The sequence below is a fragment of the Carassius auratus genome, linkage group LG45M, assembly GCF_003368295.1.
Source record: "Carassius auratus strain Wakin linkage group LG45M, ASM336829v1, whole genome shotgun sequence".
Taxonomy (NCBI): Eukaryota; Metazoa; Chordata; class Actinopteri; order Cypriniformes; family Cyprinidae; genus Carassius; species Carassius auratus.
Window position 1 is genome coordinate 1,876,179 of NC_039299.1, and position 115,200 is coordinate 1,991,378.

Below are 115,200 nucleotides of genomic sequence, written 5' to 3' on the forward strand. Positions count from 1 at the left end.
TGCAGCAGTTGTGTATTAATGTATTTTATTTATATTATACCATCATCTTTAATAAAAAATAATAATACAATTACTTTTGATGTTTACTGATGCAACCAAGAATGCATGGACAAGAATATATATATATTATTAATTAATTGATTGTAGTATTTGCATTTTAATTTACAGATGAAAATCTGATGTAAGATGTTCTTAATAAAAAATAAAAAATATTAACCTGCATTCACATTCATTTACATTTTTACATTTTGATAATGTAAATGATTATGAAAACAAACTTTTTTGTTAATTTCAGCCACTTAAATACATTTTGGTGTCCTTTCACTGAAATGTGGAAGATTGTGTTAAGAAGTTAATGTTTTTGAAAAAAGTATCATCTGCTAACCAAGGCTACATTTATTTGAACAAAAATATAATTAAAATCTGTAATATTGTGAAATATTATTACAATTCAGAATAACTGTTTGCTATTATAATATATTGTACATTGTAATTTATTTCAGTGATCAAAGCTGCATTTTGAAAATCATTACTCCAGTCTTCAGTGATCCTTCAGAAATCATTTTAATATTCGGATTTGTTGCTCAAGAAACATTTCTGATTATTATAAAGTTTGGAAACCTTATTTCTGTGACAAAAGTGATACATTTCATTTTTCAGGATTCTTTGATGAACAGAAAAAGTTCAAAAGAACAGTATTTATTTGAAATAGAAATATTTTGCAACATTATAAATATCTTTACTGCCAGTTTTGATCAATTTAATGCGTCTTTCCTGAATCAAACTATTAATTTCTTCACTTCACTTCACTTCAATTCACCAATCACATGAACTTTTCTGACTTTGTCACTTTAGATACAACATGCAGATTTGCAGATTGATACAAATGAATATTTAATAAGATTTGCATATCTTGAACAAAAAATACCATAAAATCATATTTTTTACAAAACAAGATTCATTTTGATGGGACGTATTGACCATAGTATAGCCCTTTTTTCTTCTGTCACTCTCAGGTTACTGCTTTTACACTGCATAACTTCAATAGCAGGTCATTCTGACTCAATGGGATCCAGAGTGATGAAGCTTTGATATTCATGTCCACCTGCATCTCTCCTTTAATGTCAGGGTAAGGAGAAACAATAATGCGATTCGTGAATAGTGAGCCTTTTATTTGCACTCAGTTTTGAGCTAGAGATTAGACTTTATTCTGAGCATTATAACTCAATTCATCCTCAAAATGCTTCTCAATTTTAGTAACCTCATCAGAACTTTAAAGTCCAACTCATGAATGACAATCCTGTCTGAAAGCAATGCAACTCCATCCCAAATCCCTTCACAAGGAACTTAAAGATTATGTGTGAAACATTCATCAACATGGATCAAAAATGTGCACATTTTCCCCCCCGTTTTCTTTCTGGTGGTCTGTTTTCACTATCTTCATAACAGCAACATGGATCATATTTGCTGAACGGAATAAAAACCCAAATTTGCAATATATATATATATATATATATATATATATTTAGAATTGCAAGAAAAAAAGATCTGATTGTGAGATAAAAAGTAGTAATTACTTATTTTTTTAAATCCCATGGAGGAAACAAGCTATCACATGAAACGGAGCTAATTGCAAACCAGACACTTCTGAAGCAGAATTAGCCACTGCATTTCATTCATTTGTAAGGTTTGTTGCCCTTTCAGTTTATTTTAAGGCACTTAGCAGCAAATAAATAGTTCCCTTTCAAGGGAACTTCAAACTGCGTTCTCTAGGCGTCGCTTTGGGGAACACCTCGTCGTGACCCGTGTCTGAAGCATACATTGAAAAACACTAACTTGTTGGCCGGCTACTATGGAGTCCCATTTGGACACTTGCTAGAAAGTAAAAACTTGTAAAAATGAAGGTGGTATTACTGATGTGAATAAAGCAAAACCCATTCAAAAACCCCTTTGACTTCTGGATGATGGAACCGGAAGTGTTCAAATGTAACTTGTTTTTGGGTTTTGGCCTGGGTTTTACCTCATCCCAGCAGGGCTCTGTGACTCGGCTCAAAAGTCTATTGTTTCACTGCCATTTTCAACATGTTTTCGTTCATCAGCTAGAAGTTCTTCTTTAGTTCCTCTAAGTGCTTTCTCTCATGTGCATGGGCTCATTTGATAGTCAAGTCTGCTTGAGACACACACACACACACACACACACACACAGCAATGGGATTGAGGAAACTCAGTAAAGTCAGCAGTTCACGTAAGAGGAAGGCCTGTATCAGCACTTACAGACACTCCGCCAGCTCAGCAGATATGAACATGACAGTAAAAACCAGATAAAATAGATAGCTAAAGATTGTGAGAGAGACTGGGTGAGCGAGCAGAGAGAGAGAGAGGAACAAACACTAAGGTATATTTTGTCTACTTAAGTGACAGATGGAGGCACATATGTTGGGAAGTGTTTTTTATTGCTTCGAAAGAAAAACTTGTTGAGTCGCGGGTGCATGGAGCAGTTTAGCAGTCATTATTTAAACAAACCCCAAACACTAATTATATTTACCTGGATACCGATAAAACGAGCAAGAAGGAAGGAGATTAGCCATTTAACAGACTTGTTCTGCCTCCAAATATGCTTACTTGCTTACTTTATAATGTGCTGAAATCAATGTTAGATGACTAGTATACTGTACTACATTTTCAAAAATGTAAAGATTATTGGAGTTGGTTTTACAAGAAATAATAAAAATCTGTTGTGGAAATCAAAAAAATGAATTACGAGATGTAAACTAAAAATTCTCTGAATTAAGTCAAAATTGCAAGAAGTAAACTTTGAATTGCAAGCAAACTGCAAATAAATAAAGTAGATAATTACAAATAAACAGCAAATAACATTTAAACAAACATGCAATTTTGGAGCAAAATTAGTTAATTAGTATTTTCTTGTAAAACATACCCCAATAATCTTTATTCACAACTTAAAATAAAGTTATTTACAGTGTGTTAATCGTACTATATGTATAATTAGAGGACTACAATAAATCACACAACTGTATAAACGATTGATACGTAATCATTTTAACAAGGAGGTTCAGTATATTGACTACAGGAATATTCACAGAAAATCTCTTTATATCATAAACTTACAAACTGCAACAATATGCCACCCACACTGCAAACCTTAAATAATAATTCAAAAGATTTCCCCCACTTTATTAGAAAACATTTTTTGGAGTGGCACCGTGTCTAATGCAACTCAACTGTGAAACATTTTTCAAATGTCTTTTAGGACACTAAATAAATCAAGGTGCATCAATGCATTTATTTCATGGGGAACACCTCTATTCCTCTCTCTCTCTCTCTCTCTCTCTCACTCACACACACACACACACACACACACACACACACACACACACACACCAAGATATGCCCATGTAGATAATCTGTCTTTGTTATTGTATCTCTTTTAAGGTTCATTGAGTCTTCAGAGGAATATTAATCAAGACAGTCTCCATCAGCCTGTGCGTCTCTCTCCATCTGGACCGCAGACTCCTGGGACCGTTGCAGGTTCAGCAAACACGTTGTTATGACATTTTTTACCTTGAAGAGGTTGCAAAGAGTAACCAGACAGCTATCAACCCTAATAACTGCTACCAAGAGACTCTGTTTAGGTCAATCTCAAGAAACCTGTCCGGGTCACATTTCCAAATATAACCTAAAAAGCTATAAAAAAAAATATTTTACAAGGAAAATGAAAAACTGGAAGATAATTAATATTTTTCACACACACTCTCTTTCTCTTTCTCTCTCTCTCTCTCTCTCTCTCTCTCACTCACACACACACTCTCTCTCTCTCTCTCTCTCTCTCACACACACACACACACACGTTTAAAGACCATGGTACTTTAATTTCAACTAAATTAATAAAAAATTACAATACAGTATATTGTGACAAATTATAACATTGTATACTGCGATAGAAAACTTCTATCTTATTTAAGTCAAAATAAAATAATATATATATTTCATTTTACATGTAATTTTTCATTTTCATTTACTTAAAGTACTAAAACAACTACAGATAAATAAAAAATGGACAATTATAAAAACTTGAAAAAAAATCTAATTCAAAATATTAACAAAAAATGGTAGTATATCAACAATATCAACAATACTATTGATTGATTTCAGTTTGGCTTAAATTCTTTTTATTATTATTATTATCCAAAATAACGACATGAAGTATTGGTTATATTTCTGTCTCTTAACACGTCTTATGCTTAAAAACTTACCGCTGTCCGTCTGTCATTCAGAGCCCATAAATACATGTTTTTATTAAACACAAGGCTTTTTTTCTGAATGGACCATTTGCAGTTTCAAAATTTCCAATTTAGCACCATGACCTTTAAAAATAAGCCGTGAAATCAAAATTTCAGTGGAAAATTGAATTTTTCTATTAGTATCAAATTGCAAGAACACTGCTGAAGGAAATCTCATTTTTGCTCATGATAAAGCATTTTAGCCATAACCCAAAATGAACTGAAACTGACAGGTAATTTAATTTGAAGCACTCTAAAACAATTCTAATAATCAATCAAATACTAATGAGAACAAAACAAAACATTTCCTGATATTGAACCCAAACTACTTTACTGTATTAGCTGCTTTCTCTGCAAACTGCACAGTGTTTTTTAACTAGCAAAAAATTAATTTCTACTACTGTAAGCGGAAAGTTTTACAGATCTCCAATTCTGCTAGTTAATGTCAGGCTTTTCTCTTCACACTTCCAGTTCTAGGCTTTGTTTTCTCAGTTTCAATAGCTTCCACACATTGAGAACATGAATGCAGTTTTAAAGATCTGTCAAATTAAGGCACAAAATAATGCTTGATACAAAATAATCTAAATAATTCTACAAGAAAATAATGAAGCCTAAACACGGCGGCAGTGCTTTGGGTTTATTCTGAACATACACTGCTTTCAGTAGTGTCATTTTTACATTTATCGGATCAATCGTTTTGATTGAGATGACTGAATTAATCCTTAATTACAGAACAGAGAAGAATTAAGGAATGCCATCAAGTGTTCATGATGTTCCTCATTACTAAATAAAAGCAAGACGAACTTTTTGAAGTTGCATGATGAAGGTCTAAACTAAACTTTGAAGTGGAAAGATTCAATGGATGTTAAAGGTTATTTATGGTTCCACTGACCCTTTATTTTTAAGAGTGTATCCCAGTAAAAGTCTGAAATGATTTCTGTAGTTCTGCGGTGGACGTCTGCACCCCTTTAACTCTTCACAGAGCCATTAAGCTGTCAAACAGCAACAAGAGTGATTACGTGCTGATGAAAACAAAACCAGAGCCTGAAGCACTCTGGGTCGTCTGGGGACTGTCTGCTGTTTGACACTCGCACTTTCCGTATGTGTGTGAAGAACAAACTTTTCAGTGTTTGAAGAACTCCACATACTTACAAGTTTGCTGTTGCAGCAGCTTTGAAAGATCTTAAAGCTCAAGTTTACTGTCTGACAGACTCTTTCTGATGCTACAACAAGTGCTGAAAAATAGCTTTCTACATTTTCTACAAGTATAGCCTCGAGTCATGGGTTTGTATGGAAGCCTATTTCATGGAATAAAAAAAATAAAAAGGTAATTGCAGCTTTTTATTTTAACTTCTGACCTTTTTCTCAGAAGTGCACGAAACAAACTCAGAATTGCAATATGTACACTGTTAATTACGATAATGAAGGTCAGAATTCTGAGTTTATTTCTCACAATTTAGTTTTGTTTTTGTTTGGTCATACACCGATTCAGTGCTTTAAGTGGGCCAGTACGCACCGGTACTCAGTACCACCACTTCCAAATATAGCTCTTGAGTGTACCGCCACCTCTCCGTGCGCCCAGAATGTGAATTTAGCGTACCGGTACGTTCATTTGGACATCTGTTTTAATAGAGGTTTGAATCTTTTGCCTTTGCTGCCGCTTTTCAGAGCGCCCTTCACAATGGACGCTTCCTAATTCTTCCCAGTTCGGAGTATGGAGCGTGAACCAGTTTGGGAGTTCGGAGCGGGATCGCAAATCATTTGAGTCAGTTCGGGAGTTCGGAGCGGGTTCGCGAATCATTTGAATCAATTCGAGAGTTCGGAGCGGGTTCACGAATCATTTGAGTCAGTTTGGGAGTTCGGAGCGGGATCGCGAATCATTGAGTCAGTTTGGGGATCGCAAATCATTTGAATCAATTCGGGGGTTCGGAGCGGGTTCACGAATCATTTGAGTCAATTCGGGAGTTCGGAGCGGGTTCGCGAATCATTGAGTCAGTTTGGGGATCGCAAATCATTTGAATCAATTCGGGAGTTCTGAGCGGCTTAGCGGATCATTTGAATCAATTTGAGAGTTCGTATAGGGTTCGCGAATCATTTGAGTCAGTTCGGGAGTTCAAAGCGGGTTCGCGAATCATTTGAGTCAGTTCGGGAGTTCAAAGCGGATTCGCGAATCACTTGAGTCAGTTTGGGGAACGCAAATCATTTGAATCAGTTCGGGAGTTCGTAGCGGGTTCGCGAATCATTTGAGTCAGTTCGGGAGTTCAAAGCGGGTTCGCGAATCGTTTGAGTCAGTATGGGAATCGAATTATTTGAATCAGTTCGGGAGTTCGGAGCTTGATTTATTTGAGTCAGTTCAGGAGTTCGGAGCTGGTTCGCGAATCATTTGAGTCAGTTTGGAAGTTTGAATGCAGTAATGCAGTTACTCTTTCTAAGGGTATTTTTTCAAAATCCTTTTGCACATTTTATTTATGTTCAGTAGTTCTAGCTCAAGCAAATCCTCAAACTAATAAAAGGATTTATTATTAAGGTGGCCTGTTGACTGCTGTATATAAAACCCCTTCAATATAGTTGTTGTTACCTCAGGGGATGAAGGGAGTCATAAAAAAAAACAAAAAACAGAATATATATATATTTTTGGCTATAGTAGAGTATCGGCACCTCTTTTGGGCCATTTAAAGCACTTCACCGACTACATTACTGTCCTACTGCGGCACCTCCACTGTCTCTTTACCTTTTCATAGAAATAAAAATTATTTATTTCAAATGGAAAATATAAAGCATCTACATACAGGTTTACATGACAAAACTAGTTAATAACTGTCAAAAACAGCCCTATGACCCTGATTATGGTTTCTAAGCCTTCCACAGACCAAATACATATAAATACATTTATATCAATTAACCTAGTGATTGCAAAAAAATGGGATTAAGAAAACAGTCCTGCAGGCCTCTAGTTTGTACTTTTTTCTAGCAATTCTAGAAAACAACAACAAACTTCAGAACTGCAAGATATAAATGCACAATCGCAAAATATAAACTCTGACTTTCTTTATTGCAATTGCAAGCTACATCTTGAAAGATAAAAAGCCTTTATGATTTTAATTTTTGTAAAAAATTATGCCATGGTGGAAACAAGCATCCACTGTTTGGAACGACAAGAGGGAGTAAATGATGACAGTTTATAGACCCTTTAACCTGATCTAGAACATTAAACAAACTTAACACCAGATTTTGGTCTGTTAAACGTGCCATGAGACAATCTAAAGGGATGCCAAACCGTTTTTAGTAAACAGACATCTGGAAATCACATAAATATGCGTTGGGAACATGCACACGCCTGCAGTTTTATCAAAGGCTGCAGACGGAGACGGATAACTTTGCTCAGATAAGAAGAGAGCTCTAAATCATTGGTTATCTCGCGTGGACCGCAGCTGCGTGCTAATGGTCATCACTGCAGGCTAACGGCGAGCTGACAGCAAACCTATAGCTGTGCACTCAAACACACTCCGGGGAGAAGAAACGGCCAGAGAACCAGAGTCTAGATTTCAGAAATCCATACAAACAGCTTCGGTTTAATTAATGGCAAATCGCTGGGCGGTTAACCAGTGTAATTTACATCAATTAAAGATCTGAGTAGGCTACTTGCATCATTTCAAATGTACCAGTTTAGTCAAAGACACACAACAGCTAGTTATTTGTGAATGCACTCATTTGTGCATTAATGAGTCAGCTTTATCAGTGAATCTGATCGAACTGAATCAATGCAAAATTCGATTCAAAGCTTTATTTATATAATTCACTTAAAAACGTCCATTGCTTGGGATTATTTATGCTAAAATGACACATGAAAACATTTAGATAAATATTTCTGTTTAGTAATATGCAGATTTATGCTGATGCATATAAATGAAAAATGAATATGTTGCTTTATTGTATTCATTTAGAGAGTTGAAAAAAGTTGAAAAAGCATTCTTTAACGGACTTGAAATTATGACTCGTGCTTTATCATTTAAACCCATATTTTAGAGTTAATGTATAAATATTTAGTTATATATTAAATATTATAATATAAACATGATGAGAATTAGTAAATGATTGTCTGAATTATTTGACAAACTTTTCCTGAATTACTGTAAAGAGTAGCTCTGAACTCTGAACAGCTCTGATTCCCTGGACTGTCTCTCATAATGATGAAACAGCTCAGAAAAAAAGTTCACATTTCAGCACACTTGTAATCGAAGGCTTATAATCAAAGTGCCTTTAGATAACAGAGAAAAACATGAGGGTTTAAACCTCATTTAATCACTGCATGAGTGTTTTTTTTAAAGGATTTTTACAGGTTCAATGCAAGGAAAGCTCTGGGCACAGCATCTGGGATGATCTGCGTAAATTCAAACAAAAACATGTTTACAGTAAAATACATGGATTGAAGTCTGTGATAATGTGTTTGAAAACACATTATGAGACAGCGGTGATATAATCACTGACCAACTCTGTGCAAAGTCATAATCCATAAGCAAGTAAACCTGGGTTGAATTACAGTCCAATACGATGGGACCTGGAAACAAGGCACTGGAAATGTAAACTGTAGGAACTGTTCACCCCAAAAAATTAAATTCACTCAGACTGCTATAGATGTAGATGAATTCGTTTCTTCATCAGATTTGGAGAAATTTAGTATTGCATCACTTGCTCACCAATGGATCCTCTGCAGTGAATGAGAGCCATCAGAATGCATAGAAATTAAAAATGATCTTATCTGCTAGAAGTCGATCACAAAGCACTGGTCTGAGGGATTCATGTCATGCAGGTGCATTAAACCTGAACTTTGATGAAAGGAAACATTGATCAGCGCAGTGTAAAAGCCTGCAGACCCAACCATCTGAAGGTGGTTGCTATTGCTGGGTGGTTAATATACTCCAGCAGCTCAGAAAGGCAGCAGCTAGTGTTATTACTAGAGCATAGTCCTTCTTACTTAGTATAGTCCTTCACTTTCGCTGCGATCTCAAAAATATGACTATTTGATAAGACCTAGAATATCAAAATCAACTGTGGGTGGCAGATCCTTTTGCTATTTAGCTCCCAAACTCTGGAACAGTTTAAATCTAGATTTAAGAACCATCCCTTTAACCTGGCTCACACATTACACACTAACATATTTCTATAATTCAAACCCATTAAAGGATTGTTAGGATGCATTAATTAGGAAAACCGGAACGGGGAACACTTCCCATAACACCCGATGTACTCATAACATCGTAAGAAGAATGGCATCCACGCTAATATTAGTCTGTTTCTCTCTTATTCCGAGGTCACCGTAGCCACCAGATCCAGTCTGTGTCCAGATCAGACAGTGGATCAGCACCTAGAGATGACATCTACAGCCCTGAATGTCAGCGGAGACCATGTCAACCAGGTGAGCTCCAGAGACAGATACCTTATGAAGACCTCATCACTTCAATTCGGGAGTTTGGAGCGGCTTCGCGGATCATTTGAATCAATTTGAGAGTTCGTATAGGGTTCGCGAATCATTTGAATCAGTTCGGGAGTTCGCAGCGGGTTTGTGAATCATTTGAGTCAGTTCGGGAGTTCAAAGCGGGTTCGCGAATCATTAGGGTCAGTTCGGGAGTTCAAAGCCGATTCGCGAATCAGTTGAGTCAGTTTGGGGAACGCAAATCATTTGAATCAGTTCGGGAGCTCGTAGCAGGTTCGCGAATCATTTGAGTCAGTTCGGGAGTTCAAAGTGGGTTCGCGAACCGTTTGAGTCAGTATGGGGATTGAATCATTTGAATCAGTTCGGGAGCTCGTAGTGGGTTCGCGAATCATTCGAGTCAGTTCGGGAGTTCAAAGCGGGTTCGTGAATCGTTTGAGTCAGTATGGAAGTTTGAATGCAGTAATGCAGTTACTCTTTCTAAGGGTATTTTTATCTAATATTAGTCTGTTTCTCTCTTATTCCGAGGTCACCGTAGCCACCAGATCCAGTCTGTGTCCAGATCAGACGGTGGATCAGAACCTAGAGATGACATCTACAGCCCTGAATGTCAGCGGAGACCATGTCAACCAGGTGAGCTCCAGAGACAGATACCTTATGAAGACCTTATCACAAGAACACGGGAACCAGATGAGTGCAATCTGACCGGTGTTGAAACCTGGAATTAAACCACACCGTTACTGGTTTCTCCAAAGTTTTTATTTTTCTCCATTTCTGTCACCGATTGAGTTTTGGTTCCTTGCTGTTGTCGCCTTTGGCTTTCTAAGTTGGGGACTCGTGACTGATTGCACTGTTAGAAGAGAACTGAACTGGGTGATGACATCACTGAATCATCAATGAACTTACTTTAGCTGAAAAATTTGTTATTGTCCTTTTGCATTATCGACCAACTATTTTCCTGTTTTAACACTGTAAAGCTGCTTTGACACAATCTGTAATGTATAAAGCGTATAGCGCTATATAAATAAAGGTGACTTGACCTCAGCACTGCTGCACAGTTAAAGTGCATTAAGCACAACATTAGTTCCAATTTAGCAGACTGTAAGTACACCAGTTTAGTATACTAAAAGTACAATTGCGGGGTATTTTTATCAAGCACATAAATATGTAATGTATTTGTAGTATACTGAGCAAGAAATACATTTCAAATACATTTTAGTTTATTTATTTTTCAGTAGGGCAGTTTGTAATGGCAGCAACATTACCATTAACATTTCTAGCACAACAACAAACGCCTTGAACTTACAATGATATCACATCCATTTCTCCATATGATTCAAAAACACAATTCATTCCTTGGGTTTATAGTCTCATTATCAAAGAAAAGATGCTTAATGAACATTAAACCAAAAATTATTAAATTAATCCCACTTTGTAACCTTTGTAAAGTACAGTGGCAACTTTCACCTTTGATCTAAAATTATATTTTTATGCATTTTTATCCAAAGCAACTTGCATTGCATTCAGTGTGCACATTAAATCAGTTCATGCATGAAAACATTAACATGTATTGTCGTAATGTATTTATTTGTGTAACTGTAAGAGTTGTACCACAGTTACTTATTTATGAATCTCCAATGAGATGTTCATAAATCATAAAATTTAATATTTGACTATAAATCTTATGCTTCATTTTTTTTTTACTTCGTAAAATGTCCAAATATTTCAGGTTTACTAACAATGAGTAATTTGATATTGATGGTAAACTGTGAAGTTTCACCTATTTAATAAATCCTTTTTGATATATATATTGAAGTTCTGCAATGCTTGTTCCTTTAATTTCAGCCACCACTTTGGATGCACAATAAACAAGAGCACAAACAGTTTGTGTGAACACACACAAACACACACATACTGATTGAAAACTGATACAGAAATAAGAGCACAGCGTGATGAGTGAAGTCTGACAGGTACGAATCAGATTTCAGCACTGAATCAAAAGAAATAAATAAGAAATTACATTTTGCATGAAGAGCATGAGGCCTGTTTTAGGAGTATTATTTTTTATTTTAATTTGTATTTTGAATATTATTTTTATATAATTAAGCACATTTTCTATGCTACTGCTATGTGCATGAACATTTTTTTTTTTATTTAAATCAGCAAAAATAAAAAAGCAGCACATGAAATACTACCGTAATGTAAAAATATTATATTATACATTATATAATGTAGAGACAATTCTAAATAAATAAATACTAAAACAATAAATACATACATTTCCATTAACGTCTCAGAACGTTTTAAAACATTTTCTTAATATAATCATATATAAACCTAACATAAATGTTAACAATAAATTAAATAAGTTATAAATATATTAATAATGAATAAAATACAGAATACAAAATAATTTTTAATTTATATGAAAAAAAATGAAAAAAAGAAATTTTATTTTATGAAAATAAGCGGAAACGTTTGTATGAGATTTTATCTCCCGCTTTAAATTTTTAAAACATTTTGAGTGCAATGCAAAATATTCAAATAGGCTTCATTTTCTTAATGCAAAATGTAATTGTTTACTTTCTCTGCTGATTTTGTGGGTGAAATGTGTGCTTGACAGCCTCCGTGAGATTCACTCCAGTTTGAGGATAGAGAAAGTGAAAAAAAAGGCAAGAGAATATTTAAAAAAACATCAAAACAATTAAAAAAAAGTTTTTTTTATCATTTGCTTCTGCTGATCTGAGTGCCGTTTGAAAGGCTTCTGCAGTCCATGAGATCCTTATGCAATTTATTACAAACCTACAAGTTGTGTCCGTCCTATAAATACACAGATGCACACATGTGTCTTTGAGTGTCTGTTATCCAGAGATCCCCTGCCATCTGTGCGTTAATTATTAATGTGTGTTGTTCTATAAGCTCAGCAGCTTGTCTGCTTCGGGGTAAGTGGGATACTTCACCGTCTCGATCTTCTCCTTGACTTTATAGGACGGATAGAGGCCAGTGCGTCCCAGTTTGCGGTTGACCCCTTTAGAGTAGCCATCCCAGTGGTTTCCGGCCACTCCGATGACGTCTCCAGGCTCCAGTGGGATTTCCTCCGTCGTGCGCGCCTGGTGCGGGTAGATGGCGATTTGGTTGTGTGCATTCTGTCCACCGAAGTAGTAGATGTCGTCCAAAGAGCGGAAAAAAGCCGAGGCGTCTGGATGAAGAGTCTGCATGATCTCATACGCCACACGACACACCTGAGAAAACCAGAAGAACAAAGTCAGAAATCTGCCGGGCTTGAAAAACAAGAAGTGACCAAGGAAAAATTGCAACTCTTTCCAATAAGTTTAACATTAGTTAATGCATTAGCTGATATATGTACGGAGCCCTACACATGACATGCGGACAAATAAATAAATACATTTAAGAATATTTTCTCTCATTTTAGTTAATCATGGACATTTTGAACTATATTGGTCCCTTGTTTTAATTAGATTAGTTTTTAATTAAATTTGTTCAACATGGCCAGGATTTTCTAAAACGAGGGAACAAGTCATTCATTTATAATCACAATAAATATATTTTTGCATGCATGTCATGCGCAGGTCTCCATAAAGATGAAGGATCTATTAATTATGTGGTTGTGTTGGTACCATTACTGGTCCACCATTGATGCAACTACAAGCTGATGATTTTAAAATGAAAAAAATTTCTTTATAAATGATCACGAGGTCTGTTTTAAGACCATTAATTCTATTTGAATTTTCAAATTAATTTAATAATAATTAATAATAGTTTCTCTTCAAATTGCATCACTGTAATATGCCTAAGCACAGTGCTTATGGTAATTAAAAGCTAAAACTGTAGTTAAAACCATAAAATATTTTTAATTACCTGAACTTAAATGAATGTTAAATGAAATAAAAGGCAACATTTAAAGTTTAACTTGAAGTATTGAAATAACAAACTAAAACTGAATTGAAAATGTATATGTATACAGTATGTATACACACACAAACACACACACACACAAATTTCTAAAAATGAAAAGAAAACAACTAAATATTTTTTTGTTTATAAAAGCTCTAATAGTATCTCAGTGATACTGAAATATCATTGCATCAATGTTTAATTGCTTATTTAATTAATTACTTAACCTGTTAACTGTCACTCACATTTTTGAAGATAGACTTGAATGTGCATGATACAAACCTAAATTTTTATATTTCATGTCTGAAAACATTTTGTAACATGATTCTGATGTACCATTTACATGGTAATACGATGTCTGATTTTAAAATGGGTTTTGAAGGATGAATTTTGAGATTTTATGTTTTCAAGTGATATATAACTTCTGATGATTTCTAAAAAGTGATAGAGAAAAAGGCAAAGAGGAAGTCTTTTTTTTAAACAAAGGCCAAAGCTCCTTTTGTAATGTAGATTTCTGAGGGTGCACTCTTGTCATAAATTTATCTATTACTTTTCCTACATAATTTTTAACAAAAAATATTGGTAAAATATATATTTGGGAGTCTTAGACCTTTCCAACGATATATAGTTTGTCAAGATTAGATTAAATTTGATTGTAATATATTATAGTCAACGTAGGTGTCCCGTTTACGGGACAGGGTGACATTTTTAAGTCATACATTTGAATTGTTTTTTTTTTTGTTAATATTAGTTAATACAAATACAATTCTTTGTTTGTTCATGTTAGCTTAGCTAATGTTATCAGATACAACTTTTGATTAAAAAAATCTATAAGTTAATGTTGAAAGTGACATTTAGATAAAAAAATACTGTAGAAATATTGTTTATTGTTCGTTCATGTCTTCTAGTGTACAGTAATGTTATCAAACGACACTTTATTGTATAAAATGTTACTTATAAAATTAGCAATTATCAATGTACCTGTGAGGAGAAGGTGCAAACCAGGAAGTCAGTCTGGGACAGGAAGTGGATGTCCAGGATGACGCCTCTGAGTGAATTCTCTGTGTATCGGTTATGTAAACTCGCTGACCAAGAGATGGAGTTATCACTGATGAACTCATAGTCTGTGTACCTGGAAAACACACATTTGTTTTACAATTTGTTTAAATCTAATATTAAATATTAAATAACAGTAGAGGCCAATTTAAGATGTGACCATGAAATTGAAAGTGTCTTGAAACACAAAACTCTATTTTGAGATTTTAAGACAATGTCAACATCCCTAATGTTTAATGGTCGGAGAACATTTGGAGTTAATTTTGAGCTTTTCACTCCACTTTTTTTTTGGCTTCCAGGTTTAAAATCTTCATTGAGTCTTTGACATTAACAATTTGGCTTTTTAACTTAGAAAATGAAAACAGTGCAAAATACATTTAGTACATTGATGCCTCATCAAATAAGTGTTTTATTATCATTATATAATTATATATACAATGTAAAATAATTATAAATTTATATATGATAATAAAAAAATAATAATTCCAAACAAACACATAATAAATAAATTTGAATAACCTTTAAAAGTTTGCATTTTCATGAAAAAAGAAAGAAAAAAAGAAACAAATTTAAACTATAAGTAAACTGAAAATGAAATTTTGATGATGACTGTGCATTAAATTCTGGCTATCACTGAGTAAATGTTTATGTGTGTAATGCAGCATGAGCGTATAAAATCATGGATAATACATTTGTTAATTTTGCTGAAAGCAATGGTTAATTGCAGAAGACATTTGAGGAAACCTCTGATGCTCTCATGCACTGTGAGAGAAACAAAACCCACTGGAGCAGCAGCCATTTGTGCTGTTTGTCTCCCGTCTTTCCCAGAACATTTTGTAAAACGGTCATTTCACGATGCATTAAGGTCTCATAACTCACTTAGTTTTTGCCTCCTGCAACAGTGAGGGGTCGTCAGTGGCCAAATACACTCGTTTTTTATCCACGTGGCCACGTTGAGCCATGTACTGGAACTGTTCCTCCACATGGACCATGTACTCCTCTATGGGGTGAAACGCAGCCTCCGTCCCGACTTTATCTGTCCGTCTGACATGGACACTGTAAGACAGACACACAAACAGGATTTCTTTGTTTCTGTCTATAGAAACAATTAGGATCATCCTTTAATTTGTTATCTGGTTTTCTTTAATGCAGTTTGTATTAGCCATGTTTATTTGCTCAGTTGAGTGTGAAGGACAACGTGTATAGTTTAACCTGCTTTGCATGCTCTATTTAGTGCCTCAGTGGAAATCTGGTATAGACCTTTAACACAAACAATAGAGCACAATGCCAAGCTCATGGGTCCATGAGTGCATAAACTGATGAAATGTGATGCAAGTTGCTTTGGATAAAAGCATCTGCCATATGCATTGATTTATACATTTATCCACTTAAATAAAGTGCTAAAATTGATTTATGAATATTTATGTTTTTTTTTTTTGCTAAATGCTTTATGCATTTAGCATTTATGCATTTGTCCAACCCAAAAATAAGCTGGGAATCTGATCAGTTCATGCATTCCCTAGGAAACAATCCCATCACCTTAGCGACATACAGTACAGTATTCTCCTGTTTGAGCTACTTATGAAGTCTTAACCATGCAAATTAAAGTAATTTTTAATTATCTATATCACACATCATGTAATGCAACCAAAACAACAAATGGTCAAAATAAACACTTGTGTTTTGCATCATGCATTTTCCAAGCTTAGCATATTAACCTTTCTTTTTAAATGCATCATAACATAACATGGCATGACTTATTTGGTGATGAATTTTACACAGGTAATGCTGCCCTTTGCCATACAATGAAAGTGAATAGCTCTTGAAAGTTATACAAATATTTTAATTGAAGTTTTATTTTTTTTATTTTTTTACTACTGGCAACTGCATATAAGCTTCAAAATTCATACAAATTGTGTCTGCGAAGATTGTCATGATAAACAAAACATAACAAGAACCATAAACTTTTGTTGGTCTCAAGAGTTTTTTTTTTTTTTTTTTTGCACCAAAATCCAATGTTTCAGAAACACCTGAAATCAAGTACTGATGCACCAAACATATTAGGACTTGTCTATCTCTTTCTCTCTCTCTCTCTTTTCAGCTGATCTCTATGCTTCACTACTCTATTATATTATTTGGGTTATTACATTTCACAGTGCTGTCAAGAGACAATGGTGCTTCCTATGGGACCGCAATAATTTCATTCTCATTTATTCTCATTAATTTCATTGTGATCGTGAGTCATGTTCATTCTCGTTATCTTGTGTCATCTTTATCTCGCAGTGTTTTTTCAGCATAACACCCACCCAGACGCATCTGCCATGGGCGCAGAAAACACACACACACACACACAGAGAGACAGATGGAAAGAAATGTGAGAAGACAAATAAGAGATATACAGACCCAATGATGGGGTGTTTAAAGCCCAGTTTGGCACACGTCTCCTGGATCTCCTTCTCCAGCCAGGCCTGAGGACGGACCAAGTATTTGACGAACTGAGACACCCACCAGACGGACGGATCGCCGTGAAGACGCTGCAGTCGGGGCGCAAGGTCTTCTGGGATAGCGAGTGGAAGGTACGGAGGTCTGGGGTGAAGACTGTCTACGATGGGCAACTCCACCACCTGAACGTCTTGGTCGTGAGCCTCACCTGTAGAGAAACATATTACAGCAACATTTTAACATTTAATTCAATTACAGATTTTTTTGCATCCTAACCAACACACAAATACATAAAAAAATGGTCAGAATAAAGAATAATCATCAGGCATAATTAAGATTATTTATGCATATTTGCAGCTTTTTTCCCCCCTTTTCCTTATTTGCCCTAAATGTTTGAATTGTAGTTGATCACAGTTTACACAAAATATTAAGCAGTAAAAAAACAACAACAAAAAAATCAATATTGAGAATTGTTTTCAGAAAATCTGCATATTTGAATGATTTAAAAAAAAAAACTTAAACTTAAAAAAGTAAAAGTTATGGTAATTTCCACAAACAAGATTATATGACCTGAAAACGTAAAAATTTCACATAAATCATATAGACCATTTTTATATAACTTGTATGTTTTTGTAATTTTCAAAACTTTCGAGTCTTATTTACTTTCATTTGACCAGAAATAACTGAAATAAAAGAGTTTGAAATGTCTTGTCTGTGCTGTCATTTTCCATACAATGTAAGTAAATAGGAATGGATGTAGACAAGCTCCAAAAATGCATTAAAAATTATAAAAATATATACATTTTAATTTTAGTTTTATGTGACAAAAAGACCCAAAATTAATTCTTCTCAGATCCCAAATCTTATTTACGTTTCTGCACGACTTAAAAAATGATGGCATGTTTCTCAAATAAATTAAAAACTCAGAATTGCAAGAAACAAAAATTCGGTTACAATTTACTTTTCATCCAATATTTGATACAGGCTTTCATATGAGGGTGAGTAAAAGATGACATCATGTTCATTTTGCTAACAGGCTGAGATGATAAATACTGGGTGAAACGGTTCATTTTTAATTGGATGAAACATTTGTGTATTAAAACCTTTGTTGAATAATACTGAGCTGATCACAGTGCATTCCGGGATTATGCAACGCTTTCAAAATGTCCAAAACAAAGCATTTAGCTGCCCACTATGTGGAATGCTGCATTGCCAACAATGCTTTCAAGGTAGGAAGCTCAACAGAATTTGGACGAGAGCCGCAGCATTAGCATCAAGCAGCTCGACCTGGCACTGCTCACTCAACCCATTTATCATCATCTCAAGATGCATGCAAATGCTGAACAACAGACCATCTTTTAAAGCACAACCAATTTGCAATGCATCTAGCCGAGGTAAAAACAAAGAAAATGTCCAATTTGCATGAGAAAACTCATGTTTTTTAACAAGGCAGCGGCTGCACCTGAAGACAATCGCTCACTTTTATCAGCATCTGTCTGCATGCACCTGTGCTCAAAACAACACCAGCACTGCTGCTAAATAATGAACAACAGGGTCACAAACATGCTTTTGTGATGAATCCTTCTGTCATGTGATACAGTATTCACTGTAAGCTGTTTATAGTAGACAAATGTAGTAACTTGGAGCATTTTCACACAATCATCTCTAGGGTTTTTTTTAGAGGATGGTCCGAAAAATATCAAATATCCAGTGAGCGGCAGTGGACGAAAATGCCTTGTTGATGTCAGAGGTCAGAGGAGAATGGGCAGACTGGTTAGAGATGATAGAAAGGCAACAGTAACTCAAATAACCTCTCGTTATACCATCTCTGAACACACAATACGTCGAACACTGAAGCAGATGAGATACAGCAGCAGAAGACACACATATATCTCAGAACACACACAAATATATATATTTTGGGCCAAAGGGGTCAGAAAAATAATCTTGTCTTCCCTTTTAACTAAGTTTATTTTACTGACCCCCACTTGCAGCTTTTTTATTCTTGTTTTAATTATAAACTCACTTAATTTTTATACATTTTTCATAAACCAGACTTTCATTTAGCTTCTCAAGTAAGAATGTACTGGAAAACAATTAGTTTTTAGCTTGAGTTTCCTTCATTTCAGTGGAATTTCCTTCATTTTCATGCACTAAACATTCGACCTGTGGCAAGCTTCTCATAAAAGTTTGATGCAGATGTCTCGTGTAGCGTTTAACTGCATTAAAGCATTGCACGCTTTACGTGTGACGATACAAAGTCACCCCTGAGAAATAAAGACTGATTAGATTTAATGGTGCCGCTTGTGTTCTGCGGGGCAGAAGAAGGACAAGCGTGCGAGAGGAAGCCAGAGAGACTTTGATCTGCAGAAATATTCCCAAAGCATTCCACAGACGGGTTTCTTCAAGAGTCGCCGGGCTTCTCCTGCCAAGGTGACCTGCTTCAGTTCTCGCACACAAACAAACCGGCTCTCCCTGGTGCTGGAAGGACTGGGACTGGTCTCGGGGCAGAAGTCTGGACACGTCAGATTAAACCGGTCACTTACCCACAATCCTTTCACAAACACCCTCCAGAGGAACACAGAGAGACAAGACACAGGCCAAGAGAGCTGTGGATGTTTCTTCAACAGATAAACCGTTTTTAAAGGGAGAGCTCACAGAAATACAACTCAGGCTGCAGTGTTATTTTAGCATCAGTTAGAAACTTCTATAGTTTTTATTAATATTTTGAATCAGTTTTTATATGTGGGTCAAAGACGAAAAAGTGTTTAAGCAAAAAAAAGTGTAATACTGCTTTAAACTGTTGTAGCCCCCCCCCCCCCCCCCAAAAAAATGCAAAAAGTTTTCTGTTTTATTTAATTGCAATTTTGTTTTTGTTTTCCTGAGCAAAAAATAAATATCATACATTTTCCCCTGATTTACAGAAGACACATAGTAAAATGTCATTCAGTGTAACAATCTTGTCAGGCATATTTACAACAAAAATCAATTTATGACATATTAAAAGACTAATTACTTTCACCCCAAATACTAATGAGTTGTAATTTTAAATTTTTAACGTTTGCCACTATCCTAGGTTTTGCCCATTTGTCAGTAAGAATTTTAATAATTTAATTTAAAACACAATAAAATTTAGTATGCTCCATTATTCATTTAGATATTTTAATATGTGCAAGTCAGAATAAGCATGTTGTTTGAATTTTTGCATAAATATTGTGTTACACTGAATGACAATGTAACATTTTTTCAACCAAATTTTGGCATTTTATTCTCCAAAAACTTATTTGAAACCTTAAAAGTAGACATTTTACTTACATTTAATGTGCTTTCTATTGACACCAAATGTTTCTATGTAAAAAAAATTTACAATTTTTTTTTTAACATTTTTCTTGATGCGGACATTGTAACGTCTTTGACCAATGTATATTATTTTCCATTTTAATTAAAGTTTTAGAATATTTTTTGTAGATTTTATTAATATTTTAAATCACTTTTATTTTATATTTCTGTTTTTATATTCATTTTAAAGTTTTAGTAATTTTGTTTTGTTTCTGTCATTTTAATAGTATTTTTTTATTAATGTCTATATAGTTTTAGTTTTAGTCATTTTAGTACATCAACTAAATTCAAATGATAAATTTTGCCTTTGCAACTAGTTTAATTGTATTCCAGTTTTTTTTATTTTATAAATTTAATAATTGCACACATCCACCTTCATAAAAAAATAGCAATGTGAACATTCTTAAACATCTCTTTTTCTGCAGAAAAATTAAGTTAGAACTAAAAAGTTTGAGTAAATAATGACACCATCTTCATTTTTGGCTGAAATTTCTCACATGTTTTTCTTCTCACACCATTGTTAGAGGAATGAAATGGTTCTGATTAACCTACGAGAACTTGAACTTGAGTTTAGAAACACACAAACCACAAATTAACCGAGGCAAATCATGTTGCTAGAAACAGCGGCCTTGTTTTAATAGTTTGTTAAAAAACAAGTTACAGCGGGTCTGCTAATTATTACCGTTTACAAGGCTTTGACGTTACCAACCGCAAACCATCTGACAAGAAACTCATTAAATCTCTTCCTAACAATTACCACAGAACAACAGCAGCCCGCCGGAGGCTGCTTTACAGCCTTACACACATGTGATCGTGGTATGTTTGAAATTTTAATTAGCTAAGGCATGAAATATTTAAGAAAAAACTCCCGAGCTGTTCCCAGTCTTATGTAATAGCACTCGCAGCTCTCCATGATTTTTTTTCTTCTGGCTTTGGAATGGGTTTCGACAAGAACCCTCAGATAATCTATTCCCTCAACAGATTCTTGGCTGTAATAATTAGGACACAAAGAAGAGAGGAAATTTTCACATGCCCTCATTATACTTAAATATCCGTCTTGTACTCGAGCTTCACACTTTGTCTTTTTAGCATTAACAGCATTAGAGAAGTGGACTCTAGTTCAGCAGAAAATTAAAAATACAGGCCTGGATTAACTGATACTGTATATAGCACATTTCATATAAAGTGGTGCTTAATTGGCATAAAAAGAACAAAATTACAATCAGATCACAAGTTAATTTAAAAAATGCATGGAAATGAATTAGAAGGAAAGCAGAAAGCAATTAAATCAGTGCAATCAGAGAACGCTGATAAACGTAGTTAGGGAGACCTGCATACATGAATGCATTTAGAGACGAGAATGATGCTACTGCAAAAACTAAACTAGCAAGATCTAATGTCTCATTGGTTTTGCTGGAAATTAATGAAAAATGGTTTCTATATTCAACCGTCATTATGTAGAAAATTAAGAAAATCAATAATTAAACACCTCACCATTCAAAGGATTAAATAATTTATTCAACCAAGATGCATTCAATTAACCAAAAGGGACATTAAATTTATGATGTTTTATAAAAAAAAATCTATTTTAAATGAATGCTGTTCTTTTTAACTTTCCACTCAAAGAATCCTGAAAAAAAAAAAGTTTCAATAAAAATATAAAGCAGCTAATCTATTTTCAACATTGATAATAATCAGAAATGTTTCTTGAGCAGCAAATCATCATATTAAAATGATTTCTGAAGATCATGTGACATTTTAGTATGGAGTAGTGATGCTGAAAATTCAGCTGCGCATCACAGCAATTAATTATATTTTTATAAATTTTTAACTATAAAAAAATTACTTCATTGGTAATAATATTTCATAATATTACTCTCTTTACTGAATTTTTAAAATAAATGAATGCAGTTTTGGAGAGCAAAAGACAGCACTGAATAGTCTATATTTTATGAATATTATATTATTCGATTTTTTTTACTTTTGGATTCAAAACAGCAGAACTAATATTAAAAACACTATTTGAACAAGCCAAAATTTTGTTATTATAGTTAACTAAAAGTAAACTAAACATAAAAAAGAAACATATATATATATATATATATATATATATATATATATATATATATATATATATATATATATATATATATATATTTAATTTACATTATCACTGTTATTTGAAATAATAAATAAATATTAAAAAGAAAAACTACATTTATTTATATATATATTTAGCCTAATTTCCATGCATTTTAACTTGAAGTTCGAACTTAAAAAAAATAAAAATAAATAAAAACTACATTGACATACAGTATTAACAAAAATAAATAAATAAAATAAAATGTAAATTTAAATTTATGCATTTAGCAGACGCTTTTATCCAAAGTGGAAAGTTACTAAAACTTAAGCTAAAATTAAAGTGATATAGATTATACTTTTTTTTTTTTGGTTTTCTTTAGAATAACCAACCCGATCTCACGGCAGTTCGTACATTTTTCACAAGGTGACTTATTCGTACGAATTCGTACGACCACACTCGTACAAATTCATACGATTGTTGCCAAATCGTACATATTTTATGATTTGCACAATTTTTCTTTTTTGTACAAATGACCTACACCTAACCCCGCCCCTAAACCTAACCGTCACTGGTGTCGTATTAAATCGTACGAATAAGCCACCTCGTAAAATACGTACGAATAGGTCGTGACATAGCGTTGGAATAACATACACTTATGAGAATATTACTTTAATAAGAAAGTAAACAGAGCAATGTCATATTGACTTCATGTTGAGATCCGCTCATTTCCAGCAGGATCCGCACTCACCTGACCAGTGTCCGGTCGTGGCTCCGGATCGATCCGTGCAGGTGTCGCTGACGGACCGGAAGACCGTCTCCCAGCCTTTGGGAGCGTAACGCCAGTTGTGGGACTCGAGGATCAGGACTCTCTGCGTGCCGTAAGCGATCATGAAGCAGTAAACCACGTGATGGAGCTGACAGCCGTATCCACAGCCCTTATTGATGTTACACACCAGCTTACGAGCTTTACTGCAGTCCTGCGGGTTCTGACCAAAAAATGACATGCGCAATTACAATTAGGAATGCACCTTTAGATTCAATAAAGTTGTACCAATGTAGCATGTGCAAAAAAAATAAATAAATAAATAAAATAAATACAGACAAAGAAGATAAATTAGATATGCAATCAAAATTATTTGAGATTAAATGAATTCATACAATATAGCATGTGCATATAAAATAAAATAAAACAGATGAAGAAGAGAAATGACTGTATGTAGCTACAGTTAGGACTGCATTTTAGATTAAATGAAGTTTTACCAACTGAAATGAATGCTAAACTTCAGAAGACTATTTCCTCTCAATCCCTTCACCGGGATGCAACGTTTCCAGCGCAAACTTTCAGGTTTTATGCAACAATCTCTGATGAGTTCATAGTCTCTAGTAAGAGCTGTCTGCTTTCTTTATGCAATCAGATTCACTGCATGGAAGCAGGATCTCAAAGAGACGAGAGAGAAACACAGACGGACAGAATGACTGAGAGAGAGTCAAGACGGCTCTTATCCCATATCAAGAGATTTGAAGACTTTCCTGAGATGCTCACTGGATGTATTAGATCATATAAGTCATTCAGTGTTTGTGCAGGAATAACAGTTAACATGATAGAGATAAAGTGATTCTGTGTCTCCAGAAAGGGAAGATTTTAGAACCATATATTTCCCATCAGAAACGCTCTTTTATTTTTATTGTGCCATTAGAGGAAATGAGTTACGATAATCAAATTTTTATAGTGGCTCTTTCAAGTTAGTGTATTTTCTTAGGGATTTATTCATTTATTTATTCATTTTTATTGAAGGCTTTCTAGATTTTATTCATAATCCAAATTCAATGGTGTTGGCACAGAGTTTGCTGTAGCAGCAGATGAAGCACTCAGAGCATAAAACCGCATGCACTTACAAAAATACACTGTGATGGTATGGAAATCAGCCAATAGAGAGTATTTGAGATGCTAAATGCTAACTAGACTCATTCAAATAATATTAAATAAGTTCAATTAAAAATTCAAAATAAAACAATCAATAATATATCAAATAAAATGTGGTGGTACTACAGTACAGTGATGGTACAGAAAGACAGTTTTTGATAAATGGTATTGAATAAAACAATATTCTACTCATTAAAACGATATTCAATAAATTAAATTAAATATTCAATAAAAGTCAGATTCAGTAAATTACATATCAAATAAATTCAGATAAAATACATTTTTAAAAATGTAACAATTAAAGTAGGGACTATAAAATTGCGCGCACACACACACACGCACACACACACACACACACACACACAGTCTCAGAAAAGGAAACGGTTCAGGGGGAATCATATCAAAAGAAGATATTTCATTAGTGATGTTCGCCGAGACAAACGTCTTTAATGCATCATTCAATTAGTTTGTGTTCCAGAAAGATTTCTCAAATCATGTCTTACCTCATGTCATTTTGAGAAGATAAAAATATTCATGGAGAATTATTTTAAATACCTATGAAAATGCATCAGAAAATACTTCCCTTTTTTGTTAGCCAAAAAAACTGACTTGTATTACTCCTTGAAAGTTTAAATTAATATTTCAATAATTTAGAAAAAATGTTCATGGTTTTGCATTGTTGGTAAATAGTTTGCATATATATATATAAACTAGTAAAATATAATTCATATATATTATTATTAATTATATTAATATATATATATATAGCTTAAATAAATTTTAACAAATTTAATAAGTGATTTATTTAGATTGTTTTTATTTAAAAAAATGATATTAAATTTATTGAAATGTTTAAATAAATAAATAAACAAACAAACAAATAACAACCATCCTTCCATTTTTCTACTAAATCTTTTTTTTCCCTGAATATTTTGTTTGTTTCATGGTTTCCATAAAATATAAACAACAAAATAATTATCAATATTATTAATAATAAGAACTATTATCAATAACAGAACACCAAATAACTGAGCAGTAAATCATCATCATATTAGAATGATTTCACGTGACACTGAAGACTGGAGTAATGATGCTGAAAATACAGCTTTGATCACAGAAATAAATTATATTTTAGAATATATTCAAACAGAAAACAGTTGTTTTGAATTGTAGTATTATTTTACAATTTTACTGTATTTTTACTGTATTTTAGGAGGAGTAACAGCAGGAGGAAGGGTTTTTCTGTACCTGCAGGTAGGAGATCCTGTTGTGCACCAGGTTGGAAAGATCTCTAGCCTCCTTCTCTCTCCAGTCTCCCGCTCCGTCCGCCCGACTGAGATCATGCAGGTCTGTCATGATGGTTCTGCCAGAAACACACAGGAGACGCATCAAACATCCTCCTCTTTCAGCTGACGATGCAATGATCACTAGTGCTGGGTAGTAACTGGTTAGTTTTTAGATCAACATACATAATAACACACAGAACCGAACTTTCCACCTAATATATTTACTTAAGATAAGTGATATATTTACATGTTCACGCTTCTCTGACGTTGGTTGATGGTCACATGACATGCAGTTTTTTAGCAAGTGTTTTATTTTGATAATATAATCGATTTTAATTTTGCTTGTATGATTTAATTAGATAATAGCTTTTTTTTATTAAACTCATGAAGGCCACCAGGTGTGGAAACCTTGATGTAATGTAATATTTTAAAAGGGATAATTCACCCAAAAATGAACATACCTTTGTTCATCTTTGCAACACAAATTAAGATATTTCTGATGAAATCCGAGAGCTTTCTGACCATGCATAGACAGCAATGCAACTGAAACGTTCAAGGCCCAGAAAGGCAGTAAGGACATAAATAAAATAAAAGGTCTTAGACACTGAAAAAAAATGTTATGTTGAATTTACTTAATTTTATTACGTCAAGGGGTTGCACGAAATAAATTTATCTAAATCCAGATATATTTTTTAAGTTGAGTGAACTTATATTTTATAAGTAGATTTTACTTATATTTTATAAATTGGTTGTACTTATATTTTATACATTGAGTTTATTAATCTCTTTCAGTAGTTTCAGATTAATTATATTCATAATTTTAGCTAAACTATTTTGAGTAGAATTTACTCTAATTAATTGTGCAACCAAATCAATTTACTCATTTAATTTCTACATATTAAAATTAATTTTAATCCAGTATTTTTTTTATCTATTGTATCTTTCAATAATATTCAGACAAATAAAGCAAATCCAATATTTTCAACTCTAACTTTATTTTTCTTATCCAAGAGATTTTTGCTCTCCCAAACAACAGTGTCTGTAATGTAACTCAATTTTCACCATTTCTCAGAGACCTCAATACATGGTACATCACACATGATGACGGTAACAATCAGTGAATTGTGTTTGAGTATAAAAGGGTCATTTTGAGTAGAAAATGAACTTCAGGTGTCACAAAAATGAATGTCACTAAAAGTAACATCCAAAGCAACCATAAGACTGTGTAAATACAACTCGAAAACTGTGAAAAGTTTAACATTTTTAATTATTCATGCTCCAGTGCATGATGGGAAATACACTGAAAAAAATGATTCATTTAATTTACTTAAAAAAATTTATTAAATATAAGTTTTTGTAACGTAATTTGGAATCACTAAAGGACTAGAATTTGTAAGTAATATTTTACCCAACACTGTATAGAGAATGGAACACGTTTTTGTTTTCTTTTTATATCATTTAACCCCTTAACTGTCACTCACATTTTTGAACATAGACTTTATAGTGCACGAATTAAACTTACATTTTTATAATTCATGACTGAAAACATTTTGTAACATGATATTGATGTACCATTTTCATGGTAATGCAACGTCTGATTTTAAAATGGGTTTTAAAGGATGAATTTAGAGATTTTAAGTTTTCAGTCGATATATCATTTCTGATGATTTCTAAAATGAGATTTTTTTGTAGGCGTCCAGAATACACTTAAAAGTAGTCATACTATGTTACTAATTTGTATTATATCACGTCATTTGTATTCAGTAATGGACCATAATTAATAAATAATCTACAATGCACTGCTGATTACTTGTGGCACAATTTATTTTGACCAAATGTTGTTTCCAAATCTACCTCAACTGTTTGAAAAGAACAAACAATTCAAAACAATCTAGTCAAACCAAACTGAACGAATAATTGTAATAAATCCTAATATCATATCAAAGACACTAAGCTTTTCCATTTGATTTGTCTATATTGTCAATCCGTTTGTTCAGCCTTGTATTTTGCACATGAAAATGAGAAAAAGAGCAGCATGAACATTCAACCCAACGTCTCCTTTTGTGTTCCACAGAAGAAATAATGTAAAACAGGTCTGAAACATGCATTTTTTTTTTTTTTTTTTGCATGAACTCTGATTTGAGTTTTAGACACTAGTAATGAATTCTATTAAACTGTCATTTGCGAACTCAAACAGATGAGCATATGCTGAGTTTAATTATTACTTCATAAATGAGAGACTCCTCAGGGAGCCGTTCGCTGGAAAACAGTACCACGTTAAATGTGTATCGAACAGTTATCTTTGTCAAAGGGAAAAACAGGAGTGAATGTGCTGATGGAGCGCCAGAGAGACACTGAGATAATGAGATATTAACAGCGTCTCTGACCGTGATTAGTCCACCGGGTGATAACTCAAAATTAAGTGCTGCTATATTTCTATTACGCCACTATTAGTGTCTGGAGCTGTTTCATAATAATTATGATCTTCATCATCCTGCACACCAAAAAAAATCCTGAATGATATAAGCCGCTAAAACATGAACGACTCATATTTCCCCCCAAAAACAGAAGAATAAATAAAAAAATTTGGTTTTTGCATTTTCACAGTAAATCTCATTTAATTTATACACTGCAAAAAACGCTTTTCTTGTTTCCAGCCAAAATATCAAAATAATTCTTAAATCAAGAAAAAAAAAATATTGTCTTGTTTTCAGAAAATAAATTAAGTGAGTTTTTGTTTGAAATGAACAAAATAATCTTCTACCTCAAACAAAAATATAGATATTTCGGCTGGAAACAAGACAAAAAAAATCTAAGCTTGGAAAGCATTTTTTTGCTATATATATATATATATATATATATATATATATATATATATATATATATATTCAAAAAAAAAAGATAAGACGTGCGTTTAATTTTTATTGTATATTTGTTTTAGAATTTATCATATCATCATATTATATATATATATATATATATATATATATATATATATATATACACACACACACTCTGTATGTGTGTGTCTTAACCACGACAGGAGTGGAACATTATTGGAAATAGTTTCAACCATGGAAAGATGTCAATAAAACATCTTGTAAACAAAATATCAGGTAGCATTTCATTAACCTGGGGCAGTCATCAGTGTCCACAGCTCGCTGTAAATGAAGTCTACAGAAGAACATTTCATGACTATAGACTCATTTTTCATCTCTCTCTCTCTCATGTTTCACTTAACCTGTTCACTTAACCTGTACGAACTGTGAAAATGGATACATTTTGACAACAAATAGAAATGTTATAATTTAGAAATGTATTTAAAAACTGATTTTTTTAAAAAAAGCAGAGTATTGGTTATTATATTTAAAAATATATAGTGAATAACTTTAAGAACACTCCACCGTTTTTTGAAATAGGGCTTATTCACATTATTTCCTACATTTAGATAGGTGGGCAAATGCATTTTTGTGTCAGTGCATGCATTGTTTTAGTTTGACTGGGTCGGCGTTAGCTTAGCTTAGCACAATGAATGGAATCCTTTGTTGCCAGCTAGCATGGCCTGAGTAAAAGTGATCAAAAAAATAAAAAAAACCCACCTAATTCCTTCTTGTGGCCTGCGTATTCACAACGAGTACAAATAGCGATCCAGATTAACACTAGGCGATTTCCTAGGCAGATATTGATTTGGGACTATATTATGGGGAAGCACAGGCGAAGCACTGCTGCTTAGGCGAAGCACTGCTACTTCGGCGCAGAGATATCACGCAACACATGAAATCCCACGACTTCCGTCAACATACCGGCGTGAATAGTAGCTGCCTGCCTGGCTATTTTCCTTACAGTACACGAATGGCGATGAACATGGCAGATTTTGAGAGAGACGAAGAGGGTGACTTCTCAGACAGTCAAGAACCAGAACAATACCTATTTGAACCAGAGTTTACAGAAGACGAGCTGCGTGCTTTGGAAATAGAACGACAGTAGGAGACTGCGGTCAAGCCAGCCGCACTTCAGAAAAACACCGTCAAGCCAGCCGCGAGTGAAATTTATATGCGCGTGTATTAGTTGCGATCGCTCAACAGCCTGAGGACGTGAGGATGAGAGCCAACATGAACTGGTGGTGTGAATGTGGGGGAATATGTCAATCTATGCCGACGGAAATAGAGTGTCTGTGCTGTAGAGAGTGGGACATGTTTTTGTCATTGATGACCAGGCTCAAAACGTCAGATCAAGATGAGCGTGCCCGAAGTTGTGTCACATCTACAGAGGATTTCACGGCGCTGATCCATTCTGCAGTACTCTATTTTTTTTTCCGGTGTGACAAAGTAAACTGGAAAAAACGCCCCACGCCGAATGGACAAAATGGACAGCTGTCCACAGAGTAAGTGATTATTGACGCATGTATAGATCGACCCATTATACCTGTATTCACATAGAGTTGATGTTTTCATGTGTTGCGTGATATCTCTGCGCCGAAGTAGCAGTGCTTCGCCTAAGTAGCAGTGCTTTCTTCTGTGCTTCCCCATAATATAGTCCCAAGTCAATATCTGCCTAGGAAATCGCCTAGTGTTAATCTGAATCGCTATTTGTACTCGTTGTGAATACGCAGGCCACAAGAAGGAATTAGGTGGGTTTTTTTTATTTTTTTGATCACTTTTACTCAGGCCATGCTAGCTGGCAACAAAGGATTCCATTCATTGTGCTAAGCTAAGCTAACACCGACCCAGTCAAACTAAAACAATGCATGCACTGACACAAAAATGCATTTGCCCACCTATCTAAATGTAGGAAATAATGTGAATAAGCCCTATTTCAAAAAACGGTGGAGTGTTCCTTTAAGTTTGGGCTCAGTTGTTAATTGAAACCTTATGGTTATGTTAAAGGGCTCCCTATAGTTTAGAGCTACATTTTAATTATAATTGAATTTATTTAAAGAAAGAGATTTACTGAAAATTTGTTCAGTAAACCACAGTTTAATAAATATAAAATAGGAATAATTTTCAAATTTAAGTTGAATTTTACGTACTAAAACATACCGAATTGTGGCGTCAATAACGAGGTGTGTACCGAACCGTTACACCCCTAGAGTAGGTTATGTGTTTTTAAACGTAATTCAGCAGCTACATCTTATTATTTATTATTTCACATTTGAAAAATTATTTACATTTTCTTTTTATTACAATAAAAATCATTCAGAAGCTATTGTCACAATGCAATAAATCGTAATACTTAGGCTTTGTGTTCTTTATGCAAAATGCAGCGTCTTTATTATTGTTTTGACTTTGTCACGAAATATGTCCTAAACATGTTTTGAGAGACTGACTGAGTTGAAATCTAAACTGTTTCTCCAAGTCACTAATAAAGTTAAATTAGAGCAGATTAAGTCTTCTAATTCTCAGATGCATCTACGTATTTTAGAGCTCAGTACCCTAACTGTGCGTCTCATTTGTGTCTATTTGAATTTCTTAGACAAAGCTTGAATGACACCTCCAGGCAGATGAGCATTAAAAGATAATGGCCTGTCCGTATCTGACCTCTGTTGATGGCCGAGGTCCTGCAGCAGCGTCTCAGTGTGTTTCTGTCTGTCTGACGCCTCCACGTGACTCAGCTTCTGTATCTCGCTGTGAATAAAGTACCACAGCTCTTTCACTCCGTTCTCCACCTTCCTCCGCAGTTCCTCCTGTTCTCGACCCGGGCCAACTGAGAAAGAGAAGAGCGATTAACAAAGCAATAATGTCTGAAACACTGTGAAGGCAATCACTAAATGGCCTTAGTACACAATGTATGGAGTTGAAAACTGCTGTTGACTCACCAGCTATTACTCTTGACACATATTTGTTTTATTAAAAAATATGGCAGGTAGATTTGAAATAGTCAGTGAGTTCTTAAAGAAAGTGTGAAAGGTTGCAACTGCTGTGAATCTTCCCTAAAGATTTAGTCCTCCTTCTTAATTTATTTTCACTTGTCTCTCACTCTACATTTCTCTGTCTCCATCTTTTGCTCTTATGTAATAAGTTCAGTTCAGTGCTTTTTTTAAGAACCCAGGGGTTTTAATCTCTCCGGGACGGGTGACCCTCGATGAAGGCTCTGTTCCAAATCCTACCGCCTACATAGACAGCATCCTAATCGAAATAGAACCTCAGAAGTGACTGATTTAGATGATCTGCTTTTAGGACTCACTTTTAGTTTTCAAAAAGTTACCAAGCTAACAATTTGATACAATAATGAGCATAAAAATACTCAGATATTGGGTTGGAACTTTAAATATTTATATATATTTTTTTCCATTAAGCTTCAGTGTTCAATGAAATATCAGTTTATTTGAAGTTTTATAATTCAGACATATAACAACTAATGTATTTATTTAGACAAATGATACACAACTTATATAAGAAAATATATTATATACTGTATATAAATAATTTGTCATCTATCTATAAACATGCATACACAAACACAAATGTATATATATATATATATATATATATATATATATATATATATATATATATATATATATATATATATATATATATATATATATATATATAAATATATATATATATTTATATATAATACATTTAAACTATTTCAAAGATATTACTTTGTTTTGGTATTAAATAAAATATCATAGATTTGAAATATTACAAATAAATCTCTAAATCTAAGAAATATATACCCGATTATATTTATTCCTCCTTATATTATAAAACTACGAATCAGGGTTTTATTATAGTTAACTAAAAACTTTTATCATTATATATATATATATATATATATATATATATATATATATATATATATATATGTAAATTTTTTCAGATTTTTGCTAAGGCAACACTTATCATTTTTATTTTACAAAAACAGCAACAACAACAGAAAACTACCTAAAACTATAACTGAAATAAAAATGAATAAAAACTGTGTAGAAGCTTTTTTTTTTAAATAGTAATAATAAAAATGCACAACAAAATCACTTCAACTGTAATTTAAAAAGAAGATGTAGGTGAGCAGCTCAGTAGGGTTTGTGCAGAGCTGCTCTCATTACAGCAGAGGTGACCTGAGTGAGACACACAGCATCTATCTGTCTTTCACAGGGGTCAGAACACGACGTGAAGCAGCATGAGAGAGACAGGCTATACATCTGTGACCTGCACTCTTCTGGCACGGGGTGAAGATGATGATGATGATGATGATGATGATGGTTATTTTTGGCAGATCCTGCAGCAAGGAGATTTCCCCGACCCTGACCCGTTCCCTACCCATGATTATGCATGCAAAGACTTGAATACAGTACATACAGTGCACATACATGGACAGGAACGTGTGCAAACATTCAAACTCCATCTACACAATGACTCATGCTGTTGTGCTTCTGTTACACCTACTGTACATGGACGTCAATTTGCAAGTATACACCAGAATATAAACACTTTTTTTTTTTTTATTGCATCCCAGTTTCATATGCAACTGTAAGACTTGGGGTATTTTCCCAGAAAGGTATTCCATATGTATTTGCCAGCGCTGAAGTCTTCATTTTAAACCCTGGATGGAACTGCACCCACTTTTGTGGTTTGAATGAAACCAGTCCAGTCTAATTTGAGAAAACTAACCGCTATTGATGATGCATAGTTTCAGAGGCGGATCTAGAAAAATATTGATGGTGTGGTGAGAAGGGGGCAGGTATTTTTGAGGGGTGGCAACATATGGCAGACGTATGAGAAAAATATGGTGTTATTGTTACTGTGCAATAGTACTATATTTCTGTTTGAATTCCTTCAAAGTTATACCGGAATTTTATTTTGACAGGTTGTCGTAAAGACATTGTCGTTTCTGTCTGTGTATACGATACGAATGAATGATGATAGTTTAATCAAATGAAATCGTGAAATCCTCTCATAGCGCGCTGACGTGCACATGTGTAGCATGCATCATGCATCAATATAGTGAAGAGATGAAAACACAACGCGTGCTTCAGTGTGTGTATGTGTGTGTGTGTGTGTGTGTGTGTGTAGTAGAGCACACATTCCCGGAGACGTGTATAACAACACCTTCAGGGTGGCTGCTGGCTAAATGTGTGCCCTAAGCAGGACTGTATTGTTGTGCCCCCCTTCCTCAAATATGATGATGAAAAAAACCCTACTATAGGGGTGAAAATATAACTTTAATCAGATAAAAAACTAAATGAATAAATTGTATTATTTACAAATCAAAATTGTAGCTCTCGACATTTACCTGTGGCTATAACTTTATTATGACTCTAATTTATTTTATAGTCTCAAGCATTCAGAAATCATGCAAAAGGAAACTAAGCAGTTTTACTATGATAAAACCATGGTTTATTTTTGTAAGGGTTGTGATATGCATGGTTTTTGTTGAAGAAATTATAAAGCCTCATTATTTTTTTATATAATGCATTTTAAGTCATTTTAAAGGCTATTGATGGCTTAGGTTTGTTTTTATAGCAACAACAACAACAAAAATATTACAGTATATTAATACTTTGTAAATTATTATTTGAAGTAACAAAACCATGGTTAATTTGCAGTTACCATGGCTACGAGAACAATGATTCCTGGTGTTATTGTTAAAACCATGGGTAATTTTCGTAGGGGAACCTAAAAAAAAAAAAAAAAAAAACCTTTCACAGGAATGTGCCTGAAAGTGATAAACGGGCCTCGTTTTTACCTAAATGATTTATACTTTATTTTAATATATATTAAAAATGTATAAGGTGTGCATTGTAGCTGACACCTAAATGAACACATTACAATTGTTTTATGACTGCAAGTATTTCTCCTCAAATGCTATTGAGCTTCAAATTTGCATTTGAGCCCATGTGAAAGAGTAGCATAATTTACATATGATTTACAGATTATTTTAATAAATATCAAACATTCAATTCAATTGTGCATTATAGCTGTACCGTACATGAACAATTACAGTTGTTTTTATGACTATAAGTCATTCTCTTCAAATGCTACTGACGTTAGAAAAGTGTATACCAATATCGCATGTAACTTTAGAGACGGTTCCTAAATTTGAGACTCGTCCAACGTCAAGCCAACTTTAACTCGGTTTTTTTTTTTTTTTTTACTTTTAGTTTTCTTTTCTCTTCGCTGGATTGCTGATGTACTCTACCAGGGCATAGATGTTCATCCATTAATTATGAACATTCAACCGCAGACATGAGGTGCGAGAGTTTTTTTTTTTTTTTTTTTTGAGCAACTGGGATGGTGCATTTCGCGTTTTCTGTGTCTTTAAATCGTGCCTGACGCGGCGCTATCTATACTTCATGTTGATATTGCATATAAAAAAAAAACATATAAAGCCTACTGATAAAGGACACCGTCAGGCGTCAACAGTATTGACGGCAAAATAGACTATGTTTGACAGGTGCAATATTTGAAAATCGATAATTATTAATTTATTTTTTAAATTACATTTATATCTGAATATAATGTCAGAGATCTGTTCGCGAATCATTTGACTCAGTTCGGGAGTTCGGAGCGGGATCGCAAATCATTTGAATCAGTTTGGGGATCGCGAATCATTTGAATCATTTCGGGAGTTCGTAGCGGGATGGCGAATCATTTGAGTCAGTTCGGGAGTTCAAAGCGGTTTCGCGAATCATTTGGGTCAGTTTGGGGATCGCGAATCATTTGAATCATTTCGGGAGTTCGTAGCGGGATGGCGAATCATTTGAGTCAGTTCGGGAGTTCAAAGCGGTTTCGCGAATCATTTGGGTCAGTTTGGGGATCGCGAATCATTTGAATCATTTCGGGAGTTCGTAGCGGAATCGCGAATCATTTGAGTCAGTTTGGGGATCGCAAATCATTTGAATCAGTTCGGGAGTTCGGTGCGGGATCACGAATCATGAAATTTTCGAGCTCGTTTTTTTCAAATTGGCCATAACCTTTAATTCGTTGCTGCCTACTGGGATGGCAAGGCTTTCTTTAAGGGTGGCATTTGCCACCCTATGCCACCCCGGTAGATCCGGCCCTGCATAGTTTGTTATATCTGCCACAAAATATTCCTAAAATAACTATAAATTGTTTACTGGCTGACAAAAGGAAATTAAATTATTGTAAGAATTGTGAGCAGAAATAAACATGACTCAATCGATTAAAAGGCTTTAACTGTTCTGATAGTACAGTAGTAAACATACGACTATGCTAATTTATTACATTTTGTCGGATTCATCGCATTAAATTAATGGATATAACTGACAGCCATTACAAAACACTTAAAATGCTGAATTTTAATCCAAATGAAGTACTTTTTTTATTATTTTAGCTTTTTTCAGTAAAATATCTACAAATCTTTGAAACCAGATACATTTTCGAGAGAAGCAATACTGCATAAATTAAGATTTTTATTATTTTTATTGTCATGAATGTATTTTGTGTAATTCCATATAACAATGATTTCTGATCATGTGACACTGAAGACAGTGATTAGATTTTACCATATATTCAAACAGAAAACAGCAGTTTTTTTAAATTGCCATAATATTTCACAATATTGTTTTTGCTGTATTTTTTTACAAACAAATGCTAAAAGATTTTGATACTAAAAAAAAAAACCCAAACTTTTTAAGTGCAGTACTAATCTTTTAAATTACTTGGATTTAATTTAGTAGATTATACTGTGAATGTAATTTTATTTATATCTTACTGAACTGCCAGATTCTCTTACTTATTACTTAAAATAAGAGGGAAAAAAACAATTAAACAAAACGTGTTCATATTAAAGATGCATTCTCTAAAAACATCTCATAAAAATCTTTCATTTTATGTTTATCTGGCCAGTGGAAAGTTTGTTTAGGGTTCAGAAATGGGGACTCAGTCCTGATGATCTCCTCTCTTACCGTCTCCAGATAATCTCTGAAAACCGTGGATCTTCTGTTTGGCTCGGCTTAGCTGTTCCTCAAGAGACCGCAGTCTTCCTGATGATATTGGCCCATCCGATTGTCCTTCTGGAATCCTGCAGAACACATGGTTCGTTAGCAAACTCGCAGCATCCATGAAGAAAGCAATCAGACCGCCAGCGCTGCGTAAACAAACACAAAACTACATCAGGCTCAGTATGTTGATTCACTAGCGTCTGATTACCAATTGGCCTTGAATAAAATGATCATAAATATCCGCTGTGATGTTCAATAGCGTTTAGTGCGCTGCATAAATTAGCTGCTTACACTTGTCTAAAGCATAATTGCTAATTACAGTTTGACTGTTCGTTTTTATTCAGCTGATTTAGATGAAATCACCCCTCAACTAATGAGCCTTTGGGAAACTCTGCATGACTCCAACAACCGCTCATTTAACACCACATATCATATTGGCATTATTTTATTACTGAATGTTTACTGAAAATTTCCATTTGTTTCTATACGGCGGTAAACGGGTCAAGTGCCGAAACCAATTAGTAGATCGTTTATATTACATATTAATATGGTAATCATGCAGTAATATTAATACCACTGCTGCATGCATTTGCATGAGGGTCTGTATGCAAAAGAACAAAGATTAGTGTGGAGAAATCAATAGAGCATGTTAGAAGAGGGAATACTAATTGATTCAAAAGATGCAAAAAAGGCTTTACATTTATAATAACAAAAACAACCCTGAGTACTGAGGAAACAAAAAGGCTTTTTTCATATTTCTTTAAGAAATTAACACTTTTTATTTAGCAAGGATCCCTTAAGCTGATCAAATGTGGAAGTAAAGACAGTTTTAACTTTCTATTCTTCAAATAATTCTGAAATAATAAATGTTAGGTTTTCACCAAAACATTAACTGTTTTCAACATTGTTAATAATCAAAAAATGTTTCTTGAGCAGTAAATCAGCATATTAGGATGATTTCTGAAGATCATGCGACGCTGAAGACTGGAGGAATGATGCTGAAAATACTGCTATGCATCACAGGAATAAATTACAGTTTACAATATATTACAATAGAAAATATTATTTATATAGTTTTTTTTTTTTTTTGGGTGTGGGATTGTGATTGAGACTTTTGAGAAACTCCTTTGATCTACAAAAAAAAAAAAAAGAAATACAATCTGTAAAGAAAGCTATAATGAATAATTAGATTAAAGTTCAATATAATACCAAACAACCATCCAATTAGATTCAGATTACAAAACTTCCAATTCTTTAATGCAATAAACATCCAATTAAGAAGATTTAATACAGTCTAATATTTTATCATATAATTCAAATGGCATAGACTTCATAAAGACGACTCATTTTGCTGCAAGTAAAAGAAAAATGAAGACCCCAGAAGAGTAAATTGGCTTTTCAAGTCCTGAAATGAACGAATCGACCCACATTCCATAACATCTGAATTTCGTCTCTAACTGCAGTTTGTAAAATAAATAGGTCGACCTCCTCTAAGCAGCTTTGCATCATGATAAAGCACGATCCAGTTCACATCTAAACACCTACCAAAGGATGCTAATGAGATCAAGTCCGTCATTTACGTCATGACTGTAAACTTAGTATAGAGTCAGTTAAAGGGATAGTTCACTGAAAAATGTCTCACCCTCAAGTTGTTCCAAACCTGAATTTCTTCCTTCTGTTAAAACACATTTTGAAGAATGTGGGTAACCGAAAAGTTTATGGTGCCCATATTTCTTTCATTCTATGGAAGTCAATGGGGACCATCAACTCTTCGGTTATCCACATTCTTCAAAATACCTTTTAAAAATATCTTTTGATATTTAGTATTTCTGAACACAAAAATATCTTGAAAAATATGGGAAACCAAACAGTTGATGGTCCCCATTGACTTCCAAAGTGTATTTCTTTCAGTACTATGGAAGTAAATGTGGGCCATCAACCGTTCGGTTATATCCATGTTCTTCAAAACATCTTTTGAAGAATGTATGAATTTCTTCCTTCTGTTGAACACAAAGAAGATATTTTGAAGAATGTGGATAATTGAACAGTTGATGGTCACCATTGACTTCGGTAGTTTTTTTTATTTTTTATTAGTAAATGGCTACCGTCAACTTTTTGTTTACCAACATTCTTCAAAATATCTTCTTTTGTGTTCAACAGAAGAAGAAGAAGAAAAAAAAACAATGATCTCACACACGTTTGGAACTTGAGGGTGAGTTTTCAATTTAAATTTTTAGGTGTGCTATCCCTTTAAATATCTAGGAAAACAGCAGAGAGGAAAAAGAAAAAGAAATCGGGAAGCTTGTGGCCTTCTGGTTTTCGTTTTACTGACTACTAGATACTTAAAACACACTTCAAAGGGCACAGATGGCTCAGCGTTCAAGGCTAACAATATGTTTCTGCAATATATGCAAATGGTAACTATATACATATTTATATAGTTACCACAAAGTGCCCGAGGACTGTTCAATTTAAGTATAAATGAAACATGTTATTAAAGGACAGAAAAGCTCAGTTCAATTCCATCTAACGAGTGCGAGACACGAGCATCAGAACTTCAGAACTGCTGATGGAGAGCAAAACAGAGTCTGATACCGGAGCGAACGGCAGGCAAATGACATTACAGCCAGTGAATTACTGTCAGTCACTGCCACATGCAGCGCTCCGAGAGAAAATAACGAGAGTTGCAAGATTAGTCAGGAGGAGATGATGGAGACAGAAGCCTGAAGATCACACAGATACGGCGATGAGAACGAGGCATGGAACAACTGAATATTAGTGAATATGAACAAACCTCTAATCCTACAGTAAGTGTGCTGTTACTTTTTAAAGCAATCAGACTGAAACCACTCCGAATTCCATAGTAAATGCATACCAACATGATAAAATCATGCAAAACACCCTAGCGACTGCATTTCATCGAGTTACAACCATCTAGGACACCCTAGCAAATGTATAGCAACATTACAATCATCCAGATGACACACTTCACTTGAAAAGAATGAAGGAGAAGATCCGGGAGAATACAGGAGTTTGGTTTTAATTCAACCCACATGGAGATACACAACAAATAAATAAATAATGACATTCAACGGCAAACAGAGAACTGTGAACACTATTTAAAGACACAGATACTGACAGGAATCGGGTGGAACCAAATGAACTAATCGAGGAACACCTGGAACTAATGGAACTGAGGAAAGGAACCGGAAACATGACCAAATAAGGAAAACAGGAAGTAAGACCGGGGTAAAATGTGGAATCTCAAGTCCACAACAGTGAGCCACTCTAGCAACTGCGTAGCAATGTTACAATCATCCAGAACATCCAAGCAACTGCACAGCAACATGTTAAGACCAGCCAAAACGCAATAACAGTTTGCATAAAGATCTGGTAAAAAAAGAAAAAAAAAAAGAAAACTCTAGACGATTTAAAACCACTCAAAACATCTTATCAACATGGTAAAGCCACCCATAACATCCTGGCAACCACACAGTGATGTGTTAAAAGCACCAGAGCACCCTAGCAACCGTTTGGCAATCCTCCCAAACGTTGTGTCAACACAAAACACAATAAGCTGCAATGTGAGGGAACTTTTCCGCTGATAGTCAGAGTCTGGCTGCACATACTAAGTGCAGTGGGACGATATTCTTAATCATTCAAGCTATTTCATTTTCTGTGTTTATTGTGTGAGTTCTTGGCAAACGCCACTATGAGGAATTTATGTAGCTGAATATTCTCCAGAGCTCTGTGGCAATTTCTAATTTCAGATATAATGCTATTGACAGAAAGCACACATATCTCCAGCCGGCCTGAGGGTGTGGAGCCCTGCATCTCTGAAACAAATCAACGTTATGATGTGTGGAGAAAGCTTCCTAATAATGCACCACACACACACACACACACACACAGAGGCCGCTGTCAGAGACCATTTCATTACACTTCAACAAAGGCTGCAAACATTTTATTGCCTTTTGCATCAATTCCCATGTTAATGTATCTATCCAGCAGGTTTTTATCATCACTTTATGATGGTAGTATGTGCATATATAAATAACATAAAACACTATAGTGCCTTCTGGCATTTAAACAGTGCTTTATTGAAGATATTCTTTTAGGAAATGTTTTGTTATTTTTGGGAGAAATGGAGGCTCTCATCAACGTGGGTGCAGTAATCCTTAGACTTTTATATTTTAATATGATTATGGAATAATGTATTCTTATTATATTTTTGGTATGTTCTCAAATAATTTAAAATATTTATGTATTTTTATGTCTTATTGTCTATTTATTTGCCTTTTTTAAATAATATAACAAAATCAAATATACTAATGTTTTATTTGTATATGATAAAATCCTATCAATATCAATATTATAAACATAATATATTTGTAATCTATAATGTTGGTATTGGAGGTATACGGGGACTCTCCATAGGAGTAATGGTTTTTATACTGTACAAACTGTACCAACCCTAACCCTAAACTGACCCCTCACAGAAAACTTTCTGTATTTTTAGATTTTCCAAAAAAAAAAAAAAAAAAAAAACACCATATAGTATGTTTTTAAAAGCCTTTTACAGGGACACAGGAAGTGTCCATAAACCACCTTCATATTGTAATACCCATGTCATCATAAAACATTTTTTTCTCATAAACCACTCAAACCAGTGCATGGACACACACACACACACACACACACACACACACACAAACAAACAAATGCTGTATAAGCTCTATCTTGCTTTAGTAAACCCCACTAATAAATACAGCTGTTTTATAATCAATATTCCTCCCGTTCTACAGTCCAAGGATGCTGCTGGATCTATCAGAGATCTGGGATTGATATCGTGGTCCTCCAGGTTTAGAGCGGATCAATGGGAGACTGAGACCAGATTGAGGCTGAAAGAAACACAAGAGCCACACTGGACCATCTTTTGGGAATGAAAGCACAGAAGACATTGATCAGATCAAGATTTATACCTGAAATTGATGGCCCTCGTTCAGCCCGATAAAGACAAATGACCAGAGTAAGCGTTGTTCTCTGCTTCTGGGCCATAGATTGGTTCTCTGGAGATGTTTTTGAGGAACTACGCTACAGACTATCAAATGCACGTTCAGTTTCAAGAACACTTACTTCCCTTACAAATCAGCACTGTGCTTTAATCAAAACACTTTTCACGATTAGTTAATTGTGGCAGCTGTAATCTGTAATTATTTCTTCAATTCATTTGGCAGTCCTACTTCACTGATGATCTTTTCGAGAACAGCACTTTCTCCAGTTTCTCTGCAAAAACACTCTTTATTGAACATATTGCACAATCCTCAGCGTCAAAATGTTACCCAGTGAAACCGTGAGAGCACTGAATTTGCCTCAGTCTTCTCTCCTCAGTATAAGCTCTTTTAAAAACTTGACTTTCTCCACCTGAACTTAAGAAAACGTCCTTCACATCCCTCAAGAACATCCTGCAAAAACATCCATGCTCCGCCGTGCTGCAGTCCAGCTCTGAGTCACACTCGGTGTGCTTCAATATAAATAGTAGAAATATGAGTTCAATTTACATTGTGATTTATTTTAACATTTTAATTTAGGTAATTAAAATTTGAAATAAAAATATGTATAATTTTAATTTATAATAAATATTAAAACATATACATTTTAAAATCAATATTATATTTATGAATTAACTTTTATCCAAATCAACTTACAAAAATATTAATATTTAATATCATGATAATTACATTATATATTAGCTTATTATATAAAAAAACCTCTTGGACTGTTTGACTCAGTTTTACTAAAAAAAACATTTATAAATATGGGATTTTGTTTCTATTATAATTAATTAATAATATTAAAACAACAATTAAATAATGCACACAACCCACACACACACACACACGCACGCACGCACACACACACACACACACACACACACACACACACACATATATATATATATGTTCACATATATACATATAATGCTCTTATAATATTTTGTAGCATTTTATAGCATATTTTTTAATATTAAAAAACAAATAAATATAAAATAAAAATATAAAAACAAAGTCATTATTGTGAACAAAAGAAATATGATTTCAGTTTACATATGTATTGTTTTTAGCATTTTAATTAAGTTAGGTCATTTAAATAAAAAATAAAAATAAACATTGAATAATAAAACATTTCAAGTTTTATTATTTATATTACACTTACATTTATGCATAAAAAACAAACAAATTATAAAGAAAAAAAATATAAAACATTAATATAAAACATTCTAAAAGTTACAATAAAAATGTATATTAAATATTAATGATAGTGATTTTTTTTTTGTGCATTTTTATTATTAGTAAAATAGCTTACTAATAATATAAGATAGATAGTTTGTCCTGAGAGCATTTATGAACACAGATTTTCATTTCTTCAGAAGCTCATACGTTTCCGTTTCTCTTGTTGTGTTGGAGCAGAGCTTTAGTGTCCAGGGTGCTGAACTCACATCAGACAGAATCGGGTCAAACTCTGCAAATGTGAGAAAGATCTGTGGTGGCACAACTCAAACTGTGTCTCAAATATTATATTCACATACAATTTAACCTATGCATCTACATGCAAAATGCTTTTGCTTAGACTGTCAAATGATTACAATTTTAAATACTTGCAAACATTAATATTTACTAAGAAAAGCCCTCAAATGAAGACAATTCGACAATTCTTATTTATATGAAATAAACACTACAATATTCCTTCTAAGCAACAGAATGGATACCTGCAACAGAAGCATCAAACTAGCTTAAATTAACCTAAAAATGGTTTCATCCTCGTCTCTGCTGGTCTTTCTAGCACAGATGCCAACGTCAAAGGAATAATTCAGCCAAAAATGAAAATCCTGTTACTATTTTCTCATCCTCTTTTTGTTGCAAATACTTGTTTTTTTCTATCTGTGGAACACAAAAGCAGAATTTTGATGGTGAGAAAATGTCAGATTGGTGAAATGGTTTTGGGTGTTGGTTTATGTTCATGTTTTAGTGTTGCCTGAGTTGTGTTCATGTATATGTTCTTGTATTTCCTAGTCTAGTCAAGCCATGCCTGTGTTTATTGTTTGTCTGCTCTTTTTTGGGGGGGAAGCAATAAAACTGCACTTGGGAGATCACGATGCTCGCCTTCAGTGGACTCTAATTACAGAAAATAAAGACATTTTCATTTTTCCCCAAACCATTCCTTTAAAAGATGCTGTAATAATGGACCATGGCGAGCAAAAATTCAAATGATTTGCAGAAAAGGAATAATATGAATTTAATCTGACGAGTTCAAAAATATCAATCATTCATGTGAAAATGGGCTGAGAAATAATGTAGTGATCAGACTCAGATTCGAACAGGAATCATGTGTTTGTGGCAGTTTTTCTGCTGATTAAGGGATAATACAAGACTTCTGTACTGTTGTCGAAAGCAAAAATACTATGTAACACATCATATTTTGGAAGAAATTGTGGCATGCTTGAGCAAAACAGACACTATCTTAGGAATCTGCACCCCGATATTAGTATGAAACAAGTGTTTCATACAGCAAATATGAAGCAGGGCAGTGTTATCTGACTATATTGATTTACCGTAGTGACTGAGCCATGCGCCGCAGGTCTTCGTTCTGCTGTTTCAGTCGCTCCAGCTTGGTGAGGATCTTCGCCAGTTCACGGCTGGAGCGTGGCGCATGTTCGTTGTCTCTCACCAGATGTCCCCCGATATAAAAGAGCAACGTCCCCCAGGCCAGCAGGACCAGCGCTATCCAGCGCCAGGAGCCCGCACATGGACGCATGCTGCCGCCAAACTCCAGTCACAACCGATGGACGGCAGACATGCTGAGTCTTAAACTAGAGCTTAAAAGCGGGGCGTCCAAATGTGGAAGGTCGAAAGAAGCAGTTGTGTCTGTATAGGTACATCAACACACCGTGGATATTCAAGCATCGCGACTCGTCAAGAAGGCAGATCTTCCATTGTGTTTCTTTAGTAGATGATTGTGGTATTTCTGCCTTAGTAGGTTTCACTGGTGTCTCATTAGCTTTGTCGTTTCAGTCCAAAAGCTTGGTTCTCTAGACGCATTAGGCCTCTGGAGAAAGAAAGAGAGAAAGATGTTATACAGAGAAGTGGTTTTCAACTAGAGAAATACAATGCTGACTGCAAATAATAAAGTGTTATAATATTGTGACCCCTACAAGCAAAACCGAACAGAAGCAGAACGCTCTTTAAATAATACATGAAGTTGCCTAAACGGCAAATGCATGACCCTGCAACACTGCATTTCTGCACTGCAGCAGAACTAGAACGTTCCTGGTGAAAATAAACAAAACTGACTAAACTGCAAGTGAGAAGTGTGACGATTAAAATGATCCTGTTATAATCAACACATCTGTTTACACTGCAGAAGTGTGATCCTGCAACACTGCAAGCGAGAAATTCAATAAAACTAAAATGTTCCTGGTACAATCATCAAAGCATGCAACACTGCAAGAAAATCACATTTAGATTGTTCTAGTTATAATCAATGAAACTCACTGCAAGTGCATGCTATTATGTTACAATGTTTCTGTGTTGGGACTAGAGTTGTAAAAAGGTGAAACAAATTCCAGTAAATTTTGGAAACATTACAGAAATTGTAAAACTTTTCAGGGTTTTATATATACAGTACAGAGCAAAAGTTTGGAAACATTACTATTTTTATGTTTTTGAAAGAAGTTTCTTCTGCTCATCAAGCCTGCATTTATTTGATCAAAAATACATATTTTTATTTTAATATTGTGATATATTATTACAATTTAAAATAATTGTTTTTAAAATTATTATACTTTAAATTATCATTTATTTCTGTGATGCAAAGCTGAATTTTTAGGATCATTATGACATGATCCTTTAGAAATCATTCTAATATGATGATTCATTATCAAAGTTGGAAACAGTTCTGCTGCTTAATATTTTTTTAGAACATGTGATACTTTTTTAGGATACTTTGATGAATAAAAAAAAAAAAAAAAAAAAAAGGAAGCTTTGTTTTAAAATATAAATATTTTGTAATAACAATATGCAATACTGGTCAGTAATTTGGGGTCAGTAATATTTGTTTCTTTTCTTTTTCTAAATATATATATTATTAGAATTTTTTTGTTGTTGAATAAATGCAGTTCATTTTAATATTTTATTCATCAAATATATAAGATAATATTAAAAATAATAATGTTTCCACGCTTTTGGTCTGTACTGTATATATATATATATATATATATATATATATATATATATATTTATATATATATATATATATATATATATATATATATATATATATATATATTCCAGGGATTTTTGGAAAGTTTCTGGAAATTTACTGGAAACTGTCCATCTTTTTGCAACCCTAGTTGGGACACAATCCAGCACAAAATCTGAGCCTTGAATCCAAACAATTGCTACAGAGAACATGCTACAGTTTCAATGAACTAAAAACATCCAAATACAACTAAAACACACAAATAAAAATGCAGTTCCTCACACCCCTGACACAGCCCTGCCTCGGCACCCACAAGGATCCATCCAAACGACAATCTCACGAAGGTGCAATCTCATGACAGATGTGAGGAGACTCTTTACACATCTGTTAGTTTGGGGGTGCATCCTACTAAATCCCCCTCATTCCTACAGACCTGTCCCGCAGATGTTGACATGTTTAGTGACATACAGTCAAACTGATGTGATGAGCGCACTGGAACGGCCCTAAAAAACCCAGTGTCATCAGTTTCCCTCCTGGAATGAGTGAGACATTGTGTCTACGCTGCAAGCGAGTGACACGCTGACAGCGATTTGCTGCGATATTAGCATCAGCAACCGCAAGCTGTGCAATGCTGCTGAGGAGAGTTTAACTTTATGTAAATTAACAGCAAGAGATGTGGCGGCTTCCAGTGGGAATAAGAGGAGCTTTAGCATAAACAAATCTGTTTGAGATGCAACATAACTAGAACACTCCCAGTATAATGAATAAAGCTGTCTTCTCTGCAACACTGCAAACCAACAGTGCAATGAAACCAGAATGATCCCTTTATAATCAGTGAGGCTAATAATAAAGATATTATGTTGTTGTTTTATCTTAGAAAGCAGTGTCTGCAAACAGAAATAGAACATTCCCATTTTAAATGAACAAAGCTGTCTATACTGCAAGTGATAAATGCAACAAAATTAAAATGTTCCTGTTATAATCAAGAAACTTGCAAGCATGAATCAATGCAAAGAAACAACTGGGATGTTCCAGTTATAAACAGTAACTCTCATTGCAAGTGCATTTCATTGCAAAGAGGTGTGACAGAAATAGAACAGTGCTTTCACATCAGTGTAACTGTCTATAGAGCAAATGCATGAGCATGCAACAATGCAAGAATGCTAAATTGTTTGTTATTATCAACAAAGCTGTCTACACTGCAAGCATGCAACTGTGTGACAACAAAACAACCACAAGGTCAGTGCAAGCATGTTGTGTTCAGATCCATGATCTCTTAGCCACGCTGTGCATTGATCTAAAAGTCAAGTCAGAGCTGCTTTTACTACCATTTCTCTGATTCGAGACTGAGACGATTCATTAAGAATGATAGCAAATACAGGTAATTGTGTTTTTTTTTCTCACAACTCTGACTTTCCTTCTCAGAATTGTATATCCTCAAATTGCATTTATGTCTCACAAATTTCTAAGATTCGGTTTTAAATTTCTGACTTTTTTCAGGACTGCAAGAAAAAAACGTAACTTTTTAAAAGCAATGACCTTATTGTATTTATGCATTTATTTATTTATTGTATTCTGTGGTGGAAACAATCTTGCATACCAAACTGAGAGGCTCTCACATTAAAAGGCATGAAATACAAAATAAAAAAATAATGAAAAAAAATATATAAATAATTGCTAATTAATATTTGTGGTAGTACTGTTCAATACTCATCATTAAAAGTTATTCTAAAGAAGAAAATATTATAATGTTTAAAAAAAAAAAAAAAACTCATTTGCTTTAAAATATCATAGCCAATTTTCACAAACGAATCAAATAATTGTGGTCAAAACTAATACATGATACGGCTAAATATTCTGTTTACTCTTCAATGAATCACATAATGGAATTTAAATATATTTGCATTCTGTTTAACCTTAAAACTCCTCAAACATAGCTTCAAAAGCATCTCTTTCTGTGAACACCATCCTCTACTCAGGATCAAGAGTTTCAGGGTTTTGACAGAAGGAAATGACACAGCAGACTACAGGGGTTCGAGATGTGCTGAGCTGTGCTTCAGAGCCAAACTGTCAAGTGATCATCTTCTAGACATTCAGTATCACGGCTGCAGGTTTATGGAGTCTGATGGGTTTTTATGTTTCCTCACTAAAGAGACACTAATGAGAACAGAAGAGCAACCACGGAAACAGTTCTCCTTCCAGGTTTGCCAGTTCTGTCAACAGCACAGCTTCTTGTTTACCGGGTCTTGAGATGAGCGCAGTATCTGTTAACATGCACATCATTTAAGATTAAGATGCACTTATGAGAAAAAATATGTTTTATAAGAATTAAGAAGTAAGCCAATCACAGCTATACTGATCTGTGAGAGAAAATCATCAGCCAACTTACAGTGAGGAAATGTGTTACTTTCTATGGAAGAAAGAGAAAAAGTTACTTGTAACATTTTGTTACTATTTACTATTTTAAAAATAAATATTCGCCACTTTTGTTCAGGTGATTTTGAACATTAGAGCTGTTTACAGATGCTACAGTCTTTGTAAGCTTTATAATCAAATTGCTTTGCGTTGTGTCAGTGCATTTTTTAAGTCTCTTATTTATAAAGCACCTTTAAAACCATAAGAATTGACCAAAGTGCTACACAGAGATCATTAAAAAAAAATATATATATATATATATATAAAACAAAAACATATACCAACACAGCATGACACCAATAAAAATTGGCCAATGAATCACTCACATTAATCCGACCACTCAAACAGCAAAAGCCTGAGAAAATAAATAAGACTTAAAATTCCTTTTAAAAATGTCCATGCATGGTTGATTTTATGAATAAATATGGCGTTTAGATTTGTAAGGGAGGAGACAGCATGTCCTTTAAACACTCAGGAGCCTGATTGTGCAATGCTTTGTGCACAAACATAAGTAACTTGTATTGGATTCTATAATTTGCAGATAAACTATGAAGAGATATCAACAAAGGTCTTATTTGATCCTGTTTTCTGGTATTAGTTAACAGTCTCGCTGTAGCATTTTGAACACACTGCAGACGAGAAACCAGAGATTCACTTGGGCCTGAATATAAAGCACTGCAATAAACCAATCTAGTGGAAATGAAAGCATGCATAGCAGTTTCCAAATCCTTAGAAAGGTAGAAAGGATAGGTTTCAATTTAGATAAGATCCACAACTGAAATGCTTGGCGATCAAAGTGGATATCTGAGTCAAAAAATACTCCCAAGTCCTTGACAAAACCATGCATTTTGTTTGACAATAACTTTCAACCTGTTCTTTCACGGGGAACAAGTCTTATCCTCAATTAATTGTAAGGAATTATTGGTCATCCATTCCTCTATGAAAACAAGGAAATATTGCAAATGTTGTACAGTTAAAACAGTAATATTATGAAATATTATTACAATAATAATAATACAAATTCTATGCTCAATATTTCTGTGATGCGCAGCTGTATTTTCAGCATCATTTCTCCAGTCTCCAGTGTCACATGGTCCTCCAGAAATCATTCTAATTTGATGATCTTCTGATTATCAATGTTAAAAAAACAGTTGTGCTATTTCATATTTTTGTGGAAAAAGTGATACATTTGGTTTTTCAGGATTCTTTGATGAATAGGTTCAAAAGAACAGCATGCATTTGAAAAAGAAATTGTATAATTTTATATGTAACATTATAAATGTCTTCACTGTAACTTTTGTTCAGTTTAGTGCACCCTTGCTGAATGAAATCATGATTTTTCCATTAATTATAAAAGCCCTCATACTGTACCTCATGTAATTTGTGATGTTCTTTAACCTGAAAATACATTAATAAACAGTAAAGTCGAATGCACTCATTCTTAAATTAAACATTAAAACCTTCTCAGCCCAGAAAGCTTCAGAAACCTGCAGGTTATGAAATGTTCCTTCTCTGTGGACCCTGTGCATTCCACCCTCTGTTCCCATCATGCTTTGCTTCCTCAGTAACGCCTCCCCTGACCTTTCAGACTCAAAGCTTCATCATCTTTATGGCACTGCGCAACTGTCATTTACCTGTCAATCACTCATAGAAAAGGTCAACCCAAATGACCTCGAACCGTAGCAACGTATGGCTCCCGCTGCTGCGGCCCAGAAACCCGACAGAGGGTCGTACATCACACAGTGGTACCTGCCCTGCAATAAACTTCCCCACAAGAGCTGAATGATGCATACGTGACCTCACCATGAATTATACTTGAGGTCAAAAGTTTGACGGATTACAACAGGAGACTTTCAGAGCACATCTTTTGTATAGTGTAACTATGTGTTTATGTGTGTGTGTGTGTGATGGTGTGGGGTGCTGCAACAGTCCAGCAAAGGGGAATGACAATCTAGGACAGTATTCATCTGGAAAATGCTGGACACTGTTAATCAAACCAGGAAATAGGCACAAGGATCTGTCAGAACCACATCAAAACAAGAACACAAACTTTGCAAGCATCCATTTACAAATCTGTGTGCTTCCTCAAAAACTGAGATAGACTGTAACATAGAAGCGTATAGTGTCTTGTGGATTTTCTTTTCTTATTCTTTCCAATTAAAATAATTTTTTATAAATATATGTATAAACTATAAGTATTAAATTATGTAATTTGAAAAGTGTGAATTATCAATTATGATAATAATACTTGACTTACATTAATATTAATTTACTACTCCTAATACTAATAATAAAGTATAATGAATATTTACACATTACATTAACATGTATTTATTTAAAGGTGCCATATGCAAAAATTTAGGTAAAAATATCAATAACATCACCTACACGCATCAAAAGAATGAGAAGAAATAAGGGCGATGATGTCATTAAAAAATGTCAAGTTATAGTGCTGCAGAGATATCAACCTTAATTAGCATTAGCATTACTAGCCCCGGCCCGACAGGTGTCGTAATACCAGTTTCGGCCATGGGAGGCGGTATGCAGGCAACATAACCACCAGCCAACCTGCAATACACGAATAACTCGCACGGCTTGTGGGCGTGTACTTGAACCTGATGTCAATCATGTGGAAAGTACAGCCCAGTACTTCATTTCAATTCAGGGAAGAGAGAGAAAGGATAGCTGAAGCCCTTGGCAAGAGACCACCACCCGCTACAGGGAAACAACCGCGCTCGGAATCACAAATCAAATCCGATAAGAAAAGGAGCCGAACCAGAGTAAACATCGGCACTGCCTTCAATCGCTGGAGACAACCGATTCACCTGAAAGAAATGAGGTTCGACTCCGAACTTGCAACATTTCTTCTGGATTGGTAAGTTAGATGCTGTTAGTATTTCGCTAGAAGTTTGTTTTATAGTTGTTATGGATTTGTTTTCGGGAAGTTATAACATAGAAATGTATCGAAGGCTGTTCGATAAACATGCTAATGTTAGCGATGGCTAACCGTAGCTGCGTTTGATAATTAGCTAGCTATAACTTAAAGTTACCCATTTTATTATATCATAACTAACCTGCTCTGTCTAGTCTGTTGGTCTCCGTGTCCTCTTTGCTCCGTGGTTTATCTGTGCGTGAGAAAATTGATGTGAGGCGTGAAAGAATGTGAAAAGAGTCAATTGCGTGTGTCTCACGCTGAATGCTTGAGAGTTGGCAGCTCTGGTTACGTTACTTGGTGATAGCTTTGATCAGCTGTCTGATGTTTACCAATGATGTTGACAGAATGCTGTCTGTCAAATTAATTTAATTCAAATAATATGTATATACAAATCAAAATTTAATATGAACAAAACGAATAGGAACATATTCACTGGTAAAGGTGAAGGGGAATAGCTTGAAGATGTCATGTTTCAAAATCACTTCCTCTGGAGGCAAAACGTTATCTTAGGCTTCGGCTATGGCTGTAGTGTTGTTGTGAAAGTAGGGGCGGAGCATAGAGACTATGCCGTTTCTCATTTGTTACTCTAGAGTAGACCAATTCACTTTATTGAGGCATACTGCCCCCTTCTGGTATGGAATGTGGAGTATGACTTGATTTTTTTTGCCAGACATGACAGATGGCACCTTTAATAATAATAATAAATAATAATAATAATAATACACATTTTTCATACATGTGTATTTTTTATTTTAGTTTTTAGTATAAATAATAGCACTACAGATAATTACAGTAATTGTAACTAGCAGTTTTGAACTTACAATCACACATAGACTAAAAATAATATTGATTATTCACACTCTTGAAGTGTAATAATAATAATAATAAAACACTCTTTTGAAAATTAATAATACACTGACTTAATTTTTTGTTTTACTACTACTACTAATAGCAACAATTAAGTTTAACAAATTAATTTTTTTTACTTGATATGTATTTATTTGCATAATAAAAGTAGTAGTAGTAGTAGTAGTAATCATTTTTATTTTCATTATAACATACATTGAAAAGTGTGAATATCATTAAAAGGTGCAATCAAAATCTAACAACTTGATGAAACAGAAGAAATGAGATTTGAAAGCTACAATGTTAAAATAAAAAGTAATGATCTGGGAAATTTACGGTAAAACAGCAACATTGAAAGCTACGCCTGTAACGTAAATTCAGTCTTAACTTAAAATCACACTAAAAAACATATTTTATTAACTGATGTAATGTTAATATACCAACTTATTGAAGTATTAATATCTGTTTTGAACCATTTTAATACACTGATAAGAATAACTACCAAAAACTGGTGATTTTGAGAAAGTCACATGATGAATCAAAGCTCAACACAAACAGCTTTTCCACAAGCTGAGGAGGGAAAAATGCAATAAACAATAATTTATCAACATTAGTTGTAAGATAAAACACCAATATATGCAACTGATTAGAAAAAACTAGAAAGATACAGTTATTGCAACAAATAACATCAAATGTGAAATGTCATGAATGGAATTCACGGAGTGTCAATTTTAAAAAAATTTAACTGTAAATTATACAATTACTTTTTCTTTTTTCACTTCCAAACCTGCAATTTTAACAGTATTTTACTGCAAAATTACATAAAATGTAATTAGTTATTCACCGTATGAAAACCTACTGTTAACCAATTAACAGGTTTTTACTGTAGCATTTTTACAGTATTTTACTGTTAAAATCACAACCTTTTTTTTTTGTGGAAGATTTTCAGTGAATTTATAGCAACATGATGCCTTTCAGACAAAACCATTTCATACAGCAGTTCTGACACAGCATTCAGATGTCAGAAGCCAAGATGAAAAGAGAAATATAGAAATCTTTACGTTTTCACCTGTTTTGCATTTCTTATAATGTATGTAAAGGCTCTGGGAATAAAATCTTTACTGTTATTTTATTTACGATCATGCTCACACTGACAGTTTTTCCATTTCTTGGGAAACTGCTGCTGAAATGCACAAGGTCTTCTTCTGAAATCGTTGATAAGTGAAGAACACACATCAGACGAAATCTCCAGATGATGTTGATGTAGTGATCACACAATCTTCAGCAGATTACAGGATTAATCTTCAGCCTCGTAATCTTAAAGTGGAAGAAGTGCTGAATCTTCTGGCGAATAATAACTTGAGCCCTGAATCTCCATCATGTCTTTAAGCGAGACACTTAACATTTGCTCCGGGGGAAACCTGTCTCTGCAGTAAGAGACTGTCTGTCATGTTAGAAAAGACACCATCAGCTAAACGTCAGAATAACTCGTGTAGCATGACACATAAATCTAGTAACTTACTGCGCAGGACAGTTTGCTGACTCTCAATATCGTGAGATGGACACAAAGCACCGGGGTTTTACATCATTTAGAACCGAACACAGAAAGACTTTCAAATTCCAGCTCAAATTTACATTTTAAAACGGCTATTTGAATTGGAATTTAAGGAAGTAAAATTAAAATAGATTAGATTTATTATATTAGAATTAGATTTAAAACTCTGAATAGTGGTTTCACAAAAGTAAAAAAAAAAAGTATAAAATACTTGAAGGTTTATAGACCTTATGGACAGATGAATGATAAAACTATAGAATGATAACGACAGACAGACAGACAGACAGATAGATAGATAGATAGATAGATAGATAGATAGATAGATAGATAGATAGATAGATAGATAGATAGATAGATAGATAGATAGATAGATAGATAGATAGATAGATAGATAGATAGATAGATAGAATGATTGAACAACAGACTGAATCATAACACGATAGACAGAATAATAAAACAAGAGATTGAACAATAAAATGATAGATAGAATGATAAAATGATGGAATGATATTAATAAGATTTTAATGATTGCCAGAATGATAGATAGATAGATAGATAGATAGATAGATAGATAGATAGATAGATAGATAGATAGATAGATAGATAGATAGATAGAAAAATGACAGATTGAACAATGAAAGGATAGACAGAATGATAGATTGAAAGATAATTTGATAGCCTGAACAACAGACTGGAATGATAAAATGATTGACAGAACAATGGATCGAACAATAAAATGACAAATAGGATGACAGATTGAACGACAGAAGGATAGATTGAGCGATAGAATGATTGAATGATAAAAATAACAGAATGACAGACTGAACAATAGAACAGTGGAACAATAGACTGACCGATTAAACGATAAACAGATCAATAGATTGAAAGATAAAATGACAGAACGCTAAAATGAATGATAGACTGAACGATTGTACAAAAGACTGAATGATAAAAATACTAAATGACAAATTGAATGATAAACGATAGAACAACAGACAGAAACGCTCTCTCTCTCTCTCTCTCTCTCTCTATTACTCTGTTCTTCTCTAGTGTTGGGAATATGTTGTTTGTGTAAGTGTTTTTCAAACCAGGCTTTAATTAAGACTCCAGAGCAAATAAAGAGCAGCCAGAGGCAGGGGCGCTGCTGAGGATTTTGGGCCCCATGAAAAGAATCTTGACAGGGCCCCCAACACAGCCGAGTTAATATTATTAATTTGCATAAAATCATGCTCTTTTATGGTATTTTGAATATCATTCTCATATATTTAAGTCAATCAGACAATTGAACTCCATCCCATATCCACACCTGTAATTTGTCCTCTGTAATACTGCACTACTTCAGTACTGTATAATGTATATACTGTGCCTAGCTGTACATGTGTCATATAGTGTATTCACATATATTTAAATTTGTATGAATATTTGTACTGTACACTGGCAATGACAATAAAGTTAATCTAATCTAACCTAATATCTTTAACATGACAGTTGAAATGTAACGGAAAAACTGAAGTGCGTTTGAGAAAATTTGCGCTGTTTAAATTGAGTTTTGCCGACGGTCTGGATCAGACAATGTGAAAGTATTATGTGAAGATGGTTGGCAGAGATTAATCATGCTGTATTTGACAATATAGGGGACAGTGTAGTAATACAACTCCACATCATCTTCAAGAGAGGCACTGAAACCTCACAAACAGCTGATAGTTCGAGTTCATGAAGTTACTGCTTGCAAGACAGGTGCAACAGCGTGGACCGCAGCAGGGTGCTGAAAGTGGGCGCCGCCTCGTACAAAAGATGCCGACACCGGATGCATGTGAGGCAAGGCCGTGCACCCTCTGCACCCTGCTCTATCGAAACGTGCCAACTTATCGAAAAATGCTACAGTAGAGACCTAGGGCCTCGTGTACAAAGCGTGCGTACGCACAGAAAAGTGCCGTAGACTACGATCATTGTCACGGGCGGTCCACTAACAATTTAGGCCTAATAACAAACCCACCTTTTCTTGTGAAATATTGGGTAACATGCTGTCGACCCTTTGCCTCTTTCACTTCTCTTATTTATTTCTCTTTCCGTTTTTGACTTCCAGATTTTTTGGCATTTTCACATCCTCTGTCAAGTTGAATCTGCCGGCGTTATTGTGTTGCCTTGGTTACTGGATACAATTTGGGCAGACTGAACCATTTTATGATAATCGAGAGGGGGAGAGGGGCCCACGGACGTTTGTGTTTCCTAAACAAATACATTATTGACACCAGGAAACAGCAAATAGAATAATTTAAAGTTATTAATTTTTACTATCAAATATTTTTTTTAGGACCACAATTTTATTCGGGGCTTCTCTGGGCCCCCTCTTAGTCATGGGCCCCGAGAATCGTCATCGTTTACCCCCCGTTTACAGCGCCCCAGGCAAGACGTCTTGTCTTTCATGTCTCACTGTCACTCGTTTATTAATGAGTCCAAACATAAGGATCTGGAGGTGCAGCTCCACCTGTTGAGGCCAGATGGGTCCTGTAGAACAACTGCATCAAGGTCAGAAAGCCCAGGATCTATCGATCCCGCTCTCAAAAACTGAGACGCCAGACCATGTGCTTTCTTCAGCACTTACAGGGGCCAGAGTTTATCTTTAAATAGGAAAGACAAGTCACTTTACTATCTGAAATGCGATGAAATGCAGATCAGAAGGAGACTCGCAGAAGAGATCTCAACAATGACTCAAACCTACTCAGATTTGCCAAGACAAGTCTGCAATCAAAAGTGAGAGCTCTCAATATTAACTCATCAAATGTATTAAAAGGAAAAAACTGAACTATAATTTGCAAATAATGGCTACAGATGCATTTTATTTAAATATATTTATATTTATATAAATTATTTGTATAAATTATAATCTTTCCTTACAAGAGCGTAATTGAAAAATAAATAAATAAATTAAGTCTCAAATAATTTATATATTAACATGTATATATGTATTTTTGTCATTTAAATATTACAATGTATATATAATGTACTGTATTAATATAAATTAATAAAATACATTTTCTTTAAAAAAAAACAAAAACAAACAACAACATTGCTTAACCTGCATTTTTAATTTTGTACTCGTATTTTGAAAATAAATAAATAAATTCAGAGATTTTTTTTCATTCAGAGATTTTCTTTTTCCAAATTTCTTTGATGTGCACAAATGTATTTATTTAATGCACTACTTATATAATTTGCATCTTCGGTGTCCTTTTGGAGTCTCCAAGTGTACTTTTTTGAAAAGACATCTTGAAAAAAGCTAAGTTTTGTAAGAATCACAAAAAGTTAACCTTTTGGTTTACTTTGCTGAATATAGCAACTAATGACAAAGTGAACAAGATAAATGGTTTTATTGCTTAATTTCATGATATGTGCATGATTAATCTGAATAAAAATGTTAATCTATATACTATATACACACACACACACACACACATATAAATGTATCTTGTACTCATATCTTAATTAAATATTTTAATATTAGGCTATTTAATAAAGGTATTTAAGATTTATAAGTAGTTCAATACACAAATATAGGATTTATATATTTTTATATAGATTTATGTATACACACACACACACACACACATACAGTATATATTTTTTATATTTATAAAAAATCTATATATATATTGTCTTATTTAACTGCATCCCATCTCATGAGCACATATCATGTTTTACTCGGGTTTGGGTTTTATTATGAGTTTGTAATATGACCAATCATAGACAATATAAAAATGAAAAAAAATTAGAGTAATTCATCATGTCCTTTTTCAAAAGTTGAGCTCTTCTGATTGATTGACATGAGAGTGACTGTTTAAGGATCAAGCTGCTTGATCTGCACTGAATTCAACAGTCTGCCATCAAACACACACAGATCTGTAGTGAAAGGTCACCCGTGGAGAGCAGTTATATGACATGCTGTCTTTTTTTAATTATCAGAAATGGACTGCAGGGAAAAAACTTGACCTTTACTACCTGTGGTACATTAAAGCACAGCTGTGGTGCGTCGTTCTGCATCGTTCTGCTGTAATGAGCCACGGTGACAGCTGACCTTTAGTGCTCCACAGGCTGCTGTCACAGAACTCTCAGCAGTCATTTAGTTAAAACAACACAAAGGAGTTACACGCTGGAGTATATTTATGTAGCTGGAGAAATACATGACAAAACCGCAAATTCTGATATTTGTACAATACTTCATATCCCTCTCTTCAGACAATTACATGTTCGACCATTAGATGCTGGTTAATAAACTGCCTGACAACATAACTTTATCACAAAATGCAGTGACTTTATCAATCCCAAAATGCACAATTTCAGAGACAAAAATTCCTTGTTGAGAGAAATGGTGACTAAAAAAATTATTAATAAAAAATAATTAATTTGCAATAAATAAAAAATAAAATAAAATGCATATTATGCAATTTATTAAATACATTAAAATATTTAAAAAATATTGTACTATCTTTCAAAAGTTCAAAAGTCTGTAAGATGTTCTTGAACAAAGCTGTGAAATATTACAGTTTAAAATAACTGTTTTCTATTAGAATATAAATAAATGTAATTTATTCTTGTGATGGGTAGTTTAATATTTTTGTGGAAACCACAATACATCTTTTCAGGATTTTTGGATTAATAGAAAGTAAAAAAAAAACAACAGCATTTATTTTAAAAATTATAAATGTCTTTACTGTCCATTTTAAATAATTTAATGCATCCTTGCTTATTGATAAAAAAATAAAAAATAAATAAAATCTTACCGACCCCAAACTTTTAAACAATATATATATATATATATAAAAACAAATTGGATGATGCACTTTTTCCACAGCAGCTCAGTCTGTGTCCTCCACTATATTTTTAAACGTGCTTGTATCAAACTACTGTATATCGATATAAATGGTATTGCCTCATACCGTATTTCTTATAAAAATATATATATTGATATTATTGTATAAACTCGATATATACTGACCAGCCGTACTTCCTTTAATTGCTAAAATATATATAAAAGTCTCACACAGAAAAACCTCCTTGACAGCAACCAGTCTGGTTTCAGAAGTGGATATTCAACTGAGACCGTCTTGATCTCAGGTGTTGAAGCTCTAAGACTGGCCAGAGCAGAATCCAAATCTTCAGTACTTATATTGCTGGATCTGTCCGTTGCTTTTAAAACAGTTAAAACAGTTAACCACCAGATCCTCATGTCAACCGTATTGGCAAAGGAACCACACTCAAGTGGTTTGAGTCTTACCTATCAGATACAATAGGTCCTTTAAGGTATCTTGGAGAGGTGAGGTGTCCAAGTGGCAACATCTAACTACTGGGGTGCCTCAGGGCTCAGTTCTTGGACCACTTCTCTTCTCTGTCTACATGGCATTGCAAGGTTCTGTCATTCAGTAACATGGCTTTTCATATTACTGCTATGCAGGATAACACTCAACCTTACAGTATCTCTCATCCCATTCTGATGATCCGATGATAGATGCTCGCATTTCAGCTTCTCTAACAGACATGTTTTGCTGGATGAAGGAGCATCACCTTCAACTCAACTTTGCCAAGACATAACTGCTTGTGGTTCCATCAAACCATTCACTTTATCAAAATGTCACCATCTAATTAGGCACATCAACCATAACTCCTTCAAAAACAGCCAGAAACCTTGGAGTTATGATTGATGATAAGCTGACTTTGTCAGACCACATTGCTAAAACTGTCCGATCCTGCAGATTTGCTTTATATAATAGCTGCTCGCATAAAATTCAAGGCATTGATATTTGCCTACAAAACTACCACTGGCTCTGCACCCATTTACCTAAATGCATTACTTCAGAGTTATGTGCCCTCTAGAAGCTTGCATTCTGCAAGTGAAGGTTGCTTTATTGTTGCCATCCCAAAGAAGCACAAAATCACTTTTTACAGTGTTTTAAATGAAATGTTCCCTTCTGGTGGAATGATCTGCCAACTCAATTCGAGCTTCTTCTTCAAGAATCGGCTAAAAACGTATCTCTTCCATCTTTATTTGACCCTCTAACTCTAGAACTCTCTATTCTAATTCTATTCTTTAAAAAAGTGTCCCTCTTAGACTTACACTCTTCATTTACTTCTTGCAAAAATAAAATTTTTAATCTTTTTATAGTCCATCTATTTTCTTTCTATTTATAATACAATTAACACAACCAAAAAATCACTCTAACACTAGCTTGCTCTATTATTTTTCTTTTTATTTACAGTGGGAAAAATATTTATTTGATCCCCTGCTGATTGCCCACTTACTAAAAAAAAAGTGTCTGAAATATTTATGGTAGTTTTATTTTTATGTATAGAGATAGAATGCCAACCAAAAAAATCCTGAAAAAAAAAAACATTTTATAAAAGGTTAGAAATAGATTTGCATTTCTGTGAGTAAAATAATGATTTGATCCCCAAGCAAAACATGACTTAGTACTTGATGCAGAAACCCTTGTTGGCAATCACAGAGGTAAGCCGTTATTTATTTATTTTTTGTAGTTGGTCACCAGGGGCCTGTTCTTCGTACGTCGCTAACTCAGTTAGCTGGATTTGAATGTTGACGATTTGGCGTGATCTTGGATCGTTTGGTTCTCCGAAGCTCATCCCGGAGCTGCTGTCATAGCAACAGGTCCGTTAGCTTAAACCTGCTCGGGAGCAGCTTATTTCATGTAAACAGGATTAGATCGCTTCTTTTCAACCAGAACTGATACTCAAAATATTTCTGCTACCACCGCTACTTTTTTACAAGAGTATCGTACTGATCCAGGGACAATAATTTAAAATAATAATAATAAAAATATTTTAAAATAATATAAAAATGCTGTGTAATCCATAACAGCCTACTTTAGACACTTTTTACTTACTGAAATATTTATTTGTCATAAAAGTATTACTTCATAATTGTATTAGAGTCTTACACACATGCTATACAGATAATAGAGTCGTGCATTATTTTGAGTGATGATGATATTATGGGCGGGGCTTGATGGAGCGCAGGAGATGCAGATAACATGATATTGAGCCTTTAGAAACTTTCACTAATGCTGTCACGTAACAAATCTGTCCAAATATAAAATGAAATGAATAGATAATTTCTACATTGAAATAAAAATGTAAAGACTGCACAACTATTATAAATTGCGAATCTAAATAATTGGGAATCATGAAAAAAATTCTAATACAATAAAAACATGTATCTATTATCTGTTTCATGTATCTATTATAACATTTATGTAGTTTTGTTTGCTTGGCTGTTTCCTTATAAAAGTCCAGAAATTTGTAAAGTTTTTCGTCAGGTGTCGTTTTAAATTATATGACGTCATTACGTTGCCGTCTTGCCACCAGCCAATCGCTGCACTGCTGATCATGGTTTCGAGTATCGATACATATCCCCTTTTAAGTCAACACATGAACGCGCAATTATCTCAGATAACTCAATCCAGCGATACTAATCATACACAACACATCTCAGATGTAATAAGCGACGTACGAAGAACAGGCCCCAGGTTTGCACAAATCCCAAGAGGGATTTTGGTCCCTTCCTCTTTACAGATTCTCTCTAAATCATTAAGGTTTCTTTGCTGTTGTTTGGCAACTCAAAGTTTTAGCTCCCTCCACATGTTTTCTGTAGGATTGGGGTCTGGAGACTGGCTAGGCCACTCCATGAGCTTAATATGCTTCCTCTTGAGCCACTCCTTTGTTGCCTTGGCGGTATGATTTGGGTCATAGTAATCCTTGAAGACTTACCCATGATCCTTATCCAAGCTCCTCCCATGTAGTTTGGGGCTGAACCCTCACCTTTCTCAGTATCATCCTTACCCCATGAGACGAGGTCTTGCACAGAGCTCCAGACCAAGTCCAACTGATGGTTAATTTGTATTTCTTCCATTTCAGAATAATCGCACCGACGGTTGTTTCCTCTCATCCAAGCTTCATTCAAGCCTTGTGCAGATCTACAATCTTGTCTCTGACATTTTTTGACAGCTCTTTGGTCTTGGCCATTGGTGGTTGTGTGATTGTGTGGACAGGTGTCTTCTACACCTAATAAACTGACATTAGGAGTAACTTCTTAAAGTTACAGGACTAATCTGTGTTCCACATGGACACATCACCAATCTGTGGGAGCCATGCTGGTTGGTAGGGGATCAAATACTTATTTCACTCACTGAAATGCAAATCAATCTCTAACCTTTATACAATGTCTTTTTTTTCTCTATCCATTCAAATAAACCTACCATACAAATTACAGAACCTTCATTTCTTTGATAGTGGGCAAACTTACAAAATCAGCAGGGGCTCAAATAAATATTTTCCCCATTGCACATAATTTAAACAAAATCGTTGTGTGCGTAGACTTGTTATAGCACTTGTATATCATTGCTTTTTTTTTGTCAAAGTCACTTTGGATTTTTTAATTTTATTCCAGTTTTAATTATTTTAGTACATTGTTACTCTAAAATAAAATAAAAAATGCCTTGGCAACTAGCTGAAACATTATCTTTTATATATTAATTTTATTTTTGATTGCAGTTTGTTTTTCATTTTATTTCAAGTAACAATTTTTTCTTTAATGGTTTTCATTTAAAGGTTACGTTAACTATTAAAAGCATTGTTTCTTGGCCTCAAATTGTACATTTCAGGGACCAGAGCAAAACTTGAGAGTAAAATGAACCACTTCATGACTGTTTCTTACAAACATGAAGACCAGACATTGACTTTTCTGAGTGGCAACTGGCTCTTTCATTTGAGGAGATTTTTTCCCATTCATGTTAATACAAGAGACCCGATGTACAGTACTGTCTCTGCTGTGTGCTGTGACTCAGTCTCTTATCAGTCACTCAAACCAGAGACTTTACAATGAAATAAGACAGCCCTCTCATATAAACAAGAACAGAAAAAATCATAACACACAGTTTAATACTGTAGAATTACAGTTGAAGCAGCCAGACTGTTTGTTTACTTCTGAACAGCTGAAACACACTCAAAAATAACCTGTCATTAATAAATGGCTTCAGACATGTCAGTCTTTCCTCATTCAAGTCGATACGAGCTGTATTTAACATGCTGCCTAAATACTTGTCTCACATATAAGCAGTAATAAAAACGATAGTCTACGATATAGACATGAAATAAATTTCATATAAAAGTTTGCAATGATGGGATGAATGTATTGCAGATTTGTGTCTCAAAGCAATCGCAGAAACCTTCAGCACTTTCACACGGCAACTTCTTTGTATTGTTTTGAGCAGGGAGTGTGTTAGAGTAAAAGTATGAAGACATAATCTTATTCTCTGACGTATTATTAAGACAAAGACCCTTATTTCCCCTCATAATCCTCTTAAACAGTCTTCTGACTGTCTCTGTAATATCCTCAGCAGACTGACCTCTGTGAATACAGCCGTTCAGTCCAAATCCTCACTGACTTCATGGGCTTTATCTGCACCCTTAAAATACTGCAAGAAAGGACATGCACAAGTCATGTTTTTTCCTCTAAACAAATAAATAAGTAAACTAAATAATATTTTTCCTGACGTTAAGAAATGACAAATATTTATTCAATTAAGAAAACAAGGGTTATTTTATTTTTATATTTTTCCCCATTGCGATTAAACAAACTATCTTCCTAAATTCCCATTTTAATGCATTTTGATACTTTAATTAAGCTTAAGCCCCATTTCTTTTAATTTTCATTACTTGAGTGATCCTCATTGGATCTCAGTAGTGTATTAAAACAATACTATATAAATACAATATAAGTAGTATTAGTATTAGTTTAGTGTCACATTACAGTAGCAAAAATTACATTTGTTCTAAAATTGAAAAATAATACAATAAAAATCTATAATATGATGTACCAAAACAAAAGTGGGTGAATATAACAAAAACATATCACATTTCATCCTTTAAATAAACAAAATATTTTTTCCTGTTTTTTTTTTTTAATGGAATGTGATTTTATATTTATGCAATAAAGTTCTACACAACAAAATCTTTCCTATTCCACATAAAACCTGAAGCGACTGTACTTTCTATGCAGGTGTTGTTTGTTACGATGGGTTTTGCTCATCTATGAGCTCTGGCTCTGATCTCTGAGTGATGTATCTCTCAGTGTCCCACAGAAAGCTTCCTCATCCCGTCTCTGAGGACACGAGGAGACAGTAGAGGAGATCTGGCTTTCCTCATCTGCTGACAGGTGATGACAGGAACTGAGCTGCCTGCATGAGACAGAGGATTTCCATTCAACAGAAAGCAGACCTGAGAGAGACACTCATACATGCTAGAGAATAAAGCTGTGCTCTTTTGTTATATTCACTGGTGTTCGAATAATTCATTTGTTTGTGTAGGTTCAGACCAATTTTAGACGTTTTATTTTTATTTATTTATTAATTTTTAATAGTCCATTATGTTTTGTATAACATTAAATACAGTTCTAATAATATTAGTATTTTGTAAATAATTATGAGACAGCTAGTTTGCATTGTTTTTTGTTTTGTTTGTTTTTTCCATCAGAAAGTAACACAGTGGATAATTTTGCATGAGAAAGCGCTGTTGTTTTGATCCCTGCTTTGTTGTGGGGCTGAACGTTTATAAAAAAAAAAAAAAAAAAAAAAAAAAAAAATCACAATATGTCTTAGAGTGATTATCAACCCCCCAAAGCTGTGATTTCTTAAATTATATATATATATATATATATATATATATATATATATATATATATATATATATATATATATATATATATATATATATATATATAAAGCATTTAATTAGACCTATAGCCACCAAAAGAGAAGAAAATTAAGAAATTAAGACATAAGTATTAAAGATATAATGCAAATTATTATTATTATCATACTATTAAATACTCCGTTTGTTTACAGTGAAGTATTATTGTTACAATAGGAATATAATATTAATGTTTAATTAATAACAATAATAAGCATATTAATAACAATAATTATTATTGTCATAGTGAATAGAATAGAATGGAATAGAATAGAACAGAATATTGATATATAATATAATATGATTTTTGGCCAAATTGTAAAGCCCAACAAACAAGTAAAGCAATTTTTTAAATCACATTTTTAATCACAATCCCATTTATTAAAAAAATATTACAGTTGTAATGTAAAATAAAATTATCACTATTGGTATTATTATTATTATTATTATTATTATTATTATTCAATATTCAATTTGTTGCATACCAACATAATACATCATAAAATAACAATGATTTTTGGCCAAATTGTGCATCACAACAAACAGGTACACCAAATTTACATCTCTCTTTCTCTCTCTCTCTCACTGTCTCTCTCTCTCTCTCTCTCTCTCTCTTAATCCCTTTTTTAATATTGCATGATTTTTAACACACACACACACACACACACAAAAAAAATCACAATTTGCTTTTTTTCCACAAAAATGTTCAGTTCTACTTCGGTGCATTGCATCTTTATGCAGAATTTGACTGAATTGTGACATGTTTGAATTGATTAAATGTTTAAAAAAAATGAAATGTGTCTTGTTGCACCACATACTGGTAAAAATATATACGTAATTCTTACAGATTTTTGCATGAAGATGGAAATGCACATGGCATGGCTTCTTGGGCCAAATTTCATGGCAATACATCTAAGCGTTAAAAAGCCTGACTTCCCATGAAGACGTGTGACCAATAGAAAACTATCATGTCATGACGTGACCTCTCAGCTGAATTAAAAGCATGCAAACTTTTCAGCTGCAGGATTGCAGCGTTGGGGGAAACTGAAGTAGATTTTATATTTTTACATTTTGGAAACATTGTACGTTTAATTATGCAGAAGCAGCAGAGTGTGAGATTACAGTCATATTACAACACTGACCACGGCTTTAGCAATTCATTTTTACCATGCAGTCTAATTTACTGCAATATACTCTAATGGTGAAAATGCAGGGCAGTAAACAGACACAGCAGATTCTCATAAAACTCCTTCTCTTGGCCACAAAGTGACCAAATCAAATGCTATAACAGAAAACAAGAGAAAGACTGGCTGTTAAAAACAGAACAGAAACAGGAACCAGCAGAACCTTGTAATAAAACTCATCCGTCGCCGAAATATGATTTTCTCCATCCCCAAAATAAGCCAACTCAAAATAAAATGAACCACCTTCAATAGAATTACTCACAAACGCCATTTCCTCCACAGAGAAACATCTAATAAGAAAAAGAGCAGCTTTAGTGCTCCCCAAATGTTATTGGAGTTTTCTGGAAGGCTGCCCATGAGGGCAAACTGGAGGGTCAGACATAAAACCAAAGCAGATTGAGAAAACACGCCAATGAAGAACAATGAGGGTGTTCAAGCAAAAAGTGCTGTTTTTGTGATTTCACTTCTAGGAGTTAAACTCTTTATAACCCTCCTGTGAGGCCATACTCACGGCAGTTTAAAGTTAAAATATATCTTAATGATGGATTTGTTTCTTACAAGCACACTTACTTGTGGATTATTGTGATGTTTTTATCAGCTGTTTGGACTCTCATTCTGACGGCACCCATTCACTGCAGAGCATCCATTGATGAGACAGTGATGTGATGCTACATTTCTCCAAATCTGATGAGGAAATAAACTCATCTACATCTTGGATGGCCTGACGGGAGGTTATTTTCAGCAAATGTTAATTTTTAGCCGAACTATTTAAAGCTATGTGACGCTGGTTCATTTTTTATAACTTCCGATCGCACGTGTCCCGCGGGCATGAATTCAGAGCAGGAACTCAATTCAGAGTTTCTTTAAAGGGAATGAATGTGATGTCCTGTGCCGTGTCACTTATGATACACTCCACTTTGAGAAACTCCTTGACTCGCCATGACTGCCGCACATACTTGAATAAACGGAAACATGCCCACAGTGCGTCTTCGTGTTTACACTGGTTGGCATCCACCAATCCTACAATGTGTCGCTGCTATAAACAGTTTAGGCTGCACTTCAGTCAAAATGTATCAATTAAAAAAAAAATTACGGACAATGCACCATATGGTAACCATGAGTTAATTTACAGTATTAGTAATTGTCAAAAGTAACTGTGTTACAGTAACACGTTACTAATAATGCGTTACTGCCCAACACTGGACAACACTCTTAGAAAAAAGGGTTCATTGGGGTTCTATATAGAACCATAGGGTTCTTTACTCAACTCCAAAGAACCTTTTATTCTAAAAAGGTTATATAATGACAAGAAAGAACCCTTTTGGCACAAAGGTTCTTTAGGCTATTATTCATTCATATATTACATTATTCTGCAAAATTTTATATTTGTAATTAAAATATTGTTTGTAGTGACTTATGAAATGTGACTAATATCACATTTTAATCATGCTGATTTTTGGTGAAAAACTGAAATGGCACTCTTCGCGTGATATTGATTACCTACCTAAAATGATATAAATATACATTTTTTAATCCCCATATCTTGAATTTTGTGATCATTCACATGCATTCATAAATGCATTTGAATACACCGAATAATGCAGTGAAAGAACGCAATCAAAATGCACACGCGCACTACTATGACTTCATCATGTAACTTTTTAACTCATGTCACAATTTGTTTAGTTTTTTAATATACTTGATTCTGTTAAAAGGCACATCTTTAAAACAAAAAATACGAGTTCACATATCACACCTAAACACGCGTGGAAAACGTAATTAGAGCTAGCTACTAAATTAGTTAAAAATAACTATCCATATACAGCTATGATTCGCGAACCCCAAACTGACTCAAATGATTCGTGAACCTGCTTTGAACTCCCGAACTGACTCAAATGATTCGCGATCCCGCTACGAACTCTCGAACTGATTCAAATGATTCGCGATCCCCAAACTGACTCAAATGATTCACGAACCCGCTTTGAACTCCCGAACTGACTCAAATGATTCGCGATCCCGTTACGAATTCCCGAACTGATTCAAATGAATCGCGATCCCCAAACTGACTCAAATGATTCGCGATCCCGCTAAGAACTCCCGAACTGACTCAAATGATTCGCGATCCCCAAACTGACTCAAATGAATCGCGAACCCGCTTTGAACTCCCGAAATGACACAAATGATTCGCGAACCCGCTTTGAACTCCCGAAATGACTCGATTCGACTCGAAATGATGATTCGCAATTCCGTTCCGACCTCCCAAACTGACTCAAATGATTCACAAGGTGGTCGGATCACGTCAGATTGTGGTTAATCTTGCATATCATGACTTATATCTACTCTTCCTCTTCCTGCAGTTTGGCAATATAATGATTCCTCCTTTGAACTCCCACCTTTTCTGTGGGTTTTAATGTTCTGGGTCTGAATTTGGGCTCCTGGGGTCTCAAAAAATAAACATTTTCTATCTCCAAGGTGAACGTTATGACAGCACCAGTTTTGTGCTAGTTACTAAGAAATATTAAGTAGCTACAGTTAACTTTTTAGTTACTTTTTTAAAGAACTTTCTTTAATGTTCCCATTAATGCGCTTTTATGCATTTTGGTCTATACAAACACAAAGTAAAACAGAAAGTAATTTTTAAACACTATTTTGATTAAGTCAGACCAGCAAAAACTGAATATTGTATATCACAAGTATTTCTGAAATAACAAAACAAAAACAAAACACCTGAATAATATATTCAGAATCAAAAACTAAAGTGGCTTCTGCATCATGAAAGCTGTTTTGTTGAGCCCTTAAAAATGTTTCTTTGAAAATTATCAACAATGGACAACATAACACAGAACTTTTTGATATAAATAAATGAAAGCAATCTGAATTATTCAGAAACAATTTCGAGAAACATACATACATACATACATACACACATATACATATACATATGTATATATATGCTGTTTAAAATGAAATCTATGTTATTATGCTAAGGAGCTGACTGAAAGCCGGTGACTCCACAGTAGAGACAGGCTGCATGTTTTCAACAATGTTTCACCTGTATGAGAAAAACATACAGAGAATCACTTAAGACACTTTGTTGTAGACCCATTTCACATAATAATATTAATTAAAACTGTATGTTAACACATAAGATGAATAATGAATCCGTGAGTAGGCTACAGTTTACAAATCCATGGGAACGGATTGCAAAAGTGTGTGCACAGATTATGAATTCGTGGGTACAGATTTAAAAACCGAGGGTACGGTTTACAAAATCTGAGCGCACGGATTGGAAATTCATGGGCTAGGATAGGACATTCGAACCAGAAAGACACAGCTTACATTTGACTAAATGGTATTTGTCTTTATGCTCAACTAAAGTGAAATAATGAGCATATTGACTGTTGATTATCTTTCAGGAATCTGTGTGACAGGTTTGACTGACATTGACGTGTCACTGCACAATTTTCTGCAATACACATATCACGCAAGCCATCATGATTGATGATGTCTATTTATATCAGAACCTCTGCACGTTTTGACACAACCACATACACACACATTTATGTTTATCTAATGGAGGAGTATTTAGAGGGGAACTTTTATGCGTTTTCACTTTTTCAACCTTAGTTAGTCTGTAATGTTGCTGTTTGAGCATAAAAAAGATCTGCAAAGTTACAAAGCTCAAAGTCCACTTCAAAATGATCTATTTTATTTAACAGAAATCACTTTTCAAAAACTACAACAAACTACTTGTTCGGACTACAACGCATATTTTCTGGGATTTTTGATATCACAAATATCAACGAATGGGACGAGACCTGGTTGAGGTGCACTAGAGAAGATAAGAGTGTTATAACTACTGGAGACGCTAGCTCCAAGCTTAGAGTGATTACAATCATCTGGGTTTAAATCACGCTCAAATTGATTTGATTTTGAAGCAATATTTACACTGAAGTTTGCAGGCGTCTATGGTAAGGGGTGTGACATTTCTTGACCAGTCGCCAAGAGGAGCCAATCACAACACACACACACACACACACACACACACACACACACACTGATCCAGCTAACCAATCACAGCACATTTCATATTTCAGAAGGCGGGCCTTCATTTGATACAGGAACTATTCCAGTAGTTCATGCCAAATTGGGGAGAGAGGTGTTGTAATAATGTAAAATATGTGAAAAATAATGTGCTTTTTGAACAACATAGTATGAGAGCCTGTTCTAGTACACCCTCAGAATAAAATCAATACATTGTTAAAGAGCATAATGGGACCCTTTGAAGAGGTCAAGTAATGAAAAGCTCTTTTGAAATACATTTGATGAAAATGTCCTCATCCTCAGGCCATCCAAGATGTAGATGAGTTTGTTTCTTCATCATATTTTAAGAAATGTAGCATTCCATCACTTGTTCACAAAAGGATCCTCTGCAGTGAATGGGTGCCGTCAGAATGAGAGTCCAAACAGCTGATAAAAACACTCCACTCCAGTCCATCAGTTAACATCTTGTGAAGTTAAAAGCCACATGTTTGTAAGAAACAAATCTCTCCTATAAACTTCTATAAACTTCCACTTCTGACTAAAATACAAAATCATAATTCATAATCCATATTAACGCTTCCTCCAGTGAAAACGATCTCCTGTTGTCTCTCACATTAAAATCCACTGACATATTTGTGTAGAGCTGTTTTGGCTTGTAAACAGTGCTTGATCTGTGCAGATTTCTCTCCTGATTCAGACCAGACCACTTTATCACTGGAGGAAAGTGGAGGTTTTAATGTTTGTCTTTTGTTTGTTTTTTAGCCAGAAGCAAAAGTTAAAAACTTCTTAATGATCTATTTGTTTCTTACAAACACAGAGCTTTTAACTGCACACAATGTGAACTGATGGACTGGAGTGCTGTGGATAATTGTGATGTTTTTATCAGCTGTTTGGACTCTCATTCTGACGGCACCCATTCATTGCAGATGATCCATTGGTGAGCAAGTGATACAATGCTTCATTTCTCCAAATCTGATGAAGAAACAAACTCCTCTACATCTTGGATGGCCTGAAAGTGAGTGCATTCAACAAATTATTATTTTTAGGTGAACTATTGATTTAATATTCTATGTAAATACACTCAAACATGCATACAGTAAAAATTCCCATCCTAAGATTTACTGAAACTTAATAGCAAACCAGTTACTTAATAAATGTTCATAAACATTAACATCCAAGCAAACATAAAACGGTTTCACAACATTGCATTTTGGTTACGTCATAGTGCAAAAACATTTTAATTATCAAAACTACACTGACACAGAGACATCTTAAAGATACAGTAGTTAAACAGCCTGTATTTAAATTAAAATGTAATTAAATTAAATTAAATTTATGCATTTAGCAGACGCTTTTATCCAAAGCAACTTACAGTGCAGGATATCAGTTTTTACCTATTTCAAGCAACTGGTAAAAAAGGTCACGTAAAGTAAAAGTTTTCGCTGCAAGAAACCTTGTGTAACATGATGAGTGGACTTCAGTGAGATAAACTGCTACACAAGTGGAGAAAATGACTTTTAAATCAGTAGGTGTTCTGAAGACAAACTCCAGGCTACAGAAGTGCCTGTTCTCGCCTACACACTCACTCCCATAATTAAGAAATATCAACTAAACACGCCGATGACTGAACACTCGAATTCAGCCGTCCACTTACTGACAGCCTGTTCACCCACTCATGCAGTTAGTATTCACACGGATCTCGACACATTAACTAAAGACACACTGAGGTCTGACGCACCATGGAAACGCTGCTCCTGCTGATTGACAGCATGTTAATGACAGATGAAAGTGAGCCGAGGTGGGCGTGACCTTCATTTGAGTTTTTTTCTTTTTTGAAAGAAAGTGTATCTATTATAGTACTTACTTATGTAAAATATTTGTATGGATACATGTATATTATATATTTTACACACACACAAAATATAAACTACATACATATACTACTACTATTACAAAAAAAAAAAAAAAATAATAATAATAATATAATATAATATAATATATATATATATATATATATATATATATATATATATATATATATATATATATATATATATACACACACACATTTATAAATTGATTTTCCATAACATTGCTTTTTGGTTGTCATAGTGCAACATGTAGACACACACACACACACACACACACACACACACTGTATATAGCTTATTCACAAAGCAATAAATGTGTTTGTAATAGTAATTCTATATTTAAAATAATTATTGCATGCATACATATGTATATATTATTATTATTATTATTATAATGTATTATATGTAATTTAATAACATACATATATACAATATAACATACATATAAAAGTATCAACAGATATATATAATTTTTATTACATAAAAAAATCTATAAATTATTGATTGTTACATATATAATATAATAACATTAGTAATAGTAAGTAATAATTACATAATTACTATTTGTATATATAGATGTGTGTGTGTGTGTGTATGCATGTATAACTTTCAATATACATGATTATAATCATGATTACAACCGTTTCAGTAGTTTCACTCCGCTTGTGGTATTTCTCACAGCGAGTGTCACGTTGGATGCCCAAATCCACTTTAATTGTATAAATAATACTGCTTTTGTGTCATGTGGTTTTAAGAGTTTTTTTTATTATTATTTTTTTTTATTTGAAGAGAATGTAGGTGTTTAGACTTCAAATAGGCTGTTTGTTATAAATAAAGACAACCTCTCTTTGAAAATTTGCTTCAACGTTTTTGGTGACTTAAATTTGACATTTAATTTAAAAAAAAAAAAAAAATCTAAAACAACACTAACATTTGTTTACCTCTCGACCTGTTTTGTAATGCAATACAGTATGTTGTGATAGCAGATCTGTCTTGACGGATGTTCAAATAAATCTGTTAGAGTTAAAATAAACAGACATCTAACAGCGTTACTCTAAAAGACAGCAGTTTTCTGCTGTAATTCTCTTACACTTACTCGCTAGTGAAGGTGCTGGCGTATCTAAGGTTACACGGCACGCCGCGTGCATACCGATGCCACTCTTATCTGAGGTGTTTTTGCTGAGGATTCAGCAGGAGAGAGACGCACCGCAGCAGAATGTCAACCAGTCACTGCAGCAGCACCACATCCAGCTGCATCTGACCTGCTGATTGACCAGAAGCACAACCATGAAACATAATGTACAACAGCACACAAACTCAAAAGCTTCAAGCTCGAAAGCATGCATTTTTTCATTCCGACTGCAGTTCATGATGCACTGCAAGCATGCATCGCATTTTCAGTGTCGCTTTTTACAGACTCCTTTTATGGTAAGGCTGCATGATTAATCAAAAGAAAAAAATGGATACGTATTGGCTGCATGTTTTTGAGTGGCTTGTTTTGTAATAAATGCTGCTCCACACAAACTCCATCTGTGCAAGCACAGTGAGCTTGGATCACTTATAAAGTGCATATAAAAATGCAAGAGGGGTTCACCATCTTCCCAAACTTGTGATGAGATCCCCTTAAAACTAAATAGAAGCTTTAATGCTCCCTTCAGTTTTGTGCCAAAATAAAAAAATAAAAGCTTAATGGTTTAACATTTGAAAATTAATATTTGTATTGTAATTTTACAGCTGTCCTATAAAATAAAATTTGTATAAGTGATCAGTTTTTATTTTACAGTGAAAAATAACAATACATTTTTATTTTAATACTTTATCTAATAATAATAATAATTATTATTAATGATTATTATTATTTTATTTTAAATACTCATTTGATTATTTTATTGAATAATAATATAAATCTTAAGAAATATATAATTTGTAAATATTAATTTGAATATTTCATCAAATAATACTAATAATAATAATAATACAATTAATCACCTTTATTATTATTATTATTATTCATACTTTTTTATAATCAAACATTTTGGGACTAAATAGTGAAATTCGACAAACAAGCACAGCAAAAAAAAAATAAAAATAAAAAAATAAAAAAATCGTAATTACATTTTACCCTAAATCATGCAGTCCTATTTTTTGTGATTTGCCTCAAATAAAGTCAACATCTGACTCTGTTTACTCTCTTAATACATGTTCCTGATCTTATTGTAGATTATCCATCAGTGCACATTATTCTACAGAAAAGTCTTCATAATCTTTCATCACAACATAAACGCCTACTTCTCCTGATCCAAACAACTCTCAAAGCATTATAGATTTTCCCTGGATCTCAGCAGTAATTTGCTTCATTGTTAAACTGGAGGTTGTGCTGGAGTCAATAATCACTACAGGACGAGCTGCACAAAACACACAACTTTCTTGCAAAAAAAAAAAAAAAAAGGACGACCTGCACCTCGATCTCTCTGTTTGTGTGTGTGTGTGTGTGTGTGTGTGTCTTGCTCATGTTCGGCCCACACGCTGCTGATGTCTGAGTCACCAATAACTGGAATTAGAGCATTTCTTCCATCGCTCAACGGAGAGAACGACAGCTCTGACAGCTCAGGGCAACAAGAAGCCTGGAATAAATCTCACCAACATTTATTTACAGACAGATTATGCATCAGCAGCACAAAAAAGCTGGTCTAACTATTTGAAATAATTAAACTTACAAAGTTATTAAATCAACAAAATATTAAAATGTATTAAAAGTAAAAAAAAAAAAAAAAGGATTCTGGATTCTGTTTAAATGGCTCAATTAAATTTTATTAAGCATATCTAATCAATAAAATTAATAAAACAATAAATTCTTTATTTTTTTAAACCAATAATTGGATGCTATATATAATTTGATTAGCAACTAATCAAATAGATCACCTTAGCAACAACATATTATGGTCTGTCAGCTTCCCATCAACTTCATAATGCCACAACATTCTGTCTGCAAGAATCATGCTCAGTTTCCTGGAATATACCGGCAGATTTAATTCAATTTAGTGTATATTTATACAGTGCTTCTCAGAATATTTTTTTTTCAAGACAGCTTTATAGAAAATAATTGTTTCAGAGCTACAATTAGTTTAGAGCAGCAAACTGATCATTATTTAAACATGTAATATAAAACAAAGACTACTGGTGCACATTTGACAACATTTTTTAATATATTTAAGCATTTCTACTACAAAATTATTTCAATGTGTTACTTGCCAGTTCTTTCTTATTAATTGTGAACTGTAATAAACTGAAAAATGTAATTTTATTATAACTCAGAAATTGCTACACTGATATTTTTTTAAAAGTTATAAATTAAACAAATTATTGATATATATTTTACAAAGAAAATTAAACTTTTTAGTCTTCATACTACACATTTAATTTTAATGTGCTACTTGCCATTTCTTTGCAATTATTTTTGAAATGTACCGCACCCAAATACATTTGTGTAGGATTTACACTGAAAAAAAATAAAATAGAAAAAGAAAATTAAATATATATAGAAGAGGTGTAAAATAATATGTTTATGGGTTATATTTAATGTGTTCTATTTTAGGTTACAAAATAAAAAAAATATACACACACACACACACACACACACACACAGACACACACACACACACACACACCATTCAGAGTTAGAATGCTTTTACTTAAGAGTTCATTTGAAATCTTTTTTTTTCTAATAGAGTAGAATTTCATGAGATAGAACAGAGCTTATAGAGCTAATTTTTTTTCTAATATAAATAAAATAAAGCTTAAAATAAAATAAAATAAAATGTTTAAAAAATATATAAAGATATATATAATTTCAGTTACATCTCTAAAATTGGTTTAGGTTGACAAAGATATATATATATATATATATATATATATATATATATATATATATTATAAAAGTTAAAACAACCAAACAAAAAATAATGGAACATTTGAAACATAGAAAAAAAAACAAATTCAAAGTATCAATAAAAACTATAATAGTATGTTAATGATACTGATTTAAAGAAAAATCCTAAAGCCAAGTGATTGCAATGATGGCACTGGTCTTGAACACCATTTTTGTGTGATATTATAATAATGTAAACTGTAAAACTACAAAAATAACAAAATTATTCACATAGAAACCTTATAACGGGCATCACCAGCAAAAATATTTGTTTAATTCTAAGTGTCAGAATAGGTGGAAAATAGCCAAGAAAAACTCAATTTAACTAAACTTGACTGAAACCTTAAAAATGTAAAAAAGGACCAAAAAATACAATGGAAAAGAACAACCCATTTATGTTCAGCATCATACAGTGAAACCTCCAAAATCTCTCCCAACGCCGCAGCGATATGTATTATCGGCACAATCTCTAGCGTTTACATACTAGAGGTCAAAAATGAATGTGAAAAGCCATTGAAACTCAAGAGAGAGTTTGGAGAGATAATGTGGTCTATTGAGCGCAGAGAATATGAATGTAAAATCTGCTGAGGTGTATGAAAATGAACATGCTCGTATCCTCCGATCGTTCATTTGATATCCACTACAGCGGTGAGCAGCTCACTTCACATCTAAAGTGGCCGATAAGAGACTGTTGAACGCCAGTGCTCGGGTTCCACTACATCAGCAATGAAGCCTGTTCACTGTGGATACTTGTGTTTTGTGCACTAATTTGCATACAAGAACACAGACAGACAAATAGAGAAAATTTAAATAAATAAATCGGCAAGCAAAAAATTGCCAGACTGGAGAAAAAGGGCCATGTTTAGCTGTGGTGCCCATATGACCGAATTATGGCATTTTTCAAACCTGTTTCCTTTGTTTCTTTTCCTCTCCAAAACAATTTTCTAAAAAAAAAAAAAAAAAACTGCACAAAATACAAATCTGAGATGTAAAGTGTATACATATATTTACAGAGTGGTTATATAAAAACCAAAAACTAGTTCTTAAGTTTATCACTGATAGTATAAAAGGAAATCAATTTTTTTCAGTATTTCTGTTCCTCGCTCTGTTATAGTGCCACCTTTTCCCCGAACATCAGTAAATATGGCATGCTTCCTTATCTCCATGCAATGCATAGATACACCAATTTTTGCCAAATTTGATTATTGCATTGAAGAGTTATGGCCCTTTAAGTATAATAGCTAAGACCAGAACTATTAATTAACTTGTAGCAGCCATGTTGATTTTATCCATGCTAAATGGTTTTGATAATTATTAACAAAATACTAAAAATTATCTTTCAACACTGCGAAAAAAATAATTTAAGGACTAGTCCATAAAAGTTAAATCAATACAAAATTCAATATGGCAACATAATGGTTTAACTGAAACAAAGTTGGAGTTTAATAAATTCATATGTATTATTTGAGAGTTAAACACAAATATATAGCCATTTTTATTCATCAGAAAAATGATAGCACCAACTAGTGGCTAATTTTCACTATTATTTTCCAAGCCTCAAGGACTAAAAGTCAAACATTCCCACCGAGTTTTACCACAGCCAGTCTGAAACTAGAAGAGAAGATTAACAGACTAATGTTTCTCAACCAGAAAAATCAATAAATTCAATAGGGCCAATTAATGTATGAACAAAACCAGACAAGAAAGACTAAAGATGTGGAAAAAGAACAATGAAAGAAAGGGAGAGAGAGAGAGAGCAGCATGAGTGGTGGAAGTGTTTAAACCAGATAGATTTATAGTCAGACAGAAATAGTTGGATTGATAGAAAGCCAGAAGAAATGAAAGACACAAGAGAGAACATAATAGAAACTCACCAGCTCTACGAGTAGAGGAATGAGATATGAACAGAGAATGAAACTGAATCACCTGTTAGCTTGGTTGTTGGTGTTCTGGAGTGGACCGTTGCTATACAGTTGCTATAATATTCTGGATTGCTGCAAGGGCATTACTACACAGTTGCTAGGGAGTGATCTTCTAGTCAGCAGATATGGCTCATATGCTACAGGACAAGGCATTAACTCAACTTTAATACTTACTGTCATTTAATAGTAAACTTGCCAGAGTTTGTTCTAGATGGAGGAATCCAATTCAGTATTTCCTGTTAAATTCACTCTGAAATAAACCACATTATAGGGGATAAAATTGTGAATGTCTAATGTACTGTAAATACGGTACCTAAGCTCTTGCCAAAGTTAAGCTGAAAAACACAAAACCAGTACAAATGCATTCAGGGGAAATGCTTGTTAAGCATTTTTGCACAAATACTGATGTCAAGACTTTTTCGCTCGCAATGGGATTAGACATCTGCTATGTAACTGCATCCAGGAAGACCAATGTAGCATGTGTCTAACAATCAAACTCACAAAAGTTCATCATCAAATGTAAAAATGCAGTTAAATCCATATGAAACACTCATTGTCAGTGATATATTGGGCATCAGCTTGAAAGAGTAACAACTTCAGCTTTGTGTCCATAGCAACCTACTTCAAATATTCCAGAGGAGAAAAAAATGACGGTCCCACTTTATATTAGGTGGCCTTAACTACTATGTACTTACATAAAAAATAAGTACAATGTACTTACTGTGTTCATATTGTATTGTAAAACACTTTTGCTGCTATTGAGGTGGGATAGGGGTAAGGTTAGGGAGAGGGTTGGAGTTATGGGTAAGTTTAAGGGTGGGTTAAGGTGTAAAGTATGGGTCAACAGTGTAATTATAAATGTAATTACAGAAATTAAATACAGATGTAATTACATGTAGGTTTTTTTCAAATATAAGTACAATGTAAAAACATGTATGTACACAATAAGTACATTGTAATAAATTATTAATTAAAATGTAAGTACATAGTAGTTAAGGCCACTTAATATAAAGTGGGTCCAAAATGACACTGCTTTCCAATTTTCATACGATCCGTTCTAAATAGTATTCAAAGATAGAATTAGAATAACCCAAATCATAGTATGTTGAAATGAGTATGCCAGAGATTCCCGGATAGTCTGCTACTTCCAGTTAGTCAAGCCAAGTCAAGTCTGCTTTATTGTCAATTTCCACATGTACAGTACATACATACAGAGAATCGAAATTGTGTTACTCTCAGACCCCGGTGCATACAGATAACATTAACATTAAAGCCTAAAAATCTAGATCAAATATAAAATGTAGATACAACTATACAATAAGGGAATGTAAAAAAAGACAATTAAAATTAAAGTTAAATAAAGCAGCGCACGGCAAATGGCATATAGAGTGCAAATTAATGAAGTAAGCAACAGTGAAGATAAAAGTGCAAAAAAAAAAAAAAAGCTTATTAAGTCTGATTAAAGTGACAAAGGGCTCAAGAGCAGTTATCTTATTTAACTGACTGATGAGGTAGTGGAATGACGTCAGTTCCATGCTGAATGAGGTAGAGAGCAGACCAATGCTGCACAAAGTGACTGGTGCATGCCATCATATATTATGGGGGGGGGGGGGGGGGCTGTGGATGTGGGACCTGGGGGAGGGGGGGGGGTGCATAGTTCAGAATTCCAACTGCAGATCGATGCACACTATAACGACTAATATTGCCCACAACCCATTATGCAATGGGCGAGGATTCGAGTAGAGCTACAAACACACATGAAAACGGTTACAAAAAAACCTTAGAACACGGCGGATATGTGAGACTGATGGGCAGGTAGAGAAAGAGGTTTGAGTGACAAATAATCAATGTCTAACCTAATGAAAAATATTTTGAATTATATTTCATCTGGAGCAACATTGTAAACTTATATAACTGTATGTTTGGTCATTAACTTTCAAATACATCATTGTGCAAAAACACATGAGTTCTTGCAGATCAACATGCCTCATGTCACAACACGTCTCTTCATTTCTCTCAAAAATGGTAGGAAATCAAATTATATGAAATGTTGATGAAGTGAACTGTGACAAGATGATTGACAGGGCAGTTTACTCTTTCAAAAAAAGAGTACATACTTTCAGGGCATAGTATTATTAGGAGAATTGGGACACAGCATGACACTTGAACCTGCTTGAACGGATCTGTGATTTAATGTACAGTAGAGAACAGAAGAAGAGTATTGAAGATAAGTTGTCACGAGTGAAGTGCTTTAGTAATTTTCTAATCAGATGAATTAAATAAATTAACACTTTATCATGTTGACTATTTTTGGAAAAATAATGTTTTTATTGTAATATCTTGATCCTACATATCTACCCTCTTTTATATCTGAAGAGTAACCATGGTTATGAGTATGTTTGTTATGTCAGTAATTCTCCAGATATTTGTGCGACGTTTGAACCTCCTTCTATCTGTCCATTTATTTATTTATTTATCTGTCTGCCTGTTCACTTTCAATACATCACTCTGTGGAAACACAGTTGTACAGTTGTGTACAGCTACATCATTGCTAGCTGGTTTCTTACTGGCCTTAAGGCATAAGAGCCCACCAGCTAATTTCTCTGATATTCTGCTCTCTGGATATTTATTTTACAATTCACTGTACAGATAGATGTAAGAGAGTATTCCGCATTCTCTCTTCCTGCCTTCTGTATGCATTTAGCAGACGCTTTTATCCAAAGCAACTTACAGTGCATTCAGGCTATCAATTTTTACCTATCATGTGTTCCCGGGGAATCAAACCCCCAACCTTGCGCTTGCTTGCTTGCTAGCGCAGGTCTCTACCAGTTGAGCTACAGGAACACTAGAGTTGAGTGCACATGCGCAACATCTAATAGGTTCTGTTAGAGTTGTTCCGATTCCGATACTAGTATCGGAAATATCTCCGATACCACAACAAATTCTGGCATCGGCATCGGCGAGTACATGAACCCATATACCGATCCGATACCATTTTCTTAAAAAAGACCTAGTTATGACCGCAAGCTTTGCCTAACCGCTGCACGGTTCTTCTTCGCTGCTCAAAATGCATTGAAAACACAGGAAGTTGTGCTGTGTTGCCACAAGCAACCCCTGTTTAGAGCAGCGAAGAAGAAATGAAAACGCGTTAGCAGCCCTTATCTATATATGACTGGATCACTCATCACATTCTAAAATGCCAAAAGACAGTGAAGCCGCTACTATATTATAGATCAGTGGTTAGCAGTATGTCTCTGTAGTACCGGTAGTTACAGACTCTCGAGTATATTCAGTACCGGCAACTGCGTTCAGTCGCTTCCGTGTAAGTCAAAGCGCAGGGCTCCAGACAGTAGCCGAATATATACTAGTGTCTGTGAATATTAAACTGCAAAATACTATTTAAATATTACTCCCGCAAAATCTACATCTCTGTGGGTGACTGGCACAGATGCGCGAGAGCTCGCTGTTTTGTAGTCTCTGCTGTGTGTCATGAGGACACGAACGCATAAACCGTCACTTCATGAGAATTTACCGTTTCATTTGAGAATACTGTCATATCATAAACACAGACACTCAAAGATCTTCATGGCAGCCCATTAAAATAAATGTTTGGTTTACATGAGTAAATTGACAATATATAAAGCTACTGTTGTAGCCTACAGTAATAATAATACATCTCTATAATAATAATAATTATGCCTAGATGGTTGCTTGTTTTTTACTTGTTTTTTACTTGTTAGAGATTATCTGATTAATAGATCTTTTTTTATATTCCTAGACTTATTTGTTGCAGTTTTTTTATACAGTTATATTGTAAAACTTAAATACCTTTTTTAGTTTGCGGTGTTAGATTTTTGGCTGCATTTGAAGCTCTTTTTTGCATAAGAAAATAAATAATACTGTCAAATTCATGTTAGATAATAAAAATACTGTAATAAATACAGTAGTTCACCATGTATTTGTTCATGTTTTATTGAGGGATCTGTCTGAAGCACACCATAAAAAAATTCTAGCAATTTACACAGGGCTAGTAGTATATACAGCTGTATATACAGATATACACCCAGGTATCGGATCAGTACTCGGTATCGGCCGATACCCTGAGCCCAGGTATCGGAATCGGTATCGGGAAGAGAAAAAGGGTATCGGAACATCTCTAGGTTCTGTACAGGAAACAGTAATGATTAGTTCACTTCAAGTCTTCGGGTTCGAGTCGTTCGTTCATCACCTGACAGCTCCATAGACTATGCAGTCCATACCAGAAAGAAAAAATATTATTTCATCTACTGAGTCTTTGGCTCAAAGTTCGTTCTTTATTTAAATAAATTAAATACAATTTATATGTTAATATAGACAATCAGAATTGGAAATAATTTGGTTCATGGCTTGAAGCCCTTTACTGAATCTTTTTTTTTCTTTCAAATCCTTATTGAGAAAAATGAATGGGAAAATACTCCTGTACAACACAGACTTTTATAGTGTTTAATTGTCAAACAACTAAATTACCCATGATCCTGAAGAGTGATTTGTTACCATTGGAACATAAATCAAAAGGAAAGAGATCAGGAAAATTTATACTTAATAAGAATTTTTTTTTTTATCATGAAACTCCAAAAAAAAAAAAAAAAAAAAAAAAGAATATTGGTAGCTTTTTAATAATTGATGACAACATTTGCAATGCATCATGGGATTTGTAGTTCATTCACCCTTTAATTTAATTTAAATATTAATCTGTTGTAATTTAAATAGAAATATAAGTTTGATGATTTTTAAAATAACTTATCTACATTTTTATATAACCAACTTAATATGGCATGTTCCTAGGACATCACTTTATTTCACCCAGTGGGAATCAAAACGTGGTCTCTATATTATATATATATACTAGCATTCAGAAGTTTGGGGTCGGTAAGATTTTTTTTTTTTAATACAAATACTAATAATTAAAACGACAATTAACTGACTTAAATGACTTGGTGGGGAAAAAAGCTAAAAAAATAAAAATAAAATCTACTTTTTTAAAGGGGGGGGGGGGGTGAAATGCTATTTCATGCATACTGAGTTTTTTACACTGTTAAAGAGTTGGATTCCCATGCTAAACATGGACAAAGTTTCAAAAATTAAGTTGTACGTTTGAAGGAGTATTTTTGTTCCCAAAATACTCCTTCCGGTTTGTCACAAGTTTCGGAAAGTTTTTTTTGAGTATGGCTCTGTGTGACGTTAGATGGAGCGGAATTTCCTTATATGGGTCCTGATGCACTTCTGCCGGAAGAGCGCGCGCTCCCGTATAGCAGAGCACTGAGAGCACAACAGACTTCACTGATCAGAGCGAGAGCGTCGCCAAATGTCACAAAAGGAGTGTGTTTTTGGTTGCCAGGGCAAGACAAACCTGCACAGATTACCAAAAGAGAAACAGCATTAAGGGACCAGTGGATGGAGTTTATTTTTACAGAGCATCAACGGAGTTGTGCAAGTGTTTGTGTTTGTTCCCTGCATTTCGAAGATGCTTGTTTTACAAACAAGGCCCAGTTTGACGCTGGATTTGCATATCGTTTATTTCTTAAGGATGATGCAATCTCAACGAAAAAGGGTCACGATCGTGTGTTGGAACCGCAGGCGGTGAGTAAAACTGCTTAAAATATCTCTGCCTCCTTGTTAGTGCCTCCCCTCCCATGCCGGAGACCCGGGTTCGAGCCCCGCTCAGAGCGAGTCGTTGCTGCTGCTGCTTTCGTTCAGTTTCAGCCCCTGGATCTGATTCTGGATCATAAATAAACGGCTGAATCTGACTGTTAGCCATGGTTTGTTTTGGATGATGGTTTTTCCTCACGATAATGTCACAGCTTCCACATGCTCTCAACGCAAAAGCCTACTGGCGCTCGTGATTCTTTAGCTCCGCCCACACGTCACGCCTCCAGCCGGTCGTGTTTTTCCGGGAAAAATCGGTACAGACTATCTTTCTCTTATGAATATAATAAAACTAAAGACTTTTTGGAGTTATGAAGGATGCAGCACTACTCTATAGGTACTCAAGATTAACAGGATATTGAGTGAAAACGAGCATTTCACCCCCCCTTTAAAAATAAATCAAATTCATGCAGATTTAGCATAAAATACGCAGTTAATTATTTTTCATTAATTTTTTTTCATTATATTGATTATTTGTGGGGACTATAGTATTAAAAGCTGAGCTATAGTCGATAAATAGCAGCCTTACGTAAGTTCCCGTTATTGCTGTCAATGTGTGTGAGAGAAGAGTGCAGGATGTGAGAGATGGCATCATCTGTGGATCTTTTTGGGCGATAGGCAAACTGAAGAGGGTCCAAAGTATCCCGAATGAAGGTGCAGATGATGTTTTTAACCAGTCCCTCGAAGACCTTCGTGACTATTGATGTGAGGGAAACTGGAAGATAGTCATTCAGACAAGAGGGTTTATTGTTCTTAGGCACAGGGATGATGACCGATTTTTTGAAGGACGTGGGAACCACCGATGTAGCAAGAGATTAATTAAAAATGAATGTAAACAAACCGATTTAAATGTCAGTTTTGCCTCAGTCATTGATTAAGCAGAATAACTGTTTTCAACATTGATAATAATAATAATAACAGTTAGTAACAGGTTCCTTAGCGGCAAATCAGCATATTAGAATGATTTCTGAAGGCTCATCTGACACTGAAGACTGGAGTAATTCAGCTTTGCGTCAATAAATTACATTATAAAACATATTACAATAGAAAACAGTATAAATTGCAATAATATTTCACAATATTACAGCCTTAGTGAGACATCTTTCAAAAAACAACAACAACAACCACAATAAAACTTACCAAACCCAAACTTTTGAATGCATGTTTAAATGTTTTCTTCAGAATAAGGTGCACTGATAAATCAAACCAAGAACAAGCTGATTTATTAAGACGTAAACAGGTCTACTTTGATATCAGGAAGACCTGCAAGGTTTCTTCAAACAGATTACATCTTGAAAGTTGCTTTAAAACAGGATTTCTCTCACAAGGAATTTAAAAAAAAAAAAAAAACTACTGCTTTAAAGAGAGTACAGTCTTTCTGTGGGAAAGTTTTCCATATAGATGACTCGAGAAGTCTCTACTGTATGCAGACACTGAGTGTGTGATCCTGGTTGCTCAATTAATCCCAGTTAAGTCTAGCACAACGATCTGATACAGACATTAATACAAAACTCACCCTACATCCTTCAACTAATCCTGAAGACAATCCTTATCCAAAGAGAAGGTTTCAGTGCTGATAAATATCCAAATTAGCAGCCTAATTAAAAAACTGTGAACAAAAGAGAAATAGAGGAGAACAGGAATGTTCAGTAGCTGAGATGCTCAAGGAGGCAGTTAAAAATAAATCTCTATAAGCCTTTTAAAATCAATGCAGCTAAAAAAAAAGCCTTATCTGTGGTGGCCTATAAGACACAAAATTAACTGATTTTTGCACTCTCTATTGAAAACCATGTTTTAGGGTAGGTTACTTCTTACTGACCAAAGTCTAAACAGCTCAACTTTCATATTCATAACAGATCCTCTCTGTTAAAAAGTAAGCTTAAAGAGATTGTTCATCCAAAAATGAAAATTTAATGTTGATTTACCCACTATCACTACCCACGATTACTATCACTATCCAAAATATATGAGTTTGTTTCTTAAGTAGAATATTTTTTTAGCTTGATAAATTGCATAAATTGCAAGTCAACTGCTACCGACACTTTGAGTGTCAAAAAAAGCATATACAGGCAACACAAAATTAATACCCATGACTCTTAATGATACACTGTTAAAAATATTCCGTAAAATATACGGTAAAAAACCGGCAGCTGTGGTTGCCAGAATTATACCGTAAAAAATACAGTAAAACCGTTTTAGGTTTAACGGTTTTATACCGTAAAGAATACAGTTACACTGTTGTAGGTTTAACAGTTTTACTTTATATTATACTTTATACAGTTTAATACCATAATTTAAATGATATAATATTAATATAGGAACTTACTGAAGCACTGAAATCTGTTTTGTACCTTTGTATTACACTGGTAACCAACAAAAGCAGGTAGTGATGAGAGAGTCACATGGTGAAACAAAGCCCATCACAAGCAGCTTTTAAATAATAAGATACATAGAAGGTGCACGGTGTCATTCACACAAGCACTAAACACCATCATGGTGAGACTCACTAAACTGAAATATGCAATAAACATTAATTTAACAACAATTTATGTAACATACAAACGTAATAAACATAACAGATGAGAAAAAATTAAGAAGAAACATAGTTATTTCAAAGAAAAAACATCAAATTCAAAAATGCAACGCAGAGAATTCTGGAAACGTAAGTTTGCGGTTTTTCCCTGTAAAGTTTACAGGAAATTACCGTTAACCAGTAAACGGGTTTGTACTGTAGCATTTTCACAGTTTTTTACCGTTAAAATCACAGTCATTTTTTACAGTGTATATTGATGTCTTAAGAAGTGGAACATTCAGTCAGTGAAAAAACCCTGAACATTGATTATTGACATTATTACCTGCAATCCACATCCTCAGGCAAACAACACATCCGATTGTTTTATGTGAACTGGTTCTTTCGGACTGTTTGTTTCAATGAACTAGTTAAATTCACTAGTTTGTATATGTAATCACGCAATCACGTAAAATTTTTATTTAATTTGTTTTCTTAAAGTACACAAGTTAGCCGACAATGATGAGAAATGAGGAAGTTTTACATGTCTAAAGCATACACTGTAGTGAATAAACTAGTCTTCATCAGACAGCTGGGGATGGCTTTAAGGTCCTCACCTGCTGATGGTGAGGTGATGAAGACTAGTTTACTCACAGCTACAAGACCCCATCCCCTAGAATTGTGGAGAATCAACTTTTAGCCAACGGTTTGAATGAGTTTACTGGGCCTCAAAGCCTGTGCTGTCCAGCTGTCATCAATCTTCACTCTGATCTTCAGCAGATCAGTGGAGCGGTGTGAAGTCCCCTCCTGCTTCAAATGCTCCATCATCATCATCCCTGTACCTAAGAAACCAAAAATCACAGATCTAAATGACTACAGACCTGTTGTTTTAACGTCTGTGGTCATTAAATCATTTGAGAGACTGGTGTTGGCCTACTTGAAGGACATTATGTGACGCTTACTGGACACCCTGCAGTTTGTTTACAGGTCTGTGGATAATTCAGTCAGCATGGGACTGAACTACATTCTCCAACATCTGGACAAACCAGGGATTTATGCAAGAACCCTGTTTTACCCCTATGCAGTTTGGGTGCTGGTTCAGGGCTAGAGAATAGCTTCAAATCGGTTCTTTGTGGTTTGACACCCAAAGCACCAGCTCTGAACCAGGAAAAGTGGTTCGTAGGTAGCACCAAAGCATTGCTGGGCTAGAAGTAAGAAATGTTTGTGTCAGGGGATGAGGGCGGGGTTACTGTTACCAACCAAATACTTTTAACAGCCATATTTTAAATAACAGCTAAAACTAACATGTTGGATTCACTGTGTTTAGATGCCGATGTAAGTTCTTAAAGCCAAGAACATCAATAGCAACTCAATTTACACCATTGTCGATGGAGTTTAGGCTTGTTCCGGATGCATGGCACCGATGCACCATGGGAGCTACTGGACAGCAGATGGCTCTTTATGCTTTTCGATTGTTCCCTGCTGCTCTTTGGTATCGCGTGCCAATCGGTCTGATGCATCCTGAACAAGCCTGTTGTGTTTGGAACTGCCACGCAACCATTTCTAGGGGAAATGAGACGTATTCAGATGACATTAGACCTGACTCTGTGGTGGCTCTCTACCCAGTGGAAAAGCAAACTGGTTCTTAGAAGTCTTGCCAGTCGAACCAACTCCAACCTGGCAATAGCACTGGCTCTGAATTAGCACCCAGTTCATGCTGGCGGAAAATGGGTATGTGCGGACTTCAGCTTTGCTTTCAACAACATCATCCCAGATATCCTCCTGATTAAACCGACACAGCTCTCTGTGCCCACCTCTATCTGTCAGTGGATCACCAGCGTCCTGACAGACTGGCAGCAGCTAGTGAGGCTGGGAAAACTTATATTCAAACCTGCACCATCAGCACTGGAGTTCCTCAGGGTTATGTACTCTCCCCACTGATCTTCCTCCTCTACACCAGGGGTCGGCAAGTAAGTTTGGCAACGGGCTAAAAAATTTTTTTTTGCCACTAAATAGTAAAAGGATAATTTCAGAAATTAATTGATGAAAAAATGCAACTAGAATTGCCTGTGACAGATTGTTACAACGTGATTTGTAAATGGTAGTGAGCTGTTACTCTGTGATAAATTCTGTAGGAGGGCAGTCAATAACAAAAAGCCACTCCACTCCATGCTCTGACGCCCCGCACTCCCCCCACTCACCATTATAAACAGCACTGTGGCTGTAATGGAGTCATTCAGGTTCCTGGGCACTACCATCTCTCAGCACCTGAAGTGGGACAATCACATTGATTCCATTGTGGGAAAAGGCCAGCAGAGCTTGTACTTCCTTCGTCAACTGAAAAAGCTCAAATTTCCACAGGAGCAGAAGATGCAGGCTTACTGCCAAACCTTCAGGACAACATCTAGGCATAACCCCCCCCCCCCCATGCTATCTCCAGCTTAAAAAGTTAAACCAGAAATTACCACCAGTCATCTATAATTTTTACATAATTCATGAGTAACCATTTGGCCCCTTCACTCCAGTGTTCAGTTGACACATGCACAGATCAGTAGCTCAATGGTCTTCGCTCCGAATCAAACTGTTTTCTCATGTCAGTGACTGTTGGAAGAACTGGAGCGCTGAATCAGTTCATTCATCATAAAACCAGATACGCCGCTATTTTTGACTCATTTCCATTTAGAGTGACTGTCAGGCATCTGAAAGTGAGTTTTGATTGAGTATAACTTGTCGATCTGTGCTGCCTGACTTGCGAACTGTTTCCGGACAAAAAGAACCTGTTCAAAAGAATGATTCGTTCGTAAACTGGGCATCATTCCAGAACATTTGCCTGAGGCTCTGGATTACAGGTAATAATGTTGTAAATAATGTCAATTTTCTTGCACAGACTGAACATTTCACTATATCGTCAGAAGCCTGATATGCTTTTTTTTTTTTTTGACTCTCAAAGTGCTGGTACCCATTAACTAAAAATATTCTTTCCTGTTCTACACAAGAAAATAGTCACCTAGATCTCAGATCGCTTGAGGGTGAGTTAATTAATAATTTACATTTTTGGGTGAACTATCCCTTTAAAGCGGAGAAAAATGTAAGTGTGTTAAAAATGTGAGCTAAAAGTGTAAAAAGCAGATTGCCTTTCATTTTGCTCTTTTCATCTGCAGATGAAAGAGGGATTCTGGGATAACCGTAGTTACTTAAAACAGTGAAAGAGCTTTTAAACACGCCGTCTTGAAGAGGAGGGTGAATTAAGAAGATGAATAACAGTAAGCGTCGCCATGCAGGGATTTCCACTGTTTATTTAAACACATGTAAGAAGATGAGAGCGTTCTGAAAATGTCAAATTTATGGATCAAGACAATCTGCATAATTAGGCTCACAAGCACAGCGAGAGCTTATCAAAGACATTTTAAAGCAATATTCTGCCTTATTCCATCTTAAAGCTTGCATTAAAGTTTGGCCTGTGGCTTTACTGTGTATTTAAGTGCTGTTTGCTAAAGCAATCATCATTATTACTGCTACACATATTTAGTGTTAGTGATCTAGAAGTGAAAGAACCTCGAATCAAGACATATCTATAGGAACCAGAAATCATAGAGACTTGTGAGTGGGCTCTTTTGACTTTAGTCAATAAGCAACCACCCAGAACACCCTAGCAACCATATAGCAACACACTAACAACCATTAAAACAAAAAAAGATTCCTTACATAAAAAAATACAAAAAGTAAACTAAACTCAATGAAATAAGTTTAAGTTGAAGCACTAAAATAACCAACTAAACCAAAAAAAATAATAACCAAAAAACTTAAACTAAACAAAAACAAAAACTGAAATAAAAACCAACTAAACAAATAGAAAACTGAAAGATATACAAATAGAATCAAATTAAAATATCGATATAACTATAATATATAAATACTTTATATAAGTTTATTTATATAACAAATAAAATATAATATATACATAACTAAATATATAAAAACTGTAGTTTATAAATAATAATTTAACTATATTAATATAAAATAAAACACTAGCATAGATCTTAATATGACACTTGTCATATGTTAATAGCATATTAATAATAATAAAAAAATTATAAAGATTTTCATGTTACAGCCCTGATAAATGGCAATATAAAAATGTAAAATTTTATGAAAATGAAGCCTAAAAACGTAAAATTCTACAAGTGCATTTAGGCATCACAGCTGTTTTTTTTTTTTATTATTGCATTTATTTTTTATTTGTTCAAGATTGCATTTGAATACCATACCAAAAACATTGCCAGTCATGAACACTGTACTTGAGTGTACTTGAGAATCATGTGCACTAATGCACACAAACCCAAACATGCATCCGGACTGAATTGCCTTCATGTTCCCGTCATATCCAGTGCACTCTGAACCTCTATGCAAATATCTTCATAATGAGGTAAATCAGTAGAGACACAGCCATCCGTACGCTTGACATTAGTTCATTAGTGCCCACGTAGCCTATAACGAGCCATCACTAGTGTTCTCCACTGCATCGCAGTTAAAAGCGTCACTTGAGCAGCAATCTACATTGTTCTCCTGCACGTTTCCCATCATAACAATGACACTTAATATGCCGTATCTCTCCTCAGGCAGACGGTTTGCTGTACGGCCTCCCACTCGAAAGCTGCCGATGCACAGACACGTCGGACGACTCCAGCGGCCCCGGCACTGTCAGGATGCCTGAATGAGCCTTATTAGGGGCTGTTAGTGCTGAATGTCATGTTTGTACATCTCTTGTAAGAGGAAATGAGCTGCACTGAGAGAGAGAGAGAGGGAGAGATGCTTCTATCAGCACCTCTCCACAAGCTTTAACAAGGAGTTTCCAAAAGTCTGTGGTCCATTCGGAGTAACGAGATTCCACTCGAGCTATAGTCACAATGCTGCATTTGAAAAAATGAACGCTGATGAAATTCTTCCAATGTATTGTTGATCGGTATTTCTGAAAGGATAATAAAACGGTAGTGGTTTATTTAAATTTGCTGTCCTGCATTTATTGTCCTTTAATTTCTAGGGAATGCATGAACTGATCAAATGTTTAACATGAATGCAGTGTAAAACACGTTGGATAAAAGCATCTGCCAAATGCATAACTGTAAATTATCTATGGTTTTTTTTTTTTTTTTTTTTTTTTTTTTTACATTTGCACGAAGGAAAATGTAATTACATGACTGATTCTGCAACAAAATACCAGTTTCTGACACTAAACGAAAAGCTACACAAGATCTATATATATATATATATATATATATATATATATATATATATATAATAAGGTATATCTTTATATAAATATAAATCCACATCTTATCTAAACTGTTGCATTGTACAACATGAAAAGTGCCATGAAAATGAAGAGTATGGATTTCTGTGAATCATTTGCAAAAATCCTTTTTATAAAAAAAAACAAGCAGAGTTTATTTTTTATTTTTTTTATGGACGGACAAATATGTATAGATGAATAGTTTGACGGATGGATGATAGATTTTCTCTGTTTTATCGCATTATAGTCCTTCTTGTCCTCTGCTATATCAAAACTCTGGCAATTTGATAAGACCTAGAAAATCAAAACCAACTGCAGATACAGATCCTTTTCCTATTTTTCTCCCAAACTCTGGAACAATCTACTGCTGTTCGGGAGGCAGACACACTCTGTCAGTTTAATCTAGATTAAAGACCCATCTCTTTAACATGGCATACACATAACACACTAACACATTTCTATAATTCAAATTCATTAAAGGATTGTTAGGATGCATTAATTAGGAAAACTGGAATGGGGAACACTTCCCATAATACCCAATGTACTCATTACATCGTAAGAAGAATGGCATCTACGCTAATATTAGTCTGTTTCATTTTTATTCCCAAGTTCACCATAGCCACAAGATCCAGTCTGTGTCCAGATCAGACAGTGGATCAGAACCTAGAGACTGTGTTCGAATTGAAGGGGGGCTGGGAGGTCCCAGACCTCGCATAAGCATACAACACCCCCCAAAAAAAGAATATACTTGGGGGGGGTCCATTGGTCTTTCAATAGAACTGTAATACTTATACTGAAGCTTCGATTGCTGTATTAAATTTAGACCTGCGTTGTATCATATTATATTTTTACGCCTTTTTACAGTGTTGGTCATTAAAATCAATCACACACAATTCTGTTGAGCTTAGGAAAACAGCAGCCAATCAGAGGCGTTCAGATTAGTCATTGCTGAAACCCCGGAGTTTTGTTCAGAGAGAAACATGTGAATTCCCTCATCATAAGCAACAAAGTGCAGATATACATACAATGTAAATATAAGAGATTAATTTATCATAGAGTGTATGGACAGCTTCATTGATTATAAGATGTGATAGATTTTATACAACAGTTTAATAAAAAGAAGTTAAGAGACTTACGTTTTAGATACCATATTGCCTATTTTTGTTCTATTTCGCCATCAAGAATGGTTCCAAACAAAGCCACAGCACTGTTATTGATCTCTGAAAAACATGACAGAGTTTCGTTCCTGAATGAATCAACCATTTAAATGATTCTGTTCAATCGCAATGACTCACTTATTAACAGTGTCTTGCTGCCACCTGCTGGCAGTTTTAATTTAAATTTTTTTTTTTTTTTAAATAAATTTAAATATCAGTAATCAACGATCTAGGGTTAAAACATCAAAACATTATTTATGCATTTGTAACCGCAGGTTAAAGGGTTAAACAGTGTGTAAATACATCTAAATGCCACTTCAGATGCAGTTTCTGTGTTTCCTCTGCATTGCAAAGATGAATTGTATTGATAATTATTTGTTTGTTTGCTAACAGCCCCAAATGCCTTATTACTTTAATTGACCTTATTGATTAAATGTAAGAATTTGAAACACTTCTAGAAAAAAAATGGCTTTACAAATTTAAAATGCCCATAAAGGAAAAGAGTCATATTTATATGATTTCACTGTTAGAAGAGAACTGAACTGGATGATGACATCACAGAATCATCAATGATGAAAGATTATTTAGCTGAATTGTTATTGTCCTCTAGCATTATTGACAAACGATCTTCCCGTCTGATACTGTAAAGCTGCCTTGACACAATCTGTATTGTATAAAGTGCTATATAAATAAAACTGACTAAAATTGACTTAACTCTGTTCAGGAGTAACTTGTGCTCTTTGAGGAACGTTATTGGATGTCAGATTGGAGGTTATTGAATCATTCCTGACATATGTGACAGATCAGGCCGCTGTGATCCGATCACTTCTGACAGAGTCCTTCTGAATGTCTTATAATACAAGATAAATGAACTTCACCTTTACTGCTGCTCTTCTGCTCCTGTGGAAAGTTTGAACCGATATATGAACCGAACTGATGAAATAAGACAGTGGAGGTCATTAGGACGAAATATTACTCAGACCAAAGACAGTTTCCATCATTGTGACCATTGCTTTAGAGTCTTAAGTTTAGACTGATTGAGGATAGTCAGTGAGTAGATAATGAATATTCTGTCATAATTTACTCATTTTCATGCCATCCTGGAGAATTTTATTTATAGCATGAACACAAAAAATGATTTTAACGCTGCTTTTTTTCATACAATGAAAGTGACTAGTGGATGTAGAGTACAAAAATGACCATAAAGATACAACTGAACGTCTCATTTTGTGTTCTAGAAAAGAAAGAAAGTCCTAAGGATCTGAAATGGCATGTGCTTGAATAAATTATGACAGAAGTTTCATTTTTGGGTGAAGTTTTTCAACTTTGTTTCAACATTTATATTGCGACCATTCTTACGTAGACTATAACGTTATTAAGTTTGGGACCAGTATGTTTGTTTTTATTATTATTATTGAAAGAAATTAATACTTTTAATTAGCAAGCATGCATTAAATTGATGAAAAGTGACAGTAAAGACATGTATAATGTCACAAATGTTTTCTATTTCATATAAACGATGTGAAAACGTTTGAACTCTTTGATCTGTGAATCCTGAAAAATAAAATGTACAGTATCACGGTTTCCACAAAAATATGAAGCAGCACAACTTTTTTCAACACTGATAATAAAAATAAATGTTTCTTGAGCAGCAAATCATCATATTATTCTGATTTCTGAAGATCATGTGACACTGAAGACTGGAGGAATGATCCTGAAAATACAGCTGTGATCAGGAATAAATTACATTTTACAATATATTCTACTAAAAAATCATTTTAAATAATAATATTTCACAATTTTACTGTATTCCTTAACAAATAAATGCAAAGACTTTTCAAAAACATGACAAAATCTTGTCAACCCTAAACATTTGAATGATGCAATTCTGCATTCTGCTTGATTCCTTAAGATTTGGACTGGAATTCAAAAGGCAATCTGAATGGTGCACAACCCTGAAGTTGTTCTGTTTTTGGGGGCTGTTAAATGAATCTTCTTCCTCCTCAGATGCATGCTGGGAGCACAGCGCTGTGCACAGTAACAGGTGTCAGCACTTGACAGTAATCACATCAGTCTCTCTCAGCAATCACGCACACACTGAACACAGCCTCGTCCAAATGTCACTCATGTGTGATGACAACAAAACGACAAACACCTGCGCTGAACTGAGACTCAACCGTCAAATCATGCAGAGAATCGATACGTGTGGATCTTCACATGCGTTTGTGTGCTTTCAGAGGACCTGATCTGAGCACGATCCTCATGGAGATCACAGCTCACCGTCACAAGATGTAAAGCAGGAATCTCCATTTGGCTGTTCATTATAATGTTTAGATTTATTTGCTCTGAAATGGCTTTAAAGACTGATTCTCCTTACTCAGAGGAATCATTTCAACAAAACTGCTTACTTTGCAAAGCAGATTCACTTAGACTTTGCAATAATGAATAAATAATGCACAATACTTAGCATTTCAACTTTTTAAGTTGTTAAATAAATCTTACATTTTGCATTACTGGTGTTTTACTTTGATTCTGCATTTTTGTTCTGGACATTTTACATAAGATTTTTGAAAAACGAACAAATGAATATTTATAATTTAACGTTAGATTAATGAATTCTATAAAAATAGATTTTTTAAGATCATAAACTCAGCAGCATTAATTTAACCTTTTTGTAAAAAGAAGCAAAATATCTAAATGCAAAAACTAAAATACAGCAGAAAATCTGTTTTTAAAAAATACAGGTATGACCATTTTCATTCATATGCACAAAAAAAATGATGTAGAAATTTTTTTTTACTCAGAAATTGCCAGTAAATTTCACAAATAATAAAAAAAAAATTTATACACAGTTAAAATTTTACAACATTTTTTTTTTGCATGTATATGAAAAATGTCATGCAGATGCTTCCATTAACATTTTTTTTAAATGATGCAAATGAATCACTGAATCGCTTTTAAATAAATTAATCAATAATAATTTTTTACAAATTATTTAACAGAATTTTTGTAACTAAAGTAAAATCAAAGATGCTATTAAAACATCTCTTCAAGCTCTTATAAAACATTGAGAATCAACTGGAAAACAAGCGGCATGTAAGACTGCAATAATTCAGCGGCCTCACTGTATCGCAGTCCTTTCAGTTCAGCGTGAATCTCTGAGTTTATAAAAAGGGGTCAAGTGACATTTCTCTGCCAGTTAAAGAGAGAAGAGTGTCTATAAATGGAGTGTGTAACATCTGACAGCATCACATTCATTAAGCTCAGCTTCACACTAACATCATTACGAGGGAAGCTGCTAATCTGCTGCTCGTGAAATGAGATTCAAGACCATCAATAAACCAGTTCATGGTGTCCAAACAACTGCTCGTGGAAAATGATGCGTTTGTCGGGTCACGGAATGTTGGGAAATTCCATTTTAATGCAACAAAACAAACCATCTAGACTTGATTAGAAACCCAAGGGCAAGATCTGTTCTAGTTCCACAGAAACAAAAAGTGTGCAGGGGAGCAACAAGAGAAACATTACCTAATGTTAACTACCTACAATACACAAACTTAAAATGCTGTGGTTTTTTGGGAAAAAGCGGCTGATTAATTAAGGGGGGCCTCTATGGAGTGAGTTTTGGTTCTTTATTACATGCGAGAAAATAAAAGATCTGAGAGAAAAAAAAAAGTTTGAGAGAAAAAGTTATCACACTGATAGCAAAAAAACATTTCATGAGATAAAAAATAATATTTGAGAGAAAAAGTTTTCATGCCAATAGCAAAAAATAATAATATTTGAGACTAAAAAAAGTTTTGAGAGAAAGTATTTTCTCATAGAACATAAAAAAATATACATTTGAAATTTTTAAAATTATTTCTGAGAAAAAAAATCTCTCTCAAAATACTTTGAAAAAAAACTCTCAAATATATATGTTTTGCTATCAGTGTGAAAATATTTTCTCTAAAAAAAAAAGTGTTTCTCTCGAAACGCTTTTCTTTGCTCTTGATGCAATTTCTTGCTCTCGTGTCAGGATTTTGCTTTCACTGTGAGAATTGTGTCATGGGCGGGGCCACGTTCCTATTGGCCAGTCGGGTGAGCATCGTCTTGTCTTGGGAGTCGAACTGAATCATTACATCATTGTTTGGTTCACCTGCATAGATGCCGCCTCTGCCTTATGGCTAGTTAAGTTGAGCAGTGAGCACGGACACACCAATGTTTGGGTAAGATGATGACACACAGCTGGCTGATCAAGTTCAGTATCACTGAAGATTAAACATTAAAAAATAGCACTCATATTCATGAATGAACGTGTATTATATTATTTGCTTGCTAATCGCTAGTAAAGCTAACCAGCCATCATGCTAGGTAAACTTGCAAACTCACCTGGTTTAAACTATGTTTAAATCAAATGCCAAATTAATGTTTTGATTTAGATAGTTTCACGCCTTATTTAGTGAGTAGTGAGGTAGTTTCTACCTTTGCACTTGCTAGCCTCAAAGCACCTGAAGAGTAACTGCTTGTTCTTACAACCTCCCGCACAACTTTCAACTAACGTTAGTATGCATGGAAGGTGGCAACCCTACAACTAGCTAACGTTAGACAATGATTGACATACCGTTTGAAAGATTTAAAAGAAAAAATAATTACCATGACAGTACAGGCACAAACATATTTGTGGGTTGCTAATGTAAGAGTTAGTCCTAGACCTGCAATTTACCTTGTCAGCTCTAGACCTCGGCTAGATGGTAAAAAATATTTAGAATAAGCCCCGTGTAGCTGAGTTTGCGAGCTATACATGCAGTGTAGCTAAACATGTGCAACAACCATACAAAGACTATTTTAAACAAAACTAGGTGGGACACTTTCAAACGGTATATCAATCATTACTCGCTAAATAAGGCGTGAAACTATCTAAATCAAAACATTAATTTGGCATTTGATTTAAACATAGTTTAAACCAGGTGAGTTTGCAAGTTTACCTAGCATGATGGCTGGTTAGCTTTACTAGCAATTAGCAAGCAAATAATATAATACACATTCATTCATGAATATGAGTGCTATTTTTTAATGTTTAATCTTCAGTGATACTGAACTTGCTCAGCCAGCTGTGTGTCATCATCTTACCCAAACATTGGAGTGTCATATGTCCGTGCTCAACTTAACTATCCATAAGGCAGAGGCGGCATCTATGCAGGTGAACCGAACAATGATGTAATGATTCAGTTCGACTCCCAAGACAAGACGATGCTCACCCGACTGGCCAATAGGAACGTGGCCCCGCCCATGACACAATTCTCACAGTGAAAGCAAAATCCTGACACGAGAGCAAGAAATTGCATCAAGAGCAAAGAAAAGCGTTTCGAGAGAAACACTTTTTTTTTTTTTTGAGAAAATATTTTCACACTGATAGCAAAAAATATATATTTGAGAGTTTTTTTGAGAGAGATTTTTTTCTCAGAAATAATTTTTTAAATTTCAAATGTATATTTTTTTATGTTCTATGAGAAAATACTTTCTCTCAAAACTTTTTTTAGTCTCAATTATTATTATTTTTTGCTATTGGCATGAAAACTTTTTCTCTCAAATATTCTTTTTTCTCTCATGAAATGTTTTTTTGCTATCAGTGTGATAACTTTTTCTCTCAAACTTTTTTTTTTCTCTCAGATCTTTTATTTTCTCGCATGTAATAAAGACACATTTCTAACTCCATAGGCCTCTGGGAAATTTTTTTTTGAAAGATAAATTTAGCTATGGGTATGATGCTCATAAATCAAAATTTAGTCACTAGAAAAGAAAACTTTTTTAATGTAAGTATTAAAGCTGCAGTAGGGAACTTTTGTAAAAAAATATTTTTGTACATATTTATTAAACCTGTCATTATGTCCTGACAGTAGAATAGGAGACAGATAATCTGTGAAAAAATCAAGCTCCTCTGGCTCCTCCCAGTGTCCTATTGCCATTTGCAGAAAATACATCGCTCCCGGTAAAAAATAACCAATCAGAGCTGCGGTCCGTAACTTTGTTTGTGTTCAAAATGTAGAAAAATGTATATAATAAGCGAGTACACCATGAATCCATTTTCCAAACCATGTTTTTAGCTTGTCCTGAATCACTAGGGTGCACCTATAATAAGTGTTTATATTCGGACTATTTTAGATTGCTTCGGGGATACCGCGGCGGAGTAACACAGTACCTTTGTGATTCTTCATAGACATAAACAGAGAGAAGTAGTTCCGGCTACGATGTTCTTCCGCAAGACGCAAGCAGTTCTGTTTATTAACCGCTAGAGCGTCAAAAGTTACAGACTGCAGCTTTAAATAAGAAATAATAATAGCTTTATTAGACATGCATATATTTGTTTGTTTATTATTCAATGTAACGATTAAATAAATTCCTAATAAAACACTTTCTATAAACACTTTCTATATGGAAAAAGGTTAAACACTTTTAATTTATTTGTTATTATTGGTAATGTATTAAACTTCATTAAAGAAAGAATATCAATACAGTATTTTCATTTGTTTAATATTTATTAAGTATGAATAAATCACGAAACAAACAAACCTAATATTCTATATGGAAAACAAGTTAATGTTAATTTTATTATGATAACTGATAACTTTTTTTTTTCTGATTAAATTTCTGATCTGATTTTTTTAAATATTATGAATACAGTATTAGTTTATAATTATTAAAATGAATCAAACCTAATTTTCTATATGGAAAAGTTTTATTGTGATTACTGGTCATTTCAGCTCAAATAAATAATATGAAGATATATATTTAATAGTTTATTGTTTAATTTAAGCACAAATAAATGTGCAGAATCATAGTTTAAGACCAATAATGTAAAATGTAAATGTAAAGCAAAGGTCCCAGAATCCAACATGAAAACATGAAGATCCCAATCAGAGCTTTTCCATATAAATTATGAGCATCTGATTAGGTTTATCATGTTAATCATTGTGTACCGCATATTTAGAGGCTTCATACTTGTTATTAATGATCAAGACTTTCAATGCGTCTTTAAATGGCTTCATATATGACAGATTTTCCACAATGTGAATCTTTGAATACGTCGGATTCAATTTAATTCAGGGAAATATGATCCTATTTCTAAATTATTCCCTGCAGCTTTCGTTTTGTGTAAATGAAATTCTGTGGTATTTTGGTTGGCATATGGCAAATGCAAGAAACAAAAGTTTCAAGGTTTAAAAAGTTCAGCAGGAGTTTCATATTGCATTGTTTGCATCTACTCACTAATATACTAGTTAGATAATAAGGATTTGCAATTTATGGTTTAAATCAAACTGTAGAAACAAGAGTGTGTGAGTGATTTAAATCAAAGAAACAGATCTCTCAAAGAAGATTCATAGGTCTTCATTACTTCAACCTCAGCCCCCAAAACATATACAGTATATGGAAAATATCAGTGTTTACGGTTGGTCAATTTTAACCTGCCTTTGGGTGAACTTTGCACCCTAAATACATGAAAACAGATGAGTAGCCAATGTCTGCTTTATTCAGACGGCTGCTTTAAAGTGCAGGTCTGTCTGAAGACACCACAGAGACTCAGTTTGATCACTACACAGACAGATGGGAGTTCCTCTTCCCCACGAGATGAAGTCAGCGTGATCCTGCAACAGCAAACCAACATGAAACAAAGCCCTGGATTTTAGCAAGTAGAATCAGCAGGTTACAGATGAAGTGCGTTTGATGCCACAAAGAGACGTCACATGGTGACATGTGAAACTGCATTAATAATATATGAAACATTAGAGCCACTAATATCCAATCTGCTAAGGAAGCAACTCCACAATTCCTCCGTAAACATCAAATGAGCAACAGGTCATCTATAATCACCTGCAGCCAGAAGAAGGTGTGGAAGATCCATCACAAGACCTCAGTGAATCAAAAATGCCAGGCAAATGTCAGCAGAGCTCGTGTAAGTCCGTCCCTGACCTTCACTCTACGCTTAAACATCACATGAAGTCACGCCGCATGAATAAGACATGCACACACCTGCACACTCGCACAAAGAAATGTCACTCTAGTGATGTTTCTCATGTGCCATCAAATCTCTCAGTTGCTGTTAAAGCTTTTTTCCGATCCTTTTTTTTGGGGGGGATGCAGTAAAGCGGCCTTTGGATGTCTTTGACTGCCGTGGCTTTCTGCATTAGGCCTTGATTTTTTAAAGGAATTGCTCGGTCAGAAATAAAAGTTCTGTCAGCATGCGACTCCAGAATCACAGGGTTTTCTTTATTTTCTAAATTTTGAAGGACTGCCATGTCTTTTTTCATGCAATAACAAAGAATAGGGATTAAGCTTCCAAGCTTCAAAAATGACATTAAAGCACCGTGAAAATCATAAAAGTGGTACATTTGAAATGTGCACTAAGTGCTGTATTCTGAAGCAATATGGTAGCTTTGTGAGGAACAGACTATTATTTCTCACTATCATTTAGAGTTGAGTCCAGAAACTATAAACTAAAACATTTGAAAAACAATATTAAAACATTCCATTAATAAAAATAAAAAAAATTAACTGAATACAACACAACAACCATTTTTGGAATACTTAAACTAAAATTAAAACAAAAAATGGAAAATATAAAAAATCTAATTAAAATATGAATAATACTATAATTTTTTTTATCCCAGTCACATCTCTTCTTACGGTGAGAATAAAGTAAATAATGTGTGCAATTACATTAAATTAAATAAATAAATAAACATTGTTAAAGACATTTATAAATAATACAAAACAAAAATTCAAAAATATATTCGGTAAATAATATCATAAATACAATTAAAAATATGTAAGACATTTATGATGATTAAAAAATTCTGATCTATATATTCGGGTGATATTTGACATGATTTAAAACATGATTTTTTTATTTATTTACATTAAATACTGTAGTTAAAAGTTTAATCAAAACTTCACTGAAAAGTTTCCATTTCAAACAATGCTCAACTCATAAAATGTATACCGTTTCTACTTCTCAAAACTTTTCATAGCTTGCATGACTTTGTTTGATCAAATGACTTCAGAAAACTTAGAACAAATAGAGTGCACAAGTTTGTATGGACTGCTTTTATTAAAGTTTAATGATGTTTTTGCACTTTTAAGAAGTTTGAAAGCCTCAGTCCCCATTTATTGCAACTGGATGGAAAAGAACACCCACATTCTTTAAAATATCTTTTATGCTCACACACAGAGAAAAGAAAAAAAGCCAAAAGATGACAGTAATCTCATTTCCAGGACAACGGTTTCTTTAATTTCTGCTCAAACTCTTTAGACTCAGCATCTGTAAGAGCAGAAGAAAGCACAGCCAGCTCAGGCCGTCCTCTATCGTATGACCTGGAGGGGTTTCCCTGCACAAGCACCGCTCGTTTACTTTCTTCATTTAATTTTCCCAAGGCCTGCTCTGAACAAAATCATTACAGGCATCTTTGGAGACAAATATGCACAACCTGAGCCAACGGCACCACAATGCACATATGTGAACTCACCATAAACATTTATAATATATAAGCCAGAACTCACAGCAAATAAAACAGGGTGAATGGGCACAAAACGCTCTAAATAAAAGACATTCAATCTGTAACGGCAACCTACAGCACAAAGCACACATCCAGAGCTCCATCCAGAACGTTCCATTACAGTTAACCGTCGCCACTGCTGTTTAATGGAGTCATTACTCTTAAACGATGACAGACAGGTGAGTGCGACTGGCTGAGGCAAAAACGGCCACACAGTATTAATGCAGTTCAGAAAAGTGTAAATGCATCACATGCATGTGGCTTTGCACAAACAACATCTTTGGAAATGACTGAATTACTAAATGTCAATAAACAAACCCGTCTGCAAATACTCATTCATGTGCTTTATAATGACATGCAAACTTGTTTGAGGAGGAAAATGTGATGCACGCAATGATTCTGCTGACAGAATTGTGAATATAGCCATGATGCACCGAGATTCATTTGTAGTTAGATTTGCTAAGGTGACATTTCTACTATTTTACTAAAACTGAAAAATAACCAAACTACAAAATAACAAGGGACACTGAATAGAACAGAACAAAATAAGCCTGAATGCAATTTAAACTTAAAATTAAAATGAAAACAGAAAAATATAGTAGTACTATGACTACTAATAGCTCAGTGAATCAGTTCAAACCGTGAATTGAATCAAACTGATTCAGTGAATTGTTTGAGTCATCACATGATGTCTGAAAAGACTGAAAAACAGAGAGGCAACAGAGATTAAAATCCCACCTTGCTCAGTCTAGAAATATTTTATTTATTCATAACACTCCAAAGTCTCACATCAGGCTGCAAATTATTTTAGAAGTCTGTACTTATTGTACTGAACCTATAGGAGACATTAGGAAACATAATGAAGACTTTTATGATCCCGAACAAGATTACTAAGAGTAAACAGCTGACATTCTGCAGCAAACTACATCTCCACACAGATCCAGATGCATTAGAGACTCATTCGTTATGCGCTCGAGAACATTTTAACTCCCAGATAAACCGTATGTGTTCAGAGCGTCTCCTCTGCAAAACAGATTTAGGTTGCATCATAAATGCACTTGTGTGGGGTTCATTTCATAAGAGACCACTCATTTATTCATTAGCTGACTGAATGCTCAGAGTTTGCCGTGTATCTTTCAATTCTCTGACTGACTTGCATTAAACAAAGCAACTCTTTAGCAATGCACATGTTCAAATCAAATCAAACTACCATTCTGAGACGGATAGATGCACTCTGGTCTCATAATCCAGACAAAGACAATCAATACAGTCATTAATGGTTGATCTGACAGGTGTAACCAGCAGGTGTCAGAGAGTTATAAAAGGCTTCAGCTAAACTAGTACACAGCTCATTAACTTCACATTCTGATACTTAACATCTGTTTTATACAGATTTCAATGGTCTTTAAAAGAACAAAACTCTTCATTTTAAAGATCTGTGAAATCAAAATCAACCCTAATTATTCTCTTCCTAAATGCTCTTGTTTTGAAGCATTATTATTTGCTGGTTTCTGCCACAGATTAAAAAGAGTAATAATTGCAACCTTTTAATCTCATTTTGACTTTTTTTCTTGTGATTCTGAGTTTTTATCTCATAACTGTGAATTTTTATCTCAGAGTTATCAGATAAGCTCAAAATTGCAAGGAAAAAGTCTGAATTACAAGACAAGAATCACCTTTTTGTGGCAGAAAAAACTGAACTGCAAGATATAACTCGGAAGTGTGAGATTTACTGTAGGCTAAATTCGTAATTGTGAGAAACAATGTCAGATCTCGCAATTCTGGCTTATTTCCTCCGAACTGCAAGAAACAAAGTAAGAATTGTGAGAAAACAGATACAAAAAACCTCACAATTACCTTTTCAAATTTGTATTCACTGGTGGAAACAGGCAAACAATAGAGAAAAAAAATATTGACTTCATAATCATTTATCAAATTAGAAGAACTTGCTGTGCCTCTAAAACGACTTTTCATCTGACATCATGAATCCCACGTACTGTACTTTCCATCGCCAGCTTCCAACCCAGCGACTTCCATTCTGCTTTCAAAGGCATAATTTTTATGATCCAATCAATTCCTTATAAATAAATTAAAGTCCCACCCTGCTGGTTTTCTTAACAGGCCACATTATGGAAGTAAACACAGAAATAAAGTACAGTAAACAATTACTGCACAATACATTATTATTAATTATTACACCGCATGCATCAGCTGAATTTAACTAAAGAATCAACAAAACCTTGTGCTTCGATAGATAGATAGATAGATAGATAGATAGATAGATAGATAGATAGATAGATAGATAGTCTTTTCACAATTTTTTCTGCACTTTACTAATCCAAGTGATCCTATACCACAGTAAATCACAATAAATTCATCAGCTCATGAAATCATTTGGCTGTAAACAAAAGCCAAACATCACAGTCCTGAAAAAAAACAGCTTCTCATTAAATCAGCATGTTTTATCCATCTTGTTATTCACATGCTTTCACTGCAACAGGCCGTCTGATATCTACACAGGCTGTGTCTCAAACCTAAACTGCATTATACGCAGAGTCGTAAAATATTGCTGACTTGGAAGTGTCTATTATGATGCCTAAAAATGCTGCATGCACACATAGGATGCCCAAAACTGATGTTCACGTGAAATATGTGTTATTTTGCTCAGAAATGATTCACAGACTTCTGGTGTCCAACTACAGCTGACTTGGTACCCGTCTGTGTTCAAGTCCAAAATAGCTGTTGGATTGAAACACGTCCGTATGAAGCCCGAAAACGTTGTTGACTATTAAGTGCATGAGCGAAAACGCGGCATGCATCTCAACGCCGCGTGTATGTTTATCTCCAGACATGCTGCACGCGCGTCTAGCTTTGGGATGCGTCCAGCGCGCGCTGTTGCAAACGCGTTTATTTACATACACAAACAGAGTCACGTACCGGAAAACCCCGCCGCCGCTCCGAAAGAAGATGCGTTCGGGAGGAAGATCCAGAAGGATGGAAGAGAGGAGCGCGTGTGTGAGATGAAATCAGCGGACGGACACACACATACAATGCACAGCATCACGGGCTGCGCGCCGCGCACTGCGCATGTCAGTGCCGCACCGACCATACCGGCAGATCATCATTCACGGGACCCGCTCTCTGTCATTCGGGACCTGGGGAGAATAAACTGAAAACACGGAACGGTCTCATCGCAGCTCTTACTATTAGATAACTTACTAACTGCTGATCTGCGCAGCAGTAAATAGTTTATACAAATGTTAATGCTCTTTATTAAAGTTAATCATGTGTTACTGAAGAAAATCTGGATTTTTTATTTTGAGGGCCTCAGAAGCACGTGTTATATTAAAGATTACATATTTATTTATTTATTTATTTTTATTATAACGGGTAATTATTTAAGAACAACATTCTTTAAGGGGAAGAGAAGATATAAGAAAAAAAATATTAATAATAATAATAAGTAATTATTTAAGAGCAACATTCTTGTGCATATTTACAATTTTCTCATTTATGCATAATAGAAAATAAAATAATACATAATGAAAAATTATAATAATAAAAATAAAAAATATAATAATAATAATGATAATTATTATTATTATTCATGCAGTTAATTAAGAGCAACATTTTTAAAATGTCATTACAAAATCTTGTCATCTTTAAAGGGAGTAGGAAAACAATGTGTACTAATTAAAAATATTGTAAATACAGCTAGAAATAACCATTTCTGCAAATAATGTAGAAATAACTTGGAACCATAAATATATCTAAACCATTTACCATAGTTTGAAACAAATCAACGAACAATTTACAGAAGAGCAGGATATAAAACATCTAGGCATTCAAGCACATCTGTATAACATCTCCATTAGTAAATATCTGTATATCTCCATAAATAATTATCATTATTTACAGTCATTCACACCATGTGTGTTTCTGAGGACAAAGTAAAAGAGGGTCAGATAAGGTAAAAAAAATTTATTTAAATAATTTAACAAAAAACAGCAAGACTGGATTTTATGTTCACCTGCAATGTGCTAGATGTACAAAAATAAATAAATTAATTAAATAAAAATAAAAACCTACAAAGATTCATCAAGAAGAGATACCAGGATGTGTAGAATTAGCACTGCACACCTTCTAGTAAACACACAAATAAGATGGTTTTTGGAATTTAGTTGGTTTGTTTCTGGACAAATAGTGCAATGTAAAGAGAGAGAGAGGAAAAAATTAAAATACAAATATAATACATACAGTGATGCTGGAAATATAAGCAGTTTCCGCCTGCTATTTGATCACTGTGAGCACATAATTTAGTTTGAATGTAAACTCCTAAATCAGGGAAAATTTAAAAATAAGTCAAGCTGTAACATTATTGTTGTTATTATTTTTTTATTTTTTATTTTATCTTATTTTACCAGTCATTTAAGAGCAACATTCTCAAGTCCAAGAACCATTTACATTTCAATTAAATTAAACAAGTACATATCTGAAAAATAATCAAGCTGAAATATCATGCAACTATTTATTAATTTGTTTTATCAAAACATCAGTGCATCTATTTATTTTATTATTTCATTTATTATTTTATTTTATTTATTTTTACACTATTTTATTTTTTTATTTTGCCATATTTATTTAAAAGCAATATTCTTAATCAGACTTTTCCTCATTGGATGATCAGTGATCAGTGTGTCTATTTATTTTCTTGTTTTATTTTTCATTTTATATTTTTATTTTAATTTACCAGCAATTTATTTAAATGCAACATTTTTAACCACACTTTTCTTTAATTAATTACGTCTTATTATTAATGAAGTCTTATTTTATTTTATTTTATTATGCAGGCATTTATTTAAGAGCATCATGGCATGGCAATATCTTGTAGTTCTCTTTAAGGGGGGAAGGTGAACAATTAGAAATTATAATTGCAAATACTGTTAATACAACAAATTATATATAATGTATTTTTAAGAGTGTTAAAAATTTGAATAAAATGTACCCTATATAATGATCTCTTGATAGTTCAACAGTAAAACTGTGAACTGTGCTGAGTTCTGCACATATTTACATACTGCCATCTACTGTTCACATAGTCTCTTCACATTTACCACAGTAACAGACAATAAGATTGTTCACATTTGAATTTACATGCACTAGATTCATGCAACCACACCATTAAAATCATAATAAAATGAAAACATGAATCTTCTGCTCTGTCTAGCATAAAGACTTGTAATGCGTTTTCAACCATCTTTATTCAGCTGTATAATGAACAGACTACATTGAGTCTAATTTTAACAGTTATTCTTTCTAAGTGTTAACATGCTGTCAGAGGCATGCTTTTTGACAAATGAACCCCCTCATTTGCTCTCTGTGGGATCAGAGCCTCATAAATAATGAAAATCAGTGCTAATGCAAATAGTGTGCAGGAGGAAGCAGGAATAATCTAATGGAAAACACGTCCCATTGAGAAATGTCAGATTAATTAACATTTATAACCTCAAATTAACCCTGATCCTGTCAGTAAGATGCACTGACATAATCATTTCCATCAGAGGAGGGCAAATTAAAATTAAAAATTAAAAAGCTCAAAGAAAATAAAAAGACCCAATTTCATGTATGAAACAGAACTAAAAAGTACCTAACAGTGCTTTAAGTGGCCCAAAAGAGGTGCCAGTACTCTACAATAGCCAAAAAACTCGCGAACTGACTCAAATGATTCGCGAATCCGCTTTGAACTCCCGAACCGATTCAAATGATTCGCGATCCCCAAACTGACTCAAATGATTCGCGAACCCGCTTTGAACTCCCGAACTGACTCAAATGATTCGCGAACCCGCTTTGAACTCCCGAACTGATTCAAATGATTCGCGATCCCCAAACTGACTCAAATGATTCGCGAACCCGCTTTGAACTCCCGAACTGACTCAAATGACTCGCAAACCCGCTACGAACTCCCGAACCAGTAGCGTAGCCAGAAAAGAGACTCTGGGTGTGCATATGAAACTCTGGGTGTGCCACATTTATTTTCAGATTACTGTGCAAAATTATGGGATAGTATTTTTGTCGCACTGCTTCCGTCCAACCATAGCCTGCTCCTAGTGGTAATTTGCAGGTCATGTCAAAATGTAGTTAATTGTTAAATGTAATAATTTTCTTCCAAATATGATAATTTTGTACTTCTGGTACCATACTTGGACATTTCCAATCTGGTAACACTGTCTGTTGATGTTGGGCCAGGGGAGGGAGATACATCCTCATCAGGTGTAACGTTAAGGCCTTGTGTCCGGCTCTCCACCAAGCCAAGGTTTTTTGCTAAAAAAAAATTAAAATAAGAAAGGAGCTCTGCGACATATTGCTAGCTAGCAATGTGCAATCAAAAAATTCTCTGTTTATATCATAGACTGCTGGGGTCACAGTCAGCTGCTGTTTGCTGATTGGTTGGCAGTCCAAATGTCAGCAGATATATTTTAACAAAAATAATTTAAAATGTAAATTACATTTTAACATTTTTAGCATTATTGCGCCATATATTGGATTCTTATTTCTGTGCCACTGAGAGTATGATTTAGAATGTTCAGTGACGTCACAGAATGCCAGATTCAAAACAGCTTTCGCGCGTTGGCTGGCACTGAGCCAGAGACGGACGCGCTCAGCACTTGTCATATACCACAATTAATATGCAGTGCTTTCAACCAAATAATGTTTATTTTAGGTTTCATACATTTATATATACACTAGTAATCACTAGTAAAACAATACATTGGTAGTTTGTAAAATACACACTGATGTCTATGGAAGCTATCCAACCAAATGTAATTTGCAGACGAGTTTTATTCATATATCAGATACACATAGCAGAACAATAAAGTTTACTCTATTCTTCGTCCAGTTCAACAGCCACTTACTTTCATGTACTTCGGGAGAAACAGGAATTCATTCAAGTGCTGCAAGTTACGTTAAATCCAGCTGACAGGAATCTGCAGCGCTCATCTCGTTATAGATCAAGATAATTTATAAAGGTTTTTAAACGAAGAATCGGAATATCAGATAGTTGACATGGTAAGCAAGTTTGTGTATATATTTTAATAAAAAATGAAAAAATAAATAAACTAATACAGATACACTGGGGTGTGTCACGTGACAATCATGACGCGTCGCCATGGAAACAATGGGTCAGTTAAAATATTTGTAATTTACGGGTGAAAGGATTGATTTAAAAATATATAGATATTTTCTAAGTAAACAACAATAGCCCAAGTTTAGTAAACATTTTTATTGAGACTATAAAAAATAATTTTGCATCTATTTTTAGGTGTATGCCACTGTCCCGAACTGATTCAAATGATCCGCGAACCCTTATACGAACTCTCAAATTGATTCAAATGATCCGCGAAGCTGCTCCGAACTCCCTAGTTGATTCAAATGGTTAGCGATCCCCAAACTGAATCAATGATTCGTGAACCCGCTCCGAACCCCCGAACTGACTTAAATGATGCGCGAACCCGCTCCGAACTCTCGAATTGATTCAAATGATCCGTGAAGCTGCTCCGAACTCCCGAACTGACTCAAATGATTCGCGATCCCGCTCCGAACTCGCAAACTGGTTCAAATGATTCACGCTCCATTCTCCGAACTAGGAAGAATTAGGAAGCTTGCATTGTGAAGTCGCTCTGAAAAGCGGCAGTGAAGGCAAAAAAAGTAAAACCTCTATTAAAACAGATGTCCAAATGAACATACTGGTATGGGCACACGGAGAGGTGGTGGTACGCTCAAGAGCTATATTTGGAAGTGGCGGTACTGAGTACTGGTGCTTACTGGCCCACTTAAAGCACTGGTACCTAACATATATAAAAATATATTTAAATAACATTCTTTCTCAAAAAAAGAAAAAAAGGGTGTAACCAAAATACATTTGATGTCAAATAAGGCTTTAACAATATCACATTCATCAGCTAAAAATATATGCTTGTTTTCTCTACATTTATTTAAAAGTAGAATGAAAACATCAGGGATGAAACCAATTTTCATGAGCTAGTTCATAAAGAGGCTTCAGTAATGAATTATGTAGATTTGACTGACATTTTAAGATAAGTCAGTGAGCCTGTGTAGTTGAACAATGTAACATGAGCGGCGAGGTGAAATCACAAACGTGTATATTTTGTGACTAATGCAGCTGATTCTATATATAGGACTGTGATCTCAGGCTCATTGAGTGCATGCAATTGGCTTCTCGAGTGTTGTCATGGTGATGCGCGGTGACGCAACGCTCCACTCCGCCTGCAGATGGCAGCATTGCATCTGTTCATCAAACAGAAAGTCTCCCAAAGTCATATACACAAACACAGAAATAATGAAAAAGTGGATTATAATATTCAAAAATACACAAAATATAAGCCTACTGATAATAGGTAATGTAGATAATATAGAAAAGGTTATATTTTAATATTTTAATCATTTGTTAAGTCAAAAGTTTTAAGTACAAATAATAATAATGATAATAATAGTAATAATAATAATAATAATAATGCAATTTTTCAAGATTTGAAATTTCTCCTATATGATGCAATTATTATTATTGGAATCACAGAATTTTAATTTCAATTTGATTTTGGTTGAAGATGTTTTTTGTTACTCTTAGTATATCTTTAAATGTCCATGTGGTTTTTATTCTTTTTTTTTCTTTATTCTTGTTCTTATTTATTTTTATTTCGGTTAAAATGATAAATGTTGCATTAACAACTATTTAATTGTGTTTAGGGGAAAAAAAATCCAGTTAATATTTATTTTATTTCAAATAACATTTGTATTTTATTTTAGTGTTAAGGTTTGTTAACTAATAACCCTGATAATAGGTTACAGTGTCCCCAAAAACTGTTCTAGCAAAAACAACAACAAAACGAACCTTTTGCTATTTTTCTTGCCGTGATATTTTGATGCAATAATAGAGTGTTGTATTAGTTTCACTAAGATACTATTACAGTTTTAATAAATTCAAAAAGAATTAATTTTTTATAATAAAATAATAATCTGTCATTAATTTTTTTTTACATTTATATAGTTTTATTAAATGTATTATCATATTACTTTTAGTTTTTTTAATTCAATCAAATTAAAATGAGAAATATTGCTTTGAAACTAGTTAAAATTAAAAAAGCTAACTGTGACACACACACACACACACACACACACTATAAAGGCTCAAGCAACTCCTCTCATCACTTCAAGACACACTTCACTCATAAAAACATCTCGCTGTGAAAAAAAAAATCCAACAAAAGCAATGAATACACCGCATTAATCTATTATTTACCAGCAGAGAATGAAGAGAATATCGCCTTGTGAAAGCACTTTGTTTTCAAATGTTCATCCCTATAGCAGCCTGTTATTAAAAAGTTTTGAGCTTGTTCTCCTCACGTCACAGATCTGTTGCTTCTCTCTTCACTGATTCACATTGGGATTTTAATCAGGTCAAATATTAAATGATGATGCTTTTATACTGTAATTTTTACATAGGCAGCAGCCTTTAAGCAAATTAAGTTGTTTAAATCACTCCACGTACATAGGGACCAACACAAAAATACTTAGTAAAGCATGCAGTCCATAGCCTTTTTCTTTTTAGACTGAACTATTTATCAATTTTTTCTTTAAGCATGGATTAAAATTATTAATTTTAATTAATTATAATTTTTTTTGTCTTTTTCTCCAGTACAAATATATATTCTTAAATCAAGATATATTTACTAGAAAAGCAAAATTACATGAGATTTTTAGCCTTTGCTTTTTTAATTAAATCAAGAAAAAATAGCTGTCAGTGGAGACAGAAAACAAGACTTAATATAGTAAATTTTATTTTCAAGTAAATATATATCTAGATTTAAGAAGGTTTGGTTGTTTTGTGCTGGAAAACAAGACAAAAACACTAAGCGCGATAATCTTTTTTTTAATTTATTGATTATCTTCTATCTTGAAATGAGTTTCTGGCAATGCATTACAGGATTGTCCTCTCCAAGAAAGATAAATATAATGCTATAGCCGAAAGAAGACATTTTTGACACCATTTGGAACAGGATGCTGTCTGGGTAGGTTTTGGATTTCTGAGGTCACAGTACTGAAATTAATGCAGAAGAAATAGTAAGCCTAATGTTACACTCATCAGAAATCCACTGCAAAACACACTTGCTTTGACACTGAAACTTTAGACTAGCATATTTAAACTGAGTCAAAAACATCAGAAGTGAAGTTTTTTTTCCCTGCGATGTTTGTTTACCACTAGAGGGAGCTGCTGAGCAGTATTATACTCTCCACTTCACATTATATTAATTTATAAACTGGTGTGCAATATTTGACTAATTTTACTTTTTTTCATGTCTTGAGTCGTTTTCCACTTCTCAGATTTAACCCTAAGTTTATATACCACTAGATATCTTCCTCAACTCCTGTGTAATCCAGTCGGCCTGATAAAGTTAGGGTTAGTCGCCACGGCTCTTATCGCTGAAGTCCAGGTCCAGTCCCTCGAGTAGTGTTCTCAGTGTTACAGCATTATAAGAAAAATCCTCCAGAATGGATTGGTGGATTTCAGCCAGAGTCAGACAAAGACAAGGACTCACAGACTTGCAGTTTTCTGCTGTTTTCTGTGTGGTCTTGTATAGTTCAAGACAGATCCATCACAGGCTCAGTTTATCTAGAAGGATTTCATGTCATCCTGTGACAAAACGAGATTGGAAGTCTTCAGTTCTTGTTTCTTTTTTTAAAATAGCTAATAAATGAAAGAGCATACCAGGGTTGCCAGGTTTTCACAACAAAACCCTCCCGCTACTCAAATCTAGCTGAAAAAAAATCGCATTCCGGAATGGAAAATAAATGATTTATTATTATTATTTAGAATATTATAGAAAAAAAGGTATCTGTGAGGATTTCCAGTCAGGATTTAGACCGTATCATAGTACGGAGACTGCTCTATTTGGAGTTACAAATGACCTGCTCTTATCATCTGATCATGGTTTTATCTCTCTATTAGTGCTATTGGATCTTAGCGCTGTGTTCAACACTATTGTCCACAACATTCTTTTGCATAGACTAGAAAACTTTGTTGGCATTAATGGAAGTGCATTAGAATGGTTTAAATCATACTTACATCACCACCATAATTTATTTAGCAGTGAATAAAGATGTATCATATTGATCACAAGTGCAGTATGGAGTACCACAAGGCTCAATAATAGGGCTATTACTCTTCACATGCCACCCTTGTGAGATACCATCAGGAAACATGGTGTTAGCTTTTACAGTTATGCTGATGATACTCGGCTCTATATTTCTTCGTGGCCCGGCGAAACATACAGGACTAATTTGAAAAACTAAAGGAATGGATATTATAGGACCTAAAAACTCTACATGTAATAACCTAGAACGCTGTCTAAGACTTGATGGCTGCTCTGTCAATTCGTCATCATCAGTTATGAACCTAGGTGTGCTATTTGATAGCAGTCTTTCCTTACAAAGCTATGTTTATAGTATTTGTAAAACTGCATTTTTCCATCTCAAAAATAGATCTAAATTACGACCTATGCTCTCAATGTCAAACGCAGAAATGTTTTCAATAATGACCATGGGGTTAGATTATTGTAATGCTTTATTGGGTGGTTGCTCTGCACTAGACGTCTTCACAGTGCACCAGAGACCTGTTGAATACTTGTGCAATCGGCATAATCGGACTTGGAAAACACCTTGACGGGATCAGCCATTGATTGTCTTTTGTGAGCAAAAAAAAAAAAAGCCATCTCTCTCTTCCTGCCATTAGAAGCAGAGTGTGCAGACTCCGAGCTAATGCAAGTTAAGCACGGCAATAATCCTTGCAGACTTGACACACTCATTTAATATATTTCAAATGAGCAAAATAATCTGAGGTGAACGGTCACATGAATGTTTTCTATGACGCTCAAAATGGGTTAAGCATATTTTAGGTCGATCCAGCTAGCATGCATGTGCAGTCTCAAGTGCAATGTTTCTATGGCAACCAGTGGGGGACACGATGACTTCAACCACCAAACACTTTCTCCCATTTTTATAATATAATATATAACCATAATGTTTATGGTTTAAACAAGTGGCTTGCTTAAACCACTAAAACTAAGATTAACCTTAGTTTTAGTGGTCAGATACAGAATCCATGCAGAGCAATTATTGCTCAAAAGGGCAAACAGTCAAAGTTATGCGAGTTAACTTGAGTCAGAATACACATGTGCACAGCTGCATTTGTCATCCAAGACTTCAATGGCTACCTTCTGGGAACTAGTCTGGCTCCCTAAACATTAGGCCACAGCTGGGTTAAACTTATAAAAGTTGCAATTTACAAGTGTATTTATTTTACTTCAATTGCACTGCTTTTGTCTTTGCTTTTTTGTGATATGACTCTGAAAGTTCAGCTCCACAAGAATTGTATACTTAAATTGTAAATGACCTACAACAAAAAAAAAAAAAAAAAAGCCTTTGTTTGAAGTGTAGTGGTTTAAGCAAGCATTACTACAAATTTAAGTTCGCTGATAAACTGCTCACCATCAGGTTGAAGATGTGGAAGTTTGTTTCTTCAAATTTAGCAGCATGGCACCACTTGCTCAATGGATGCCAGAATCAGAATGAGCTTTATTGCCAAGTATGTTTGCGCATACAAGGAATTTGTATTAGTGACATAAGCTTCCAGGACACAGAGACACAAACACACAGACAAAAAAAAAAAAAAAAAAAAAAACAAAAAAGAGTAGCCAAATAAATAAGTGTATAAACAATTGTGCTATAAATGATAATGGGATAGGATTGAAAAAGATGCAGGGATGTACTAGGATGGAGGGGTAACAAATAAATAAGGATGTTGCACTTTTGTTTGCATAAGCGGGGAACATTTAACTGTTCATGAGGTAGATTGCCTGGGGGAAGAAACTGTTTTTGTGCCTTGCTGTTCTGGTATTTGCGGCTCTGAGACTCCGGCCAGATGGCAAAAGTTCAAAAATGGGGTGACTTGGATATGAGGGATCCAGAGTGATTTTATGAGCCCTTTTCCTCACTCTGGATGTATACAGTTCTTGAAGGGTGGGCAGGGGAGCACCAATAATCCTTTCAGCAGTCCGAACAGTTCTCTGTAGTCTTCTGGTGTCCGATTTTGTTGCTGAGCCAAACCAGACAGTTATAGAAGTACACAGTACAGACTCAATGACGGCTGAGTAGAACGGTTTCAGCAGCTCCTGTGGCAAGTTAAACTTCCTCAGCTGGCGAAGGAAATACAACCTTTGCTGGGCCTTTTTAACAACGGAGTCAGTGTGATTGTCCCACTTCAGGTCCTGAGAGATGGTGGTTCCCAGGAATCTGAATGACTCCACTGCATTCACAGTGCTGTTCATGATGGTGAGTGGGGAAAGTGCAGGTGGGTTTCTCCTGAAGTCCACGATCATCTCCACTGTTTTGAGCGTGTTCAGCTCCAGGTTGTTAAGACTGCACCAGACAGCCAGCTGCTCAACTTCTTGTCTGTAAGCAGACTCATCACCGTCCTGGATGAGGCCGATGACTGTAGTGTCATCTGCAAACTTCAGGAGCTTGACAGAGGGGTCTTTAGAGGTGCAGT

The 115,200-nt window shown here is 34.3% G+C and overlaps 1 protein-coding gene across 1 annotated transcript; it reads right to left on the reverse strand.

Annotated features, from left to right (window-relative positions):
* Window positions 1-12,214: 12,214 nt before the first annotated feature.
* On the reverse strand, window positions 12,215-104,711 carry LOC113068603 (alpha-(1,6)-fucosyltransferase-like). Its single transcript, XM_026241380.1, has 10 exons — window positions 104,514-104,711; window positions 44,299-44,792; window positions 36,651-36,766; window positions 31,315-31,480; window positions 25,740-25,854; window positions 23,316-23,553; window positions 17,107-17,353; window positions 15,583-15,759; window positions 14,629-14,779; window positions 12,215-12,974 (listed from the first exon to the last, which is right to left on the reverse strand). Exons 2-10 carry the CDS (start codon window positions 44,499-44,501, stop codon window positions 12,645-12,647), a joined length of 1,743 nt encoding a protein of 580 aa, XP_026097165.1. The 5' UTR covers window positions 44,502-44,792; window positions 104,514-104,711; the 3' UTR covers window positions 12,215-12,644.
* Between the last annotated feature and the right edge of the window lie 10,489 nt (window positions 104,712-115,200).

Coding starts and splice junctions, on each gene's coding strand:
- LOC113068603 (XM_026241380.1), bottom strand. CDS start 44,501: ATGCGTCCATGTGCGGGCTCCTGGCGCTGGATAGCGCTGGTCCTGCTG. Junction 14,780..15,582: donor TTGCAGGAGGCAAAAACTAA/GTGAGTTATGAG, acceptor TGTGTTTTCCAG/GTACACAGACTATGAGTTCA. Junction 12,975..14,628: donor TTTGCACCTTCTCCTCACAG/GTACATTGATAA, acceptor TGGTTTTCTCAG/GTGTGTCGTGTGGCGTATGA.